Here is a 137,345-nt window from a genome sequence, read left to right on the forward strand (position 1 = left end):
ATAAATCAGCAACTTCATCCTCTCATCTATGTTTCCAAAGTCAAAGAATATACAATTAGTTCCGGGTAGCTTTTGAACACTACATTTGATTTGGATGATTATTATGCCTTCTGATTTCAGAGAGAGTGAATGTTGCAAAAGTAACATCGGTAGGTCCACTGATATAAAAACCTGTACTACTGACAGCAACGCATCCCAAATATAGGCCTCGCCTGGACAGCCTGTCTGCAGTACATGGTAACAAAGACTGAAGCTATGCTGGCACCAGGCCTAATACAACAGTAAGAACTTCCCTGTGGCTTTCTACTCCCAGGGAGAAAGAGCAAAGAAATCAGCAGGGAGAGCAGTAGAAGTCATGGCTTGACAACATCAAAGAACAGCTTGGACCCAGTCCGCACAGAGAGAAAGAGGTTGCCAGGATCCCATGAGCTGGCCGACTAACTAGTGAACTGCTGCCAGTGCTCTCATTGAGGGACAACTTGGGGTGACCCAATGAATGTTGATCGTTCCTGGTGGAATAACTTAATGGAGAAAACAGGAACCTCAAGAAAAATAACCCAGCAAATATGGGAGTCAAGAATTCATGTGAGTACAGAAGGAGCCGCCTCTTGGATCAGAAAAGTCTTGTGTTGCGCAGTAAGGTCAAGAGCCCTCCTGAGGCCTTGCCCCAGAAAAGCACGTTGTGATCACTTCCCGCCTCTGGCATAGCCCCACTCGTGAACACACAATATTTGCCTCGATCACAGTAACAGACACAGCCCTTGCGGCATAGAATACGTCACCTGAAGTTGAATCACTCAATGGACCGTTGTGCGACAACCTCTGCCTCCACTACACGAATCTGCCACGTCTTGTTCTGAAGACGGCGCTTGCTTTCGTACACAGCCCATTTCCCAAGTCAGGGCCGAATGACTTTATTTGCCTATCTGCAGACGCACAATAGGAGAATAAAGTCACACAGCATGTGGAAGTTGGGCTCATTCTACCGTATACATAGAATTGGCAACTGCCTCTGAGGCATGCAAATGTTTAGTGACTGTTCATTGGGTGAATGACTGCTAGGCATGAGGAGAAAAACCAGTTCTGCTAAGGCTGTAAAAAGCCTTAAAACCAGAATAGAATAAAAAGGATCATAAAAAAGGAGGGCGGTTTCAGTAAAAAACACTCTGAAGTGATGCAGAGAAGTAGATTTGTCAAGCAGGTGACCGCCAGTTTGCTGTCAATTATTTTTCTGTGTTTGATAGTCTCCGCCGTGAACCAGGGACTATCATACACAGAAAACGTCTCCGAAGGTCAGCCATGTTAGTCCATATCTGCAAAAATGAATCCAGGACCAAATGGTAGAGAAAAGAAGGGAAGACATGCAACAAGAGGCATTTCAGATGCAACATTTGACAAAATGTTTTTTTTTTAACCCATGAAAGCTTATACCCAAATAAAACTGTTAGGCTACATCTACACTGCATGATTATTTCGGAATAAGCTCTTCCAGAAGAAATACTCTGAATTTCAAAATATTTCAAAATAGCGTGTCTACACTAGAGGGAAGGCTGGAAATGAGTCCGTGATGCAGACATGCTATTTAGAATCCCAGCAAGCACTGGGGAGTAATTACTTTGAATGGCCTGAGGGTGGAGCTATTTTGAAATAGCAGCAGTGGAGCATCCTCCCTCCTGCTATCCCAAAATAGCTATTTCAGAAGAGGCGTTATTCCTCATGGAATGAAGTTTACAAATGCCGAAATAAGCTTCCTATTTTTTCAAAATTATTTCGAAATAACAGGTTAGCTGTGTAAACACTCGCATACTTATTTCAGAATAACGGATGTTATTCCAAAACAACGCTGCTGTGTAGACATACCCTTAGTCTTTAAGTTGCCACAGGGCTCCCTGTTGTTTTTGCAGTATTTGTAAAATACTTTTTCTCTTGTCACCCTTTTCTTTGTCCATCCTTTGGTCCTATTTTCTGCCCTCTCCTCCAGCTCCAGCCTTACTATCTACATTACAAGAGCACTGGCATTTTCCGGGTTAGATCCTGCAAATTAGGGAATGTTGACAGAGTGGAAGAGCCAGCACAAGAGAGAGAGAGAGAGGTCTGGTAATAGAAAAATCATGAAGGAAGGGACCACAAAACCCTGCATAGGTAACACCTGGGATCTCTTTCCAACTGTGTCACTGAAAGACCTCCGGCAAGTAATTAAATACCAAACCTTTATTTTAATTAAAATAAGTCAACTGAGCACATGCAAAAGTTAGGGTGAGCAGAAGGATAAAGCAGGAGAGCATATCACTGCTCTGTGTCAGAGTTTCCTCTCTCCCTTCTGTATTATCTATTTAGATTATACAATTTTCATTACAGGGATTGTCTTTTCCCATGAGACTTAGCAGAATGTAGCCATGAACTCAGCAGACACTACTGAACTGCAAATAATAGGCAATTAAATACCATCCATGAATTCATCTTTCTGTGTTTTTATTTAACATCCATAAAATGGGTGTAAAATACTCCTTGGAAGGAGCTGTGAATTGTAATTAAGTAACTGTTGCAGGGAGACTCTGGGAGATCATGTGAGACATTGCAAACTTTTAACCCTCCTCTCCATTGGCTTAGCAGCCTGAAGAACTAGGCCAACAGGTTTGAAGGAAGAGAGAACACAATCAAGGGGTGTTGTGGATAGCACTGGGTCCCCTAAGTCATGATGTCACATAAACTGGGATAACAGCAGAATGGCAACCAAGAAATCCTAAATAAAACCGAAGTAAAGACAAATTACACTCTGTTAAAAGAAACCAAGACACAGTAAGTCAATGCTCTTGATGCTGTCACCATAGAAGTCAGTGACATTGCTCACATAAGAACATAAGAATAGCTAAACTGGGTGAGACCAAAGGTTCATCTAGCCCAGTATCATATCTTCTGACAGTGAGCAATGCTGGGTGCCCCAGAGGGAATGAGCAGAAAAGGGAATCACGAAGTCCTAATCTGCACTAGAGAGCTATTTCAAAATAACAAGTGGAGCATCCACACTACCGACCCCATTATTTCGAAATACGGGGCTAGTGATTTCGAATAACAACTCCTGCTTTCCATGAGGAATAACGCTTATTGCAAAATAGTTATTTTGAAATAGTGGTAGTGTGGATGCTCCAGTGCCATTATTTTGAAATACCTAGTCCCCAGAGTAATTTAAACTAACTACTTCTCAGTGCTTCCTGGGGCTCTGAGTCGGGATTACGCATCCACATTAATGAAGCCTGCCTCGGACTGATTTTGAGGCTTCCCCATAGTGTGGACATGCTATTTTGAAATAGTTATTTTGGAGTTATTATTTTGAAATACATTTTTTCAAAATGATTTCCAAGTGTAGTAATGCTCCAACAGATCCATCCCCGGTTGTCCATTCCCAGCTTCTGACAAACAGAGGCTAGGGACATTATTCCTGCCCATCTTGGCTAATAGCCACTGATGGACCTATCCTCCATGTATTTATCTAGCTCTTTTTTGAACCCTATTAAAGTCCTGGCCTTCACAATGTCCTCTGGACCCATAGCACAATGTGCATTGGGTCCATATTATAATACCATTCCTCATGTTCTGTAGCAACCTTTGTCACAAATTGAAGTCATACGAACTCCTCGTAGAGCAGGAGTGGGCAATAAAAAAGCAGCAGTCCTCCAGGGTTAGTCCCTGGCGGGCTGCCACTGCTATGTTTACCTATGATTTTGCAGGTACTAGACAATCACAGCTCTCATTGGCCATGGATCACCGTTCGCGGCCAATGTGAGCGTCGGGAAGCAATGTGGACCAGGACGCCACTCCCCCTCCACTCTCATTGACTGCAAACAGCGATTTGCGGCCAAAAAGAGCTGTGAGGCTGAGATAAACATAGTGGTGGGGACCTGTTAGGGATTAACCCTGCAGACCGGATCTGGCCCATGGGCCGGAATTTGCCCACCCTTATCGTAGAGCGGTATTTCTTAAACTTTTTAAGACTGATGTACACCAAACAATTAATGAGGAACACCAAGGATTTTTGGTTGAGGGAAAAAAAAAAGGTCTCTTGCCCCTTTAAGTGTGGCCATTTTGAATTCTGTTGTCATCCAGGGCACACCGGTGTGCCATGAAACACAGTTTAAGAAACACTGTCAGGGTATGTCTACACTACCCACGAGGAGTAACGGTAGTTCGAACTAGGAAGCCTAGTTCGAACTACCTAGTTCGTGCCCCGTGTAGCCGCACTGCATGGGGTTCGAACCAGTGGGGTTTTAAAAATGGCGGCTCCCCGCTTATGCAAATGAAGCCCGGGAAATTCAAATCCCAGGCTTCATTTGCAAGTGCGGTATGCCTACATTACCCTCCTAGTTTGAACTAGGAGGGTAGTGTAGACATACCCTCATAGAGTAAGGAGCTCTTCAATACAAGTTAGGAAACCAGAGACTGTCCATTAACATCGGTGGTTCAGGATCAGGGCATGAATTCTCTCGTGACCCTAACTCTTATCTGTGAAAGCATCATAAAATCCTGCAACTAAAAGTCTACTGGGATGAGGAAATAAAAAATGTTGCTCCATCTTCTTCATTAGACGATTTGAAGACTGTATTTATTACTTTCCCTGTTTCAAATGGCACAGCACAAGGGAGGAAAAAAATTGGTTTACAAATTTCCAGCTAGGATCATTTGTTTGCTTTATTTTTCAATCTAAAAATGGTTTCAGTCCAGCAAACCTCCCTTTAGAGTGAGAGGGCAGCAATGAATGCGGTTTCGGGTTCATTTTTTCCCAAGCACGCTAATAAAAATGAATTAATTCCAATATGTTTAGAGAGGATATATATAGAACTGTACAGGCTGCCCGTCCATTCTGTGGACTAGATCCTTTTTGTGTACATGTTCAGATTATTATAATATATATATAATTACCTTGCGTGTAGAAAGTGGTTAGACAGGAATGGACATTTATAAAAACCATGATTAAAGGTACATTCACACACACACACACACACACACACACACACACACACACACACTTTAAAATGCAATCAGGAACCTAATTATGGGATATTGACTGAGAAAGGAGCTGGTATAAGTGCCAGTCAGATTATTAGATACCAGAGGCTGTGAGTCTAACACTATATTCTTTATGGTTAAAATTCACTCCTCTACAGAACAAGATCTAAGTAAGCACTAGCTTAAGCTTAAGTACTGTCAGGTGGGCTTTTGTGATGCATATGTCCAAGGCTTTGCATTGGAGTGTATTTCACCACACTGAGTGGTTATTTCCCAAACGTTCATGCAAGCAGAAAATCTTTGAGCAGTAATTTGACAACAGGGAGAGGTACGTGCATGGCTGAACTGAAAAGTCCTTTGGAACAGAAATAAAAATGCACAAACACTGGGCAGCATTCAGCTCACTCAGATAGGCAGCTTGATCATGTAGCATGTCATCTCGGTACACCCTGCTGAGGTGGCAGCCTGCCTTACTTCCCCTGATGAATCACATCTGTGTGAGGATCGATCACACGCAGGGGCAGAGAGCACGTTTTGCAAGTGAAGGCTCTCAAGTTATCGGAATCAAAGGTAGTAGGTTATGTCACCCAAATGTGTTTAATCGTGTGTGGGCACATTGATTAGTCCCCGTGTGAAAGTGTTGCACACGTATCCTTCTGCAAACACGCAGGGCTGGAAGGTAAAACTGGTTTAAAGATACTTTGCTGCAAACGCAGCCTGTAACGCCTCACATGTGCATTTTTGCTGGGAGCTCATCGTTCGGTGGAAGTTGTAAGCAGCGTCCTCCCTTTCTGACAGACCATAGGCATTCAGCTGTGGTGAAAATTTTCCCCAAGCCACTCTTCAAGTGCCCTCCAGGCTGACCCTGCAGAGGTCACATTGTCAGAGGATATGATTGAGGACAGTTCACTTTATCCACCGGCTCCAACTTGGGACCTTTCTCATATGCCATTTGTGCAAATTATGGGAAATGGTGTGTTATAATTTTGGTTTCAATTACTGGGCAGCAGGGTTTGCGCTAACACTCCCTGCAGTTACAGCGGAAGGTAGGAGTTAAGCCCTGGGAAAGAAGAATTAGTGTTGTCTCTGGTGAACTACTCAGCTTCTTTACCTCTCAAGAGAAATGTATCCGGGAAAGATAGAAATATATATACACATAGCTAACAACTAGGCGTGAAACTGTGGAAAAGACAGACTCCTGCCTCCAAAGAGCTAAGCCAAGACCCCCAACTTTCATTTCGTGTAGGTGGTCTGAGACAGATGTAATGAACAAATGTGAAAGAAAGAACAAATCCTGCCTTTCGTAGCCAATAATTAGAGCAAATGGACTAGTCTTAATCTGACATGTTAAGTACATTGTCAGTCTTTGAAACCTATGATTTAGTTTTAAAACCAGCAGCATATATTTGAAAAGAAAACCTCTGGTTTCAGTCACATGTTCCCTTTGAAAAACAAACAAACAAGCTTCAAGAAATATTTTCTTGCCAAATTCACTCAACGGATGTTTTTCCTAATATTGAATGGTCTTATATCCAAATACAGTATTATTTTCTCATTTGGGGAAAAGCTTAGGATGCACATTAGTTTACAATATGTTATTAGAACTCCTGGAGATATTTTCACCATAAGACCAAGGGTCTTAACTGATCCTTATTCACTAAATCAATAAGCAGGGAAGGCATTGGTTTTCCTGTTTATATTAGTAGATGACATATTAATGCTTGCTTATTCCTCATATGCATTAATCTGTAATTTTCCCATAAAACCCCATATAGACAGATTTATTTGTACCACAAAAAAAATATATAGATGTGTTGGATTTAGTTTGCAACTGATACTATTAGAAAATAAGCATGTGGTTCAATACATTCTAAATATCGCTCTATCCTTTTGGTGGCAGTCTCTTCTGTGCCCTCTTCTGAATAAGACGTTAAAGAAGTCGAAAAGACCATCAAAAACTGTCAAAATAATTTGACAACAAGTTCAAGCAAAAGAAGGACGGTACAAACAACGAGGAGGTAAATACAGACATTGCATAAAATTTTCACAAATATCTTAGATCTCTTTTAAGTGAATTCAGGTTCCTAAGTCTCTTAGGCCCAACTCATCAAAGGGAGTCATGAGCCTAACTCCCACTGAAATTAATGTAGGAGCCTAAATACCTTGGATGCTTGTAGGCCTTAAGTGAAAATATAATATAAACAATGTCTGTAAGGATATAACAATGATATGACATATTTTTAAAAGGACAACTTTTTGCAGGATGCCTAAGACACACTTTTTAATAGCTTTTGGAAAGCTCCAGAATGCTGGTTCTAATGGCTCTGTTTGTGAGATGAAAGAATATATAATAATATCTGAATCATGTTGAACCTGAAAGGACTTGGCATTTAGCTCTCTCCTGCTGTCTAAGAGTTTGCAGAATTTAGGTCTGACTGAATAAGATAGATTTGACTGTGTCATTGAGTGTGAAAGAAATATAGCACAGCCTCAAGAACTAAGAAAGTGGTCTTGGAAGAGAATAATTCTCATCCATTTAAGAATCGCTAGAGATGACATTCACTCCTATACAGAGAGACCCAGAGCTGGCCCACAACATTTTCGCACCTGAGGCAGGGAGCTCAAATGATGCCCCCATGACCCCTTTTCTCCTGACTGTTATGTCTCTTGCGCCCTCCTTCCTCCAGCACAGCACTCCACCATCTCTGTGCATCTAGAGCAGAGAGAATACAGATGCACCAGCAGCAGACACAATTTTCTGCACTCTGAGTCCTAGTGGCACCCCCCACAGTCTGGCACCTGAGGTGGCCACCTCAGTTCGCCTCATGGTAAGGCCAGTCCTGGAGAAACCACACAAACCCTATGCATCTCTTTCAAGCCCTGTTTTGAGTGTACTGGCCCTTTGTATGTACAGGTTTAACCTATCTAGTCCAGCACCCTTGGGACCTGACTGGGGCCAAATCAAAGAATTTGCCGAACCACGGGAGGTCAATATTGTCTAGCAGCATGACCAACACTTCCACGGCTTACTGGGCTCTTAGAAGACATTGAGGGGTAAATTAGAGCTAAATAACAGCACGGAACACTGAGAGCCAGGACTGGTGGCTGTAAACAAACAAACAAACTTGATGGGACCGTGGGAAACCCGGACAAACCCATGATAAGTGGATATCCAGTGAACTAAAATCACGCTAGACCAAGACGTTGCGGGACCACAGAATGCTGGACTAGAGACGTTTAACCTGTAGTAAATTTCATCCTAGAAATATTAACCATCAGGGATTAAATCTATATGGGAGCTTGATCCAACCTGCCAAAGAGTACTTACCATGCCAAAGTACTTATGGGTCTCCTGGCACCTCTGCTTTACTAGTATTACATCCGGCTCCCCAATTCTCATGATGGATCTCTGTGCTCTGTTGGGATTCCCTCCTCCCTATGGATTCTGTATCCCATCTTTGTGGGTCTCTTGATCCAGGAATTCTGCCTGAATTCATCCTTGACCAATGATTAAGGATCATATTTAAATCAGAACAGCACGTTCCATGATATTGCTGATTCCTGATCTTTCTTCTAGGCAGAGTTGGACTTACAGATCTGGACGGGGATGTCTGAGTATGTCTCCAACATTTACAAGCCACCCCTTTTCTATCAACTGGGTGGAATATCTCCATATTTTGTGGAAGATTGGATCCAGATTTGGATCTGACAGTTTGTGGCTTGGGCCCATTCCTAGCGTCTCTTAAGCAAATGTATCCCCTATGGAGAGTTAACAATAATCCCACCCTGAAGAAGGCCAAGGAAGCCAATGCTGTGTGTTTGGTGAACAAAGATTGTCCTTCAAGATCTCAGAAGGACTCCAGCCTAACCTGATGCTACAGTCTGAAAACGAAAAATGTGCCTCTTTCCAAAGGCTAGGATCTGAAACATCCTTTGATTCAGCCCTATTTTCACAGGCCCGGATCCAGCAAAGCACGTAAACACATTTTTAATTTTGATGCCAGTTTAACAAAGTGTTTTATGTGGTCAAAGAGATGTAAGCACATAATTAAGCTAAACGTGTGTTTACAGTTTTGCTGAATCGGGATGGAGTTAAGTATGTGCCTGAGTGGTTAGTGGAGTCTTAACTTAATCCTCCATCCCAGTGGTTAAAGTTTTCTCAGGTCCCTAAATTCTGATAGCTTAAAATGTATTTATTTTATTTCTTTCCATATTGACACTGCATTCTGATGTCAGTTTAGACCTGCCTGGCACATAGCGCTGTGACAAATGCATCAAAGGGAATCTAAGATTTGATTTAGTTACAAATTTTAGTAGAAGTAGAACCACAGATACACTGTTTTAATCCTCAGTTATGAAATTGCTCAAAAGAATTAATTCAATGGGGAACGTTGAAACATTTTGGACATTATGCCAATGATGTGTTTGAGGGGGCTACATGATGCTACATGTGCTGAACTCTCTGTGAACCTGGGGTTGCTTGGTGCTTCCCAGAAGTCAGACAATGCAGCAGTATCAAATCAAACCGAAGGGGAAGGAAGTTACTAGAAGGAATTGTCTCTCAAAGACTGGCCCAGGAGAAAAATAGTAGCAAGGGTACTTGTAAGTGTGTATATAGGTTCTGACCATGAGCCCCTGGAACTCAATGACAAAAATTCCTTTGCCCCCATCCTAGTACAATGGTGCAGAATGTGACTCATGTTGAAATGATATTTTTTTCTGTGCACCATGCACAGTTATGTAGCTGGATCTGAAGGGTGAAGGATTCTGTCCATTAATGATTATAAATAGAGCTGGTTGAAAAAATCAAAACCAACTTTCATGAAAATTTCAATATTGAAAGTTGGTTCCACAGAAGAATAAATACACGAAAGCTCATGATGCCATCTGCATGTTTTGTTAGTCTTTAAAGTGCTACCAGACTTTTTGTTTATTATTATTTATTATTTTCAAAAATTGTAATTTTCCACATTTTGAAACTGAATACTTTCATTTTAATATGGTTTTGGTTTAGAAGCATCACCCTGGCTGCGTCTAGACTGGCAAGTTTTCCACAAAAGCAGCTGCTTTTGCAGAAAAATTTGCCAGCTGTCTACACTGGCCACTTGAATTTCCGCAAGAACACTGACGATCTCATGTAAGATTGTCAGTGTTCTTGTGGAAATGCTATGCTGCTCCTGTTCGGGCAAAAGCCCTTTTGCACAAATGCTTTTGCGCAAGAGGGCCAGTGTAGATAACACAGTATTGTTTTGCGCAAAAAAGCCCCGATTGCGAAAATGGCGATCGGAGCTTTCTAGCGCAAAACCTTATCTAGATTGGCATGGACACTTTTCTGCAAAAAGTGCTTTTGCGGAAAAGCATCCATGCCAATCTAGATACTCTTTTCCGCAAATGCTTTTAACGGAAAAACTTTTCCGTTAAAAGCATTTGCGGAAAATCATGCCAGTCTAGACGTAGCCCCAGAGACTAAGTTGAACAGTCAAAATTGACAGGGAGGGCAAGAGACAGAAAACAAAAATGAAAGAGAAAGAAACAGAAAACCCCAAAATGACAAAGGAAAACTGACAGAAACAATTAGCACCCTCAGCAAAAAGCAAAGAAACAAAAATGGTCGGGTTTTGTGGGGGAGAGGAAGATTTCAAGAGAATCAAAATGTTTGCGTGAAAATTTTGAATGAAAACATTCACCAAGTCTTACTAACGATCTAATGGGGATTCAATGAACATGCAATCATCTCCAATCAAAAGAAAATGGAGTTATTCAGATTCTGCTTGAGTATTTAATTGCTGGAACAAAGCAAGTCTTCTCCTACACTTTTAACCAACTCCTTAAAATAAGTGGGTAGTGGATCAAATAGATGACAAGTAGACTTGCTTTCTTAAGCAGTACAGTGAATGGGGCTTGCAGAATCTTGCATGGTTCAGGTCTTACCTCTCAACCTGTATCAGTGAAGTAAAGAGGAACTTCGACATTGGTTTGTATGGCCAAGATGTCAGGCCACGAAGCAGCATTTTGATTTACACCAGAGTTTTTTCTTTTGGAGTTTCAGGTTAAAATAAAATAAAATATTATCAATGAATATAAGAGTTTATAATGAAAACAACCTAGTTATGCATTTATCAGAGAGATTAGAACAGAATTGATCACTCCATTCTTCTACCTTTATAAAGAATCTACATTTCGTAATTGGGCACAAAAATTCAGATCACTGAAATGCCTAACAAAACGAAAACAAGTTGATTAAAAAGCATTATTGTTCCGGCTTGTGGTAGCAAATGCAGATCATTCAAAATATGCATATTTAAAACCTGACAATGCTTTTTATAATCAGCATTTAGAAAACAGACATGTGCCTAATATTATACAAGCTATGCATGTTGCTGTTGAATCAAAACTTCCCTGTGTGTGTGTGCGTGTGTGTGAGAGAGAGAGAGAGAGAGAATGAAGGGCAATTGTCCTGGCTGTTCTTTCACGCTTCCTCCCCTCCCTCCATACTTCCTCCCAGTTTGCATTGAAACCTTTAAGGTGATTTTATTTATTTTTAATAAAGATGATGAGGGGAAGAAGGAATAAAATCTGTATTTATAAATGATCTTCAGACCCTTTTGTGTTCAATTCAAATGTATAGGAATTATACTGTGTGTGCAATGCTTTTTTTCCCCCCTCAGATTTTTCAATATGACAGATCAAATTCCATTCCCAGCCACACCAGCGAAACCCCAATTGAGTTCAGTGGGAGCTGGGAGCAGTATCTGGGCCATAGTGTGATTAATGAGTGAGGATTTCTGATCCATGAGCCAATCACGCTTATGTGTAAGGTTCCCTATGAGACCTTGTCTTTGTACATCAGAGGACTTCGTTGAGTATAAATATGTGCAGCTATTACTGATAATAAAACAATATCCCGATATTCAAAGCAGTTTCCAGTGCGACTAGTTTATAAGGCACCACACTCTAGAGAGTGGAGGGGATACACATTTAATTCTTCAGAGCTAGATTAAAAGGAACATACACGTAATACAGAGAACACTGTTAGCACAGCTAATATATACAGTCCCACAAAGTAGTGACAGAAAAGCCATAACTCATGGCTACTAGTGAGCTTTCTTCTATTTATTTACTGAGTTCAGCCAACAGACTTCTAAGTGATTTAGATGGTCTGCGAGATAAAACAGCATTGAAATCAGGACTTTCACAAATCTAATTACTGCATCAGTCGTGTAGTGGAAAAAGTGTCTGATTGTTAACTGGTCATGTACTTGACTTCCTAGAGGCCTCTATTTATAAAGGCCTCCCGGTAATTTTTATCTGAGTTTATACATTTCTTTTATTTATTTTTGGTTTAGCAAAAGGAGTGAAGAAACATTCCAATGTAAATGGGGAAAGCTCTCGGGGAACTGGCGTAAACTGCAAGGTAACACAGGGAAAGAGCAAGCCAGGGTAAGTACGCGGGGAAAGATCGGATTATAAAAGAAACAAAAATGTCTAAAGTGACATGAGGAGATGACGGCAGGAATTCAAAATGTAGGGAACTTAAGAGTGAAGGACAAATTCCTTTCTTTTTTTAACTTAAAGGCAAAATATGATTTACGTCTGAGGAGCATTGTTGAACTCTGAACTCTCTGACCTTTACAAAGCCTCAAAATAAACCCCAGCTGACTCTGATAAAATGGAAGCAAACAGCAAAATCAGTCCCTTGGGTAACTTCATTCTTACACCTCAGCAGCCTTCATTGCATCTTCAGTGGCAACACTCCTTGAATAGAAATGGTGGAAGGCCAAATTCTGCTTGGTTGCATTGGAGTTTATCTGGAGAACCCTATGGATTTTGATAGAATTCCTCTGGATTTATACCTTAAGGGGTAAAAGCTGAATTTGGTCTATCAAACATATTTTCTTTGCACTAAAATTAGTATACCAGGTGAAATTTTGCCCTGGCCCACAGTAACTTGTCTTCAAAGGTATTTTCCCAGAGTGCAAAGTGCAGCCGATTTTGTGCAAGCATACAATAGATTTGTATTTATTTTCTTGTTTATTAATCACATCAGTATAGTTTTAAAGCAAAATATCTAGGAGCGAATGTCTTCTCCCCAGCTTGATGGCAATATTTCTCTCCTGCCTGCGAGAGGCCTTTCAGAATAGGAGCTCCGGCACAGCAGCAGTCTGTGGCAATCCAAATATTTACCGAGCAGAGCTAGCTAGAGGTGTTTCATCTGAATTCTTTATAGTTTGCTTATTTGAATTAAAACGCTAATGATAAACTAAACTCCCGTGTTCAAAACGATCTGTCCTTAATCCTCAGCCACAGGGAAAGGGCTGCACAATGTAAAAGAAAATAAGAAGCCACACTGAGCAAAACCTCAGCACTTTCACACTCTGCTCAATGAAGCATTTTTGCATTGAGCCAGAAAGAGGAAATCTGTGTTTAGAACATCTTCTGTGTTCATACCTCCCTACCTGGACAGTGGCCTCATAACATAAAGTATTTAACAGCACCACCTAGTGACAGAATATAGGCATTGCAGTGCTGGGTGATCCGCCCCTCACATGCCTAGAATAAACAAAAAACAGGACTCTGTAGCACTTTAAAGACTAACAAGATGGTTTATTAGGTGATGAGCTTTCGTGGGCCAGACCCACTTCCTCAGATCAAATAGTGGAAGAAAATTGTCACAACCATATATACCAAAGGAAACAATTAAAAAAAAAGTGAACACATATGAAAAGGACAAATCAAATTTCAGAACAGAAGGGGAAGTGGGGGAGGGGGGGGGAGATAAATGTCTGTGAGCTAGTGATATTAGAGGTGATAATTGGGGAAGCTATCTTTGTAATGGGTAATATAATTAATGTCTTTGTTTAAACTTAGGCGTAAAGTGTCAAATTTAAGCATGAATGTCAGTTCAGAGGATTCTCTTTCAAGTGTGGTCTTAAAAGGTCTCTTAAGCAGAATGCAGGTAATCAAGTCGCTAGACAATGTCCTTTCTGGTTGAAATGGCAAGAAACTGTTTTTTCTTTGTGATCCTGTCTAATAGTTGTTTTGTCATGCTTAAATTTGACATGAATTTAAGCAGGGCACAGGAAGAAAAGGAAGGGGAGTGCTGATGTCAGGATGCCCCTCCTTCCACTCTGTACCCCATCTTCACAGAGCAGAGGGGGGCAGGAATGGAGAGAGTTTGCTGGCTGCTTTTTGGAGTGGGGGCCAGGGTAAGGGTGAACCTTCCTTAGCCCCCTGCACCACCACCCAGAAGTCACCTGTGATAAGTGGTGCCCAGCTGGAGCCTGCACTCCAAACTCAGCTCCAGTCCTAAACCCTCTTCTACCCCAAGCCTCTGACCCCAGCCTGATAAAAGCGAGGGAGGATGTGTGAGGGAGGATGGAGTGAGCAAGGGCGGGGCTTTGGAGAAGGGGTGGGAAGAAGGTAGGGTGTGAGTGTTTTGGTTTGAGGAAGATCCTGGATTGCACTTAAATTCATAAAGTGATCTCATGCTTAAAAAGATTGAAGACCTCTGGTACAGAGGAAGGGAGCATAAATAATTTGAAATAAAAATCGGGAATGTAATTATAAATGTTTATTTAGTGTTTGTCTTGCACTAGTGTCCAAAAGCACTGTTCAGAATCCTATCCCAAATGGCCAATAACCTCATTTAAGGCACGGCAACAAGCAGAAGGAGGGAGCAGAGGAAGGAGGAGGAGGGTAAAGATGAAGAATGAACTTCCGGCAAAGGGGTGCCAGTGAGACTCTGGCAATTTGAGTTCGCTTCCCACCTCCACCACAGACTTCATGTGGGACCAGGATCAAGTCTCTTTGTGCATCTACGTTGTTGGGGGAAAACCACGAGCAGCAGCAAGACTCGGGCTGGCGCTAAGTGACTCCGAAATCTGGCAATGGGGTTGGATTTCAGAAACGGGGCCACTGCCCAAGTAAAACCATCTCCACAAATGTTTTTAGTCCCATGGTATGCATTGGGTCAGCTGATGTGGGTTCTGTCACAGAGTTTAGAAGCCTGGGGGGAGGATGTTTTGTTGGTTAGACGTACCCTCTGTGCCTCATTGCCCCTCATGCAGAATGTGTGTGTGGGGGGGGTCTCATTCTTCTGCAGTTGTAACCTGTGAGGAGAGGAATCAGTGAACAGATCTCACTATTCATTTGTACACAGTGGAGGTCCCATCTTGTTAAGGCTTCTAGTAGCTATCATAAATTATAGCAATAAAGTAATAAGAACAGGAATTCAAGCCCAAATCTACAGTTTTTTCTCCTCATTACCCTTCTCTTAAGAGGCAGATAAGGATGCAAACCTGTTGCCTATTGTATATCCCAAGTGAAATCATGACTCAAAAATCATAAAGCTGTCCCCTAATAATCTCCCAGATGGTTTAAAAAACAGGAGGTTTTTCAAAAATAATGTTGGGATCCTTTTATGTGTTTCTGGGGTTTGAGCATTTGGGGCCATGTTTTCAAACTTTGCTCTGCAACTGTGAAGGCTAGATGCTTCCTTCTTTTATTCTTAAAAAAGAGGAACGTTGACATTCTCATTTTATCACCTGACTCCGGAAGCACGGGCTTGAAGAAAAAAATGACATAAGTCCCGTGATACCTGATGTCATGAATGGTGGCAACATTCAAAATTAGGAGTCCAGCAATTATGAGACTGTCTTAAAAATCCTTGAGAGACTTTTTTGAAATCATAGAATCACAGAATCCTAGAGCTGGAAGAGACCTCAGGAGGTCATCGAATCCAGCCCTGCCCTCCCCCCAATCATACTTTTTAAAACCCATACATTTTGAATGCTCTTTTCTTATCCTCTGCATCTTTGAAGGTGCACTTAGGCTGAATTTTCAAGCCTTTTTGTGCAATAAAACGGGTTAAAATCTTCCCTGAGAAAAAGCTGACATTGCTCCAGAATAACTGGATTCCAGAACCTGCAGCTTTAAGAAACACTCTAAATATCAGGAGAGTCACAGGAAATTGCCAAAAAATGACAACACAACTGTTCCTGGATTTTTTTGTCCATAGATGGCTCATGGAAATGTACCAGACTCAGAAGAGATGCTCCCTTCTATTTGTAGAGGTGGCAGGAGGGGAAGCCGGAAAAGAATTGAGTTGTTCCAAGCTACTACCTCTCCTCTATAGTGGAAGTGACTATGCCATCGGAGGCTATCTCAGGACAACATGATGATTGGCTTGCCACTCCTGAGGACAGGCTGGTGATGGTGACAACATGACTTCAGGCCAAAGAAAGGAAATGAGATATTTGTGCACTACACACAAAAATCCTTCATCTTTGCATTTCTGCTGAGCTTGTCTAAGCAACTTTGTCTCTCACGATCAGCTCTTATGTTTTTTTAAATAATTTCCATTTGTACATATATGAATTCCACTGCCTTTTTTAAAAAGGAAAGGAAGAGAACAAATTCCCATTTCTCCAAATAAGATACCAATCAGAAGTGGGCTGTGCCCATGAAAGCTTGTGATACTATCTACATGGTTTGTTAGTCTCAAGGTGCTGCAAGACTATTTGTTGTTTTTTAAGTTTTTCTATTTATAGATTAACTGTAACCTTTCTAAAGCAATTAGTAATGGTCAGCTACCATCCCAGATTTGAACACTTGTGGACTGAATAGGTATTGTCCTCAATTAGTGTCTGATAGTATCACAGTCACTGAATCAGATTCTGATTAGTTACCAACACAAATGTGCTAGTCAGTTTCATCTTTTCCCTATCTAAGTATGGATAAGATGCCCAACAGGGCAGTATTAAGGCATCTTTTCTGGTCAATTTCACTTGCAGAATCTCATGTACTTGCAAAATCCTGCAGTGGTTAAGTAGCAAACACTTCAGAGGGGTGTTTGTTTAAAAAAAATCAGCCTCCCCTCTGCTTTCATAGGAATTAAAATGTTTAGCAAAAATTCGATGCCTCTTACAGCTAGACCTAGACTTGCGACTAAGTTTGTCCTCAGAATGTCTCTTTATATGATACCAATTTATTTCCAAACCCTTGAATGCCATGTTGATTGGGTTGTACCAGGGTCGGAGAGATCAAGTCCTAAAAGATGATGCAAGTACTGTTGCGGGCAAGGATAGGATAGCTCAGTGGTTTGAGTGCTGGCCTGCTAAACTCACAGTTTTGAGTTTAATCCTTGAGGGGGCTATGTAGGGCAAATCTGTCAGGGATGGTACTTAGTCCTGCCGTAAGGGCAGGGGACTGGACTTGATGACCTCTCAAGGTCCCTTCCAATTCTATGACATAGGTATATCCAGGGCTCACCAACTGGCAGTGAGCCCTGATCACTAGCCATGTGGTTCAGTGTACTGTGCTGCACATGCACTTATGCAGCTGTGCCAGCTTGTAATCTGCTTGCCACAGGCAAGTAGATTACACTAATTGTCAAGCCCTGGGTATATCTATATATTATATTATAACATTGCCTCAGCATGCTTTGTGATGCATCAAAGTGTGTGTGTGTGTGTGTGTGTGTGTGTGTGTGTGTGTGTGTGTGTGTGTGTGTGTGTGCACATGCATACCTGTGTGTTTGCAAGTGACACTTTTTTAGGCATGGTTTGTGAGCCATCAAAGAGAGAAAGAGAGAGAGAGAGTGTGTTTAAGGGAGAAATTCATGTAATTTGGTTTTTCTGCAGCTACATTCCCTGGATCATATGCAACCCGTCTCTCTAAGAAGCAATTCTCCCAAACGTATGTGCCCGGCTTGGCTGAGCAGAATGCCTGTAAATCCAGAACAGTTCATTCAGTCAGTGCTGTTAGTCCCAGTCACACCCACACCATATCATTAGGATCATAATTTGGCCAGCAGTTCATAAGTCGCTCAGTGACAAACCAAATCACTAAACGTTCCACTTACCGGCCTTCTAAGAAGCAGATTACCGCAAAGTATCAGATACCAGCACAAGGATTTTTCCTTCTCCTGTTGTTTTTATGATGATGTTAAATTGTTACAATCTTCATTTTACAAGAACACGATGGTTGTCAGGTTCACTGATTGAGCTGGGTCACTGATTGCTATGCCTTCATTGCAGGTAGAAAGGATGTTGATTTATTGTAGGGGAAATTCATATTAGCCATAAATATCTTAATAACTAACCATCTGGGGGAGAGCGAGCCCTGCACATGGACAGCAGACTGATTGCTATTCCATGTGTTAGCTCTCTAGGAAAGCGAGGCCTTTGGTTCGCCTTTGAAACAATCCCTTTGGCATGATTTATTTCTTTGCTGGGCTCGTCATTTCCTTTCTGTTTGGAAAAGGAAAGCAGGGTTTGCAGTACTGGATCAGAGCATTGCTTCAGTGAGTCCGTGATCTACATCCCGCAATTGCGAAGGGCTGATGGTTCCGATTAAACCCAGGGAGTGCAGCCCCTCAAGGGAGCCACTGGAAACAGAACGCCCAGCTGCAGACAGGACTGGCTCCCCCACGCTGCTTTGCTTGCTCCCGACATGCCAGAAGCTGGAACAAAAGATGCTATTGTGAGGCCACATCCCTAGAGCCCAGTTCTCACCCACACCTCAAAGGAATCATGGCCCAGAAGCACAGTTCTGGAAGGGATTCCATGGGGCCCGGGGAGAACCCAGGTTCAAGCAATTCTACCATGTAAATCCAATGGGTTTCAGGACTTTCTACAACCCCCAAGGAACTTTCACCTGAGATAGGTCCTCCCCACTTGTCTAAGCAGAGGGTTCATCAGGCTCATAGAATGTATCCCCTCGTTTAAGTGGCGAATGAAGATGGAAATAAGAAATATGATTATGATGTGACCGTTGACCCTTGTGTAGTTCAGCTAACTTGCCACTTCTCATCAGAGAAGAGCTGAGGACTCATAGACTGTGTCTAGACTGCAGGGTTTTTTCGAAAAAAGTAGCCTTTTTTCGAAAAAACTTCACCTGCGTCTAGACTACAGCAGTATTCTTTCGAAATTAAATCGAAAGAACGCGGCTTTTCTTTCGACGGTGGTACTCCTTATTTCACGAGGAAAGTGCTCTTCCGAAAAAAGGCGCTATGTAATGCAAACTGTGCTTTTTCGAAAGAGAGCATCCAGATTGCCTGAGTTCTCTTTCAAAAAAGCGGCTTGCTTTTTCGAAAGTGCTGCTTGCAGTCTAGACGCTCTTTTTCAAAAGTGGATTTTTTGAAAGTATCTGTTGAAAAAGCCTCTTTCGAAAGAGGCTTGCAGTCTAGACGTAGCCATAAGGAAAACGATCTATGTGGAAATAAGTCTTCTCATACATTAAATAGTTCTTCTGCTTTTCTTTCCTCTCTTCATTAGAGACTTTTGTGCCAAGCCAATCCTGAGGCGTGGCAAAGATCTGGAGCTTTACTGATGAATTCAAAGGTTACCAGAAACCATGAAATTACTAGAAACCATGAAAAAAAATGTACAAAACTTTTTTTGAAGAGTCATAGTCGACATTTAAGTACTGGTTGGACCTCCCCTGCCACTGATCCCCCTAGTCCGCTGATCCTCAGTGCTGCCAGCTCATTGACCTAGCTGGCCCCCATGACCTCCCGGCCCCAGCAGGGTTGCTGGCCTCACTGCCGCCAGCCCCTGGTCCTGGCTGGACTGCCTGCTGGGCTGCTATGGGTTCCAGCCCTGCGCTGCCACAGGCTTCCTGGGTCCAACCCCAGCTCCACTGCTGTGGGCTGCCGCCGCTCTGGTCCCAGTGCCACGAGCTACCAGGGGCTGCTGCTGGCTCCAGTCCCAGCCCTGCTGCTGGGGGCTGGGAGCTGCCGCCAGCCCTGGTCCCGCTGCCAGGGGTTGCTGCAGGTTCAGGCTCCAGCCCCATGGAAGCCCACGGGCTCTAGCTCTGCTTTTGCGGGCTTCCTGGGTCCGCAGCCCCATGCCTCTGTGGGCTGCCCGGTCCTGCATTGCTGAAGGATGCCACCAGCCCTGGTCTTAGCACCATGGTCTGTTGGGGGATGCTGCTGGTTCTGGGACTGACACTAGTTCCAGCTCTGGCCCCCACCCTGCTCCTGAATGCTGGTCCTCCTGCCGCTAGGCTTCCAGGGCTCTGATCCAGGAACATCCACGGCCCTGTTGGACCACAAATAGTACCAGTATGGGGAAGCCCAACCTGTCATGTTCTTAGCAATCTTTATAGAAGATGGGCCTGAATAAATCCACAGGTTTATAATGTCCATGAATTTTGCAGAAGTTGGCTCTGGATCTAAACATCACGGCTGCCTCCATAACCTCTTCTTTTACCTACATTTTGATTCTCTGGTCCCTCCTTAAATCAAGATCTTACAAGTTTCAGTTGCACAGGATGAGGTTTCTTATATCTTCCGCTAAAGCAGGAAGACATGGGAATAAACTAGCCAGGAATAAACTTGGGCTAGAAATTAAAAGTTTATAAATGAGTGTGGGTTTGGATACCCTTCCAATAAGCACACAACCTCGTTCAATTTGAGATGGTGTTTGACGGGGCTGTCCTTAGGGATTATGGGGCCACCTATGCAGTACTGTTAAACTGGGGACCCTGTGCCTGATGGCAGCTGATATTTTAGAGCAGTGATTTTATAATCTTCAGCCACCCACTAATGAAATATTTTTAAAGCAAATTTTAAACTCAGGTCCTGTGACGAACACAGTATATTCAGAAACTGACAATCTACACCTGGGCTACGTCTAGATTGCATCCCTTTTTCGGAAAAGGGATGCAAATTAGACGTATCGCAATTGCTAATGAAGCGGGGATTTAAATCTCCCCCGCTTCATTAGCATAAAAATGGCTGCCGCTTTTTTTCGGCACGGAGCTTTGCCGGAAAAAAGCGCCAGTCGAGACGCGGATCTTGCCGAAAATAAAGCCTTTTCCGAAAGATCCCTTATCCCTTATTTTAAGGGGGTAAAGGATCTTTCGGAAAAGGCTTTATTTTCCGCAAGATCCGCGTCTAGACTGGCACTTTTTTCCGGCAAAGCTCCGTGCCGAAAAAAAGTGGCAGCCATTTTTATGCTAATGAAGTGGGGGAGATTTAAATCCCCGCTTCATTAGCAATTGCGATACGTCTAATTTGCATCCCTTTTACGAAAAAGGGATGCAATCTAGACATAGCCCTGGGGTTCACAAATGCCTGTTAATTACCTTCATGAACCCGTGAATGGCTCTTTTACAGGTTCTGCTAATAGCTCTGGCTGGTTTTTTCACTTTTAAGTTAACTAGATCCTCTCCAAAGGAAGTGGAGACACAGACCAGAGATGGGAAAAGCTGGGTGGGTGGACATTAAGACCCAGTGATGCCCTAAATGTCAGATGTCCTACACCAGTGTTTCTCAACCAGTGGTACGAGTACCCTTAAGGATACTTGAGAGAAGTCTGGGGGGTACATCAACACAACTGAAATTTGGAGAAAACTGAATTTTTGTTTTAAGTTTTACAGTGCTTTATTATTTTTGTCCTTTTTACACCCAAAAATTTCATCGCCCGCCCAGCTACAATTAAGTTGTTTAAACAAATGTGTTGCAATTGTAGAAAAAAAATTGTGTGTCTGAAAACTGTAGGTACTGGGGGTACTCTTAATTTTTTTAGGGGTGCTTTATAAAAAAAAGTTTGAGAAACACTGTCCTACACAGCTGCATTTTCTACATATGGGTAAAGATGATCCTGGTGCTTGATAAGTTCAAGAACAGTATTATACAATGGGGATGCCTGTTATTGCAAGGGACTAGCTTTGATGACCTAAGAGGTCCTTATTAGTTTGTTTCTTTTGCTTATTGCTCTTCTGTGTCTTGGCCTTCTAATCATGGTTTTGCACTTTGTCCTGCTTCAGCCGCAGTTGGAGAGAGACTACTAGAGTTTGCTGCCTCCGATGCTCTTAGGGGGTCATCTACTCTACAAGCTCACTCCTCAGGAGATACAACCACCTTGTGTTTCTGGCATCACTGAAGAGATGATTAGGAGGATGAAGAGGATCTGGATTTCAAGGGGGAAATGAACAGCTGACCTCCTATGCTGTTCCTCCATAAACCCCAAGCTGAAGAGAGAAAAAAAGCTGCAGCAAAGCTATTCAACATGCAGAAAGACATCCAAAGCAAATGTTTTCTCGGTGTGGTCCATGAGGCTCCAGCTGCTCTTTCTACTAAAGATCAGAATGAGATGTCATGAAGGAGGAGTATCTGATGAGCAATGGCATGGCCTATTTCTTTACCAGGTAGCTTGCGTACACTGCTAACATTCACCTTCATGCCAATGAGTCTGCTGCAGCAGCCATCCTCAAGATACAAATCTTCAAAATCTGGGGAAAAAAACCCCACCTGTATGTATGTGTTGCAGATGCTGGAATGGAGAATTAAAAAGCCCCAACAGAATACACCATCCTACAAACACAAACTTTTTAAATGTCCCTGCACCTTCTCTAATTGCCATTTATTTTTCGCTGATGCCTATTAGTAATGCAGATCTCACTTGGCGTGTTTTCTCTAAGCATTGGTATCTCCAGAAGGCCAGACTGATTTCAGATCAGTCTAATTGTTCAGAAGCTAACACCCTCTAACATTTCCCCTCCTGCACCTCTCCCCTCAGGAATTTAACATGTCAGACCTGAGATGAAAATTGCAGCAATTGTCAGAGCCATGTAGAAACCAAGCCAATTAATTCCAACACCTAGCCACCTGTAAAAATAAAGCTCCAAAAGAATTTGCCAAGCACAAATCCACATTCACTTCAGAGCTATGAACCACGCTGTATATGGAGCATTAGGTTTTTTTAACTATTAAATTAGGTTCTTGACAGTTTTCTGTCAGAGTGCGATTCTGCCCAGTTAGATGATAATACAGCAAATATTCTAATGCTACCATATAAATCCATGGTACACCCGCATCTTGGATCCTGCATGCAATTCACCTCTACTCAAAAAAGATAAATTAGAATTGGAAAAGGGACAGAGAAAGACACAAAATTGGGATATGGAACAGCTTTCATAGGAGGAGAGCTTTAAAAGAGTGGGACTTTTCAGAGTGGAGAAGAGATGACCAAAAGGGGAAAAGATAGAGGGCTATACAATTGTGAATGGTGTGGAGAAAGTGAGTAAGGAAGTTTTATTTACTCCTTCACATAACACTGGAACCAGGGGTCACCCAATGAAATTTATAAGCAGCAGGTTTAAAATAACCCCCCACCCCCAAAGGAAGTATTCTTCACACAACGCAGAGACAACCTGTGGAACTCCTTGCCAAGATATGTAGTGAGGCCTAAACTAAAAGAGGGTTCAGAAAGGAATTAGATAAACTCCTGGAGGACAGGGCCACCAATAGTGGCTAGCCAAGATGGTCAGGGATGTATCCCCCTACTCTTGGTAACCCTTGTCTCTGTCTCCTAGTAGCTGGGGATGGCTCTATTTGATGATTGTCATCAGTTCTGTTCATTCCTTCTGAATCACCTAGCATTGGCCACTGTTGGAAGTCAAGATAATGGGCTAGATGGACCACTGGGCTGACACAATATGGCTGTTCTCATGGTTCTCATGTTCTTATGCCATCTATAGGTGCTTGCTTTGATAGAGCTCCAGATTGGTAGCCTGTATCTTGATGGGCCTTTTTCAATTGGTTAAGCTATCTCCGCTGAGCTAAAACAATTAAAAAAACATACCCTGGTAGCCCGTCACCTGGCTGGTTCTAACCTGAGGGAGAATCCAATTTACTCAGTGTAAACAGGGTTGCAGAGTTGGGTCCTATTTGAGGGATGGACTATTTTAGGGAGAGAGAGATTTAAAATTTAGCTCTGCTTGTAAACTGGTACAACTCTGTTAATTTCAGTTGGAGTCTCATGAGTTTACAGCTATTGATTGTAAATGTTTTTCTTCATTTAAGGTGGGCAACTTAGAAAAGGTCCAGAGAAGAGCAACAAAATGATTAAAGGTCTAGAAAACATGACCTATGAGGGAAGACTGAAAGAACTGGGTTTGTTTAATCTGGAAAAGAGAAGATAGAGGGGCAGGATAACAGTTTTCAAGTACCTAGAAGGATGTTACAAGGAGGAGAGAATAAAATTGTTCTCCTTGCCTCTGATGATAAGACAAGAAGCAATGGGCTTAAATTGTAGCAAGGGAGGTTTAGGTTGGACATTAAGAAAAACTTCCTAATGTCAGGGTGGTGAAACACTGGAATATATTGCCTAGAGAGGTTGTGGAATCTCCATCATTGGAGACTTTTAAGAACAGGTTAGATAGACACCTCTCAGGGATGGTCTAGATGGTGCTTGGTCCTGCCATGAATGCAGGGGACTGGACCCTTCCAGTTCTAGTATTCTATGATTCTATGATGTGGTGAATGCCACCTTAGATTGTTAACATGGAAATGCCTGTTGTGCATCTGTAGCTCAGCTTTTCAGAAGAGAACTTGCAGAGATACTGTCGAGGAGAAGAGAATTCCGATCACATGGCATTTGTCTGTGGAGTGTAGTAGGTATGTCAATATCCTGCTACCTTACTTTAGTGTAAGCTATACATCAGGAAACAAAAGCTACCTATGACTTTTGGAGGGTGGCGTTCTATCCACTTTTTATTTCATGTGTTTTGGCCAGGCCCCAGGTATCAGAATGGGAGAGTGGCTGGACCCTGCTTCATAACAGCTCACTGTGAGCTTTTGAAAATCCATCTTACTTTAAAATATACCGATGGGGCGATGGAGGCATCATGGACAGGCCTTTCACCTGTAGGGATCTATGTTTAATGTCTGGCTTAAATCATACATGCAATGAGTTTGATGGCCTCAGCCTACGCCCTACTAAACACCAGTTCATGTTTCATCCTCATAAAGCAACAACTAAATTGGCAGCAGAGCTGGGAAGCACGCCTGTGGTCTAGTTCAAAAGAAGTTGCAGTTCACTTACCCTCCCCCGAGGGTGACCTTTCTATGTCACTGTCTGACGGCCTCAGAGGACCTCACACAAACAACTTTTCGGCTCCAGCGTCTGAATAGTTGGCAACATCAACATGTGAAGTCTATCGTCAGTTGTAAATTTCACAGCTCTCGCTGGGCTGACTGGCTAGAAATGAGTCATCCCCGTCACAGACCCAAAACAACCCCACAGGGTGTGTGAAGGATTCCACCCGCTCCATTTTCACTATGAGGCCTCCCGCTTCCAGGAAAGATCTGGACACACTATCACCGACCACCTCCTCTGCCAGGTTCCCTCCAGCCCAAAAGACTAAGGGAGACCTCATTTGATCTACTTTTACAATCAACTCTGGGCCAGGTGAAGCTGCACCGAGTTATACTCCGGAGGATTTGGCCTTCTGTTTGTTTCTGGCACCATGTCACAAGGGCCTGACTTATACAGGGTGGATCATCTCATACAACTATTCACAGCAGTAGATCAACAGAAGAGCCATAGGCCACTGATTAGTCTCCTAACGAGACTTGAAATATGCAAAATGACATTGAATAATGCAAACAAATAATAAATATATCTTAAATGTCTTCAGCCATTCACAGAACTAAAGGCTGGAATGCATCAAGTAATCATTTCTTCAGCTCTAGTAAGCCAGGGTCTAATCTATTTTTAATGTGTCCATCACTATGATATCTGAGGATATGTCTACACTACAGAGGGTTTTTTTGAAAAACGGCTGTTTTTCCGAAAAAAACCCCTCATTTATGGCCACACTGCAATCATGTTCTTTTGGGGGGAAAATCGAAAGAACAGAGGCGTATTTCTGACATTGAAACCTCTTTCTACGAGGAAGAAGCCTTTTCCAAAAAAGCTTTTTCAGAAAAAGGCGTGTGTGGCAGTGTGGACGTTCTTTTTCTGAAGAAGTTTTTTCTGAAAATCTCTTCCGGAAAAGCTTCTTCCGCAAGAAGCCTGCAGTCTATATAGCCTTAGTAAATAACTCCAAAGTGAAGGACCAGTAGGGGGCGATGCAGGTCAGGATTGAGTACACACAATATTGCTCATCTTCATGAGAACGTAATTGCCCAAATGCAGTAATGCACCACAGGAATGAGGGGGGAAAAGAGGAAACAAAAGGGCTATTTTTAAAGTCCTTTCTTTAACTCCTTCCTTAATGTCTTCACTGGCAGATTTCATTTTACCAGTTTCCCTGTTTAAGACCCCCTTTACTCTGACTGAGAAATGTGTGTGCATGATCTGTGTATATTACAAACATGCACATTAGACTGATCAAAGGACCACGAGGCAAACATTCTCTCATTCAGTGGGTGTGGGGTGTCTAAATCCCTTGAGTCATTTAAAAATTCTAACCAAAAATAGCTCAGTTATCCTCCTCTTTAAAGTTGATTTAACAACTCAGCTGGGATGATTCCAGTGTAATCGGCCCTTGCTTTTCAGACAAATTTAGATGCATAAATATATATCTTTGCTGAATATATGAGTGTAGCTATGCACACATCTCAAGGAATTGCATAACCAATGCACTTACCATTTGAACGTGCAACTGCCTGATATTCCTACACCCCTATAGTAACTGACAGGCAAACTGGAGATGCAATTGCAAATGGTGTGTATGTATTTGTATGTCTAACTTTAGCTGAAAATCTGGCCGGCATGCAGCAAATGAGTAACATTATAAAAGTCACACACACACGTGTCCTTTTTAACAAACAGACCTTTTTTTTTTAAAGGATTGCTAGGATGAATGAATGAGCAAACCCATAGCATGGAGGTTAACTCTTAAGAGAAATGGAAAGAACACAATTTGGCAGTAAAATCTTCAGCAGTTGGTACATAAATGTCTCACAAGCATGAAGACAACTGGCAGGCAAATGTCGAAGGCATTAACACCTACCTCGGAGTGTAATTATTTCAGTCTGTTAGCCGTCTCAAGGCTAATATGCATTTCAAAAACGCTGCAAGAAATCAAAGCTTGGGAGGTCTGGGCAAACCATTTCAGAAGGTTGTAAATTTTATTTAAAAAGGAAGAATTTGGGATTGCGTAAACACTGAGCTGGTTTCTGACTTAAGACGAGAGCATTTTACAGCTTCAGTCTTAGCCATAATCAAATCCTCTCTGACATGAAAAAGAAACCTTGAAATGTAAAACTAAATGTACATTTTAGGCGCAATATCTATGTAAAGATCAAAACGCTGAGAGCAAAAGGCTTCAGTAAAAACTTCCCTCCCACGCACATGCTTTTCAAATTAGATAACACAGATGGATATTTAAGAGGTCAGAGCTGCAAACCCTTTCCTCATATAAGGTACCCAGACTCACTGCGTGTTTCACTGAGGTTTGGTCATGTGACCGGGCCCTCAAACCTTGGACTGGGAATAGAATGGGTCAAATTTAACCCTGTGGGGGTAATTGCACGTCCAATAAGATGGTGACTTTCCTTGCCATTGGTAAATGTACTTTGATGGCATCTTTAATTATGAAGTAAAGGCTGGAGATACTATGAGTGGCTTCGGTCATACAACCCCACCCATGTGCCGGACCTCCGTGCCAGCATGCAGACTTGGGACTGAACCTGTGACCTCCAAAGCTAAAAGCATAATTAGGTACAGCTGACACTAAGCAGCTAGGGGGGAACAGACTCCCACTGAGCATAAAGCGGGTGGACGCATAACACACCTGACTAGGGGTATGGGGTTCTCTTCCCCATAGGGGCCTCTCAGAGGATTTTTAACCCTTCTCAGAGACACTCATGGTCCCCCTGCTCACTTGTATACCAGGCTACCTCTGACCCATGAAAAGGCCGGAGCTAAGTCACAGCCCCGCCTCTGTCCCCTGCCTCCTCATTTACTTCGGGGTAGCTTGTCGCACACGCCAGGTGCAACAACGGCTGCAGTTACACCCAGAGGCTGCACAGGAGCACTAAGAAGAAGGGGCCTGGCACACCCCTAGAATAGCTGGGCCTAGTCTGGCAAGGAGCTCTTAATAAGGGAAAGAAACTCTATTCATGAGGGCTACGTCTAGACTGGCATGATTTTGTGGAAATACTTTTAATGGAAAAGTTTTTCCGTTAAAAGTATTTCCACAAAAGCACGTCTAGATTGGCACGGATGCTTTTGCGCAAAAAGTGATTTTGCGCAAAAGCATCCGTGGCCAGTCTAGACACGATTTTGCACAAGAAAGCCCCGATCGCCATTTTAGCCACAGGGGCTTTTTTGTGCAAAACAGTTCTTCCCTGTCTGAAGTTCCCTGTCTGAAGTTCTTCCCTGACTGGCCCTCTTGTGCACGTATTCTCGTGCTAGATGGCTTTTTCCTGAGCAGAAGTGTGAAAGTATTTGTGCAAGAAGCACTGATTTTGTACATTACAAAGTCAGTGCTCTTGCGCAAATTCAAGCGGCCAATGTAGACAGCTAGCAAGTTTTTACACAAAAGCAACTGCTTTTGCACAAAATCTTGCCAATCTAGATGCACCCAAGGAATAAGGGAAGTCAAAGGAATAGAATTCTTCATTCAACTTCCTTCTGTGTAGACAGCGCCAAAAGCCGAATTATGCTGTGTCGACTTCAGCTACACAATTGACAAAGCTTAATTCGAGTTTTGCCCTGCTGTGTAGACATGCCATTACAGATTAACAAAAGTATACAGTATCATGTGCTTTTGTGGGCAAAATCTACTTCCTCAGATGATGAGCTGGACTCATCTGATGAAGTGGGTTTTTCCCATGAAAGCTCATGATACTATATACTTTTGTTGGTCTCTAAGGTGCCACAGGACTACTCATTGTTTTTACAGTTACAGATTAACACAGCTCCCCTTCTGAGACTTTTCATATATGCATACGGTTAATGCATTATCAGATCATGATACAGCACCTGTATATAGATTTAATGGCATGCTGCAACCCGCACAAAATATAAAGGGGAGGGGGGCTCTTTAACTGTCCTGTAAATTAACTTGGGCTCCTTTGAACATTTAACCTAAATTTACAACAGCTAAGAACTTTCTTTTGGGATTGCCTTTTGGCCTGCCAACCATTACCGAATTCTCACATTTTATTTTCTATTATTATTGGTTCCATCATGGCCACTTTGTAGCATCCAGGAACTGGGGAATTACACATGATCCCTGGAGCTCTGGTCGTCAGTGTTCCAAATGACGTGCACCCTGCTACTGGCTCCATTCCCCTCGTTCTGTTTGTTTAGAGAGAGTAAGAAAATAAGCATTCTTGAGCCGCATGGTAAATGAATAAGCAAATACATTCCTCCCTTCCAGGCAGTTAAAGCTCAGAGGTATTTGTTTCCAGTTTGGCAGGTGGAAGGGCCATTGCTGTAGAAATGTGGTACTCTTTCACGGCTAGTGAAGCCACTGAATCACATTAGGTGGGATTCTTCTTGCTTGTACGCAGCCCGCTGCCATTTCCCCTACCAACGTCAAAGACACAGTATGTGCAGACTGCTGTGGAGACCCCCAATATCCTGACCCCCCCCCAACTCCAATTCTCCTCCCAGCACACAAAGTATAAAAGCTCAACCACTCTATTAAGCAGTAGGAGAATCTGCCAAGGCAGAACCCAACTGGCCAAGAATCTCCATGTTGGTTCTGTCAGCATGGCCAACCTGAAAGCTGCAATCACAAGCTCACCTTGGCTTGGCTCATGCAACCAGGAGTATCAGCCACACGGAGGAGCAAAGAAACTCCACTCCCAGAACTGGTAAAACAGAAGAGCCATGAAGAGCAATCCGGGCAGCTCTGCTTTGGGTGCAGTTATGAAAGTAAAACCACAAATGGTGGTGTAGTCAGTGGAAATGAGCTTGACCAGGGGTGGGCCAATACCAGATGGTGGGCCTGATCTGCACCACTGGAGTTTGCCTCTGGTGGGCCCCAAAACCACTGTATTTACCTGCACTTCCATAAGTACGAGGAATTACAGCTCCCATTGGCTGAGGTCAGCCAATGGGAGCTGCACTCCCATTGGCTGAGGTCAGCCAATGGGAGCTGCAATCACCGGTATCTGTGGAGGTGCTGGTAAATATAGTGGCTGTGGCCCACCAGGGGCCAACCCTGATGAATCACCGCCATTTTATTGCCCACCCCAATCTAGACCACTATGTTAACAAGATCCAGAATGTATTATTGTTCCCATTGATGCATGTTCCCAATGATGCCCTTCTTGTAGACACCATTGTTTGGCACTTTCCCTCACGTGGAGGGAGGAGAGTCGGACAGGACAAAGGGCAAGTCTTTGAAAGCTGATTGACAGTCTTTCCAGAGGACTTCTTCTGGGATCTCTCCTCTCTTTTATGCTGCTGACCAAGGTTTTGTCCTGGGAGAGAAGGGATGTTATTTTTTTCCTCAAGATTTACACAGTTGCAGCGTCACAACGTTGTTTATTGAGGCGGCAGAGCTGCCGAGTGTAACTATAATTATCATCCCCACCATGTAATCTCTCCACTCACTGCACATTTCTGTCTGATTCAGAGACCATTTTTTCCCCCAGAGGCCACATTTAATCCTTCCTAAGTGCCGTCAAAAGCCTGCAAAATGACTGCACGTTTTTCATCCCTTAAAACAAGGCTTCTCAGGGTTTGGAGGTTTTTTTTCACCTCCCGTGATCTTTTATCCTCAGCTGCTCAGAACAGTTGTCTGTCAGGCACAAGCCCAGAACCCTTGATTCCACAGTGCTTCAAAGGGGTCTCGGTCCCACAAATCGCTCAAAAGGAGACGATGTGGCAGAAATTAGTGCGCTTGTTGGAGTTCATCTATTCTTTACCACAAGGCACTTAGCACAATCTTAGGTGCTGCAAGCCAGTCCTAAATAAGTAATACTAAAAGTCTTAGAGCACTGTTACTAACTTGTCTGAGACAGGGCTCTTCTTAAGATTTTAGATGTCCTGTGTAGCCTGAACACCTGCATTGTCCATCCCCTGCCACTCCATGAGGGCAAGGCGGTGGAGGCAAGAGCTCTGTGGGGGGATGGGTGGGTAGCTGGTGAGGGAGCAGGTACATGAGTGGCACAGCCAGCTGGAGCTGCAGACAAACAGGTGGATTGGGGGGCAGGGAGACTGCGGGGTGGAGGATTTGGGTCTGACAGGGCTGGGAGGTGGAACATGGGCCAGGGGTCTGGTGGATTGGGGCTGGAAGGCAGAGCAGGGTGCAGAAGGTGGAGGACGGGGGCCAACAGGGCTCAAACATGGAGCAGTGGGCGAAGGGTCAGGGGACTGGAGCCATGGGAGATGGCGCTGCCCGTGGCCGGTGGTGACTCTAGTCATACGCAGCATATGGCACTACTAAATTTGGAACATCACTTATGCCCAAATGTAGTGCTGCCCTACGCAGTTGCATATGTCTAAGCATAGCCCTGGTCTGAGAACTGTGTATCAGAATGAATGCTCACTGAACAGACCTTGACAGGAGCTATATGAAAGTTTTACACTACACCATTACAGGAATGGCAGTGTGCTATTGATGGGTGACAGCACCTTTAGCCAAAGGCCATTCAGCGGTCCTCAAGCTTACTGTGACCCCCCCCAACAGAAGAAATCTGTCCTGCTCTAAATTCTACTGTACCGACAATTGTCAATTGATCCAGTGATTTATTAGTCTTTAAGTTTAGCTTACCCATGAAATAGGCTCTGCTCTGAAGAACTTACAATAGGCCTATTACCTGATTCAGCCCTGCTTGGTCACAGATTCACCTGTCTTTTGGTTCTGTGTTTGTGTAACACACCTCACAATGGAGCTTGGCCCATGAGTAGGGCTCCTAAGTAATAATAAGAACAGTGTGCATTGAAAAGACAAATATTTCTTTCAATAGGCTGGACATGATCAGTTGACACCTTGCTGCCCCTCTGTGGTCATTCTGAAGCATAACTGTCCCTCCTGCCAGACCCTTCCCCTTCCATTTTATAATTCCTGGCACATCCCACTGTCATATGGAGATACTAGAAGATTTACCGAGTGTCTCTCAGGTCCTTAACTCCGATAACTTTTGTTTTTCTTCATTTAAATCATTGCTCTGGGGCTGGGCTAGGGATGAGGGGTTCAGTATACAGGCTGCCTGGGAAGAGAGGACTACCCAAGCCCCCTCTCACCACAGCAGGCTGGGGCCAGGTGAGACGTGCCTGTCCATGGCTGCTGCAGCTGCAGCAGGCACAGCCAGGGGAAGGGATGCAGACAGACACACAGTCATATAGACACACAGACAAACTCTCTGAAATATATAGTAGATAGCTGTCCCTTTCTCCATACCTGCCCCCTGCTGGCCCAGTGGGGTTATAGCTGTCCTGGTCTCTATCACTGGCCCCTTGCTGCCCCCCTGTGGTCATTCTACTGTATAACTCTCCTGCTGCCAGACCCTTCCTTTTCCATTTACAATTCCAGGCACATCCCATTGTCCTGGCAAAACCAAACCCTGACCTTGCATTAAGTTATGATAAAAGGAAGCACCGTTCCAAATGCGGTGGTGCTAGCTCTTACCCTTTTGGAGGCGTGCTTGAACAAACAGACTCACAGATGGACAGACAGATGCACAAAACGCTGTCAAATACACAGTATATATGTTACATGTTAGCATGGCAGGGACCATTTCAATTTTATTATTATTAGCAGTGGGAGAGGTGGCTGTTTTCCAGCATATGGACTGGCCAAGATTCCATTTGATTGGCCAAATCTTGACCTAATCTATCCTGATTTCTTTGGAACGATGCTGATTTATAGCAGATAAAGAATTATCCCTACAAACGTGAACAAAATGCATACAAAAAAAAAGATTTTAGAGAAAAATAATATTTTATTCTATTATCTAAAGGGTGGGTAGATTAAAGGACACACAGGAGAAGCGACAACTCCCCCATCCAAGAATCAAAACATAATACCATGCACTAAAAAGAAACTGTATCATTAGGAGGCAGATGAAAGCACATGTAAGTTCAGCGTGATGTCATGGTTGTTTATGCAGTTAAATCGCTCTTTATCATACACCAGGCACAGAATGACTTTCTAAAGCTCCCACTGGACTGATGGTCCAACTCTGTAATAAATGTTGACAAGTTTTATATAAAACGGTATATCACTTTCTATTCCCACCACAGCCATTTGAACCTGTGATTAATAACCTCACAAATCTTATCTGTTTGAAAATAAGAGGAGCTGGGTTTGTTTCCTTCAGATTAGGGTTCAGGTCTTAACAACAGGAAAATAGCCTGCTGAGGTCATGGTGGTTTTCATGTCACATGAAAGTAAGAGACCCCCAAAAAATTAAAAATATGTTTAAGCATTCATATCACAAAGCAAATAAGAGCTGTGATAACATTGATCTGTGAAGTCTGTAACCAAGCAATTGTTTTTTATCTAAGAGAATAACTGTGAAGAGAGTGATAGTATTTTTATATTAAAATCCTAATTGGCCAATACACTGAACTACTAAAAATAATATTCAGAGTCATATTCCTTGGTGATTTGTCAAAGTGAAATGGGAAAGCTTTGAGGGTAAAGTAGGAGACAACTTTGGATTCCAGGTCTATATTTGGATGATGATTATGGACGGAATCCAAGACTGTACTGGGGAAAAAATATATATCACTAGGGACCATGTTTGAGCTCTCTTTAAAATACCCAACATCCTCCAGCTTTATTGTGGAGTCCCTCAACAGTTCCTGGACTACACAAGGCTAGAGAATTTTTTAAAAACCCCAAAAGCACAATGTTAAAAGGATCCTGACGGGCAAGTTGAGCAGAGTAAACATCCGAGGTGAGAGAAAGCAAATTTCTCTAATCTTTAAGCTATTATTTGCCACCAAACAAAAAATAACTGTTTCAATGTGCGGAGGTTTCCCCTAATCTTAGGCTCCCCGAATCTGATGGACAAAGAACAACAGTTTGATGGCTGTAAAATCTGGTAATTGTGCAATAGCTTGTTCAGGCTGGTTAATGCTGATTCTGTGTGGTGTAAGAGAAGGCCCCACACAAGAGCATATATCGCCCTGGGATGTATTGTGTTACATGGTGCATACAAATTTTATTTTTATTTTTAATTCACATACTGGGTCAAGTCATATAGATTCATAGATTAAGACCAGATGTGACTGTTAGGCCATCTAGTCTGATCTCTGGTAAAATAATGGCCAGAAAAAGTCATCCCATTACTCCTAAATTGAGCGCATGTTTCGTTTGACAAGGCATATCTCCCAGCAGGATAGCTGGCTTCGAAGACAAATATTTCAAGTGCTTACATGTCCTTACTAGGCAAAAGTATGGCAGGTTGTCTGGGGACTGAATAGCTGTATTCATGCTGGCAAAGTTCTGCTCTTGAATGGAAGTAACAGATTTCCAATGATTTAACAAAACTTGCATACACATGCCTAGAAACAAAGGAAAGTGCAGACTAGATCAGGATGCACCGACTCTGGTACACCAGGGGTACGTCTAAACTACATGGCTCCGTCGACGGAGCCATGTAGATTTGTTGTTTTGGCAAAGGCAAATGAAGCCGCGATTTAAATGATCGCGGCTTCATTTACATTTACATGGCTGCCGTGCTGAGCCGACAAACAGCTGATCAGCTGTTTGTCCGCTCAGCGTGTTAGTCTGGACGCTCCCCTGCCGACATCAAAGCCCTTTGTCGGCAGCCCCGGTAAACCTCATCCCACGAGGAATAACGGGGCTGCCGACAAAGGGCTTTGATGTCGGCAGGGGAGCGTCCAGACTAACGCTGATAAGCTGTTTGTCGGCTCAGCGTGGCAGCCATGTAAATTTAAATGAAGCCGCGATCATTTAAATCGCGGCTTCATTTGCCTTTGCCTATGTGTCTAATCTACATGCCTCTGACGACAGAGGCATGTAGTCTAGACACAGCCCAGCTGCTTTAGAGGAAGGAACAAAGAACTCTGCAGTATGCGGTTATGGAATAGTTTGCCCCAGGGAAAGTTCCCTTCCTAACTCCAGTAGTTAGAGATGGGACTATACCCTGAAGCCAAAACTGTTTCTATCCCTTTCAAGGTTAGCTATTTATTAAATCCTTATTATTGTTAGTTATTTTTTAAATCCTTACTATTGTGATTCTAGATATTGTTGTTATGTTTGTAAACTCTTTCCTAATTCCTGCTGAGGTCTTGGCCACAATGACATCTTGTAGCAGTGAGTTCCATAGACTGTATGGAAAAGTATTCCAGTTTCACTCATTGTTACTTGCTTTAACTTTCAATGGCTGAACTATTTTAAGCTAGCCATTTATTCACATTATTTGTGAAGTTGGCATTCCTTTTGCTAATGTGCTCTTTGTCTGCACATTTTCAATGAATAGTTTGGGAGAATAGATATTATCCAACAGATTGTTCACAAAATTATCACTAGGAGAATCCATTGGGTTTTTTAAATTTGATTTTCCATGATATATGAATGGTCACTATATAGTTCTCAATTGATAACCTAATCTTTAGCTCAACAGGAAGAATTGCAACTTGACCACCAACATTCATAAGTGATCAACAAATTTACTCTACATATGACAGAGTATTCCCAAAAGAAGAGGCACCATTTCAAATTGGTATCGTAGTTTCATGGGTAGGCCTTTCCTTTCTGTGAACAGTCTTATGCCTCAATTTTCTGCACCGTTCCTTTGAATCCATCCAGTATCACTCTGTCTCCTATAAAACAAAACCTTGATTTATTAAAGGTGGTGGGAAGGTAGCGCAGGATTCTCTCTAAAAAATGTTGACTAAAATGACCTTCCCACCGGTTATAACACCAAGAAATTTCAGGTTTAAACAGCTGAAAATATGAAATTTATCAATTTTCAAATACTATGGCTGTAAAATTGGCCATAATGGACCATGAATTTGGTAGAGCCCTGCGTATAAATGAAGGAATATGGAAACCAACCTGACTTAAAATAGGAGGTTGCACCCTTACATTTCATAATACAGGGCAGCCCATAATCCCTTGCAATTACAGCACCTGGAACAAGAAAGAGAGATAATTATTATTAATTACGTGAATCACTGTCGTGCTCTAGAGTCTAGTCATGGACCATGACCCATTGTTCTGGGTGCCATATAAAGACAGAATAAAAAGCTGCACCCAAGGAGTTTTGCTTTATATGCCACCCTTTGTTAAAAGGGAAATAAAATAGTCATAATTTGACCAGGAATTACAATAATTATGACAGCCAGTGACAATTCAGAAGATGAACTATATGCCATGGAAGGAAAAAATAAAACATGGGAAAGCAGAGAACCACAAATTCTTATGGAATGCAAGAAAAAAATCACATGGAATCTTATCGATGAAATTCCACATTTCATTAATACACAGATACATAATAGAAAAAGAAAGATCTGTGTTTGTCCACCAGAGGTCTCTAGAGGCTTTTTTTATCCACCTTGTGACCTGCTGTCCTGTCATGGATGTAAGACATCATTTAGGGCTGGGTTATTAGTAAACCAGTTGTCCTTATAGCTTTTGCAGCAAGGTACAATGAAAATATTATGGACATTCATTAATACAGATCATGCAAGGTCCCTTTGGTGTATTGTATGGAAACTCAGCAATGGTAACACATCACCCTACTTAGACAAATTTAGTCTCAGGGCTTTTTCATAATAAGTTGTTTAACTTTGCTTTTCAAAGCTTGGGGCAGGTTTCCTTGTAGCAACATTTGTTTTGATGCCACAGTGGATGCAGAACAACCAACAGTCCCTAGAGATATCAAAACGAAGAACTGAATGGAGCTTTCCACTGAAAGCTATCCATTCTTTGGGTTTGTAAATTAATAAACATCTTGTGAGCATGTCCTTATCTCAGCAAATATTTAACTTTTGTTATCATTTTTATTGAAAATGGGGATAAAAGTGTTCTGCTAGGGTTCTACTTCTGCATGAAAGAGAAATCAATACAAGTTGAACCGCTGTAATCCGGCACTCTCTGGTCTGGCAACATCCATGATCCGGCATGATTTTAATTAGCTGGATGTCCACTTATCATGGGTGTGGCCAAGTTTCCTGCAGTTCCATGAGTGTTCTGTGCTATTATTTAGTTCTAATTTACCCCAGTGAGTAGAGCCCAGTGAGCAGTTGAAGTGTTGGTCATGCAGCTAGACAATATTGACCTCCCATGGTTTGGCAAATTCTCTGGTTTGGCACTGGTATGGTCCCAAGGGTGCCGGACTACAGAGGTTCAACCTTTATACAAATGAAAGATCTACATTCATGCAACATTATGACTGATATCTTATTAACATTAATGTTGGAAAACACACAATTATAATTTCCACAGCATCTCGTAACTCGATTTCTTTGCTTCAATTTATTATGACTATATGTTTTAAAATATAATATCAGCCAAATATTTTTAAAATGGCATCTCATTTTGTACCCACACTTCCTTTGCCCATAATGCCTTTCAGAAACACCTAATAGAATTTAGACAGGTAAACTGCTAGATTATGCCTCCAGATCAGGTAGCCAGACATTGACATGCTGTTATCTGCACCCACAATTCACTGTCGACACAAAATTGCAGGTGCAAAATTAGATGCTTGGACTGAGGCTCCTTTATGTACAATGTGGCTAAGTTGTTACTGAAAATCATGATCTTGAATTTCCATACATGGAGCAATTAAAGTCTTAATCATAACATTGAATTAAAGAGTTTTCTGATTGATTTTTTTATTATTATTTTTAAAGGCAAAGCCAAAAGCAACACTGAGGGAAACCCAGTAATATATGCGTTCAGATGCCTGACTAATGAAGCTGTGCACATTAAATAGGGTCTAACCAAAGCTCTGCTAAACTTTTGATTCCATCCACAGACATTATAAGTAGTTGGGATGTTGCCATGTTAGGCCTGGTTTATATTTAAAATGTATACCAGAATAGCTATGTTGGTCAGAGGGGCGAAACCCTTTCCCCCGTCCCCCACATCTGGTGACACTGCTATGCCAACAAAACCCCCAGTTTTGTAAGTGTAGATGCAGCTGTGTCAACAGACAAATTCTTCTGTCAATGTGGCAGCTAAATTCATTCAGGGTGTGGGTATTTCTACAGTAGTAGAAAAACTCCTATCCATGCATGCTACACAGGGGGGATTTCAGGAAACTCAACACAATTGAAAGTCAGCACATAAAGAGCAACACCTAGGAATACAAATGCCAGGGCAAAATGCAGACAATCTTCACATATAAAGGATGGAGAGGAAGTAAATGATGCAGACTACAAGGTCCACTTTCAGATTCAACTGTTGGACTATACTTGAGCAAATACAGGGCACAGTCAACGCTGCAACATTGTGAATGATGCCATTGATTATGGCAATATTGTCAATCTGTAAAATGGGTAATTCCACTAGAAGCTATTGAGTCTTTCAGAACTGTCCGCATGTTAAGGGAGCCCATTGTGGAAAAACTATCTGTGAATTTAATTGCTTTTTGAAACATTCAAGCACACTGGTTTCACTAACATAAACATTCACAGAAAACACATTCTATGGAGGAACAGTCAAATAATCCCAGAAAGCAAGTTTTGGTTGTAAATTGTGCAATTAACCTTGTGTTTATTTGCAGGGTTGTCTGATTAGAGAACAGAAAAAATGCCACATGACTGACACCACAAAATTTTTTTAATTTGCATTTACCAGCTCAAGCATCATCTGCAGAACAGAAATGAGTTTCTGAAAGAATCCAAAAAATCATTGTGAATGACAGATCTATTTTGAGACCACTGTGACTTGTTCTCAAAAAAATCACAAAAAATAAAGAGGAGAAATTCATTGGTCAAAGCAGTGGTTATGAATTATTTACCCATGTACGTACCACGTGACAGCACTCCTCCAATTTCTGTGACTAAGCCGCCAAGTAAGGGAAAGCATGAAGTCCAGCCAACACCTATGGTTGTCACAATTAATATATCTCCTTGCTTAATACTGCTAACTTCTTGAATAGTCTTCAACACCCGGGCTGTTCCTTTAGCCACTCCATGACTAATTATTACGCCTGGGGCCCAAAGTAGCAAAAAAACCATTAAATGGATATTAAAACAGAAAATAGAACATTTTAAATCATTACATAACTGGCTTCTTTTGTCTGCACTTAGCATAATGAATGGGATTTACATAAGGAATGAGTGCATGAAGTCCAAAAGGTATGTACAAAAATGCAGTGCGGAGTTGTTGGTGATTTTAACTACAGATGATCTCCACCTAGCCGATACGTGAGAATTTGGGGTCTTGCTCCATGCTGGGGCTCTTGCATGCTACCACAATGAAAGTATGAAATCCAAGTGGTGATCATATTCGGGCTTGGAAGTATCCAACTTTTTTAAAGCTGGAAAAGTAGCTATGAGAATACAAGTTAAAGCCTGAATCTGACAATTCCAAGACAAGTGTAATGAAAGGGAATTTGGCAACCCTAATGCATGCGACATAAAAAACACCAAAAAGACATGCAGCCTTGGCCTCGTAGTAAAACACCAACATTAAATTATTCCAGCAATGTAGGGAAATGTGACTAGCTGCACCAAGCATCTCAAGCACCTGCTCATGTATCACGATGCCACACCCAGCTCTGTGTGTGTCTCTTAGCTGCTAACTTACTGATATATTGCAGCAGAGAGATGTTTGACTTCCAAATTATCTGTGTAATAAAGGACATGTATGATGACATTTCAAATGTACACAGCAGTGGCTGGACTCTGTTCCCACTTAACTGATTGGGAACATTCCCGCTGATCCCCAGGGATGTGAGCAGGGGAGCTGACAGGATCACCAGGCCCCTGAGCAAGAGGGAGGGCCAGTTCCATGCTCCTGGAAGGGGTGGGACTGGGCAGCCAACCCCCAGGACTGCCTGGCATCCCCGCCAGCCCTCAGTGCAGCGCAGGGCTCCGGAGCATACCGCCCGGCTCTCCAGTGGTGATTCTAAAGGGCCTGGAGTCCAGTGGCAGTCAGGAATTCTGGGCCTTTTCGAATCGTTGGGCCTTGGGGCAATTTCTCCCTCTGCCTCCTGTCAGCGGGCCTGGTTGTGAACAAAGTTAAGCCAAAGCTGAAGGCTTTTGAAAATCCTACAGTGAATATCTTTGTGTTGCTTCCTGGCTGTTCACACCATTTCCCGGTACAACGTCACGTATATTCTGCGCGGTTCTTTATATCGTTTACCTGTTAAACCTTCTGATGCCTTCTGGAAGACAAGTGTTAGCCAAACAAGCGATTGGGCATAACACCGGGATAATATTCCATGGGCTACATTATACAAGAGATCAAACTACAAATAATCTAATCATCTCTTTTGGCCCTGAAATCAATGAATCTATACAAACTGCTACCTCAGACTCTTTGGCCTGTAGACGTCCCCTCATCCTTACCACTGAGCATGGCCTCCCCTGTCAGTGTTGCGCCCACCTCAAGTTGTAAAGGAACCGGTCTGGCTACATTCACCTCTGGGAACTGTAAGGCCATCTGATGGTCTAATATTTGCCTCCTCCTGCTCGCCCTGCAGAAAAGAGAGGAGAAGAAGAACATAAGAATGGCCATACTGAGTCAGACCAAAGGTCCATCTAGCCCAGTATCCTGTCTGCCAAAGGTGGCCAATACCAGTTGCCCAATATGAAGGGATCACAACAGGTAATTCTCACATGATCCCGCTCCTGTCACCTGTTTCCAGACAAAGGATGAGGATCAGAAGGATGAGGGCTCATATGTATTCTGTCAAAGTATTGTCAATATAATGAAAGTATGTTTCAGGCACTAGCCTGGAAGTAAACAGAGGCTTAGAATATCTGAGAAACACAAAACACCAAACTTCACCTGAGGACGATGTCTGCTGATCTACACCGTAAGACTTCTCCAATCTCTAAATGTGTTAGGAAGAACAACAAGTCCTCATCTGGCAAGAAACACTGTTGGGAATGACAATAGTTGTTGGACATATAGGCTACGTCTAGACTGCATCCCTTTGTCGACAGAGGGATGCAAATCTAGCACATCGAAATTGCTAATGAAGCCGGGATTTAAATATCCCGCGCTTCATTAGCATAAACATGGCCGCCACTTTTTTTCAAAATGGAGGGTTTTTTTAAAAAAAGGCAGTCTAGATGCGGATCTGTCGAAAATAAACCCTTTTTCAACAGATCCTGTATTCCTCAAAAAACGAGATTTACAGGATCTGTCGTAAAAGGTTTTATTTTCGACAGATCCACGTCTAGACTGACTTTTTTTAAAAAAAACTCCATTTTGAAAAAAAATGGTGGCCATGTTTATGCTAATGAAGTGAGGGATATTTAAATCCCTGCTTCATTAGCAATTTCAATGTGCCTAATCTACATCTCTCTGTCGACAGAGAGGTGTAGTCCAGACACGCCCATAGTGACTTCAGGTGTTCAATGCAGCACAGTCAACACCAGCGCTGTCAACTAGATTAGAACTAAAATGTATTTCTTCGTATTTAACAAAATCTATTGTGTGTGAACATGTTTCATTTAAAAAGGTTTGGTTTATTCATCCAACAGTCTCAAGCACAGCAGTGGAAAGTCAAACACAGCAGCATTATCTTTGTTCTTATTATCATAAGAACAGTCTCTCTAGTGCCACAGCTCAAACTAAATGCAAAAGGTAGGAGAGCAATGAAGAATACATGGAGACCAGTCAGTCAAATGGTTTACACAGAGATTTAAATTTAAGTGGATGTGTTTCAAAGAGCCCAGTGTAGACCTAGCTTGGCTCCCATTGTATTCATTGGAAAAATGCCTATTCACTTGGATATAAGCTCAAAGCACATTGGATAGCCACACACTTTAGCCTGACAGTCTCCCTTTAACATTCCTGACATGAAGGAATAAAATAAGATTTTACCTCTTCAACCATGTGCTTAGCCAGAGCCCAGTATGCTGTCTTGAATAAGGCATAAACCTTCATAGCTAAGTCCTTTGAATGTTCACGTTTGGAAATCCCTTCCCTTGCCTTTCTTACCAGAAAAGGGAGTATAAACCTGAAAAACAAGGTAACCAGGTTACCAGATTTACTTAAAACAAAATAAAACCTTTGCATCATCCCAGGAGGTCAGTCCAGCCATATCCCCTTACCAACACCTCCTGGAAATGCTCAGTAAGAGATGGCGTCAGGCCTTCGGGATAGCACTGGGCACTGCTCAATCCCGTATCACATAATCAGTCTACGTCTACACTGGCAGCTTCTTGCACAAGAACTCTTTTGCAGAAAAGATCTTGTGCAAAAAATCTTCCACAAGAGCGCATCCACACCGCCATGTGCTTTTGTACAAGAGCATCTTTGACAGTGTGGACGCTCTCTTGCACAAGAAAGCTGTGATGGCCATTTTAACCATAAGGGCTTCTTGGCCAAGAAATTCATGTTGCCTGTCTACACTGCCCTCTTGTGGAAGAGCTCTTGTGCAAGAGGGTTTATTCCTCATGGAGAGAGGAATAACTCTTCCGGACGAAGCCCTGTTTTACAACGCTATACTGTAAATTTACTTGCACAAGAACGTGTGTGTAGTGTAGACAGCAGGCAAGTTTTTGCACAACAGCTGTTCTTGCGCAAGAAGCTGCAAGTGTAGACATAGCCTCAAACTATTACTGAGCTGACTTACTTTCTGAGCCCAGTGACTGGGGCTTTTATCGCAGCAATGGCTTCTTCCACTGATGTTTGGGCTTTCTTCTTGGAAACTTGGCCACGCTCTAGTGCTTTTTGAAGAAGTGGAATCAATTGGGCAGGGTCATCAGCCCAAGGTTTAGCCCGCAAGTCCGCCTGTACAAGCAGATGAAAGATTTCAAGTCTTTCGCGCTGGTAGAACCAGCGTTAAGCATCCTCATGATTTGCAGGAAGATTTCCTAAAAGTGGCTTTCAACCAGAGTCAAAGACATACTTGTTCTTTTCGAGGCAGCTTTACTGAATCAGCAGTAGCACATCCTCTTCCGCGGTATCAGCATTCTTAGGCTTGGTCTGTACGACCAAATTTTGTCAGCTTAACTGTGATGGCAGATTGCCCAGTGTAGTTGCAACTTTCCTGACAGAAGAGTGCTTGTCAGCAAACTAATGTCATATGGGCATAAGGCATAGTATTGTCAGCAGAAAAACTCCCTCTGTCAATTTACACTGTGATTGTACTAGGGATGTGAACATATAGCCATGTAAGCAGTTAACAGATAAGCCTGGATTATCCGTTAATATTCACGGTTATACACAGGCTCCTGCCTCACTCCTGGGGAGACAGCTCAGAGGCGGCAGCCAGCTCCCCCAGGAGTGGGGCTGCAAACAGGAGCCAGCTCCCGGGGAGCCGGCTGCTGCCCTACACTGCTGCCTCTGTATCAGATATCTGATACAGAGGCAGTAGCATGGGGTGGCCACCAGTGCGCACCGGCTCCCTGAGTGTGGGGCAGCAGATGGGAGCTGATACATGCCAGGAGCTAGCTTAAAAGCCGGCTTCCAGTGTGCACTGGCTCCTAGAGAGCCGGCTGCCATTGAGGGTGTGTGTAACCATGTAACCGCTGAGTTTTAGCAGTTACACTGTACACAATAACCCACTTTTTAACATCCCTAATCTGTACTAGAGGCTCGGTAGCGTAAACAAGCCCTTCATCTCAGATTAATTGGTTAGAAATATTAAGAAACTAGATATTGTTTCCCTTCAGTTGTGTTAATCTTGCCATGACAATAACGGTTAAAAGTTACATAGTGCTCATATGTCACCATTGTCTGTTCCTCGAGCAAGTTCCCTAGCCTGCAACTTTCTCCCAATATGCACTGCACTTCACTCTGAGTAAAGGGCAAGCATGTGCACTTCTCATGCATGCAATGCAAATATGGCACTTACTTCTCCAAAGCTGTGGAAACCGTGTTTTTCCAGAAAGCTCTGGAATGTCTTCCCAGCCTCTCCACTGTCAGATGAAAGCAGCCATGACACTGCTGCCTGGAGAGAGGAATTGTCTATGTTAACCTCCCCAAACTGCCAATTTACAAATATGCTTGTTCTCTAATAGGTGGCAGCTTTATACCAAACAAAAGGAAGCATGTGTGGTCAACAATGCACAGCCAGCCTGAGGAACTCATTGCTGCAGGATACTGTGAAGTCCACAAGTATAACTGGGTTCAAAAAACAATTAGGGTATGTCTACACTACCACCCTAGTTCGAACTAGGAGGGTAATGTAGGCATACCGCACTTGCAAATGAAGCCCGGGATTTGAATGTCCGGGGCTTCATTTGCATAAGCCGGCTGGCGCCATTTTTAAATGCCGGCTTGTTCGAACCATGGAACAAGGCGTACAGATAGTGCGGAATGGCTTGCTAGTTCGAACTATCTAGCCCGTGCCGCGTGTAGCCGCGCGGCACGGGGTTCGAACAAGCCGATATTTAAAAATGGCGCCGGCTTATGCAAATGAAGCCCAGGAAATTCAAATCCCGGGCTTCATTTGCAAGTGCGGTATGCCTACATTACCCCGCTAGTTCGAACTAGCGGGGTAGTGTAGACATACCCATAGATACATTTATGGAAAACAGGACCATCAACAGCCCCCGTGCTCTGGGTATCCCGAAACCTCTGACTGACAGAAGCTGGGACTGGATGACAGGGGATGATGGATCAGTTAAAATTACCCTGTTCTTTTCATTCCTTCTGAAACAGCTGGCCCTGGCCATTGTCAGAAAACAGGATACTGGGCTGCTAGATAGACCATTGGTCTGACCTAGTGTGGTTGTTCTTATGTTCTAATACAGGGTAAGCGGTCTGTGGGCCAGACACGGTGAACCAAGCTTACCCCCTGGCAGGCTGCCAGGTGCATATCCACAGTATGGCTGTTTGCAGCTTCCATCGGCTGCGGATCACAGTTCCCAGCCAATGGGAGCTGCGGGAAGCAGTGCCCCAGTCCGCACAATTTCCCACAGCTCCCATTGACCAGGAACAGCGATCCACGGCCAAGAGGAGCTGCCGGTGGATGTACCTGTGGACACGCAGATAAATAAAGTGTCCAGTAGCCCACCAGGGGTTAACCCTGGTGATCTGTGTCCCACCCACGAGCTGTTGATTGCCCACCCCTCTTCTAATATGACCAGAAACTGCATGCACTATACAAAAAACTGATTTGAGGCTCTGCCTTTTATTCTTTGGCTGCCACACCAATTTCATTGCTAGATGGCACGCTCTTTGTGTCAGGGCCCATCTCTCTTGTTCCGGATGGAGCCCATATGTGCTACTGTAATACAAATTAAAAAAAAGCAATAAGGATAATTAGGCCACAGACTCCACATTTAATCTGGTGTATCATCATGGACTTCAAACTGATAATTTACCTGCTCTCCGGTAAAATAACTAAAGTCCAGCCAGATGTACCTCTGCATTTTAAAAATATTCACTTTGACTCTGTTTGGGGTCCTTTTGCATCTGCTCTATGAGACTATTTGAACAGCCAAATTTTGATAACACTAATGTTTCTGGACAGCAGTTTTCAAAGCCACCTGCCCATCAAGGAAAGCTATTTTAAAAGGCACACGTGACTCTAAAGGGCTGGAATAGCTTGCTTGCGGATCGAATCTGGGGGCAGGCATAATAACAGGTGGCTTATCTAGCCAATCACATCTTACCAACACTGCTTGAATAACATATATTTGCAGGGCATTGGTGATGATCAAGCCATAGAATAAAAAATAATTCAAAAATATTCATCCCATATACAATGGAAATCACATACTGAGGACAGAGGATCTGTTAGCCGACACTGGACAAGCAGAAAAACAAACTATTTGTTATGAACGATTCATTCTACTAATCAACAGGCTTTTGTTCTTCTCAGCCACATAGGAGGTGAGCACACATCTACACATTGCAACGTGACTCCGTGCATATTTTGTGCTACTTGACCTGTGGATCCATTGTTATAAATTCTGCACTTTTTCCTTGGTCTCTAACAGCCTGAATTATAGCCTGGAAAAACAAAAACAAACAACAAGCAGGTGGATAGTCACTTTTTTTATATGGTCAGCTTACAAAACTCTTGGCTAGTAGTGTTCCCTTGAAGCTGAGCACTTGGGTGACTGCCCAGGAGATTCAGAGTGCCCACAGCTGGCAGTAGCCATCAGCAAGTGTTTCTGGTGGTGCACATCCACACATACCTTGGTGCATATAACAAAATTTATTTTGCACATGTATAGGGAAAAATTAGAGGGAACATTGAAAGGATACTCTGGCCTTGAGGGTTTACAGACATAGACCCACGCAAACAACTTCTTAAAGGGAATTATCCTAAGTGCCAATTTAAAATACACTCTATCCCAAATTAAAATAAACATGACATATATGCCTTCAACTGCAGCCAAAGGCATGGCTAAGCAGATGGCCTTTGAACCATGAATGCCCTGAAGAACAACACTCATGAGCTTTGTTCATCAAACAAGGGAAACAAATTCCTCTAATCAGCCCCAAGTATTCAAATTTAGGAGCTATAAGCTCAAGCAATCAGCTGATCTTGGCAGAAAATGGGAATCTCTCTGTTAGTTCCAGAAATGTGAGCATTACCTCATCTGGGAGATGCCAAAGACAAGGGAAATGTCTGATACAATGATCACAACATTGGGATTTGCTGGCTCCCAGCCCAAATTCAATCCACTCCCCTAGGCAGCCTGTGCTGACCCTGCAGTAAACTGTCATAGTTCTGTTGACTTCACCCAGGTTACAACAATTTACACAAGCAGAGGAACTGGTCCTAAGCCAGAAACCTGTTAATGATAAATCTCACTGATCTGACTGGACAGTAGATTCCCTGCCCTGCACTTTCTGCTGATGACCTGGAAAATGAAACCTACTGCCGTCACCAAGGGTCGCTGAGTGAAATCATTTGCTCAACACGACAATGAATGCCAAAGAAAGATTCTCTTTCGTGAGCTCTTCATGAGCTCGCTGGTACCTGGGAAAATAACTGGAATGTCAGTGTGGCTTACCTCAACTGCCCTGGGCAGCTCCACAGATGAATCTGAGCAGGTGTGGCAGAGAACAGCCATAGCAGCCATGGCCTCAGGGGTCCAATCTGACACAAGAGGAAGAAATTCAGAGAGTATTTGTGGATAGTGCTACAGGAATTGGCTGTCAGCAAACGTGATTTTGCTGCTTGTACACAGGCTACAATAACTGGTGATGTTCCATCTTCCATGCTGCATTCAGTCAAGGGGAGATTTCAAAGGGCTTTATTCATATTCACTAATGTCGTAAAGGTGTGTAGCTAAATCTGGTAAGTAGTGACTGTTTACATGATTAGCAATTCTGGGCCGGATTTCCAATAGGACCTCACCTTTTGTCCTGTGGGTGATCCACTGAGGAGGATGTGTAACAGGTTCTTGCGCCTGATCCACAGAGGAATAAGACTTTTACAGCCCTAGAGAAAGCAACTTAGCTCTTTAACTCACAACTGTCACAGTGTGTGCTTCTCGCTCTGGCAGGCCCAGAGACAGAACTCGAGTGACTCTGTCAGAATTTATGAATACAGTATGTTGATCTGGTTAATGGGATGTTTAGGGTGTGAACATGTTGGTTAAGTTTAATGGAGGGGGTTGTTAGGAAAAGCAAGCAGGAAGGGAAAGAATAGCTTAACATAAACCACTCCTCAGTAAATGTGTAAGGATTAAGATATAAGCCTGAAATGTTAGCTTTGAAATGTTTCCCTAATGGATCCAGCCAACCTACAGAAAGATTCGACAAGCAGGCACAAGGATTAGGAAACAGGTGATTAAAAGGACTATCACAGTTAAGAAAAGACCACTCATACGGGACCTGCAGAGATGTCTAAAGAAGTCACCCTACGTTATCATCAAGGAGTGCTAAGTCTTTAGCTACAATAGATATATCTGTAGACTGTGATTTTAAAATACCTTTTTTTTCTCCTCTTAATGCTTTCAACCTACTGGTACATTGATCCAATTTGTTTTAAGACAGCTGTTTTGTTACTGTTGTCTTCACTGATTACAAACTACAGGCGACAAGAGTCTGAATTCAGATGGGACGGGAAAGAAGAGTTGATGCACAGCCCGGTCTAGGAGTGGGAGAATTGAAGAATTCCGCCCCCGGAGTGGCGAACGCATGCTATGACATCTGAGGCTATCTCTACACTACAGGCTTCTTGTGCAAGAAGCTTTTTACGGAAGAGAGCATCCACACTGCAAAAATGTATCGAAAAAGCGATAAGTTTTTGCAAAAGAGAGCATCCAGGCTGCATGGAGGTTCTCTCAAAAGGAAACTCTGATTGCTATTTACAGAATGGCACCAGGGCACCTGGGCTTTTTTCGATTGCCTCTTTTTGCCCAAAAAATCCCTGTTCCCTGTCAAAAAGGAGTTATTCCTCGTAGAAAGAGGAATACCTACACTGGAAAACCCCCTCTGTTCTTTCATTTTACTTGTGCAAAAACGCGTTTGAAGTGTGGACGCTCTGCGAGTATTTGCGGAAAAACAGGTTTTTTTTGCAGGAAAAACACTATAGTGCAGACCTAGCCTGAGGGATGTACCAGAAAAGACCAGAAAGGAGACTTAGATACAGTTAGCTCTGTGACAGACCCTGGTTCAAACCCAAAACTGCAGTAGCCCTGGAAGCCTAATAACTTCTTGATCAACTCAACAAACTTTAAACAGCCTTGTTTGTCCTTTAAGTCCAGAAGGTGGTTGGTTCTAGGAAAACATACTACCTGATATGGGGATCCATTTTGAACCTGGTATTTTTCAACGGAAGGTAGGGGATGTAAAACAAATGATTTCCACTCTGGGAGAGTCTATTTAATCAATGGGACACTATCAGCCCTTTTGGAAACTGCTCGACATACCCTAAGAGGATACCAAAAACTTTAAAGAGGGCTGAAGACCCAAGTCATAGTAAAAGATCATCTCTGCCTTGAAACTTATGCATGAAGTTAGAACAGCAGTTTAGGATAAGAATTTGCACGTGACAAGTTTCTTAGTAAAGTAGAACTAGCTATGCATTTTCGATTCATTTTTATTTAGTAACTTACTTTGATCTGTCTGTTTTCACTTACAACCACTTAAATCGTACTGGTTGAACTTAATAAAAACACTATTGTTTACAGTCAGACCCAGTGTAAATAAGTGGTTCCTGGAGGCAGCAACCACTGTGCATATCTCTCTTTCATTGATAAAGGGAGCTTACCTGGTGAGCTTTCGCTGTGTAAAACTTTTATTTGGGGGGTTGATTCCTTTGGGGGGGTACAGTGCTGTGCCCTAGAACTGAGCCCTTCCAGAGTTGAGCTGGTTCAGTGTCTGCATTGCTCTTCAGGGCAGCGGTAACCCTAATTCTTCTGGAAATGCCTTTGCAGTGTCTGCGACAAGCAACTAGTTAGTGTGCCAAAACAGGAATATGGAGAGCCTACTTCCAGACCATTTCCAATACCTTGTGCATAGCAGGCAATTGTATTCTGTAAAATCAATATTTTCTTCCTAGTCCTAATCTGGCCTTGTGTATCCAACCCTTCCTGCCTTGAACAGTTTCCTAGGTGCCAATGGCAAATCATGAAACAAAGCCTGTGAATCTGATACATCTAATGTCTTGCGTGTATATGTGTTCGGGTCTATATGGTAATACCCTTTGAAAAGACAGTATATAAAGTAGTCTCTTACGGTTTTCTCCTTGAGACAAGGTGCTAAGCAAATAAGTGGGCCACATCGCAAATGCTGCAGAGCACATCAGTGAAGTTAAAAGTGCCTAAGAAAGAAATTGCCAATGAGAATCAAGGCAGCAGCAGTTTAGTCCACCCACCTGAAATTGATTATTAGTGCTAGGTGACTTGTTCCAGACCTCAGTCCAAAATTCAAACATAATTGAGATCAGAAAGAGTTCAATGAATCTCTGTTTTCTTTGAATTTTAAAGGGCCGCTGTGCTTGCTCGTTTCAGATTAGGAAGTAGGAATTCCATAGGAGCCTTCTCCACCATGGTGTTTCTAACCAAGCCAAGATCATTAGCATTTACTGAGGGAGCCACTCGCATGAGATTTCCATTTTAGATGGCTGGTATTCCGCCCTTACTTCAAAAGGGCAACTATGGCTTTGCGCCAGCATGAATTGTAGTGAAATCTAGCCCATTGTACCAATGTACTTCAGATCATGTAGCATGGTAAGTTTCCCAGGGTTCAAAGAGCAGAAGCATCTACTATGTTCTTGTTTAGTATTCTTCCAAATAAACAGAAAACAAGGGATGCGTGACATTAGCTATAATTATTGTTGAGTGTTCAGCCTATTCACTAAGGGTGTATCTAGACTACATGGCTCCATTGATGGAGCCATGTAAAGTAGTTTACCCAACATAGTCAATGAAGTGGGGATTTAAATAATCCCTGCTTCATTAAAATAAAAATGGCCACCGTGCTGTGCCGACAAAGGCTTCTCTTATCAACCAATCTGCGTCTAGACTGCCACATTGTGCCAAATCAGCTGATTGTCAGCACAGCGCGGTGGCCATTTTTATTTTAATGAAGCAGGGATTATTTAAATCCCCACTTCATTGACTATGTCGGGTAAACTACTTTACATGGCTCCATCGACAGAGCCATGTAGTCTAGACACACCCTAGGGGTTCGTCTACACAGTACCCTAAACTCGAAATAAGATACGCAAATTGCGCTACACAAATTGTGTATCTTATTTCGAATCTATTTCAAAATAGCTTATTTTGAAAATTGGTTCATCTACACAGCGCCAAATTTCAAAATAACCTGCTATTTTGAGACATCCCTTAGCCCTCGTGGAATGAAGTTTACCAGGATACCGAAATAATGCGTCCATTATTTTGAAAAATATTTTGAAATAATGGGTGGCTTGTGCAGATGCGGGATAGCTATTTTGGGATATCAAATAGCCATGCAGTGTAGACGTACCCTAACGGACAAATCTGGATTCACAGCAGCTTTCAGCCTGACAATTTATTTCCCACAAACATTTGAAATAATATGAAACATTGCAATAAAGAACAATACTTAGAATCATAGAACACTAGAAAAGGAAGGGACCCTGAGTGATCCTCAAGTCCAGTCCCCTGCCCTCACAGCAGGACCAAGCACTGTCTAGATCATCCCTGATAGATGTCTATCCAACCTGCTCTTAAATATTTCCAGTGATGGGGATTCTACAACCTCCTTAGGTAATTTATTCCAGTGTTTAATCACTCCAACAGTTAGGAAGTTTTTCCTAATATCCAACCTAAATCTCCCTTGCTGCAATTTAAGCCCGTTGCTTTGGGTCCAGTCATCCAAGGCAAACTATTTTTCTCTCTCCTCCTTGTAACACCTTTTAGATACTTGAAAACTGCTATCATGTCCCCTCTCAGTCTTCTCTTTTTTAAACCAAGCAAGCCCAATTCTTTCAGTATGCCCTCATAGGTCAAGTTTTCTAGATCTTTAATTATTTTTGTTGCTCTTCTCTGGACCTTCTCCAATTTCTCCAAATCTTTTTTGAAATGTGGTGCCCAAAACGGGACACAATACTCCAACTGAGATCCAATCAGTGCAGAGAAGAGCAGAAGAGTGACTTTTCATGTCTTGCTCACAACACTCCTGTGAATGCATCCCAGAATCATGTTTGCTTTTTTGCAACAGTGTCACACTGTTGACTCATAATTAGCTTGTGGTCCACTATGAACCTTTGATCCCTTTCTTGCAGTACTCCTTTCTAGATAGTTTCTTCCCATTCTGAAAGTGTGAAACTGACTGTTCTTTCTTAAGTGAAGTACTTTGCATTTGTCCATTTACCTCAGGCCATTTCTCCAGTTTGTCCAGATCATTTTTAATTATGACCCTATTCTCCAAAGCGCTTGGAATCCCTCCCAGTTTGGTATCATCATGCGAGACCATATCAAATGCTTTACTAAAGTCTAGGTATGCCACATCCACCACTTCTCCCTTATTATATTATCAAAGAAAAGTATCAGATTGGTTTGACATGATTTGTTCTTTACAAATCCATGATGACGGTTACCTGTCAACTCATTATCTTCCTGACGTTTACAGATGAATTTCTTAATTACTTGCTCCATTATCTTCCCTGGCACAGAAGTTATGCTGACTGGTCTGTAGTTTCCTGGGTTGTTCTTAATTTCCTTTTTATAGATGGGTACTATATTTGCCCTTTTCCAGTTTTCTGGAATCTCTCCTGACTTCCATGACTTTTCAAAGTTGATAGGTAAAGGCTCAGATACCTCCTCTATCAGCTCCTTGAGAATTCTAGGATGCATTTCATCAAGCCCTGGTGACTTGAAGACACCTAACTTTTCTAGATAATTTTTAACTCAAAAAAATTCAGCCAATAGAGAATGGCTGGGAATATACAGTAAAATACACGTGCCTAACCTTAAGCAACTCTGTTGATTCTAATAAAATGGCTCACGTGCTTAAAAGTAAGGCTTATAATTAAGCATCTTGTTGAATGGAGGGTCTTGTATAAAAAAAATCTTAATCTGAGGATCTTAAAATGGCTTTTTTACAAAGGTGGATAAGTATCACTATTCCCATTTTAAAACTTGGGAAACAGAGGAACAAACATCAAATAATTCAGCCAATAGGGAATGGCTGGGAATATCCAGTAAAATAAGACTAATTAGGTATACTTCTGATAATGTATACAGCTGTTCTATTAAGGACCATAAAAGAATCAAATTTTTTAAATCTCTCTAATAAGCCTTTTTTTTCTTTCTGTTTCTGTCTCTTTTCTTTCACTCCTCCTTTCTCTCTGGGTTTTTTCTTGGTACTACAGCTTTTATTTTATCTTTGGGTACCAACTTAAGTAACACATTAATGACAATAACAGACACAGAAGTCAGCAATCTGGTACATAATCACTTTCCAGCTCATGACCTAATAAATCTGTTCGTTTCTAAGATACAACAAGACTTCTGTTTTGCTTATGTGCATGACATCATGTCATCTTTCAGTCAATGAAAGGTTACTTTTCATTTATAGTTACCTACTGCATTTGCACTTGTCAGTTTATCCAAAGCTGAAAACTAGAACTAAAATCAATACAGAACGTAATGAAAAGTTTGTGGGAAATAACCACTAAGTGCAATGGGCCAAACTGCAAACCAAGACAACTGAATTTGAGTTTCTTGTTGATTTGAGAAAATTTGAATTGTCGATTCAATGAATTTATCTAAAAAATGATAAACCAGTGCAACAAACTACTTACATCAGAATATTCTGGCAGAAGTCGATCAATATGAAGATAAGCTTCCGTGGCATTGCTGCCAGAGGGAATGCGGAAGGTCTGGAGTTGCTTGAACCAATGCCGTTGTCTAAAAATATTGCTCAGCAAGAACTAAGAAAGGCCATAAAAATTCAAAGCAGTTTTTAGAAGTGAGCAAACATATGTGAAAAAAATTATAAGTGCTAATGTTAATATAGCTCTGTAGCTCTGCACTGTCTGGTCTGGCAACATCCATGGTCCAGCATGATTCTAGTTAGCCGGATGTCCACTTATCGTTGCTGTGGCCAAGTTTCCTGTGGTCCTATAAAGTTTGTCTACAGCCACCAGTCCTGACTCTCAGTGTTCTATGCTTTTATTTAGCTCTAATCTACCCCTAATTGTCTTCAAAGAGCCCAGGAAGGCGTGGGAGTGTTGGTAATGCTGCCAGACAATACTGACTTCCTGAGGTTCGGCAAATTCTCTAGTTTGGCACTAGTCAGGTCCCGAGGATGCTGGACTAGAGAAGTTCAACCTGTAGCAAAAATTAACAATAATTTTACTCCCAGATGGCTTGGGTTTAGCTTCTTGATTATTATTTGCTGAATAAATTATTCATTTTATTTTAATTTCCCGCCCCCCCAAAATGATTTGTTTAATTAATTATTTTTTCTGGTATTCAGCACAGTTATAATCTTGGTGCTTTAACAACTCTATACAAACTATAAGTAGGTATCTGTAGTACATATATATGTAGTATTTAGAAATGGTACTGTCAACCACTTAACTATCACCGGCCAGCTGTTTTGATTTGGGGGGTGGTCTCAGTTTTTTTAATCCTTTCAAAGAAAGCTGAGGCTATGTCTAGACTGGCAAGTTTTTCCGCAAAATCAGCCGCTTTTCCGGAAAAACTTGCCAGCTGTCTACACTGGCCGCTTGAATTTCCGCAAAAGCACTGATGATCTCATCTAAGATTGTCAGTGCTTTTGCGGAAATACTATGCTGCTCCCGTTCGGGCAAAAGTCTTTTTCCGAAAAACTTTTGCACAAAAGGGCCAGTGTAGACAGCAGAGATTTGTTTTCCGCAAAAAAGCCCAGATCGCAAAAATGGCGATCAGAGCTTTTTTGCGGAAAAGCACGTTTAGATTGGCCACGGACGCTTTTCCGCAAAAAGTCCTGCCGTTAAAAGCATTTCCGGAAAATCATGCCAGTGTAGACGTAGCCTGACTGAATAAGCATTGTCATCCAGGATAAGGCCCTTAGTAAAATGACTGATTTTTTTAACTGATGTAATGGATTGCTTAGGGATGTGTAAACCCTATTAAGGAAGAGAAGAAACAAGCTGATAGGTACAATAGTTTGGCAACTCAAAAGATCAGGCATTGATGCTGCTTGACGGAGAAGAGAAAACAAAACATTTCCCCCAGCTTTTGCACCCTATTCAAAATAAATTAAAGGCCTATACATTAAAAATATATTGGTGGCAACATTTTGAAATTGGGAGAGTATGAATTTATTTTCATCTCAAAAGCAGCAGTTTCTCACATTACTAGCTCAATGGCTAGATTTGAAAATGAGTCCCCAACATGTGTCTGGCTGCACTGAATTCCAGCAGTCCCCAGCTAGTACAAGCTTCCTGGTGGGCCAGAATCAGAGAGCTATAACCAGTCTTTCCTCCTTCCATTTCTCTCAGCAGAAACTGAGCACAGCTGAGTCTGTGACTCCTGTCCACAGCTCCACTGGATGCTTAATGACCACAAATAGTCCGGATCTTGGTTATATGGCTCATTCTAAAGGCATGTGGTAAGGAGGAGCGCTACACGTTACAAGGTTTTAATACGTGAATTCAATTGACTATTGATATGAGGCCCTACAAGAAATGACAGGGGGATTTTACTCTTTTCTCTTCCCACACAACAGAGTGCTTGTGTGCAAATAAAATCCTGACTGGGCTCTTCACAAACATTAGACCTTAAATGGAAAAGCCTTAAAAATCTTCAAATGGTACTTCACTACCTGCATCTGACACAACGTGCCTAAATCAGCAAGGGACAGAACACCATGGGTGTGTCTAGACTACAGGGTTTTGTCGACAAAAGTGGACTTTTGTTGACAAAACTATACCTGCGACTACACTACCACCGAGTTCAGTCAACATAACGTCGACAGAACTTGGCAGTTTTGTCGACGGCGGTAAACCTCATGCTATGAGGAATAACGCCTTTTGTTGACAGAGTTCTGTCGAGAGAAGGTGTTATTGCATCTACACTGTCCTTTGCGTCCACACTCATGTCGACAAAGCGGCTTGCTTGGTTGACAGAATTGGCTGTAGTCTAGACGCTCTTTGTCGACAGAGGCTTTGGCGACAGTATCTGTCGACAAAGCCTCTGTTGACAAAAGCCTGTAGTCTAGACGTATCCCATGAGAACCCAGAGAAAGAGAGATATTTGTTCCTCACAGGCGCCAAGAACCTTGCACTCCTTACCATTGCAGATTTGAAGCTATTTAAGATCTTTCTCCACATTGGTAATTCCCCGTATGTTACAACAAGGTCATAAGAGCTCAACTCAGGCAGTTCCTGGTGGAAGAAACGGAACAGAAAATGGGAATTAACTAATGAACCAAATGTTTCAATTCTTAGAAGTCCAAGAGCCTAATTAGCACCTACTTGTTCTATCAAAAAGCAGAGAGCTTTGTTCTTCCCATACACCAGGTTGGCTTGTTCAAATGAAACAGCAATCGACTGAAGAGAGAGAACAGACATGCTCAGATACTTTTGTGGAAAGAACAGATAACAGCAACTGTTTATTGCTCCATGAGTGGAATTGGGGCTAATCCCTGCATCTTCTATCACCAGGCCTTTTTGCTTCATGATCACTAAGAGGTAAATAAATAATTAGTAACACTTTAGGAAGTGTCAAGTATCAGAGGGGTAGCCATGTTAGTCTGAATCTGCAAAAGCGGCGAGGAGTCCTGTGGCACCTTATAGACTAACTGAAGTGTTGGAGCATAAGCTTTCGTGGGCAAAGACCCACTTCGTCAGATGCAAGTAGTGGAAATTTCCAGAGGTAGGTACTCTATAAGGTGCCACAGGACTCCTCACCACTTTAGGAAGTACGTTTTGCCTCCTTTCACCTGTATATAGCAGAGTAATTTAATAATTGTAATTATATTGTTTTATACGTGGTAATATATAGTCCTTGCATAGCAATATGCAGCATATCTCATGAAGTACCCAAAGAACAATTTATTTCCCTATGGGCAGACATGGCATTTGTGAGAGGGATGCTACAGGGATATTTTAAGAGCAGCCCAATCAGTGGAAGAAAAGGAAAGTTGATCAGATGCCTTTCCATTCTTTGAGTCATACCATAATATTCAGGAACAAATGGCCGCAGTACATATCCAGGCATCGAAAACTGTATGGCTTGAGTCCATCCAGCCCTCCACTATGCACACAGAATTGCTGGAAGTGATTTAAAAGCGAAACATTATTAGCATCAGAGCCACCCCTACCCAATGGCAGAAAATGCAGCTGCGTAGGGCACTTGAAAATCTGGGGCATCGCTGGGTCTTAATGTCCACCCTCCCACCTCTTCCTATCCCTGTTCTGTGGCTCTGCTTCCTCCGGTGAGGATCTAGTTAACTTTAAAGTGAAAAGCCTGCCAGAGCTATTAGCAGAACACTTCGCATCCGTAAAATACAGCGAACAGTACTTATCTCCTATGTACCATACCCTCAGATGAAAGGTTCTATATAGGAATTTAGATGATGATGATGAATTGGATAAATACCCCATTCATCAAAAAAACCCACCCTTATCTGCGTTCAAGATTTCTTTTTAAAATCTCACCTGAGCTGCATACTGTAGGGCTCTCCCAAACACAGCCCACATCAGTGGGGTCACAGCACCGGGAGCTGTTTCACTGAAAACAGTCAAATCATTCATTCTCAGAGCTTAGATCTCAATATCAGTGTTTAGCTTTCTTTATGGAAGTCAAGACCCAACTGGAAAAGTCCAGGTTATTTACAAGTTATGGCAATGCTTTATCTACGCATTTAGAAAGGTAATTTTTTTATGTCCATAAAAATGTCTTTAAAGCGTGTCCATTTCATAGAATCACAGAATCATAGAACATTAGAACTAGAAGGGACCTTGAGAAATCAAGTCCAGTCCCCTGCCCTCACAGCAGGACCAAGCACGGTCTAGATCATCCCTGACAGATGTCTATCCAACCTGCTCTTAAATATCTCCAGTCATGGAGATTCCACAACCTCCCTAGGCAATTTATTTGTTACATACTGGTTATTGCAAACTGATCCGTCCATTGACATTTGGTGATAATGTGATCGTTGTGATAAGCATGTGTCATGTCCCCCTGCAGTTGGCTCACATAGAGGATAACAGCTTACTACTGTAGCCAGCTAATGGAGTTACTCCTTAAATTAACGTGTAAATGTCTAACTCCACTAGGAGCTGTGAATGCTCATACAAAAACAAAAAGAGGCCACTTAGTTAGCTGCCTAAATGTATATGTAGATGTCAAAATTTTGGTGCCCAAGTTTCATAATTTTGGCCATAATGTTCAAGCGCCATGTACTGGCCTTTGGCTTAGTAAATAGATATATGAAGAAGCCATAAGATTTGTGGAAAACCATGAAATCAAAACAATTCATTGATCCCCAGTACTTACCTTATATTGGCTGTTGTTAGCCACTGATAGTCTGATGGGAAACCAGAGTCAAATTCATGCATCAGCTCAAATTCTGACTCCAGATCAAAAGCTGTCACAGGTCTATCCTAAATATGAGGAAAAAATACAGGAGTGGAAATTATTTCCAATTGATTTAAAGAATGCTTTTGATTGAAAATGTTGTCATACTAAACTGATACAACCTTTTTCATTGCTAAGTGATCAGGTTTTCATAGAATCATAGGGTTGGAAGAGACCTAGGAGGTCATCGAGTCAAACCCCCTGCCCAAAGCAGGACCAATCCCAATTAAATCATCCCAGCCAAGCATCTGTCAAGCAGGGACTTAAAAACTTCTAGGGATGGAGATTCTACCACGTCCCTAGGGAACCCATCCCAGCGCTTCACCACCCTCCTAGGGAAATAGTTTTTCCTAATATCCAACCTAGACCTCCGCCCACTGCAACTTGAGACCATTGCTCCTTGTTCTGCCATCCATCACTACTGAGAACAGCCTCTCTCCATCCTCTTTGGAACCTTCCTTCAGGTAGTTAAAGGCTGCTATCAAATCCCCCCCAATCTTCTGTAGACTAAATATGCCCAAATCCCTCAGCCTCTTCTCATAAGTCATATGCTCATCATTTTTGTTGCTCTCTGCTGGACTCTCTCTAATGCATCTACATCCTTTCTGTAATAGGGGGCCCCTTTTAATTGTCACTATGGTCCTGTTTGTAAAACAGGGTCTTGTTTGCAAAAGTGTTTGTGTTCAACTGCCCACAAAATAGTTGTGAGCCTAATTTGCATATGTGATTATCCCAGTTCTGCATGAATAAGGACTAGTCACTCAAATCGATATTATCATATAACTGGGCATTTGTGCACTCTTCTGGGAGTAGCTGAAGTAATTACTAGGTATCATCCATAGAACTGTCAGGCACAGGCCCTGAAACTTATGTTGCCAGAGAAGTTTCCATTATTTGTTCCACTATAATCTATTCCTTTTACACATCAAATAAGGAGGCAAGGCTGTTCTGTTGTTACGAGGCATCATTGCACTCCGTTTTTGATGGCAAGTTCAAATCCTTGCCTGACTTCACAATCAATAGGGGGTTTGGTGTCCACATCTTAACCCTGATTTTATTCTCCTCACAAAACCACAATGCAATCTGGCATGATTGCCACTCTTCTGTAGAGTTCCCCGAATTGGAACAACAGAATGTTGCAAAAGTATGAGTTGCATTGACAGCGTTTGGCAGGGTTGTAGGTCAGGACAGAAGCAGTATCAAGTACTTCTAATCAAACTTGATGTGCCCTGGCAGCGCTGAATAGAGGAAGCTTGTCTAGCGTCTCTTGACATTTATGCCATGCTTCTTTTTCCCTCCCTTCTATGAGCACTGAATTTATTCACAACTAATTTTTTGGAAGTATGTTAAACGAGCTGTATTTGCTAATCTAATTAGCATGGACCATGGAAAATATTATCACAGTAGTTTTACCAACTTATAAACATGTGGTAGGAGTCTGGAAGTCTTACAATAACAGTAAGCCCAAGATTGGGAATGAAAAAATTGGGATTTGGATGATTTTGGTAAACAAAATTACCAGAATCACATTCCAGTGTCTGACTGTGGTCATTGTAAATTAACTCTGCACACTTTTGCGCACGCAGCTATGTGCACAAAATTCTAAAAGCCTGGCTAGCTCACTCGCTTTGCTACTGTGATGTGCAACAAATAACATATCATACACAGCTGTGCTGTAGTTAATGGCCTGCCAGCATTTCCATTAAGAGTAGAAATTTCCATTACAAATAGAAGCAGTCAGAAGTTGGTTAAGGTGAGTTGTTGTGAACTCTGGTCTGGAAGACAACATTTCCATAATAACCCACCCTAGCATCCTAAGAAAAAAAAAGGGTCCCATCCATTTCAATAGGAATTTTGCCTAAGGCACACCTAACTTGGTCCTAAATGGGAAACTAAGAAGGATAGTCTTATAGTTAAGACACGTTGGGCTCGTCTACACTGGCCCCTTTTCCGGAAGGGGCATGTAAATTTCACCAGTCGTCGTAGGGAAATCCGTGGGGGATTTAAATATCCCCCGCGGCATTTAAATAAAAATGTCCGCCGCTTTATTCCGGCTTTTTTAAAAGCCGGAAAAGAGCGTCTACACTGGCCCCGATCCTCCGGAAAAAGTGCCCTTTTCCGGAGGGTCTTATTCTGTGACTCACCCCTCATCTGTAAAATGGGGTTGCCCACAGAGTGAGGATGACTTCACTGATATGCAGGGGATACTCTGTCACCAGACGGATGTAAATTAGACATACTGACATTGCAAATGATGCAGGGATTTAAATCTCCCGTGCTTCATTTGAATAAAAATGGCCACCGTGTTTTGCCAAGTCAGCAGTTTGTTGGCAAAATGAGGCTGTCAAGACGGGTATCAGGCGACAAAGAAAGCCTTTGTCGCCTGATCCTGTAAACCTCATTTTACGAGGCATAAGGGATCGGCCAACAAAGGCTTTGTCTTCTGATCCCCGTCTTGACAGCCGCTTTTTGCCGACTCACTGCTGACTCATCAAAACACGGTGGCCATTTTTATTCAAATGAAGCACAGGAAATTTAAATCCCCACTTCATTTGCAATGTTGGTATGTCTAATATACATCCCTCTGGCGACAGAGTATCCCCTGCATATCAGTGAAGTCATCCTCACTCTGTGGGCAACCCCATTTTACAGATGAGGGGTGAGTCACAGAACAATAGTGTAGCTTGTTACAGTCTGTGGCCAAATCCCTAAATCCCTAACAATTATAACGTACTCATCTGATGAAGTGGGTTTTACCCACAAAAGCTCATGATACTATATATATATTTGTTAGTCTCTAAGGGTATGTCTAGACTACATGGCTCTGTCGCCAGAGTCATGTAGATTAGTTTACTAGACATACCCAAATGAAGCGGCGATTTAAATAATCGCCGCTTCATTTAAATTAAAATGGCTGCTGCGCTGTGCCCATCAGCTGTGCCCATCAGCTGTACCCTAAGGGTACATCTACAAAGCAACCTAGGGGAAGGCCTAGGACAAGCTAGCTCAGAGATAATGATAATTAATCTCACCTGGAGGAAGTAGATTACGTTTTCCTTCACGGTCCACTCAATATTCCTTGCGGTTCCATGTGCTTTTCCCACCTTTAATAAACAAACACTTATTGCTGAGAATGGCAGCACCTTTCTCTGCTGCCTGTCCATAAAAAGGGAGAGAATTCTCACTGGTGCACAGGGAGCGAGTCTGTGAGATGCAAATGGACACGCCTACCTGGAGAGCAAGACCAGCCAACTTCATGATGGTGTCCTCAGAAATGCAGCACCGCTGGGCCTCTGTAGGGCAGTCATCTTCTGCAGTGCCTCCACCAGCTTGGAAACAAGAGGAAGAACCACACGCAATATGGTCATTTGTGGATGAGGATCATTTTGTTTTAGAAGAGAGGAAGGCTGGCCCAATGGTTAGGGTGCTAGCCTGGGGTCTGAAGGAGCAGGATTCAATTTGCTGCTCAGCCACAAGCATTTCTGGTGTGACTTTGATCAAGCCACTGTGTCTCCATACTTATTGACAGATGATAATCACACCGTTCTGCCTCACTGGGGTGTGTTTCAGATAAATATATTAAGTACTGTGAGGTGCTGAGATACTATGGTAATAGTGTCTAAGATGGACAAGTGGGAAAGCAGCTCTGGGACTGAGTCTGAACTGTCTAAAAGTGTCTATTTGTGGTACCCAGGCATTTTGCAGCCTGGCTCCACCTGGGTATGCAGTTTGCTGGCCCTTCCTACTCCCAGGAAAATCTTTGCAAAGTGCAGCCTCCGTCAGCTATCATTCCTCTCCCCCTCTGTATGGCGGGGCCCTGCATTTTTCACAAACGTGCCGAAGAAAGCATACCGGGGATCATACCCAAGGCTCACCTCTCAACTGGCCACCCTGCGGCTTGGAGCCCATCTTCTTGCTGGTGAGGTGAAGCCCACACTTTGGGCTGTGACGAAGTGTGATCGTGTCAGGTTCAGCACAGTCACTGCCCTTCGCCTGGGGACAAAGCAGAATCGGGGAAGGAAAAGGCTACAATTTGCTTCAGGCTTCTCTGTTCCCTCCCCACAGGAGGGGAGCCATTCATGCTTCCTACCCCCAGGAAATGCACAAAATCCCCTTGGTAAGGGTATCACCCTCCTAAGAGTACCCAACTGTAAAGGGGGGGGTGCAACCCACACACAACTTGAAAGAGCTGAGGTGGACTGGTAGGCCAATGAACTCCCCAGGCAGCACCTGGAGGAGGAGCCAGGGAGAAGGGACCGATTGATTAGACCCCTGGCTTGGCTGAACAGGAAGGGATAGAGCCCAGAAAAGCCAGGAAGTGGCAACAGAAGAGGCTGCAGGAAGGTAAGCTGTGGTCAATCTGTGGCAGAAGGCAGGTGTATTCGCAGAGCTTCCCTAGGAGGATGGGGAGTCCGGGGCAACCACTCCCCTTCTGAAACAGGCCCTGACCCCCACCCTGTCTCTTCCTGCCCCTCCTCTGCTCCCATCCCACCTTCTTCTGCCTCTGCTCCTCCCTTCTCCCTGCCCCCCATTGCTCCCATTCCCTGAAGCCCCCTCCCCAAGTGATGCAACCCATAGGATTACCAGGGGTCTGGTTGCACGGTGGCAGCAGAAGCCTGGGTGGAAGCTGCGGGAAGCAGAGTTACCCAGCTGCCTGCTCCGTTCTGCTGCCTTTCTCCTAGCCGGGTCGCTCCGCTTCACTGCGGCAGCAGGAAACAGGGCGACCCTGCCCCAGCCTGCCCTGCTCTGCAAATCCAAGCCCACGTCCCGCAGGGGGAGTGGAGCAAAGTGATCTGGCTGGGCGATGGCGGAGCAAGCTGCCGCATCGCTCCACTTCCTGTGGCTCCCGCTGCTGTGGTAACCCCTGCAGCCAAACTCAGGCCTCCTAGAGCCCTGTGGGCTAACTTCAGTATGGGAGACCATCCTGTCCATAGGGTGGTCCCCAAAACATGGGGCCCAGGGCAGCTGCCCTAACCCATCCTATGGCTCCGGAGTTAGATACCAGAGATCAGTCCACAGTTACTCCCCAAGAGGAGGGAGTCGGGAGCTGGTGAACCCAAGGATGGGGGAAACCAGGAATGTAGGAGAAGGCTCATGGGAAAAGAAGCAAGGAATAGGGCTGCTGATTAGTGCGCCCCTGAGCTGGAACTGAGGCTGGAGGGTGGGTCCAGCTTACCCTACAACATGGCACAGGCCAGACAGAGGACAGCACTGCCTGAAGCAATTTGTCTGGGAAAGAACTCCCCCCCCCCCCCCCCCAGTCCCAAAAGGGGAATACAATATGCTGATCTAAACAGAGGGCCGAGTCATAAGGAAGCGATGGTTCCTGGCATGAGTGGAGATGCAGAATGAGCTAGGACAGGGTGAATCTCTCTAATTCCGTGTTTCTTAAACTTATTAAGAGTGAGGAACACCAAACAATAATTTTTTTTTTAATGGGGAACACCCATTTTGTTGAGCAAAAAATAAAAAAGGATGGGGGGGAGTTATTGAGAAGACAAAAAAGGTCGCCTGCCCCTTTAAGGATGGCCATTTTGGATTCTGTTCTCCACAGCACACCTCCAAAAGCCTCGCGGCACACCAATGTGCCGCGGAACACAGTTTAAGAAAAACTGCTCTAATTCATCCACTTCCTTCCTAAAGATTGGACACCGGACTTCAGATGGGGCCTTCCTGGTGTACACGAGAGCTGTCAAGGCACCCAGAATGACATTAGCCTTTTTTGGAACTGCATATTCAATTTGTGATCCACTGTCGCCCCCCCAGATCTGCCTGCCAAGTTACTCCCTATATTATAGTTGCGTGTTTGATTTTTCCTTCAGAGGTGCAGTGCTTTGGACTTGTCTTTAATTAATTTAATCTTGTTGATTTTAGACCTCCAATTTGTTATGGCTGTTTTGAATTTTAATGCTGTCCTCTAATGTGCATGCAACCTCTCTCAGCTCTGTGTCATCTGAAAATGTTATTAGCAAACTCTCCACTCTATTATGCAAGTTATTAGTGAAAATATAGACTAGTACTGGATCTAGGACAGACACCTACAGGTCCCCAGTAAATGCTTTCTTCTAGTTTGACAGTGAACCATTGATAATTATACTTTGAGCATGATGTTTCAACCAGTCACTCACCCACTTTATAGCAATTCTATCAAGACTACATTTCTCTAGATTGTTTATAAAAATGCCAAGTGGCCCTGTGTTAAAGCCTTATTAAAACCAAGTTATGTTATGTTCCTCACTCCCTTGCTTCTCCTCATATCCATTAGGCCTGTAATACTGTAACAGAAAGAAATGAGGGTGATTTGGTGTGATTTGCTTTTGATAAATCCATCTGGGCTACATTACCTTTTATCCTCCAGGTGCTTGCAAATTGATTGTTTAATAATGTGTTCCAATATCTTTTCAGATATCTTGGTTAGGCTGGTTGGTCTATACTTTTCCAAATCCTCTTTATACGCTTTTGTAGAGATAAGTACTGTGTTTCTCCTTCTCCAGTGCTCTGGGACCACACTTGTCCTCTATCGGTTCTTGAGGAGAATTGCTAACAGTTCTGAGATTGCTTCCTAAAATAAGTGTCATCAGTTCCTGACAACATGACTTACTTAAATATTCTTTAAATTATTCTTTCCCTACTTTGGCTTGTATTCCTTATCACTTGTTGTTAATAATTGTAATAACAATGAGTAGTCCTGTGGTACCTTAGAGACTAACAAATGTATAGGATCATGAGCTCTCATGGTAAAACCCACTTCATCAGATGAGCTGGAGTGGGAAAAAACAGAATCCAAGGTATAAACAACAGCAAAAGTAGTTACCTATCAATTGTAGGACCCACGTTAATGAAGCTAATTAAGTAGACTGGATATGTCCCATTCATAGCTTTTGATGTGAAAATATGAATGTCAAAGTCAGGGGAAATTGGCTTTGTAGTGCGTTAACCAGTTAATATCTTTATTCAAGTTCAGGTTGACAGCATCAAATTTGTAAATGAATTCCAGTTCAGTAGTCTCTCTCTGTAATTGGGTGGTAAAATTGTGTAATTATGTTATGCATCTGGAACACAATTAATTATGTTATGCAATTGGAACACAATTAATTTTTCTGGAGAAGAATGGAGCAAAAGAGCATTGAACATGTCAGCCATTTTGATGTCATCCATTATTAGCTCTCCTGTCCTACTGATTAGTGGGCTTACATTTTTTGTCTTTCTCTTGTTCCAAATGTATTTATAGAGCCTCTTCTTATTGCCTTTTGTGTCCCCTGCTTGGTATAACTCATCTGATGACTTAGCCTTTTTTGATTTTGTCCCTACATGCTTAAGATACACTTTGGTACTCATCCAAGCAATTTTGTCTTGGTGTCCACTTTTTCAAGTTGAGCATGCAAGAATTGAAGCATCTTGAATCACTTTTGGAAACCTTGACCGTGATCCATTACAACCCAAGGGCAGCGCTACTGAGGGCCAAAGATGCCAACATCTGCTAACGCAGCTTTCAAATATTTCTTAAGTTTTCACATACTGAGGATTGTTTCATATGAATGATGGAATTCATACCTTTACAGAGGGGCAGCAGAAGAACCTGTGCACCACTTGGGTCCCATGCAAGCCCTATTTTGAGGAGCTGAATTTCACCTTGAGGGAACTAACAAGGCAGCATGGATAGGAGTAATTATTTATACAAGTGATAGGAAAGTTCTAACCAGCAGGTTATAAGTTAGCAAAGATTTCCAGAGTTTATTGGGTGAGATTATATGGACTTTGTGCTACAGGAGGTTAAAATTGAATGTTATAAGCCAGAAGGAACCATTTAAAGTCTATGAATTTGCAAGGTATTACAAGAAAAAAAAAGGGACAGGGAGACAAAAAGAAAGAGAGAGAAGCCAAGCAAGCAGCAGGGAAGATTAAGGCAAACAAAGAAGGGATAAGGAAAAGAAGTGAGAACAATGAAAAGGAGAGCTGATGAGTCATTCTGTCCTCTGAATCACTTCATTCCTTTGCAAACTGAAAAACTATAAAGAGCACCACCGTGTGGTGTCACTGACAACTTCCATGTAAAGAGATTGCGGAGGACCCTTTACAGAGGTATGTTTTAGAAACTTTCACTAATCACAAACCAACACCGTCCAATAAATACCAGCAACGTGCAAATAACTTAAATTCATCCTGAGCAGAAATGTCTGTGCTCAGACATTATAGTCGTCTACCGCCATTGGAGGACTGGATCAGACCTGTGGTTGATCTAGACCCGTGTCCTGTCTTTGATGGAAACCAGTCCAGCTGCTTTTGAGAAAGCAAGAAACCCTGCAGTAGGCAGTTCTAGTCCCCATATATTTCCATTGCCACGCTCATCAGAACAGTATCGTTTCTGAGCGGTCTCCTGTGTGTTTTTATATATAGACACAGACTACATGTTCTAACTTGGGTGGTTGAGGTTAGGCACCTAACTTCTTACTTAGGCACTTGAATTAAATATAACCTGATTTGCAGAGCTACTGAGCACTTTAGGAGCACAAGACCGAGGTGAGGAGCGTAGGGACATAACATTCTACTCTCAGAATTTCTCCTCCCCCAGGGCTTAGGAAGAGCGCATTCTCTGCTGCTTTCTGCCTACTATATATTTGAGAGAGCTTGTCTGTCTGTGTGTGTATGTCTGTCTATCTGTCCGTCTGTTCAAGGACTCCTGCTAAACGATAAGAGCCAGGACCATCAAATTCGGTATAATCTAAACCAAGGTAAGGGTTTAATCATTCTAGGAAAATGGGATGTGCCTGGAATGGGATTGCTTCTCATATAACCACTCAGAAAAGAGACAGAATCACAGCAGGTGAAAGGGGCTGGCGGGGGGTACTCCCCCAATCCAGAACTGTCCCAGGCCCAAGTCTCTCAGGGTACATCTTCACTATCCCCTCAGTTCGAACTAGGGAGGCTAATGAGGGTGACCGAAATTGCAAATGAAGCGCGGGATTTAAATATCCTGCACTTCGTTAGCATGTTCCCGGCCGGTTGCCATTCTGGAAATTGACTAGCCTGGAATAACTGCCCCCGTCTACACGCGGCAGAGAAGGGCGATTCTGAAATAAACCCCTTACTTAGAATTACCAGTTAAACCTCATGGAATGAGGCATCCTTCAAGGCATCCAGGCATCCTTCAAGGAGGGTGAGGTGGGGGTCTGAAACGCCCTCCCCCTATTCATACAGGAATATTGCTGGCTATTCCCCTTTGTCAGGGAGTCAGGGGAAAGTGCACAGTTTACTCCATTCCTCACTCTGGCTGAGGAAGGCAGGAAGCAGATGAACTTGGGCCTACCCCAGGCAGTGGTCATCACCCCTCTCCTGGTTGTGGCTACTGGAGCTGCAGTAGCCATGGAGAGGTGCTTCTCTCCTGGCCCCACGCTGCTGCAGTGAGAGAGGGCTGGGGTAGACCTCTCTCACTGGGGCAGCCTGAATTCAGGACCCCTCCCCACAACCCACCCCATGATTTCAATGAAACCTGGACATTTTCATTTTATTTAAGAAAAAAATGAATTGTGTTAACGACCCTTGCAATGCTGGGTAAATCTAGTACATATATATAAGAACCCCTTTTTAAACTGAGCAGACCTCTTTGCTTTTTCCTTTCCTCAAGTCTGTAGTGTTATTTATAACTGGATTGAACCACTTGTTAGATAAATCACTATACAAGGCATTTAATTCTAGTGAGAAAGCTCCAGCGTTTCTTGGCCGCTCCACAGGTTTAGCTCCTCCTCCTTCTCCCTTTGATTTAATACAGATTGTAAAACTTTATAGCCAGATTTGAATGACCTTCACTTGCACTGTTTGTAATCTGTAGTATTTCTCTAGAGTCTCTTGCATAAATGCTAAAGACAGTGCAAAACCCAATATCTCAACTGTGAAAGGATAGGGCATCTGCATGGGGTAAACTCATAAAGCCCCCAAAATACATCTTTCAGAGAGAGAGATTCATGCTCCTGCATGCTTAGAATCCTATTTGTGTTTTAATGCTTTACTTACACATAGTTATATTTGCTTCTGTGAGGAGCAACGTGAGATCAAGAAGGAATTAACTGAATTTTTAACGGGAACTGTGAAGGACTCCACAGAGACATCTGGATTCTGATAAATTGTCTTATTTTTGTATCCATTTGGACTGTTTTTGATTAATTTCATTGTTGGACAGACGGCTCAACTTAAGACAGCTTTATTGAGAAAAATCGATTTCCTGAGTAATTCCTCTTTTTTTTTCCCGGAGAAAATTCACTCGTGCAGTACAATTTGTGATAACTTATTCCTCCCAGTGGAGCTCTCTGGGATTCACTGAATCTGTAATTTAGTTTTACGAACTGTAGAGGCTAAAACTTAAATCCAGTGAAAAAAATTTGCCCTGGCTTTTTACCATGCAAAGGAAAGACACCTATGGCATATAAACTATATCTACTGTAGGCATTCAAAACCCAAGGACCTAACTGCAGCTAATAAGCAACATTTGATGCCAGCAGAAAAGTTAAAGGGAAATAAAGGTCTAGATGCAGAACACAGTGAACCCATTTTCCAAATCAGGCAACTGGCCAGGCGGTGATTGACTGCCAGATCCAGGCATATCCATCTTTAAAAGTGTCTGTGTCTCTCCTTAAATTTAGCAAACCTAGGCAGCCCATGTACTTCTCCGGTGGGAGTTGCAAATATTTCGACTCTGTCTGGAGCTGGCCCATTGACTGCATCTCTCCAGGACCCTCAGGAGATATCTACACTGAAGCTGGGAGCCTTCCTTCTAGCCCAGGTGACCACACAAGCTAGGTCAGCTCAGCTAGTGCAGTAAACCTATCAGGGTGGACATTGCAATATGGATGGCAGCTCAGGTGAGCTATTCAAGCTCCTACCCAGGGCATTGGGTGAGCTTGGACATGGGTGACAAGCCTGAGCCACCACGTTGCTATTTTTCTGCTCATTAGCTTAAGCAGAACTAGTACGGGTCTGTCTACCTGAGCTGGGAAGCTCGCTCTCAGCTGCAGTGTTGACATATCCCCAATGTCCAGATAAAGTAAAGCGCCATTATCACGATACTTTGGGTCTACGTCTACACTGACCATTCATGATTTTGACATGAAGCAATAAAACGGAGGAAACTCACAGCTTGGAAGGAAATGGACCGTACAGCCCTGCACTGGTCCAGCACAAAGGGAGACAGCCAGGCTATGTCTACACTACGAGTTTTCTCAGCAAAAAATATGCTAATGATGGACTCATTTGCATAAGTCGCAATCTCATTTGCATATTTTCTGCCCATCCGTTTTTCCGCTGGGGTTTTTGCGCAAAAACCAGCAGTGTAGATGTTTTCTTATTGCGCAAAATCCCCTTTTTCCACAAGATCCTTATGCCCCAAAAAAGGCGGTTTACCGATCTTGCAGGAAAAGGGGGTTTTGTGCAAAAAGAAAACATCCTCACTGCTTGTTTTTGTGCAAAAACGGATCAGTAGAAAATATGCAAATGAGATTGAAATTCATGCAAATGATACCTTCATTAGCGTATTTTTTGCCGAGAAAACTCGTAGTGTAGACGTAGCCTGGCTGTCTCCCTTTGTGCTGGACCAGTGCAGGGCTGTACAGTCCATTTCTTTCCAAACTGTGAGTTTCCTCCGTTTTATTGCTTCCTGTCAAAATCATGAATGGTCAGCATTAGAACCTTCATGCTTTTGGAATTCCTGTTTTAGTGGGCTGCTGTATCATTTCCTGCAGTGAATTTTCCACCCAAGGAAGGAGCCATGAAAAGGAGCAACTTTACATGGTTTGAATGAAGGTTTTAGAATGTGATTTATGTTAACCATAACACAGTTCTGCCATGGGTTCTGGACACACACCCATCGCTGTGAAGTAATTTGCAAAGTACGGAGCTAGCCTGAGATGTGAATGCTTAGCTTCGTGTGCTTCAGTGCCTGGCAAATAAAGCCTCAAAGACTGATCTTTATTACAACTTTCTGACCTCTTATTGCTATTTAAAAAAAATTAACTCAAGAGGCTTCCATAGTCTCACCTCCCCATCCCACCAAGGGAGCAGGAATATAGGCCCCAAAAGTGGATGGATGGGAATTTAACCTACATTGCATATTACCCTCTTCTACTTTGCCAGCACAAACACATGCCAGCCCCATGAACAGCACCCTGCAGAAGCTGTCTGGGTCTGGAGGATTGTGGGGAGCTGCTGGGAAGGTCAAAGATGGGCAATCTTCAGATACAAGGTAAAAGAAACCAGACTGAACTGCAGATCTTCAGGTTCCTTATGAGTTCCTGGCCACCTCTCCTATCCTTGCCACACAACCCAAAACTCTTCCTCAAACAGAATGAAACTCAGCAATGTCAAGAATTCAAACTCACCAAGGCTTTGGAATATGTTTCCCTAGGATGGAAGGGTTTGGCTCAGAAAGCTTCCCCTCAAAGTGGGTAAGAAGAAAGAACCTGTATAAAATGAGCCTCAAGATCATCTCATCTGAAAAAATGGGCTGTGCCCATGATACTATATATATTTTTTTGTTAGTCGCTAAGGCTACATCTACACTGAATTGTAATTTGAAATAAGATATGCAATTTGAGATATGCAAATTGCCTATCTTATTTCAATCTTATTTCAAAATAGCTTATTTTGTCATTTGGCGCTGTCTACACAGAGCCAAATTTTGAAATAACCCGCTATTCCAAAACATCCCTTACTCTTCGTGAAATGAGGCTTAAAGGGACATTGGAATAGCGAGCCTGAAATAACGAGTTTGCTGTTAATACACGAGATAGCTATTTCAGTATACTCTAGTGATAGAGATGTAGCCGTGTTAGTCTGGGGTAGCTGAAGCAAAATGCAGGACAATGTAGCACTTTAAAGACTAACAAGATGGTTTATTAGATGATGAGCTTTCGTGGGCCAGACCCACTTCCTCAGATCAAATACAGTATTTGATCTGAGGAAGTGGGTCTGGCCCACGAAAGCTCATCATCTAATAAACCATCTTGTTAGTCTTTAAAGTGCTACATTGTCCTGCATTTTGCTTCAGTATACTCTGGCATCCCAAAATAGTGCTGCAGTGTAGATACAGCCTAAGGTACCACAGGACTACTCATGTTTGGAATGAGCCTTTCTTACTAAAAGAAAGGTTGAGAGGGGATGTGATTCATCTCTATTGATACATCAGTGGATAAGCATTCCAGAGAGAGAAGAACTTTTTAAGTTTAAGGACAACATTGGCAGAAAAAAACATGCCTATAAACTGTCCCTAAATAAATCCATGCTGGAAATTTGAAGAAGGTTTTTTAGCCTCCGAGGAGTGAGGTTCTTACACAGCCTCCTATTTGGAGTAGTGGGGGGAAAACAATCTAAACTAGTTTTAAGATAGAGCTTGATACATTTATTAACATGATTATAGGATGGTGCTAGTGTTCCACGTAAGCTATACACTTGGGCGGCCTCCCAGGAAAGATTCAAGTGCTGCCCAGTTGATTAGTAAAGCACACACAGCTGGCAGTATTTGTTTTTATTGGTGGTACACATCTACATCTGCTTTGGTGCAAATAACAAAATTTATTCTGCACATGGATGGAAAAATTAGAGGGCGCATTGGCTGGGGCTACCTACAGTGGCAGAGCACTGATGACTTGATGACCCAGAAGATCCCTTCTGGTCCAATGTCCCTATTCTGGTTGCACATAACAAACACATATATCAGTTCTCATGGAGTAACAAACGTATTCAAAAGGTCAACACAGGCAGGTAGTAATCTTCAAATTGCAGAATGGCTATGAAGCAGACTCCTACCAAACCAGCTCCCATGTGTGAACCGCAGAGGTACAATTTACTGACTAAATACCTCATTTCCTCTTCCTTCTTTCTTCTCCCACTTGCTCTAAAGTGATTTTTAAACATCAACAATTTTTACTAACCTCCCTAAGTCCACAGCTGGCACTGATAACCATCTTCCCAGGATGTCCAGTAACTGGGTCACAGGTGAACAGCTCTCCTAGAAAGGACATTTTATAGAGGACAAAATAAGTGACTGTAAAATATTGACTGAAAACAATGCTTTCTGTGACTATTTGTGTGTGTTCACTCTTCTCTCACATTGGGAAAACAGAATTTTACTGGGACAAATTGTTCCTTGGCTGGCACATTTTGAAGTCGTATGTGATCAGGAGTCAGAAACAGAATCACATGACTTCTAATGAGACACAGCTAAGCCACACAACTCAGATGAAGTACTCAATAATCACAACAAGTTCTTTATCTATTGAGAAACATAGCATAAAAGATATGTATTGAATGAATATGAGGAAACTATCTTGCAGTGGGTGTTCTGAAAAAAGGAAAATAAATTAAAGTATCATCAAAAAAATATCCCCTGTCATTTACTCACTTATCTTCCTTGAAAATTGTCCTTTGCCTTTTCTATGATGGCATTTTAGAGAGAGAAGGAGAGAGAGAGCTGGGAAAATCATGGATTTGGGGGGTATAACTGAAAACAAGATTTTTCAAAATTTACAGCAAACTGAAAAGTAAAAAAAAAATGTTTCAGGTTGAATGGAATGTTTTGATTTTTAAGTGATTTTTTAACATTTTAAAAATACATTTAAAATCAATGGCAAAAAGAAAAGTTGTTTCAAATAGAAAAATAAAAAAGTTGAATTTCAAAATAGTCAAAATCAAAAATTGTGATTTTTCAATACTTTTCCCCCAAAACAAAGAAGTTTAATTAATTAGCTTAATTAGCTAGACTTCATGAAATATATCAGTGTCACTACATCTGCATTCTCTCTCTCTCTCTCTCTCTCTCTCTCTCACACACACACACACACACACACACACACACACACACACACCAGTTTGGACTGAAAATTTTTGCCCAACTCTAATATATATTTTTCCCCCTTCCCCTAAATAAGAACATTAAATTTGCAAAGTCAAGCACTCAAGAGTTAGGATATATCAGAATGAATGTTACCTGTGAAACCTTAATGTGGCTTCCTTTTATGTAAATATCATGATACAGCCTAGAGATGTGAGCATGCACCCAAGTTCACAATTAACCGATGATCCACAGAAGCAGAGCGGGGGAAGGAATCGGGGGGCAGGCAGGAGCCAATGCTCATGGGCAGCCAGCTTAAAAGCATCTCCCCATGATTACCATCTCCCATGGAGCTGCCTGGAGTGGGGGGAGGGGGGAAGAAGGAGGTAGACAGGACCCAGTGCTTATGGGAAGCTATCTTAAAAACACCAACTCCCACCTTCCCTCCCACTCCCGTGTAAATGTGTATCCACTGAAAATTCTAGCAGTTACATGTTTACAAAAATAAACACATTTTAACATCCCTACTGTAGTAAAATATAGTAAAAACTATGTGTGCTTCTTCCCCCTTCCATTACTTAAGCTTGAAACAGCACATATCTAATTGCGCATGTTTTAGAAGCTGTAGTAAAAAGGGGAACTAGCTGTTTAGACCCATTTCTCAAGGACTGGATTACACGTATTACTTGAGTTAGGGGAATTTGCTAATTGCTATTACTTAAGTAAGCTGTACTGGTGGTTGTTACTGAGTGGAATAGAGTTGAAATATGCTAACCAATAACGCTGCAACACGAAGCTAAGGTAACAAATCAAGACGTGCCAAGTTGGATAAGAAAGTTAAAGAAAGTATAAAAAAGGATGCTTAGCCAACGCCCAGGGTCAGCTTTGCTTTGAGCAATAGCTCCTTGGCTGACCATTGCTTGCAAACAATAAAATGGAGTTGGACCCAGCCTGAAAGTGTGACTCTCTTCTGTGGGCAAATTAGACTGGCCTCCAGGGGACGAACCTTGCAATTTATGCAACACTACTACAGTCTTTATTTACTTAATCACATGCTATTTTTCCCACAAACCTCTGCTTTGTTCAGTAAACAATGATCACTTAATAGCAGCTCTTCTGTATTTTGTTTTACCTCACTGTGGGCATTAATCCCAAAACAGATATCAGACAAGATCACAAAGAGAAAACAGTTTCTTGCCACTTTAACCAGAAAGGACACTCTCTAAATGACTTAGCCACCTGCATTCTGCTACAAAGACCTTTTACATCTGCACTTGAAAGGGAATCCTCTGAACTGTCATTCATGTTAAAATTCGACACTTGCCAACAAGGACTTAACAAGTCTTTGAACTTTCTCACCCATTACCAAGACAGTTTCCCCAATTATCACCTGTAATACCATTAACTCACAAACATCCCACTCTCCCTACCTTTAATATCAGCAATTCACAGACACTTACCTTCCTTCCTCCCCCTTCCCACCCCCCCCCCCCCCCGCATCCCCCTTCTGTTCTGCAATGTGATTTGTCCTTTTCATATTTGTTCATTTTTTTTAATTGTATCCTTTGGTATATATGGTTGTGACTACTTTCTTCCACTATTTGATCTGAGGAAGTGGGTCTGGCCCACGAAAGCTCATCATCTAATAAACCATCTTGTTAGTCTTTAAAGTGCTACATTGTCCTGCATTTTGCTAGCATTATACAGAACTCGTTTGTTCAGTGCACTGTGCCAAGCGATTTCAGATACAGTTGTGAGTCCTCTACACTTCCGCAAATCAGACCCCAGGACCTCTAGTCACACCCGCAGAAATGAGTAACACTCAGGATAGGTCTACACTTCAGCGTTTTTCTGGAAAAACTATACTTACATCCACACTGCTGTTGTGTTCTTTCGACAGAAAGTTTAAAGAACGGGGAGGTTTTTCCAACAGCGGTGAACCTCTTTCTATGAGGAAGAAGCCTTTTTCCGAAAAAGCTTTTTCAGAAAAAGGCGTATGTGGACCAGGAGAGGGAGTTCTTTCGAAAGAAGAGGCCTCCAGGAAATCAAACACGTGCCTTGGTGGCCACTCCATCCATACTAATCAACTGAAATGTGAGAGAGCATCCAATCAGTGTGGACGCGATCTTTCAAAAAAGCACATCGCTTTTTCATTGCGCTTTTGCTGTGTGGACGCTCTCTTTGAAATAAGCTTTTCTAGAAGATCTCATCTAGAAAAGCTTCTGAAAGAAGCCTGCAGTCTAGACATCGCCTCAGTGACCACCTCTGACAAGTCTGGCTTCAGTGACTTCTCTGGGAGCCCATAGCAACCCTGTGGCACAGGCAGGGATAGAATCCAGTTCTCTAGAGCAGCCATGACCAAGGCGGGGTGTTTTTTTCTTCCTGCAGTCCCTTGCCTCATTCATTGGACGCCTTCCATCTCGGTAACATATGAAGAAAGGGGCCCTACCGACAGCAGCATCCCTCACCACACAGCCCTGCGTGATCCCCCCGAGTAGCTCTGTCCTGTGCATTGAATGAGGGAAGGATCCTGTGGAAAATGTGACCATGGCATTAAAGGCTGTTTCATGACGCAGTGGTTTTCAAAGGGTGGGTGGTGACCCAGTACTGGCTCGCAGAATGCAAGCCACTGGTCACCTTGCTCTGCACCCAAGGACCCTGGTGGCTAGCTAAGGCTGGGTTGCAATCCACGCTTTGAAAACCCTTGAAATCTCTTTCTCTTCTGACACTGGGCTGTGCCCTGGAAGTGAACTGCAACAGGTCTGGCTCCTGAGCAGTAGCGGCACAGGGCTCCCTACACTGCCCCTGTCCTGAGCACCGGTTCCGCATACTCATTCACCAGAAACCAGCCAATGGGAGCTGGGAAGGATCAGTGCTGCAGGTGAGCGCCATGGGTAGCTGCTTGCGTGTCTCCTACCTAGGAGCCAGACCTGTTGCTGGCTGCTTGTGGGGCACAGTGTGGTCCATGGCGCCAAGATAGGCAGGAAGCTGCCTTCATGCCATGGGAGGGAAGCTTGTGCCCTGATCCTGTGCCCCAATCCCTTGCCCCAGCCTTGAACTCCTCCAAACCCAGAGTCCCCTGCACCCTAAATCCCTCATCCACAGCTCCATCTCAGAGCCTGCATCACCAGTCCTTACCCTATCCTGCACCCCACTCCAGCCCAGAGACCCTCCTAAACCATACACCCCGCATCCCCGGCACTCAGCCCTGCACCCCTACCCGCTGCCCCAGCTCTAATCCCTCTCCTGCACCCCAAAGCCATTGTCCCCAGTTCTGCTGGGTCTCGGGCATCAACAATTTTCTTTAATTGGGTCACTGGAAAGGAAGTCTGAAAACCACTGTCATTTTGGTACACACCCTGGGGGCTTGACTTAAGTGACACGCCACCGGATCCTCTCAGAGGTCCAGAGAGGCCTGGGTCACTCCCAGCTGTTGAGGCCCCTAGCCATCATAAACAAAAAAATGCTGACACATGAAAACAAACTGAGGCACCCAAAATAAATGAAATGTAATTGGATTTTTTTTTATTTAACAAGTGCTTGGCTAGCCTTTTTTCTGTGCAATCTAAGCAGAGAGAGCGGGTCACATTTCAGTCTGATAGCGATGCTCATAAAAACAAGTTGTGAAACTTTTCGAATGCCAAAAAATTAACAAGTGTTTAAATCTGAGGCCCCCTTTGACCTTGAGGCCCAGGCCAGATCGACCTCCTGTCCTCCCCTCATCCTCCTTCCCGACTGGCCTTGCAAGAAACCTTAATTCTGGCATTTCCTGACTTCTGAGTGCTTGATTTTACAACCTAAACAATGGTCTTTTAATGGAGTTTTTTGCATGCAATTTCCAATGTTATAAATAAAAATTAAATCGGAGAAGTAGAAGTTCCGTTATGTGGATTCCTATTAACACCCCATAGATCATCACAAGGGGTGGAACCATCAGTTTCACCACACAGACCTTTGCCACACAGGTTAACAGAGTGACTGATGACAGCAGTCATTTATCATCTTCTTTGTGGACTAGGGAGATGAGACACTTTGCCAGTAGGAGTCACAGATCTCTACTGGCAGCAGAGGAATTGTGAGGTTCATGCTTCTCCCCACTTCCCTTCCGCCCCTCTAGCTTCTAGTCCAGCCAACCCCAGTCTCCCTCCAGCTCTTCAGCCCCTCCCAATCTCCTCCCCAATAGCTCACAGCCCCATTTCTCTCTCCATCCATCCAGTCTCCTTGCCCAACCAGTCTCCGTCTCCCACCCCATTCTAACTCCTGGTCTCTGTTTCTCGTCTGTTCTGCATTCAAATCAAGCCGTTTCCTTCTTCATGCTGCTGGGGCCCAGCAGAGGGGTCACAGAGAGCACATAGGAGACAGACTCTCTGCTTTCAGTTCTGCTGCTCAACTATTTCAGCCTGGAGAGTCCACTACCTCCCTAGGTAGCCCCTTCCAATGCTTCACCACACTGCTAGATCGGATGCAAACTTCAGAGCATCTAGCTATGAAGCTCCAACAAGGCTTTACTGAGTTTTCATTGGCGTATAACCTGGCAGATTTTCACAGGGATGGCTAACAGCACATCTCTGAGACAAAGACCAGGCCTTCTCCAAAGCGAACGTCAAATCCCTTTTTCAAAGCACGGGGTCACAACCGCTTCTCAAAGAAAAAGCCGCCAGGATTTCTATGAAATAGGCATAGCCAAGTATTTTTCCTTGCGCACATTCTCCGAAACAACTGAACCTTTCTGGCTGGCCCTTAAAAATAAGCAGATAACCTGAGCCCGAGGCAGATAACCAGCATGGACCATTTCAGCCCAAATGATTCAATATTAGTAAGAAGTGATAAGCAATTGAAAACAGGACTGTGGAACGGGACATGGCAGGCAACCTTAATAATACATGATACTATCAGCCCCATCTATACTAGACACAAATGCCCCCGTGTCCTGTTCCTCTGAGTCTTTCCCCCACAGATTCTAGCTCCAGGGTATGAGTAAAAGCATGAAAAAGCAGGAAAATCAAGTCAGTTCACCTGCAGGGTGGAAAGGAGGAGCACAAAAGGCGGGATCCCCACCAGCTGCATACCTCACTGGTTGTGCTCTGGAAGGGTGGCTTATGGGGAGAGCAAGGCAAGGCCAGCAGATATGCGGCTGAGCGGATCCACCAGCCTAGCACCTGCCTGGGATGCACCGAGACTTCAAAAGCTCCTTCAACAGCAGCCAAAGCCCAGCAGGGAGCAAAAGAACGGTGGAGAAGGAGCATACGGGGGGCTGACCTGCTGCGTCGGCCGGCACCATTCGCTGGATGACAACTCCCATGCGCGCAGGGATCGGTTGGCCTCGTTGCCTGCGATACTGCACAGCTGCGAATGAGTAGAGTGAGGCCCAGCAGATCTGTATCCCCTCACACACCTGGAAGGGGAAGTAAGCAAGACCATCTCACTGGAGCTGAGCACCACACTGGATTGGGCCCAGGGAGTTGGGGGTAAATGCCACGTATGCATTAGAGCAGTGGTCTCCAACCTTTTTAAGCATGAGATCACTTTTTGAATTTAAATGCAGTCCAGGATTCATCTCAAACACAAACACCCTTGCCCCACCTCCTTCCTGCCCATTCTCCAAGGCCCCGCCCCTGCTCACTCCATCCTCCGTCCCTCTCCTATCCTCACTCACTTTTATCAGGCTTGGGGCAGAGGGCTAAGGTGTGGAGGATGCAGACTCTGATCTTGGGTTTGGAGTGTAGGAGGGGTTCTGAGCTGAGCCTGGGGCAGAGAGTTGAGGTGGAGATTCTGGGAGGGAGTTTGGGTGACACAGGGCTAGGACAGTGATTTGGGGGTGCAGAAGGGGTTCAGGACTGGGGCTGAGGTTTGGAATGCAGGCTCCAGCTGGGCACAGGTGGCGGTGCAGGGGACTAAGGCAGGCTCACTTCTACTCTGGGCCTGCACCACTCCCAAAAGCAGCCAGCAAACTCTCTCCATCCTTCAACCTTAACCACAGCCCTCAACCTTAACTACAGCAAAGAGATGTCAACGCAGCTTGCCCATTGCAGAGAAAGAGATGAGACGGAGCTGTACCTGTTGACTCCCCCTAACTTCCAGCTCAGTGTAGAGTTGCCCGGCAGCAGACATTGCTGTTGTATCTTCCCCAACGACGCTAGATCTCACAACTAGGTGCTCTTGCTGCAGTCCTAGCTCTTCTAGCTGCTGCAGGATTGCATCTTCTATCTCACTGGAGAGCGTGGTGGCTCTGAACAAGTCAGAACATCTGTGGAGCAGAGCATAGCAAATTGACAGTGGCCATCAATCAAACACAAATTAAGAGCTCCCCCACCCTCACCCCAGCATTTTCTTAAATAAATGACCTTTATCCTTGGCTTCCCAATTAAGAAATGTACTTGTAATTCATAACATCCCCTATCTATGGGCCCAATTTGAGAGGTGCCGAGTACGTGAGTCTCTCCATGGGTCTGCCACTAAAAAGTACTAAGTCATGGAACCGTGTGAGCCAGCAAAATCAAGGATCTATGGGGACTCCCAGCTGAAGAAGCATAGATTTTCTACTGCAGCCCCCAAACTCACTCAGCATTGAGGCCCGGAGGCCCTCTACTGATTTGTGCTGCATGGAATGGAGGGGACACCGTCTTCCTACATCTCACCCTTCTTGCCCAGAGGAACCATGCGGGCCCTCCAAATCTGCAAAGGGACTACAGAACAGAGCAGTCACATTTTCGAGCTGAAAGATAGTTTCCCAGCGTCCTATTAGAAGGTTCCAAACCATCCTGTGCACCAGTTTCAACAACAAAAGAGCAAGGTAGCCAACGTGACACCAATATTTAAAAAGGGCTCTAGAGACGATCCTGGCAATTACAGACCGGTAAGTCTAACTTCAGTACCGGGCAAATTAGTTGAAACAATAGTAAAGAATAAAATTGTGAAGCATGTAGAAGAACATAATTTGTTGGACAAAAGACAACATGGTTTCTGTAAAGAGAAATCCTGTCTTACTAATCTATTAGGGTATGTCTACACTACAGCACTAATTCAAACTAAGCTGATTCGAATTAGCGCATCTAGACTTAAAAAACTAGTTTGAATTAGCGTTTTGCTAATTCGAACTAGCATGTCCACATTGAGTGGACCCTGAACCGAGGTTAAGGATGACCGGAAGCAGTGCCGGCAGGGCATCAGATTAAGACTTAGAGCGTGGAGCTGCTGTCTCAGGCTAGCCGAGGGCTGTGCTTAAAGGGACCCGACCCCCACCCCGGACAGACAGTTCTCAGGGGTTCCCCGCTTGCAAAGCAGTCCTGGCTTGGAGTGCCCTGAGTGCCCACACTTGACACATCACAGCACGCGGCCATCAGCCCGGCTGCACTTGCCGCAGGCTGCCATCTGGAGGGGGGGTCAATCAAGGGGCTTCAGGAGAGTTTCCACCCCGAGAAGCCCACAGAGCCACCCCAGTCCTCCCCATCGGGGGCTCGTACCCCATTCCTCCCTCACCTCCTTCCACTTACCCCTCCCTAGCCCCCCTTCCTGATGTACAAAATAAAGGACATGTGTGTTCAAAAATAGAAACTCTCTTTATTGAACAAAACCTGGGGAGACTGGGAAAAGGAGGTGGGAGAGGGGAAGAGAGAGGGTGGGAGAGGGGAGGGCAACTAAAATGATCAGGGGTTTGGAACAGGTCCCATATGAAGAGAGGCTAAAGAGACTGGGACTTCTCAGCTTAGAAAAGAGGAGACTGAGGGGGGATATGATAGAGGTCTATAAAAGCATGAGTGGTGTGGAGAGGGTGCATAAAGGAAAGTTCTTCATTAGTTCCCATAAAAGAAGGACTAAAGGACACCAAATGAAATGAATGGGTAGCTGGCTTCAAACTAACAACAGAAAGTTCTTCTTCACAAAGCAAATAGTCAACCTGTGGAACTCCTTGCTGCAGGAGGCTGTGAAGGCTAGAACTAGAACAGAGTTTAAAGAGAAGTGAGATAAAGTCATGGAGGTTGGGTCCATGGAGTGGTGTTAGCCAGGGGGTAGGAATGGTGTCCCTGGCCTTTGTTTGTGGAAGGCTGGAGATGGATGGCACGAGACAAATGGCTTGGTCATTGTCTTCGGTCCATCCCCTCCAGGGTACCTAGTGTTGGCCGCTGTCAGCAGACAAGCTACTGGGCTAGATGGACCTTTGGTCTGACCCAGTACGGCCATTCTAAGCTCAGGGCTCAGGGTCAGGGGTCTCAGTGGACCACCTTGATTTTCATGCCAACCTGCTCCTGGGTGGCCAAGCTGGCAGCTATCCTGCCCTAGACGGCCACTTTCCTGTGCCTAGTGCGGAGGTCGTGGATGAGGTCCACGATGTCTGCACTAGACCAGGTGGGCGCCCGCCTCTTGCGGACCTGGGCAGGCTCCCGGGAGCCACCAGCCTGGTCCCGGGAAGAGGCGGAGGGCTGGGTGGCAACGGGTGGCCGGCTCGAGCCGTGCCAGGTGCAGGGTCTGCTAGCTGGGTGCTGGCAGGCTTGCACCTGGCACAGGCACCGTAGCCAGCCCGTGCCCCTTTAAGGGCTCCGGGGCTGGGAGGGGGGCAGAAGAGTTTCCCTGGTGGTGCCCAGAGTGGCCACCAGGGAAAGCTGGGGAGGGCTAGCCTCCCACTAGTTCGAATTAAGTGGCTACACAGCCCTTAATTCGAATTAGTTAATTCGAACTAGACATTAGTCCTCATAGAATGAGGTTTACCTAGTTCGAATTAAGTGCTCCGCTAGTTCGAATTAAGTTCAAACTAGCGGTTTGCATGTGTAGCACCTACCAAAGTTAATTCGAACTAATGTCTGTTAGTTCAAATTAACTCTGTAGTGTAGACATACCCCTAGAGTTCTTTGAAGGGGTTAACAAGCATGCAGACAAGGGGGATCCAGTAGATATAGTATACTTAGATTTTCAGAAAGACTTTGACAAGATCCCTCACCAAAGGCTCTTGTGTAAATTACATGGCCATGGGATAAGAGGGAAGGTCCTTTCTTGGATTGAGAACTGGTTAAAAGACAGGAAACAAACGGTAGGAATAAATGGTAATTTTTCAGAATGGAGAGGGATAACTAGTGGTGTCCCCCAAGGGTCAGTCCTGGGACCAGTCCTTGTCAACTTATTCATAAATGATCTGGAGAAAGGGGTAAGCAGTGAGGTAGTAAAGTTTGCAGATGATACCAAATTGTTTAGGATAGTCAAGACAGAAGCAGACTGTGAGGGACTCCAAGAAGATCTCACCAAACTGAGTTATTGGGCAACAAAATGGCAAATGAAATTTAATGTGGATAAGTGTAAAGTAATGCACATTGGGAAAAATAACCCCAACTATACGTACAGTATGATGAGGGCTAATTTAGCTACGACAAATCAGGAAAGAGATCTTGGAGTTATCGTCGTCAGATATCTGAAAACTTCCACACTGTGTGCAACGGCGGTCAAAAAGGCAAATAGGATGCTAGGAATTATTAAGAAAGGGATAGAAAATAAGACACGGAATATCTTACTGCCCCTGTATCAAACTATGGTACGCCCACATCTTGAATACTGTGTACAGATGTGGTCCCCTCACCTCAAAAAAGATATTTTGGCCTTTGAAAGGGTTCAGAAAAGGGCAACTAAAATGATTAGGGGTTTGGAACAGGTCCCATATGAGGAGAGGTTAAAGCGACTGGGACTTTTCAGTTTAGAAAAGAGGAGATTGAGGGGGGATATGATAGAGGTATATAAAATCATGAGTGGTGTGGAGAGGGCTGATAAAGAAAACTTATTTATTAGTTCCCTAAATAGAAGAACTAGAGGACACCAAATGAAATTAATGGGTAGCAGGTTTAAAACTAATAAAAGAAAGTTCTTCTTCACACAGCGTGTAGTCAACCTGCGGAACTCCTTGCCAGAGGAGGCTGTGGAGGCTAGGACTATAATAGAGTTTAAAGAGAAGCTAGACAAATCGCTTGATCATTGTCTTCGGTCCACCCTCTCCGGGACACCTGGTGCTGGCCACTGTTGGCAGACAGGATACTGGGCTAGATGGACCTTTGGTCTGACCCAGTACAGCCGTTCTTATGTTCTTATGTAAGGAGGAAGGGATGAAGAACTGAGGAGGACTCAGTCTACATTTACCTTTTGCAAAGCTCCTGAAGGTTTCCTGGTTTTATTTTACTGTGGGGGGAAAAACAATAATATAAATGTCAAGGTAAAATAACATTCCCATATCAATGGCTGTAATTATGACCCCAAAGTAGCCACTGCACATATTTCACTGTGCTCCAAAGTACTATATCGTTTGGAGTTCACAGTTTAGAAAGAAATCAGTGGACACACAGAGAGCTTGAGCAGTGGTAAGTGTTCATTTATTTCGTAACATAGAACTAACTAGAACCAGCCCAAACTGGCTGGGCTGACCCCTAGTGACCTAACTCAGTCACTATAACAAGATCTATATCTACAATCCCAATATACAACACAAAGCCATCCCCATCTTTGCAATGATGCTTCCCATTTTTCTTTCTTTTAAAAAAATGTTTATATCTTACTGGAAAAAGGTAAGAAAAAAGTGCAAGTCCGACACAATAAAACAGGGTGGGCAATAATTTGTGAAGGGAGGCCATTTGGGGAATTTCTGAAGTGGTCGCAGGCCACCCTGGAAGGGGCGGGGCCTCGGGCAGAAGGGGCAAGGCCAGGAGACTTCACAGCCCACAGACTATGATTGGTGAAATCCTGGCTGTACCAAAGTCAATGGCAGAATTTGAGGAGGGATCTCTCAGCAGTTTGAGCATTGGCCTTCTAAACCCAGGGTTGTGAGTTCAATCCTTGAGGGGGCCATTTAGGGATCTGGGGCAAATCTGTCAGGGATGGTACTTGGTCCTGCTGTGAGGGCAGGGGACTTGACTCAATGACCTTTCAAAGTTCCTTCCAGCTCTCTGAGATGGTGTATCTCCTTATATTATATTATTCCCATTGACTTCAAAGAGGCCATCTTTAGAGATGTATTTTTTATCCCCCACCCCACCGCCATCACACACGCACAGTGGCCAAATCTGTCTCTTTGATGTTACTGGGGGTTTGTCTACATCAGTGGGATCAAAATCTGACCCTAGTGAAGATTCCCAGAGATCCAAAGAACTTGTTTCTTATTTAATCTCCCTGTGACAAAAGCAATGCTGATTACTAATGATGTCAGACTAATTGCCAAAGCTTTCAGTCAAAGGGTGCCTTAAAAAAGAGAACCATACAGGTGGGGTGCACTATTTTGCTACAGCTATAGACAGCTAAGAGTTCCAGGCTGCAAGTAAAAAGGTTGTGGTGTTAAACAACTGGAGAAGGCTTAATGTGTTGTTATAGAATAACTCAATGCCTTTTACACACCTGACTATCCCGGAACTAAGGCTGGTGCCTATAATATTCCTTACTGTTGTTTCCCATAATCAGCTTAGATCCCTGTGGGAGAAAGGACAACTCTGTTGCAAGATTATTACTAGTCATAAGAAGGATGAAATAATCATCTATTTACGCTCTGCCAAAGATTTGCCACTAATCAGCAGGATCTTGCATGTGTCAGCGGATACTAATTTTAAGAAAGTAGGAGAAGAAAAATGTTGGGTGTTTTTTTAATTCAAGTTGCATTCTATTTTTTTGAGAAAGTGCAGGAAATTCTGAAAACCCAGGCCTCTCTCTGGCCCAAAGGAGAAGGAAGCATTGTTCTTAGCTCAGAATATTCTTACACAGACAAAGAACCGAGAATCCATCCCACCTTACCAAGCCACTTCAGTGAGCTCCCTCACAGCTTCCTGGAGATCATGGTTCTGTTTCATCTGATGTTCCAGGGTTAACACGGTGACACAGAAGCCTTCAGGGACGATGAACTAGGGAATTGCAGAAAGGATCCCATTAAATTCAAAATCCACTACCAGAGATCAGCCAAAGATATTCAGGCTTGGCTAGTCAGAAAAGTGTGTGCAAACATGCATGCTCAATTTGCATATATAATAACTACTATTGCATAAGCAATTTCCATAATTGTGCATGCAAGTGATGGCTGCTTAATCATTATAGCATTGCTCTCACAGTTGTGGTACTGCACTTACAAATTAGACACACAACTTTGAGCACATTTTGCAGGTACAAATTTCTGAAAATGCAGACTGGAGTTTAAGGGAAAATTACTTTAGCTACAGTATATTTTGTAAAAAAATTTCCCCAGACAGTGCCATTTATTTAATATGGTACTGAGTCAGAGAACTGAAAGCAGACTTTTGAGAAGAATTTATTGTGTCCTATCAAATTTAAGTCATTTAGAGCATGAGTTTTTAAGCAAAATTCCTTACACAACTCAATGAAGAGTTCTACTTAGAAAACTAAGTCTACTTAGAAAACTAAGTACAGTCCCATGCCATGAGACAATGACTCAAAAGCACGTTCTCAAAACTATCACAAAATCAGTGTTTCCTAATGTTACTTTTGTTATCTGGGAACTATCAGTAACCACATGGTTATATGTGGAAGAGATAAAGGCTATAAATGATTTCAGAGTATGAAGGAAGCTTCATCATGAAATCCTGGCCCTATTTATAGTCAAACGGAGTTAGACAACTAATTTCAATAGTCAAAATGTCACCTATGAGATTTCAAACCAGTTTACCTCAGTGTGATGTCAAACCGTGATAACGTAGCACAACTGTCATCAGGACTGAATGTCACGCAATATTTTCCAATACAAAACACAGGACAATGCACTCTTTGCCTTCTGAAACAGCTGTAGCTGTAAGCTGTAGACCTCTTCTTTCTGGGCCTCATGCGGAGAAAGCTAGACACAAACTGCAACTCCAATAACAATACTTAAGTCTTATAATGTCTACACTACAGGACAAAGTTGAGTTAAGATACACAACTTCAGCTACATTAATTGTGTAGCTGAAGTCTAAGTACATTAACTCGACTTTTGGTGCTGTCTACACTGCAGGAAGTCGGAGGAAGAGCACTCTTCCTTTGACTTCTCTTATTCCTCATGAAAGCGGGGTTACCAGCACCAACTGGACTGCCCTTCTCACTTTGAATTAGCTGTCTTAATGAGACTGCAAATTTGAACCCCGGAAGATCAACAGCAGCAGCTTCAATCTTCCTCTGCAGTGTAGATGTACCCATACAGTGCTTTCAATCAGCTCTCAAAGGGTATGTCTACACTGCCACCCTAGTGCCACCCTTGCAGGAGGAATAACAGTAGTTCGAATTAGGAGCTTTAATTTGAACTACCTAGTCCGTGCCGCGTGTAGCCGTGGGCAGGTAGTTTGAACTACGGGGCATTTAAAAATGGTGGCACCCGGGAACATGCAAATGAAGCCCGGGATATCTAAATCCTGGGCTTCATTTGCAAGTTCAAATGCCTACATTAGCCACCCTAGTTCGAATTAGGGTGGCAGTGTAGACATACCCATAGGGCTTTCTAAAAGAGAGCTGTACCATTATTCCCATTTTACAGATGGGAAAGCCAAGGCATAGCGTGGTGAAGTGGGATGCCCAAGGCAAGAACCCAGGTCTCCTGAGTCCCGGGCACTCAAGTCACAATCAGCTGTTTTTTTGTTACGTAGCCTATAATGGCTGAGTGTGAATAATTTTAAACACAAACGTTATTAATACTGTGGGATCAGAGTCAACATGTTGTATATATTGGTAAGCCAATGACTAGAAGAAAGGGAAAATCTAACTCTGTTGAAATTACATGATTAAGTAAGATGCCCGACAGACGTGAGGAATATTGATTCCTTGCAAATGTTTAAATAACAGCAAACTCTGCGTTATGGTTTTTCTTGCTTACTGATCTTTTTGTTTTTAATGGCTAAAGCCTTACTAATGAGTATTTACCACAATGGTTATTACATTAGATCAGGCTGGAAAGGCTCCCATTTTAAATATTACCCAGTCTCAAAAACCAGGTTTTGAGTTTCACCGGAAGTTGAGCTATAAATAAAAAACATCTATGGTTCTAAAAAGCAACTGATTTTAAGAGATGTCCAACAATGAATTCTAAAGTATTAACAGATGTATAAGTATATGATAGACAATTAACGCACAACAACATATACTTAGATCATTTACTATGTAATCACTGCTTACAGGAGAAAACATATTGTACTTATTTCCACCATAAAAGTAATTTACTAAATAATTGCCTTTTTGCTACTATGTGCAGGCTTTAAAATACCATTCTTTTGCCTCTGCTGATGAATTCTTATGCTAGCTATTAAGTAATCTATTCTTAAAGTTATATGGATGTATAGGGTTTAAAAATAAACTAGACTATCACAACTCGCCAAACATAATGAAAAATACATTTTCCTTATATAAAAAAGTTGCCAAAATTACTATAGTCTTTTTTCAAGGCAGAACTTAAGCCCCCCGAATGAGGCAGACAAACTTTACAAGAGAATTTCATTTCTGAGGACTTAGATAATTTGATGGGCTACAAAGCTTTTTAACTGTTCGCATAACAGGTGCGGTCAAGATTATTTTCCACCTGATGGAATGTTCATGCCCTATTTTTAAAAGGAATTGATTATCTCAACTCAGTTTCTAATAGAGAGGCATATATATCGGGGTGGAGGGGAACCCCTTATTGGACCCCATCAGCAATCTCCTAGTTGGCAGTGTAAGCATCGAAATCAAAACTGAATATGCATGACGACTGCTCTACACTCTTCATCCTAGAGGTGGCAGTCTTGCCTAAACTGGTGCGAAAGCACATTGGCAGGAATTAAATAGAGGCTGCAAAGTGTATCAGTTCTGCAGGTATATGGGACTCCACTTTATAGGACTGTCAGTCCAGAATTTTTCACAGGAATGATACAAATACATAATACCACTTTTCTACTGTAGAAAGACATATTGTAACCATTCAGTGCTGTAAGCAGAATGTAGATTATTTCTAAGAGCTTTTTATATTTTTTTATATTTAGAAGTACTAGTATGACTATTTAATATTTGCACATAGCACTGTAGGTTTGAGTGCTCTGATGGGCATCCCCGTCATAGTCTCTTACTTTTTCTGGTTTTGCTTTTGGAGCAATTAAAAACAGGCTAACACATTGGGGGAGTTTACCACAAAACAATCTGTGCCCATTTTGTTATAACTTCTAGGGAGAAAGAAATCAAGGAGACGTAGCTCGAGTCCCCAGATCTGTCACATACATGCATTTATAACCACACACAGATGTCATTGCAAAACTCCACCGCCTGGGAAGGGAGACTGAAAGATGCTAGCTCCTGGGGGGGAAGCTCACCTTGTTCCCGAGCTGCTTTTGTAAGTATGTGAGCTGACCTAGCTGGGCTCCTTTGCCCCCCACGTCCCGGGGGCATTGAGAGTGCTCTTCAGTGAACGACACCACAAATTCAGAGGTGGGAGGAAGAGACGGCTCCTTCCACCTAAAGCCAGAATTCTGACTAAGTTGCCCCGCTGCATCTCTAGAAGCACAGAAACAATGCATGTTATGCCAAGCATTGGGGAAGACCAGGAGTAAGACTGACTTTGTCAGGAATGCTAGGCTAGGTTCTCAAAAAAAATATCACCTAGGGTGGGAAGTCAAGCTAGATCAATGGTTCACAACTTCCATTGTGGCCTGCAGATGAAGTTCTTTCTGAGTTACATGGGCCAAAGTGGCGAGGAAACAGAGGCAGAGATGACCCAGGGATGTTTCATTGCTTTGCTGGCCTTGTGCTGCCTCAAGAGTAACTGGTTTAAAATCTCTTTTGCAGAGTCTGGGTCTTACGTGCTGTATCTATGTGGCGTCCTTAGAGAGGTGAACTGAAATCCAGTGTGATCCTGACGCTGGAGCTTAAGCAACAGGGGATTTTGGGGGAACTGGCAAGAATCACAGAGTCCAGCCACTTGGACCTTAGACTCTCAGCTCTCAGAAGGGGAGCTAAATGGAGGCTCTGCACCCCAAGAGTGCACCTGAAGACCAAAAACCAGAGGCAATTCCTGGTCTCTGTTCAGACAGAACACACGGCAGATGGTCCCAAAACAGCAGCCTGGTGAATGTCCAGCAGGGGGCGTTTTACCAGGCTTGTGAGTTACAGTTGACCATGAACAAAAGAGTTTGTTTATATTTTGTCTGCTACTTGCAGCTGTCTGACAAATATTTTGATTGTATGAAATTCAGCCTATAGATGGCTAAAGTGATGCTTGTGAATGGATACTGTTTGTTTATTATTATGCCAGGCCACCTAACTGATGTACTCTAGTCCAGTGTTTCTCAACCTTTTTTTATAAAGTACCCCTTTAAAAAAAAAAAAAAGTACTGTCAGTACATACAGTTTTCAAACACACACAATTTTTTTCTACCATTGCAACACATTTGTTTAAACAACTTAATCGTAAACAGGCAGGCAATGAAATTTTTGGATGTAAAAAGTACAAAAATAATAAAGCACTGTAAAACTTAAAACAAAAATTCAGTTTTCTCCAAATTTCAGTTGTGTTGATGTCCCGTCCCCCCAGACTTCTCTCAAGTACCCCTAAAGTTACTCGTACCACTGGTTGAGAAACACTGCTCTGGTCTACAGAATTGGAATTCATCTACAGATTTGACACCATTACCTGGGCTTGAACAAAGACACTAACTGGTTAGTGCACTCCAAAGCCAATTTCTCCCACCTTTACCAACTGCATTTATACAGTAAAAGCTATGTATGGGACACATCCAAACTACCTAATTAGCCTTCTACAATTGACAAGTACTTCTGCTGCTGTTTTATATATCTCTTGCTTTCTGTTATTTTCACTCCAATTCATCTGATGAAGTCGGTTTTACCCATGAAAGCTCATGATTCTAGATATTTTGGTTAGTCTCTGAGGGTATGTCTACACTACCACCCTAGTTCGAACTAGGGTGGTTAATGTAGGCAACCGAAGTTGCAAATGAAGCCCGGAAGCCTAATCCGAACTACCTATTCTGTACCGCGTGTAGCCGCGGGCACGGAGTCCGAACTAGCCGGGATTTAAAAATGGCGGCGCCCGGCAAGATGCAAATGAAGCCCGGGAAATTCAAATCCCGGGCTTCATTTGCAACTTTGGTTGCCTACATTAGCCACCCTAGTTCGAACTAGGGTGGTAGTGTAGACATACCCTAAGGGTGGGTCCTTAGTTCAAAATAAGCTACGTGATTTGAACTATGCAAATTGCGTAGCTTATTTTGATGCTATTGTGAAATAGCTTATTTCATAATTTGGCGCTGACTACACAATACCAAATTTCAAAATAACTCACTATTGCGAAATTCACCTTAACCCTCGTGGAACAAGGGTTGCCAGGATGTCGGAATAAGCCACCCGTTATTTCAAAATCTACAGTAAAACTCCATTGGTCCGGCATCCAATGCTCCGGCACTCCTGATGATCCTGCACCATCGGGAATCTGGAAGTGCTCCAGGTAGCCGGACCATTGGAGTTGCTCTGCTCCCGTCTTCCCCGATTCAGCCACTGCTGAAACTGACCAGCAGCTGAATCGAGGAAGCCGGGGGCAGAGCAGCTGGGGTACTGCTGGGTTGGTCTCGCAGCGCCGAGGGGGCGGCACTACCGGACCAACCCAGCAGCACCCCAGCTGCTCTGCCGCAGGTGTCCCCGATTCAGTCGCTGCTGAAACTGACCAGCAGCGGCTGAATCGGGGACGCCTGGGGCAGAGCTGGACTATCGGAAGGGGGGGCTATAAGGGATCTGGGGTGGCATCCCTCCACCCCATCCCAGACCTCTCATAGCCCCCCCCTTCCGATAGTCTGGCATATCTGATAATCCTTCACCCCCTGGGTCCTAGAGGTGTGGATTATCAGAAGTTTACTGTATTTTGAAATAACGGGCTGCTTCAATAGATACAGAATAGCTTTTCTGGGATTTTTCAGGTATCCCAAAATAGCTCCGCAGTGTAGACATACGCTAAGGTGCCACAGGACTACCTGTTGTTTTTAAAGTTACAGACAAACACGGCTACCCCTCTGAGAATTTTTTATATGATCTCATTCATTTTCCCAGAATAAATGGCTTTCCAGCTCACAAAGCCTTCAGGATAGCTGCACAAGCCACTGCGATGCACACATAACAGACACAAGACTACACAGAGGCGGCCCGAGGCGGGCTGCCGGCAGCTGGCGCCCCAGGCGGAATGCGCGATCAGTGCCCCCGCCTCCACAGCCCTCAATGGCGTGACGTCATCGTTGGGCGCCCCATTTAATGCGGTGCCGTAGGCGGCGGCCAAGTCAGCCTATACGCACGGGCTGCCCCTGCATGTACAGGTATTCATGAGAATTTTGCTTTGCACAAACATTCTTTGGAACAAAGGATGTTTGTGCAAATGTTCACAGAAAGCAAAGGGAAAGCCACGGCTGGTGACTCAGAGACATGCCTTTTGTTCAAAAGCCCATTTGTCTGCTGCCTTCACTCAGCTCTCAGAATTAGAATAGTTTCTCTACTTCAGTATACCTGTTTCTCACCTGTAATAAAATTCAACCAAGCCCCAGCCTCGGATGGTCAGATTCAGTCGGAAATCAGCAATGCACTCATGGAATATCCCTGTCCCCGTTAAGCCATTATACACCACTGGGCGAGCTTGCTTGTCAAGTGTAGCACGAATGTCAAAGAATTTGCCACCTTGGGAAGGAAAAATATAGGCAGGCTTTCTTCAACATACGATAGAGTAATTAGCCAAGATGAAACAAACAGGACTTTTTTTTTTTTTTGCCATTTCATACAGTTCCCCCATCCCTAAGGCTTTTATTTTTTTTTAATTAATGTTGTATTCATTTTTAAAGCTTCTGTGGCCTTTCACCATTTTAGGTGATTTCAAGGAGCTGGTTCCAAAGCCCAAATGGAAGCGCTGACTAATGGAGTCTGGAAACTGCAGCACTCATTTCCAAGCTAGTTAAACCTGAGTGACACAAGGATGTTCAGCACAACCGAGGATCTGAACTCCTCTCTCTGGTTCCTGAGGCCCGGGCAGGCAAAGAATGACACCGGAGCCTTTACTTAAACATACCACTGATGTCAATGAGATTGCTCCCACCGACTGGCGATTCAGAGGGGCCTGGGCTCCCAGCAGTACCCGAAGACCCGGCCCTTTAAATCACCGTCTGGATCGCTGCACTGCAAGTTTCGGGTGGGTGTGACGGGGGCTTAGGGCTTTCTGGGGAGGTCAGGGCAATGCACAGAGCACGCCACGGAGTGTGGGGAGGGGGGCTCCGGCCCACCCCTTCTGCCTGAGGCCCCGTCCCTTCAGGGACGCTTGCCCAGGGCCCGCTATGACTGTCGGCTCCTCAGCATCTGTGCTTAAAGTTAAGCACATGTGTGGGTGTATCTACGCAGCAACCAGACCCCCGCAGCTGGCCCATGCCAAGCAACTCAGGCTGATAGGGCTCGAGCTGCAGGGATGTTTCATTGCAGGTCTGAGTCTGCAGCCTGAGCTCTGAGACCCTCTCACCTTCCTAAGCCTGGAAGTCCACAGAGCAAGGTAGAGCAAAGTCTATAGAGCCCTGCATCCCAAGCCCACATCGGCTGACACGGGACAGCCACGGGGGTCTGGTTGCTGCATGGACATCCCCGGTAAGTCTTTGCAGGAGAAAAAGACTGGGCTTTGCGAGAGGGAATCACGCACGATACAGCCAAAACAGGATACACAACATTGTCATAGGGATGTGGTGCAGGGTGTGCGACTCTTTGAAGGGACACCTGGAACTTACAGTCCAGCCTGAGGGCTGGACTCTATAAACCAGAAAAGGAAGCTTCGTGAGAGAGGAGACCAGAAACCATACTGATTGCAAGCCTCTCCCCGCAGGCCTGCGGATGGAGGGGGGCAAAAGAGGCAGTTGCTCTAGGACCCAGTGATTCAAAGGGACCAGCTGTCGTGTTGTGGAGGGAAGTGCACCAGGCCCTTTCAATGGCCACCGGAGCACCATGCAGCATGCTCCCGGCGGTTCTGAGGGCTGCCTGGGGGCGGTGGCATGACATGCCCTGGGCAGCTCTCAGGGCTGCCTGCACTCAGCCCCGCCCCTTCCACCTTCCACCTCACCCCCCCTCACAACCACGGAGCTGGCCCCCTCCATTATGCCCAGGGGCCTGGCAAGTCTGGGCCCTGTCCCCACACCACAAGCCTAACCTAGGAATGAACGAGTGGTTTCCTGGCCATGAGTCTGGCTGCTCTGAATCAAAGCCCTGACTCCTAGGGCATTTTAGAAGCACTAAACAGTACTGACTGGGCTGGTTTGGGGAGGGGACATGTTTGTTAATTTGATTGTGGCCTCCCCCTTCTTGTATTCGGTACAGTCTCTCTGGAAAACATAGCAACCAATTAGCTTCACATGCAGAATTCCCCTTCCCTTTCACTGTCTTAGAATTCAGTGACATTATTTTCTAGACTCTAAAGCCTTTTGTTTAGTACTGAAAAAGCTGGAGACAACCTGACTTCCTTTAACCTACCTGCAGTGAAACTGACTCGGTATATGTCTCTGATCATACCGTCGTCTGCCATGTCTGCCAGTGAGGCATTGGACCAGTCAATGCCAGCCTTCTTCCCATTGGGGAAAAGAACATAACCTACAGCGAAACTGAGAGAAACAAAAAAAACAGAACGTGCCTGGTGCAGGTCACGGTTTTCAAAGCTCAATCAAAACTATGGAAATCATGGAACAGAATGCTAGCCCTTTCAGGGAGGCTACAGACCAGGCACCACCAGGTTAAGGGTATAAAATCAGGAACGGTGTGGAAAAAGTAAACAGATACAGCACAAAAAGCAGGGGTCCCACAATGCAAATAATAGGCAGCAGGTTTAATACAGACAAGACAAAATGCTTTTTCACACAATGTACAATTAACCTGTGGAACTTATTGCCGGGGGATGTTATGGAGGCCAAAAGTATAATTGGGTTCAAAAGAGAACTAGCTAAATTCATGAAGAATAGGTCCACTAAAGGCTGCTAGTCGAGATGGTCAAAGCAATCCCATATTCAGGGCAACCCTGAAGCTCTGGGTGCCAGAAGCCAACAAGGAAAGAAAGGGCTGAATCTCTCCATTATTGCTCTCTTCGTACATGCCTTCTCACAGACAGGCTTCAAGGCTAGCAGGACCACAGGTCTCACAGAATGGCCATTCTTATGAGCCTCAGGCAAGGAGAATTTCTATGCATTTTACAATAGAACTGGGGGGCTGGTGAGAAAAGGCTTTGACGAACCTGAGAAAAAATAATGTTAAGCGAAAAAGCCAGAAATCAGCAAATCCAAGGAGAGTTCTGAAGTTTGAATCTAAATATTATAAGAGGACAACTGTGCAGGAAAAAACGCCTGTTTGACTAGAAATTTTAAACTGCCTGCCTTTAAGATGTAAACTGATTCCTCAATGTAAAATGACTGGTAATGGGAATTCCTGGATTTATTTTTCCCCAATGACTCCTGATTTGTTTGTGCATGTCACTTAATCACTCCATTTCAATTTGCTCATCAGTAAAATGGTTCAAATGTATCCTGATGCATGATGTTGACCTGAGATTTTATTAATGTTATAAAGTGCTTTGAGATTTCTGATGTAAGACGCGACAGCAGTACTCTCTTGTTAGTATCTATGTTAGTATCACACAAACTCCAGGACAGATTTTAAATGCTAGTCTCCAAACTTTCACTTGAAGGTGTGCATGAAATTATGTGGGTGTCTGGAAGTTCTCAATTTGTGCCCTTAAATCAGATCTTTGTCTGAATGATCCAAACTGAGAGTGTAAATAACTGACAGTGAAAGCTGCACCCATGATTATTTGCAACCACAAATCTGTGGGGACCAAAAAGCAGGTCTGGCCATGGTCTAGAAAACCCGGCCATTCCAGAGCAGGACAAGGGAGGTATATGTTTCACAGACTGCTTGAACTTACTGTGTTGTAGTTGCTGGTATAGAAATAACAGTTAAGTGTGCTGAGGTCCCATCCTGTAAGAAAAAGAGTGGAGATGGAAAAGTATTCGGACTGCATGGAGCTATCACCTGAGTTTATGATGCTACTGATCAAAAAATTTCCATTTGCCACTTTCTTCCAGAAAGCCATGGATCTCACAAAATGCCAGATTCCAGAGAAAACAACGCTTATACAGATTTTGACTATTGCATTTTGCCAAACCTTCTTGCTAGATCAACTTAAGTACTAGACATTTTGTATTTCCCACAAAGAGCACTCATTACATGGAAATGCGGACCCTTCAAGCCAGATACATTAAGGATGCCTCTTGATGCAGCAGTGATGTTTAATGGCTTGCTGTGCTTTCAGAGAGAGGCCGTTTGGCACAGCATAACGGCATTACATGGAAGAAGCCGTGGAGACGAATGGGAGAAAGAAATCCACAGGGAGCACGGAAGAACCACACAGCCAGCAGGAGCAATGCAATGAGTGTAGGCAGTAGCAGCAGTGAGAAGTGAAAGATGACGCATTGGCAAGAGCTAGAAACTTGAACTGGAAGTGTCTGAGAACAGTGTATCGGATAGGAAAAATGCTAACTAAAGAACCAAATGCACCTTCATTCTTTGCGTACCTCCCCCTGCTTTGATCGTAGACTTTAGAGCAGTGGTGGGCAACCTGCACTCCAGGCCCACATGCGGCCCATCCAGGTTCTAAGTGTGGCCCAAGAGACATATTTATTTAACATAATTGCCCACGCCTGGGGTGGCCAGATTCTGCTGGTTTGTGTCCGTGTCGTTTTTCCCCCACCAGTATTTCTAGGGACATACACGTAAAGCAAGGGCATCTGAGGTGAGGTGCGCACAGGATTGCCCGTAAGCGCCCTGCACTCCCTCTGCATCCAATCAAAGTGATGAAGGAGGCCTCTCATCCATCCCACTCACTAGCCTGGGTTGCCCATCACCAGTGGCGGCCCGTCAATACAGGAGAACTAGGCAGTCGCCGAGGGTGCCAAGATAAACAGCCATTGAGGGCTTTGGAGGCGGGGGCGCCAATCGTGCGTTTTGCCTAGGACACCAGTTGATGGCAGCTCGTCTAGGGCCACTCCTGCCCATCACCACCCTAAGTTGTGCTCCTTTCATGCCATTGCACTGTAAATTCTAGTCCACCATCTACTGCGAACGCACACCAAAGAAGGGTATTGTCCTGGGCGGACTCTCTACCCAGTCAAACATTTACTCCTTCCTATCAAAGCAAACCCCTGGGTGGCTTTTAATCACAAGCCCAGCGGCAGAAGTCATTGTAACTTCTAGGCTATCCATACACCCCAAAACAGACCCATTGCATCATGTCTCCAAGCCCAGGGCTACCGATTCGGGCTCACGCTATGGGGCTGGAGTCTGAGCTCTGAGACTCTCGCCTGGGTTCAGAGTGTGAAAAGTCTACACTGTTATGCTAAGCTCCATGCAAGGCTGTCCTTAGATTCCTGGTGCCCTACACACCCCGAGCACCTGCACTCCCCCAATGTGGGGTGTTGGCTGCTCCATGGGGGGGATGGGGATCAGGACCGTGAGGTTGCAGGGGCAAGGCAGAACTTCTGGAGGTTGGGGGGCAAGAGCAGGACAGGGAGGCTGGCCAGAGAACAGGCCAGAGGCGAGGAGCAGCACAAACTGCAGACTAGAGGCAGAGTAAAGGGCAGCCATGCAGATGACCAGTAAGCCGTGGCAGTGTGCAGCCCACAGGGAGCCATGGGACAGGGCTGGCCGCTGGAGCTGGCACTGCCCGTGCCTTGTTTTCCTGTCCTGGCTGTAGGCTTAGGCATACATAGCATGCAGCTGCCTATAGCACAATGGACTATGGAGCAGTGCCCCAAATGTTGTGCTGCCCTACGCAGCTGCATATGCCCAGGGACGGCCCTTGCTCCATGGCATGTCATGAGTTAGCTGATCTGGGCTCTGAGACTCACGGCCAAGAGGCTGGGGAGGTGTTGAGTGAATTAGTGTTGACATACTCTCTGTGGGTATGTCTACACTGCAAGGTTAATTCGAAATAACAGCCGTTATTTCGAATTAACTTTAATAGCATCTATACATGCAAACCAATATTTTGAAATTAATTCAAAATAGCAGAGCACTTAATTCGAATTTGGTAAACCTCATTCTATGAGGAGTAATGCCAAATTTAAAATAGCTATATCGAATTAAGTGCTGTGTAGACATTTAATTCAAAAGAGGGGGCCTCCAGCTCTTGCCAGGGAGCCCTGATGGCCACTCTGGGTGCAACCAGGAAAGCTTACTCTTCTCTCCCCCAGCCTCGGAGCCATTAAAGGGGTAGACCCTGGCCACAGTACCTGTGCCAGCACCAAGCCTGCCAGCCCAGAGCCAGCAGTGGCCATTGGGGCCCCTGACCCAGTTGTCCCCAAAACATAAGCCAGCAAGCCACTGGCAGCCAGCCCTCCACCGCTCCCCAGGAGCAGTCTGCCAGCTCCCAGGAGCCTGCCAGGGCCCGGAGAAGGCGGGAGCCTTCCTGGTCCAGGGTGGAGATCATGGACCTTATTCTGGTTTGGGGGGGGATGCCCCCAACGTCTATAATCTCTGCACTAGACAGAGGAATGCAGCTGTCTATGGTAAGATATCTGCCAGCCTGCGAACCCAGTAGCAGGTTTGCATGAAAATCAAGTTGGTCCGGCAAGACCCCCAACCCTGGGCCCTGAGCTTCCACTCCCCCTTCTTCCCCTTGCTTCCCCCTTCCAGCTCCCTCCTCCCAGGTTTCTCCCTCCCCTCTCCCACCCTCTCTCTTCCCTCTCCCACCTCCTTTTCCCAGTCTCCCCAGAGGTTCATTCCTCTCCCCCTCCCCACCCAGTTTTGTTCAATAAACCTAGTTTCTATTTTTGAACATACGTGTCTTTTGTTTGACATCAGGAAGGGGGGCTAGGGAGGGGTAAGTGGAAGGACGTGAGGGAAGAATGGGGCACGAGCCCCCGGTGGGGAGGACCGGGGAGGCTCTGATGGCTCCTAGGGGTGGATGCTCTCCCACAGGTCCTCCTGGATCCTGACAGCCCTCCGAAGGACCCCCCCAGATGGCAGCCTGCAGCAAGTGCAGCCGGGCTGATGGCAACGACCCCATGAGACGCATCGGCGTGCCCAGGGGCAGCTCTGGCTCCATGTGGCCGAGTGCTGTGGTGTCCCAAATGCGGGTACTCAGGGCACTCCAAGACAAGACCTCTCTGCTGTCCCTCATCGAGGTAGATAAGCAAGCAGCGAACCCTGAGAACTGTCTGTCCGGGGTGGGGTTAGGATCCCTTTAAGCACTGAGTGCAGTTAGCCTCAGGCAGCAGCCCCACACACTAAATCCTAACCTGATGCCCTGCCAGCACTGGTTCTGGCCAGCCTTAACTTCGGTTCAGGGTCCACTCAGTGTGGACGCGCTATTTCAAACTACCAAAACGCTGTTTCGAAATAGGTTTTGTGTGTAGATGCATTAATTCAAATTAGCTTAATTCAAATTAACTATTTTGAATTAAGTCAACTCGAATTAACACTGTAGTGTAGACGTACCCAGTAACTATAAAACAAATTGCTGCATGATAAGAATTGTACACTAGGGACTCATTCCTTCCCTACAACAGGTCTGCACGGTGCTACCTGTTTAATCAAAGCAGCTCCTGAATTTGCTCATTCTTGCATGCAAGATTTCACAAGGCATGCAGTGATTCTGGCCAGGAAGGATTAAACCCTCTCAGTCTGTTTATTTGGGTGGAGTGTTAGCTCTTCAAATGCTGATATTTTGGAATTCCCTGAATCTATGCCAAGACAGGAAATGCCTTCTAAAAAGCCCTTGTCCGATTTCAGTGCCTCTATGGATTTATCTTGTTAATGATTCCACCAGCCTCCTTTCCGCATATTTCTTTAGCACGGCCACAAAAATGTGGCATGGGGATAGGAACTGAGCAAACAATATGGCAATATTTGCAGAGACCTTCATTTTGGAGCAGACTCAAAATGTTGCAAACCCTCAGCTGGTCTAAATCAGGAAACCTCCCAGTCCACTGATGTCAGAGGAGTAATGCCCATTTTCACGAGCTGAGAATCTAGACGGTGCTTGGTTCTGCCGTGAGGGCAGGGGACTGGACTTGATGCTCTCTCAAGGTCCCTTCCAGTTTTAGTGTTCTATGATTCTATGGCTACGTCTACACTGGCCCCTTCTTCGGAATAGCCATGCTAATTTAGAACTTTGGAATAGGGAAATGCGCGGGGGATTTAAATATCCCCCGCGGGATTTAAATAAACATGGCCACCGCTTTTTTTCCGGCTTGGGGAAAAGCCGGAAAAGAGAGTCCAGACTGGCGCGATCCTCCGGAATAAAGCCCTATTCCGGAGGATCTCTTATTCCTACTTGAAAGTGGCTATTTGAAAGTGGCTACTTGAAAGTAGGAATAAAAGATCCTCCGGAATAGGGCTTTATTCCGGAGGATCGCGCCAGTCTGGACGCTCTTTTCCGGCTTTTCCCCAAGCCGGAAAAAAAGCGGCGGCCATGTTTATTTAAATCCCGCGGGGGATATTTAAATCCCCCGTGCATTTCCCTATTCCAAAGTTCTAAATTAGCATGGCTATGCCGAAGAAGGGGCCAGTGTAGACACAGCCTATGAGTCTATCTGCCCCCAAAAGTGCTGAACTGTCACCAGCAGAGATGGGCAGTAGGTTGCAGTAATCCACGGCCAGATCAAAAGGAGATGCACAGCAAAGGAGGAATGAGAAGCTAGAAAAATACACCTGTCCCCACGTCAGGATAGTTTACAAAACCTCCTTACTATTTTGGGGAGTGGGACAGTGATGAAATTCCTGATAACAGAGCAGCTGTGAATGGCTATTGGAGCTAACAAAAGATTCAAGGTTTTGAGTGAAAAAAAAAAACATGTTTTAGAAGCAGTTTCCTTGAGAACAGGAAATGGCAAGAATGGATTTGTACCATCAATTAAAGCAGAGGTGGGGAAACTCAGGCCTGGGGGCTGGATGCAGCCCCCGGCTTGCCTGGATCTGACACACCCAAGTCTCAAGGCTCCCCTACAACACTGGGGAGCCTGCATTGGTGCTCCAGGGCCCTCGCCATCCCACCACAGGGATTTTGTGGAGCACACAAAATCTACTAGCCTGGGCCCCCCTAAGGTGTGGTGTGCAACGGGAGTGTGAGGAGTGTCTTTCTCCTGAATCTGGGGCTACTGGTCAAGTGAGGGTTTGCCTTGTTTTTTTTGTTTTGGTGGAGGTGGGGTTTTTTGTTTTTGTTTTATATTATATTAATTATTATTATTACTATCACCAACTGATTTTTCTGTGGGTCAGCAGCCCTGGACCCAAAAAAGGCTCCACCCCTGAGTGAAAGGGTCTATTCTTGCGGGTGAAAGACCAGAGGGCCATTGGTCTAATCCCTGAGGATAGCATCCTCCACATGCAATCAGAAGAATATTAAGGGAGAGAAAAAAAACCCAAATTCTACCAGTACACTTTGTAGAATAATGTGGAAATCCGTGGAATCTTTTTTGCCCTCACAATTCTGCGACCTACGAGGCTTCATCATCGGTACAAGGCCAGGTCATATTATCGAAACTCGGTCCCTGAGGTGGGGTAGTACACCCCAGCTCCATGTCCCACCTCTATTGTATCGCCCCCAGAGGTTGGGGATGCAGCATATGTGCTTGTCCAAAAGTATTGGAACACCCCAGTGCACACCTTGGAAATGAAATATCACGAGAACCCTGGGCGGATACAAAAATGTGGAGCCATATCCGATGCACGTCCAATAGGCTCAACTCCTCATCCAACCGGCAATCCATGATCCGGATTTTACTTGTATCCACACAATAAATCTGGAGGCGAGCAGAGGAGGGAGCACAGATAAGTAAGGAAGGGGCAGTGTCATGCAGGGAAGAGAGAGGGAGGAATCAGGAGGGCTGGGCGGGGCTGGGGAAGGGAGATTTAGGACAAAGCTTTTTGCATCCTTTCCCTGAGAGAAGTGCAGGGGCCTGCCTGGGAGCCCCGTGCCCGACACAGGGAAGGGAAAGCCCTGCATGAATAGCCACAGAAGCAGACATCTGTGGATATGCAGAGCTCTAAATATCACCTTTAGAACTTAGGGGGGACTCTCTACCACAGCCTTGGAATCCCCATAGGTGAACTTTGCAAGGTCAGTGTGACAGGGCATCCCTATGCCTGCCCATCCCTACCTGCAGGGCCAACCCGCTGAATTTGTGGCCAGCCAAGCATAAATTAGTGCAGTGCCTGAATTTGCACCTATGGATGGGGCATTCCCTTGTCAGACCCAAGGAGCTTAAGAATAGCTGGACGGGAGGCGGAAGACATTCTGTGCCAAGCACCAGTCGGACAGACCGCAGGGAGCCGCTGTTTCAGAGAACGACAAAAGCCCACCCACACACTAGCAACTTGCAGAATGTGTGGAGGCAAATTCCTACATGCCTCTATCTCAAGTTAATCATTTACCATTAATCTTGGTACTATAAACACATATCTCAGCTATCCGGAATGAGGTCCCCGTCCCACAAGCTTCTGCTACTGAGTGCTAGCCCAGCAGGTGCTAATGAGAGGTTTGGCAATGAGACAACTTGCTAAAAGGCAGAGTCTACAGGCGCGGTGTTAGAGTATTGACTTTCCTCCTAGGACACTGCTTCTGGATGTTCAGACATAGCCTACAAACGCAAGCGAAGTGTGTATTGCATCTTGAGAGTGTTGAAAGGCTCAAGACCTACCTCACAATGCATCAAAATCATGACATAGCGGTAAATCTCAGCCCAGTTTCGAATGCCTGGGGGAAAAATTGAGAATACGGGCTTGAAATTCCCCTTTACGGAGCACTTTAAATACAAGCATTTATATAAAGGTATCTGGCATCCTTATCTTTAGCCAGAGAAATGCTCTACCCGGCAATCACGTGTCAAGGTTTTAAAAATGTCTGTAGGTAAAATTATCAATTAAACTGTTCCTGTTAAGGGGAAAGGGTTTAATTTTAGACCTAGTGGCTAGTGGATTAATATCCCCCTCTAACCTTCTTGCTCAAAGCCCCAAATTACAAGCCAGGTCAGGGCCATCCTTAGGATTAATGGTGTCCTACACAGTACAGGTTGCACCCTATAAACTGGGACTCTCTGGTTTGGTGACATCCGTGGTCTGGCAGATGCATCCATAGTCCAGGTGCACTGAGAGGTGGGGGGGAGGGGCAGGGCGGAGCTCAGCGTGATGCAGGGGGTGGGGTGGGAGCGCAGCCCAATGTGGGGTGGAGAGCCCAGTGCACATCTCAGCCAGGCTGCGGGGGAGGAGGATGGGAGCCGGTGAATAGCTCAGCCAGAGGTTGTGAGCTGGGAAGTCTGTTGCTTGGTCCAGCGGGGCTGCCAGGTAGCCTGATGGTGCAGCAGGGTGGGGCTGATGCCAGCAGCAAGGGGACCAGAAATTACCTCCATTACCGGCAAAATCCTCCATCTGGGACCAGTCAGGTCCCAAGGGTGCTGGGCCAGGGAGATCCAACCTGTACTATTAAACTGGCACCCCTTTGCCCAATGACAGCTGGGGGTGTGTGATTTTTTTAGAGGTGTGATTTTGTAATCTTCAGCAATTCCCTTAAAAATATTTCTAAAGCAAATTTGAAACGAAGGTCCTGTCGCCCACATAGTAAATTCAAAAACTGACAGTTTATGCCTGGGGTCACATAAAAGTCATAGGTGGGTCCTGCAGCTTAGTGGGTCCTGCAGCTAAGTTTCCATCCCTGCTGTACCCAGCTTTGCAAAGTGTGGGGCGCTGCAAGCCCAAATCGCAGCTGGGCTTCATCAGTCCTAACCTGTGCCTTAAGCTGGGAAACTACTAAGCAGTAAACAAGTTTGACCTCGGTCTCAGCTCATAAGAGTGATAAACATGGTGCTGAGCCAGGTATGTGCACACCCGGTAAACAACTGTGGTATAACTAGTGTAGGAAGCCTCAGGCCCATTGAGTCTCAACAGGGACCTAGACCTTGAAGGGTGCCCTGGATCCCCCTAGCTGGAGCCACATCCACTGTGGCCGGGTGTGAGGTAACCGTATCGAGACTCCCCGCAAACCTGAAAGGGTGTGAGCATTTCCAAGTGCCTGTTACTTTTATATGCATGGCTTTGCCTGGTTGGGCCATGGCTCTGTGAACTGACACCTGGGGTCAGCAAAGGCCTGTTAAATGGCTTCATTACCATGTGAATGGCTCCTTCCCAGGTTTCATGTTCTGCCAATAGGTCTGGCAGGTTTTGTCACTTTTTAGTTAGCTAGATCCTCTCCTGAGGAAAAAAAGTCACAGAACAGGGATAGGAAGACGCAGATGGGTGGACATTAAGACCCAGCAGTGCCCCAAATTTTCAGGTGCCCTATGCAGCTGCATATTTTGCATATGGGTAAGGATGGCCCGGAGCAGGGCTATATGGCTGTAAGTATCTGTCTGTCCAGTGCAGCTCACAGGATAGATCCCAGGGTAGTGCCTTGACCCCCTCAGGATAGACTCTTCTTTGCTGTAACTAGGAAAGCTCTGGAGAACTAATTCAAATATTTCACCTATGTTAGTAAAAATACACAAGCCAGCATAGCTCCTTGCTCTGGCACATGGAGGTTCTGGACTGACCTAACCAAATCCTGGGGATAGGTCTGCAACCGGGTTTCCATGGATCCTAAACCACTCTCACCTCCCCTTTGTGAAGGAACCTTGGAGGCTAATGCCACCTCGAGGAAACAGGTGACCCCACTGAGGTGGAGGGAGATAGGAAGGCCTGTGAATCAGCAGGGCTCCGAGTGGGCTCTCCACAAACAACACCTGAGTAGGGGGAGGTTGTAGGGCCTTATATGTACCCCACTCATGGCCCCTCCACTCCATGAGCACACACAGAGCAAGGGGCTGGGAGGGAATCTTCAGCCTGATTAGGCCCCTTAGCAGCGCACTAACACCATTTCAGAGCTGTCAGCTGGTTCTGACTGTGGAGTTGTACAAAGAAGGCATCTCAGTCTCTCAGACTGTCTCTCAGCCCTATGGGCTGTGAAGAGGGATGACGATTTAGGCTTGTCCTCTGCTAGAGGAAAACAGCACCAGACAACGTGTTCTTCCTGAATGAGTTTTGTTTGGTATTTAAAGTGAGAAAACATTAATAAGCTGCTAATGGAAAGACTCTGATGGTTGATTATCATAATTCAGCAGCAAAACATTTTTTGTTAAACAATGTTAGATCTAATTACGGAACAGATCATTTTACAAGTCACACATTGCAAGTGATTATTCTGCAATAATTAAACACCAAAGCGATAACTTCTAGGTGACTACGTCATTGAATCGTTGGGAATATTGTTACCGTAAGAGTGGCTCCGAACACCTCTCAGAAGGATCTCTTTCTTCTCATGGCCTTCAATTTCAATCTCTCCTACAGATTGACCCCATTGTTCATAACGAGATTGTTGCTCCCCATCTCTGGAAAAAGCAGAAGGGGGGAATAAGATCATGCAGCTAAAAAACAAGGCTTCTTATTCAAACACACTCCCCAAACTCCAGTCAGAAAAAGGTTGATTCTGTTATGAAAGATACAACGATTTAAGAACATCTGGAGCACAGCTGAGCCATTGGCCTGCAATCGGTCAGACATATTTTGAATTTTAAGAATATTGCTATGAACTGTTTAGCCTACGATGATTATAAAAAAGACATCCTGATACTATAATAAGTGCTGACTCTCCTAAAATAAACTGTTTTTCCTACAAAAGCTACAGTTCGGTCGTTGCCACTTCAAAGTCAGCATGTGTCAAGAGTGATCCCTGTTTTCCCTGTACAGTAAAACTCCAATTGTTCGGCATCCAGTTGTCCAGCACTCCCAATAGTTCGGCAGCAACTGGGACCTGGAAGTGCTCCCATCAGCTGCTCTCATGGCCGGGCCACTGTGAGCCGCATGTGTGCTCCCAGCCCGTGTTGTTCCGCTCACGGTTCCCAGTGCACACAGCATCCAGCCTGTACTTGCTAGCAGCCGGCCGCTGAACACAGGCAGCTGCCTTGGGACCCGGACATAAGGTTGGGGGAGAAGGGAACTGGGTTATAGCAGGGAGGGGAGAAGTTTGGCTCTGGCAAAGGGGAGGAGAGGGAAGGGGAGGGAAGAGGGATTGGGTTGGGAGTATGCCCCCTTATAGTACCTCCTGGTACTCCGGCATATCCGATAATCTGGCACCACCTAGGTCCCAAAGGTGCCGGATTATTGGGAGTCTACTGTATTTAGAATAAGAGATACAATTTTCTTAGGCCTATTCTTCTCTACCTTATCAAGTATACCATGACTTCACTACACATTTTTTGAGGCGTACAGGATCTTTCAAAAAAGACTTTTCTTTTCGAAAGAACCACATCTAGACCACAGTTTCACTTTTGAAATAGCGTTTTTCGAAAGAATGCCATGACAAGATTATGCAAATGAAGCACAGAAAATTCAAATCCCAGCTTCATTTACAATTTCAATGTGTCTAATTTACATCCCTCTTTCAAAAGAGGGATGTAGTTTAGATGTACCCTATGACAGATTAATCTACATATCTACAATATATAACAATAATACTTAGGCTGATAATAATAATACCACAAGTTAATAGTACCTACACCTAGAATTTAAATGATTGATACCAAAATTATTAGGGGTTTCCACAAAATTCTTTTGAGTTTAAAAGGGTTCCGTGGCCAAATAAAATTGTGAAACACTGATGTACAGATTTAAATTACATTATTCTTATAAAATAATAAAAAATACACACAAACCTCCAGAAGAAAACTTACACAGATGTTGGCTGCATCGATGAATTGGTCTGCAGCAAACAATGGCTGGTAATTCTCACTGGGCTAGTAAAGCAAAGATTACCATCAACCCCAGAAGAGTTAAAACTGTTCCTCACTTTTGGACTCTTTTGAAGAACTCTGCACTCCACTCTTCCAAAGCAAAGGCCTCTGCAAACGCTTTTGGGTGGCTGTCAAGCTGAAAGTCGAATACATCTGAGAAGGAAGTCCAGCTACAGACGGAGAGAAAGAAAAATCTCATCTGTTTTCGGTTTGGATTGAGCCAAGCCCTGCAATCATGACTTAGACAGAACTTCAGTTTGTCTGCAGGATTTGTGCCATGCTTGGAACCTTCTAATTTTACAATATGCCTAGATATTATAGTTCTCTGGGAACAATAGAAAAGCCAGGATACAAAAGTGCAATTATGGATTGATTGGATTAGTGTGGGCATGGGCAGCTGATATGCTAGGCAGGGGAAGGCATTGCCTTCCCAAACTGCCAGCCTGGCCCCGCCTACACTCCACTCCCAGAATGCCTACTGTAGATCTTGTGTTGCTGCCCCAGAATGCTCCTGTGCTCAGGGGCTGTGGAGGTTGTGGCCAGATGCCCCCCATTCTCCCTGTACTCTGGGGCCAGGGAGGCTTGGGGGCACACCTCTTCCCTCCCTGTGCTCCAAGGCTGGGGAGGGCGGGCAGCATGTTATCCACCCTCCCTGTAATGGGGTGTGTGGTCTGGGGAGATGAGGCAGGGCTGGGGGTGGGGTTGGGGACTTGCCTCCCTCAGCCCTACCTTCACCAACCACCCATGGCAGTGGGGATAGCGAAAGAGCCTAATCTGTCATACCGTTGCCTCACTTTCTCTCCTTGGGTATGTCTAGACTACACCTCTCTGTAGACAGGGTAGACTGCCGTTTTTTCCCCAAAAAAGCTCTGTTTAGAAAAAAGTGGCAGCCATGTTTATGCAAATGAAGCACGGGATATTTCAATTTGCATTTTCAATGTGCCTAATCTACATCTCCCTGTCGACAGAGAGGTGTAGTCTAGACACACCCATTGTGATCTCTTGTAACTTACACACTCCACACTGTATCAGAAATGTCACGTACATTTCTCAGCAGAATAGTAATTGGATAGAGAGTGAGGAGCCAACCCCTGTAGCTCAGGAAGAATAGGGAACCACCAATCAAACCCAGGCCGACTCTACACTACAAAAATCCAGGATGGTCTGGGGTAAGAAGACACACAGTCCCCGGCTGACATGTCTGTGCTGGCAAAAATCCACAAAGAAGACACCGTTATATCTGGGTCCAGTTGCTATGCTGTTGCCACTTCCCAGCAGCCTATCCGAGCAGGCAGACAGTTCGCTAGAGAGTTGGCTCTGTGCATTGTTTGCATGCACTTATGACCAACGTACTCCGGAGAACAAAGCTCTTCAGTGGTTCGGCAAATATAATCATAACTAAAAAAAAAATCTAAATATGACTTGAGATTATTTTTAGTCATGATTTTTCCCAGTGAACCGATTGCTAAAGGGAGATAGAAAGCAAGAGGGGTGTTTCCGGGACAGACACATACTTCTAATGCTAGACTAAAACATCGCCTCCCCTCCCCCACTTTTGAGCCTTGCTATCATGCCGACATTGGAGTTGTTTCTCATACAGCCCATCACCGAGCTGCTCGGTTGAATTACTTGTATACAGGGTGAAAGTAACTGAAATGTCTTACGTGTGGTGGTTTCCTACCTGTAAGAAATGTAAGTGTGGGATGGAGTGATGGGGGGAGGGGACTCTGGACGGGGGGGCTGGAGGTTTGGGTTGGTTTCAGGGCAGAGGGTGGAGATATGGGGGGAGGAGGAGTCAGGGCAGGGGCCTGGAGATGTGTGGGGCTCAGGGCAGTGGCTTGGAAGTGCTGGGGACTCAGGGAAGGAGGTTGGGAGTTCTTGGGGGTACAGGAGTTAGGGCAGGAGTCTGTAGGTGTGTAGGAGGTTCAGGATGGGGGAAGGGGGTTTGTGGGGGTGCAGGAGTTAGGGCAGAGGCTTGAGCATGTGGGGGACTCACAGCAGGGGGATGGGCATTTATGGGGTGCAGGAGTCAGAGTTGGGGTGTAGAGAAGGGCTCAGGGCAGAGGATCGGGTTGTGTGGGAAAGTACAGGAAGAGAGGGTCAGGGCAGAGGGCTAGGGTGTGTGTGAAGGGGTGCAATACATTATTTTAGTAATTTAACGGGGAATTTATTGTACAGACAGGAGAAAATTCACGCTGAGCTGAAGGACAACACAAGATCTATGCACCGTGTAAGCAGACTTCGAATAGCATCTGGTCTAGAACTTGTTTATACTCTTACAAAATAAATGGATCCATCAAACTTCAATGCTCTTACTGGAAAGAGAATTTAACGTGGACAAGTTCGCCCTCCTCTTCGTTCCATTGATGCCGATACGGTCCCTTTCTAGAAGATAAATCAGCAGCATTTACCACTATTCCTTACATTTGTTTTTCACTTTTCATTTACTGGACTGTTGTGTGCTTTTATATTTCAACATTTAATTAAAGTCTAATCAACGAGAAAGCAGCAATGGAGAAGGAGAAAGGGCTTTGTTAAAATCATCTGATTCTGTACCTGGGCAGAGCAGACAAACCAGAAAAATCTAAAGAGGAGGGTTGAAGCTACTAAACATGCTTTACAGCTTCTGTAAGGCAGCATAAGTAGCCAGCTTTTATAGGCTGGCATTTCTGCAAGTCCTATCTTCATTGTGAGAGCTGACCCAAACTGATCTTCTGAAGGGTGCAGAATTGTTGTGTCTAGATGCTACATGATATTCTCAGTAGTCATGGTTAAATGATAGCACAGAGCCAAAATATGTGGCAGGTGTTATCACTTGTAATAAAATTTTCCAAGAGCCTCTAAGGGTGCGTCTACACAGCAGGGCTTAACTCGAAATAAGCTACGCAAATTGAGCTACATTAATTAGCTTATTACGAAATAGCTTATTTCTAAATTGAGAGCATCTACATAGGACTTATTTCAAAATAGAGCACTCTTCCTCCAACTTCCCTTACTCCTCGTACAATGGGGGGATACAGGACTTGGAGTAAGAAGTCCTCCAGCTTGACAGTATTTCGACATTATTTTGAAATAACTGCCTGCTGTGTAGACTAAGTTATTTAAAAATAACACTAATTATTTTGAAATAATGTTGCCGTGTAGACATGCCCTCAGCAACTTAGGAGGTTTAGCTCCATTTTCAAGTGTTTTGATTTAGTGCATGAAAGTCAGATTCCTAGTCCACCTCCTCAAAGGTGTTTAGGGACCTAAAGATGCAAAGAGGCAACTAACCTGCTCAAGTGCTTTTGTAAATTCCAGTAGGGGGTCTACATCCTGAGGCACCTAAACATGTGAAAATCTGGCTCCAAGGGCCTATGCCTTGATGTAGTCCTCCTAAGCCACTTACACACTTCGAACATTTCAGCCAAAATCTCAAAACCTGTTATGTTTTAGCTACAGATTTCCCATCTGAAACAGACTCTCAAGAGAGCAAGTCATCTGTCAACAGAGGACTGATTATGGCTACTAGAAGGCTCTCCCCCAGACCCGATTTTTTTTTCCTGGCTAGGCAGAAATGTTTGGATGAGGACAAGATGAGAGGGATTTCAGTCCTTGTTGTTCCTGAAATTTTTATTGTCAACACTATATATTGTAGATCACAAACTCTACTCGTATATCAACAGCAGAATTGGTTAAAGGTGGTGGTGGAAGAATACACCGCTAGATTTATTAAGTAATAGAGAATTAGTAATATCTTCCCAAGTACTGGTTAAAATGCTTGTGCTGTTTGTATTGAACGTAAACATTTGTACACTAAGCTAGTGTGTGGCATGACAGTGTCTTTGAACAGGACCTAAAGGTGGTAATAGGAAATGGAATTCACTGTTTCAAACTCTGTGTTGTGCTTTCTGAATTATCCTAATCAGACTGCATTCTAGTCCGGTGTTTCTCAACCTGTAGTACGAGCACCCTTAGGGGTACTTGAGAGAAGTTTGGGTGGCACATCAACACAACTGAAATTTGGAGAAAACTATTTTTTGTTTTAAGTTTTACAGTGTTTATTATTATTTTTTTATACTTTTTACACCCAAAAATGTCATCACCCGCCCAGCTACGATAAAGTTGTTTAAACAGATGTGTTGCAATGGTAGAAAAAAATGTTGTGTCTGAAAACTGTAGGTACTGGGGGTACTTCGAAGTTTTTTTAAAGCGGTACTTTAAAAAAAGGTTGAGAAACACTGCTGTAGCCCATGTTTCAGCAGAGGTTCTCTGAGGCTCAGGGAAAAGGCTATAGTTAATGGGAAACAAGGCTTGTAATTGCATAATTAACTCTGTATAACTGTTCTAACTAAATAGAGCCAGGTCCTGTTGTGCAGGGCACTCGCTAGCCACATAAGTAACAAATCTAAATAGATTAAATCATGACTGGTGTAGAGAAAGTGAATAAGGAAGTGTTATTTAGTTCTTCTCAGAACACAAGAACTTTTGGGGTCACCAAATGAAACTAATAAGCAGCGGTTTTAAAACAAACAAAAGGAAGGTTTTCTTCACACTATGCACAGTCAACCTCTGGAATTCCTTGCCAAAGGATGTTGGAAAAGCCAAGGCTATGAAAGGGTTCAAAAATGAACTAGATAAATTCATGGAGGATAGGTCCAACAATGATTATTAGCTAGAATGGGTAGGAATGGTGTCCCTACCTTCTGTTTGCCAAAAGCTAGGAATGGGTAACAGGGGATGGATCACTTGATGGTTACCTGTTCTGTTCAGTCCTTCTTGTGCACCTGGCATTGGCCACTGTCAAAAGCCAGGCTACTGGGCTAGATGGACCTTTGGTCTGACCCAGTATGGCCATTCTGTGTTCTTGTAATAAAAAGGAGGTACAAAAGAGGCATCTTCATTCCCATTTTACAGATGGGAATGGAGGCAGAAAGATTAAATGGCTTTTCCAAGGAGAAACAGCAAGTCTCTGCCAGATCTAAGTATTGACCCAGTATCCCTGAGTCAGAATCCAGTGTCTTAGCAACCATCTTCCCCCCGACGTAACGTGGTAATACCTGAGTAGTCCATTGAATTTTATTTTCCACCGTCTGTGTGGCTCTAAGCATTCAATCATCAGACCTCCGCCACGCCAGCATTTTTCAGACTCATCACTCACCATCATGTCTGGATGCACTGGGTGCTAAGAAGACAATTCAATAAAACATTCATTGAAATGTGGAGATAAGGCGGAGGTGGGGTCGTGTTTTATTATGGCAGACACACTGACAGCAATAGCTTTTTGATTCTGCATAGTTCACAGAGGATAACACTGCACATAAAACACCTGAGATGATGAACATGAAGTAATTACGGCAGACAGCACCAAACAGCAAATGGAATGAAACTGTAAATTACTGCTCTAGGACCTCATGATGTCAGCACTGTCAAGAATAACCATTATTACCACATGTTCTTATAGTTAGAGCCCTGCATATCCATGGATATCCTCACCTGGGAACGGACAGTGGAATAGATACCTGTTCAGGGCTCTCTCTACTCCACCAAGTGAAGGGGAGGATGGCCAGGCAGGCCCCTGCACTGCCGGCAGAAAAAGGACACAAGAAACTGCATCCTAAATCTCCCAGCAGGAGGGGCCGAGTGCCTGTCCTGCTGGTTTCCCTCCTCCTCCCCACCTGGTAAGCACCAACCTGTGGAGTCCCGGAGTGCTGCCTGCCTCTTTCTTGCCGGACTTGGCTCATCTGTGCTCCCTCCTCTCCAGATTTATTGTGCAGATACACGTAAAATCCAGATCATGGATTACGAATTGGATGAGGAGTGGAGCCTGGCTGATGCAGATTGGATGCGGATCCACATTTTTGTATCCGTGCAGAGCTCTACTTATGGTTTGTCTACACAGGGAAATTGACCCATGTGATTATAGTAGGATAAAACCACTTTTATTCCACCGCCCATCCATCGTTATTCCTATCATCCTGTCGGTCAATGTTGCTATGTAGACTTCAGTGGGACTGCTCACAGTTGTCAACTGAATGGGGAAAATCGTGGCCACATAGAAGTCAATGGCAAAATAATAATACCTAGCTTCTATATGCCGCTTTTTATCACTAGCTCTCAAAGAAGGTTACAAAAAATTTCTATTGATGTCAATGAAGAGATGATTTCACACTATATTTTGCACAACTTTTAAAATATAAACTGGTTTTATATTCATAGTGTTGGGGTTCCACCTCAATGATATATCCCAGATAGTCAACAAACATCACTTTGGAATATTATTCCCTGCCACCTATTTTCTTCTCACCCTCCACTTACTTCAAACTCTCCAATTCCATCCACTCGGAGGAAGAGCCACATTTCACATAGGCCATTTGGACGCCTTCCGAGGCGAGTGATCACAAAAGTCTTGTCGGTTTCTGTGAACCCAGTGAGGTAAACTGAATCCAGGGCCTTCGGAAAGGGAAACAAATAAACAAATCACAACAATAAATGCTGTAGTATTGAGAGGACACAGAATGAATGGGAAGTGAGATGTGTGTCAAAAATCATCAGGCCAGCTACGTTTCCTCCTTATTCAAAGAGTGTGGAAGGCTCTTTCTTCCTAACGTGAATCCTTTGGGGTATGTCTGCACTAGCCCCCTAGTTCGAACTAGGGTGGCTAATGTAGGCATTCGAACTTGCAAATGAAGCCCGGGATTTAAATATCCCGGGCTTCATTTGCATGTTCCTGGGCGCTGCCATTTTTAAATGCCCTGTAGTTCGAACTACCTGCCCGCAGCTACACGCGGCACGGACTAGGCAGTTTGAATTAAAGCTCCTAATTCGAACTATCGTTACTCCTCATTGCAGGAGGAGTAATGGTAGTTCGAATTAGGAGCTTTAATTCGAACTACCTAGTCCATGCCGCATGTAGCTGCGGGCAGGTAGTTCGAACTACAGGGCATTTAAAAATGGCGGCCCCCAGGAACATGCAAATAAAGCCCAGGATATTTAAATCCTGGGCTTCATTTGCAAGTTCGAATGCCTACATTAGCCACCCTAGTTCGAACTAGGGTGGCAGTGCAGACATACCCTTGAAGAATGACTCCGGTGGACTTGAGACAGAATGTTTTTAGTAAACACCTGCAATCCCCATGCCTCCAGTCCCTTCCAACCAAGCATCTCAAAGCATTTTGCAAATAGCAATCTATTATATATTTTAGAAATGTACATCTATCTGCCCATCTGTCTGTGAGTCCTTTTGTTCCAGAACTCCTAAATGGTAAAATGGTATGCAGCTTCCTATTATCATAAATGAAAGCAAGGTCAGGGTTTGGTTTGCCCTGGAGTAGAGAGCATGTGGGAACCTCAACACACCTGCTCTCCCTTCCAGGGACATTAGAGGAAAAGGACAACATGGAGTAGTGTTACCTACCAGCCCTGTGCTCTTGGGGAACTAGGGAGTGACACTCGTGGAAAACCACCCCGCTCCCCAAGGCCTCTACTAGAATCAGAGACAAAGCAGTGAAAAGGCCGGGGAAGACACACCTAAATGGCTTCAGACAAGGGTGACAGAATTAAGGAAACACCCCAGCCTCATCTGCATTGAAGATAGAACAGAGAGTCATCTCCATTAGCAGACAGAATGGAGACCAGTTCTTCCAAAGCAGGAACAGCACTGCACTATGGGATACCGAAAGCAGAGAAGCACTGCCTGATGGGAAATCCCTGCTCCAGATGCTAATGAACCCAGGCCTGCTCACACCCAAATTAGTCATTTTCAGACCATTTCTAGTAATGGATCCTATTGACATCCAAAATACTGCCTAGTTGCATTGTGAGCTTCTTCAAGGAACATCACCCATAACCAGCTGTGATCAGACTCTATTGTCTCATCTCTGTTTACCCATTAACAAATCCAGTGTCCTCCTCAAACTATTGTCCTATCCCTATCAAAACTCCTACCCTTGCCCAAGAAAAACTGGATTTAAACCGCATCAGTTCTGTTATGTCGTGGGGAGTTTCACAGCATAGGAAGAAATCAGTGGAAAGGCAGAGAGCTGAAGTAGGTGCAAGTGTCCATTGTATGGCATAGCACAGAACTCAAACAAGCCCAGACTAGCTGGGCTGACCCCAGTGACCTACTCAGTTACCATAACAACAAGATCTATATCTACAACCCAATATACAACAAGTTCCATTGAGACTTCATCTCCCGTCTGATCATACTGGGGGCTCTGCTCTGCTTGTCTTCTGCCCTCTGGACCCCCAGCTCCCATCACCATCTGGGAACCCCATCAGTGCAAGCTCCATAGAGTGGTGAGGTCTCTCTCCCTCTTCCTCCCCCTCTTCCCCACTAACATAGCCTCCTGACTCTTCCCTGTGTAAACTGTTATATGGTTACCTAACATTTGTAATCAGTTTCAATTGAGATTTAACATTGTGACAGTTTTGTGTGTTTGGCTATATATTCACTACCCAGAAATAAATAACTTCCATTGTTAAACTGGTTGCTTCTCTCTTTCTTTCTCTTTCGCTCACTCTTCCTCAAGGGGTGTTGTTTTGTCTTCCCCATTCGCTCTGCAACAAAGCTTCTTGTACCCAAGCTAAAGATCCCTGGATTGCCCAAAATCCTGTGGGGTTTGCTCATCGTGTGGTTTACCAGTGAATGACTGTGGGGTGAAAGTGGGGATAGGGGGTGCTGAACCTGGGGGCTTATGAGGATGGCAGCTTAAAGTGCTGTTTAATCCAGCCCACTGAGTCCAAAGGCACACGAGGGTGTAGTGTGGCATTGCTGTTAAACCCAGCCTGCTCAGTCCAGGGACATATGAGGGCTCAGCTTGTGAGTGCTGAGTACCCAGTCCTCTCAGACGTACTCTGTTAGCGGGTGTGGGTGTCTGTGTGTGTTGCTAAGGTGGGAGGAACCCCATCTTGAGGAACCTAGTTCCTGCAGGAGAGCTCCAGTGGGAGGCAGCAGGGAGAATTCAGCTCCATATGAGAGTACAAGTAAGCACAAGCAGCACACTGATAACCTCCCCCCAATCCCATAACGCTAATAAATGAGCATACCCCAAAGTATTGGGCAAATCTGGTAACAGTAGGGAACGTGTGAGAATCCCGATATGCCCACTCCCCCTTCCAGGTTTTGGGTATGATGCTGCTCTTTGGGAAAGGGGAAAAGCCCCCTTCCCCCGCCTCCTTGAATCCACAGTGGAGGGGAAGGTGACAAAGTTTCCCCCTCCTCTTTCTCTGGGCAGTAACAATGGGTGTTGACTCACAGGCAGTTTCATCAGGAGAATGATATAGTGTTCCAAATTGACTGGGGCCCTCATGGGAAGTGGGCCCATTGAGGGAAGCTTAAGCATGTAGGAGGAACCATCCCGGTTCCATCCCATCTCTCTACAATAACCCGGTGCTTACAGCTCAATCCCCTTTAGTTTAACCCTTTAGTGGCATTCAATGACAGCTCAGTCCGCTTTAGTTTAACCCTATAGTGGACTGTTAATTCCTCCTTTAATAAATCCATATGAATTTAACCCTGGGGTGGTCTTCAGTGAAATCTGGGGTAACAGTTGCACCAGGAGATGTGCCTAGAATCAAACTGTTTTCCATAACATGGAAAGGGAGGGGTCTGGTAGAAGGGACAGTAATGCTCCAGAATGACCACAACAAACAGCGAGCATGGGGGACAGTTATACCGCAGAGTGTACACAGGGGGGTGGCCACACCAGTAAGAGAGAGCTGGCTGGGGCCCAATCTCTCCATGTTGCAGGTCACCAGCTGGAGTAAGTGGACCCCCACCCCAAAGCCTCAAGCCAAACCACTCCACCCTGGCCCTCAGCCCCAGTGTTGAACTGCAAGGGAGCCCCACCAGCCATGACCCTGCCACTGTGGTAGCAGCCACAATCCAGGGCTGAGCAAGGCAGCTTCTGCTGCTACAGCCCATCCCTCACCCCCTGGGAAGAGATGCCAGCAAAGCAGCACATCCTCCTTCTCCCCCAGTAGGAGCTGCCAGACCCACAGAAGAAGATACTGGCCTAGGCCAGGAAGCACAGCACTACCCCCTTCCTAGGGAGCACCTCCAGCAGGACAACGCAACCCTGGCCCCCCCGCGAGGAGGCGCTGGCCAGGCATCATAGCCCCGGGCACTCCAGGGAGCCACCACCACCAGAGAAGCACTGCCCTCCGTGCCTTGTGAGCTCCAACAATGCTTTTTCCTGTTTTACTATCGGCATGACCACATGTCAATTTAAGAAATGGACGGGAAATAATCTGCATTCCACAGCCATTACTATAACAACTGATTGTGCAATGGTCCCATTGCTCATTAGTTATTGATTTTTTTTTTCCTGTTTGCTAACTTGGGAGTTGAGAAACAATGGCTAAAATGGATAAACAGAAGAAATGTAGGAAGGCTGGGCAGCAACTGGGAGAAAGTTGTAGGAGAAGGAAAAGATGACTGAAAACCTGGCTTTGTCTTCAGTTGGAACAAGTCCGATAGTGTCCTAAATCAATCATGTTGCTAGTTTTGCAATGAATAGTGTCACATTTTCCTCTAGAAGAAATGTTTGAAACAAGGGTGCTTGTAACTAGAGAAGACCGCTGACATATTTCCTGCACAGAGCTTCAGCAACCAAATTTGCCCTTTTAATATTAATCACTTCCATATCACAGTCTTGGACCCCCAAGCTTCCTCTAAGCAGGGGGCCAACAAAATTGCCAGGGGGGATTCCCAACTCTGTGCTCTCAGAAGGGGTGGGAAAGGGAAAGGACCAGGGAAAGGGCCCAAGGGAAAGGGCCAGAGCCAGTGTTTCCTTTAAGATGAGTGCTTGGATGGCCACTCAGGAAAGATTCAGGTGCCACCCAACTGATTAGCAGACTGACCACAGCTGGCACCATGGGTTTCACATGCCTCAGTGCACATCATAACATTATTCCACACATAGATGGAAAAAATTAGAGGGAACATTGGGTGCAGTAGAGCTGGTGACCAGGAGCCCCAGGTGCTTTTGAATCACCAGGCCCCAGGGCAGTTGGTCCCTTAACTCCCCCCACCGTTTTGGCTGGCCTGCCTCTTAGGAACTTGGCACTTGTGCCTTTCATTTGATGCAGCCAGATGAGTTACCTTGAGCAGGCCAGCAGGTGGAACTAATGACTTGCAAAAGTCTTTTCAGTGTTTGGCATTTTCCTTTGTCCCAAACCATGACAAAAAAGGGAAAAATGTTTTCAAAACTTTTAACAAAATCAAAATGCTGGGAAATCTTTGTTTTGGAATCATTCTGAAGACTTCTGACACATTTCAAGTCAAAATTATTACTTGTGAATTGTTTTATTTTAGCATCTAAGAACCCTAGTCACAGGTCCTGAGCCTCATGTGTTTCAGCATGCCCATGCCTGCCATCTGGAGTTACAACCGAGATTGACTCTACGGTTGGCAAATAGCACTGGTATTGACCCCAGAATCCAGGGGGTATATTTACTGCCCCGGAGCCAAGTCAACATAGTAGCTTGGAAGAAAGAATTATATTTCAGTAAAATCCAGTCACATTCTAACCGGGTAATTAAGGGTCTAAATGTCAAATGCTGACTCCCATGTTATGCACTTAGATCCAGCTTTGCAAATACAGCAGTATAAACACGCAAATTGTGCAATCCCCCTTCCCCCCCATCACCACAAGTTGCAGTTCAAAAATCAGGTTTGCACATGCATGCGCTGACTTGTGTGTGCATTTTGGGTGTGGATAAATTCCTGCCCATGAAAAATGTACTTGAAGATACTTGCACTGGGTGGGCATCTAAGCATCTAAGTATGCATGCATGTGCCTTACTTGAGGTAACCAAGTGTGATAATTGTATTGAGCAAAGGAAAGTGCTTTGGATTGTAAAACAGCTATTTGGAGAGTTTCTGAACTATTGTTGAACATCTCTGGATGCTCCATTACTCTCAGTCTGAAGAGGGAAAAGGTAAGGCTGGGCAGGGGAGCCAACAGCCTCACCCAACAGCCTCACCGGGCCCCTGCAGTTTGGGACGGGGGATATTAATCCTCGACATAAAAAGGGATTTCACAAATGGGAAAAGACATGAACGGTTCTTCCAACTCTGCTTTAAGATGCACATCCAACATCACTTACGGCAATGTCCAGGAATTGCTCTGTGTCCCAGTCACTCAAACAGCCAGCATTACAAATATCCTTTTATTTAAAAAATAAAATACCCCTTCCCCCAACACACACACACCACTAACGTGGGATAATCCGCTTGGGCAAAAAAAGAGAAAAGTCTGGATTCCCCAAAACTTTAAAAAATATCACAAATTGTGAGATGTTTCTCCAAAATGAAAGTAAGTCAAATCCTCAGCTGGTGTAAATCAACCTTGCTTCATGAAGCAATGCCCATTTACATCTGGAGAAGATCTGGCCCTAAGTCTTTAGTTATACTGCACCTTCTGCCTTGGCCTCTTACCAGGACTTTCTTATCACCAGCTTCTAGACCCTGCAATATCATTCTGGTTCTAGTTCCTGCAACATTGGTCTCGTAGTATTTATTATCTGTACTACAGTGGCGTGTGGAAGCCCCAGCTAAGCTCACTCGCCCACTGCACAAATAGATGCATGCATCCCTGTCAGGAGGAATTTACAATCAAAGGAAGACAAGATGTGACAAGAGAGCGAAACAATTGGGAAGAAAGCAGAGGTGGAGGGCTCAGCTTCAGTGTTCCCTCTAATCTTTTCACTCCAAGTGTGGATTTTTTCCATCTGCGTGCAGAATAAATGTTGTTGTGTGCACCATACCATGTTTGAATGTGCACCACCAGGAAAAACACAAACCTAACTGTGGGCTCTCTGCTAATCAACTAGGTGGCATTAGAATCTCTCTTGAGCAGCTGCACATGTGCCCAGCTTACTGGGAACATTGCTCAACATGTCTTTGCAGAGGTGATAGTCCAGGCTAGCTGGTTGTCAGCTGGTGCGTTTCTTTGTCCAATGCTGGCCAGATGCTAAAGTGAATCAAAGGGGCGTTCATGGAGCCCTAGATCCTTACACCAGCTAAAAACATGCCCCATTCCTTTATGCCACAAATGTGTCAGCATTAACAGGGGTGTTGCGAGCAAGACACAAGAAGTCATTCGTGCACTCTCCCCTGTCCTGATTAGGCCTCCACTGGAGTACAGCATCCAGTTCTGAGCACCACATTTCAAAAAACATATGGAGAAATTGGAGAGGGTCCAGAGAAGAGGAACAAGAATGATTAAAAGTTTAGAAAACAAGCGCTGTGAGGGAAGACTGAAAGAACTGGGTTTGTTCCGTTTGGAAAAGACAAGACTGAGGGGACATGATAGCGGTTTTCAAGTTCAGGTAATCCCCAACTTACAAACAAGTTACGTACCAAGCACTTGGTCGTAACTTGATCTGTTCGTAAGTCGGACCCTATTTATTAACATGTGTCCGCGCTGTTCGTAAGTGCGGATCACGTTTGTAACTCAGGGACGCGCTTAATGGGAGGTTGGTTGTAAGGACGAACGGTCGTAAATCGATGATTCATAACCCAGGGACTACCTTTACCTAAAAGGGTGTCACCAGGAGGAAGAAAAATTATTCTCCTTAACCTTTGATGATAGGACAAGATGCAATGGACTTAAGCTGCTGCAAGGGAGGTTTAGGTTGGACATTAGGAAAAACTTCCTGCTGTCAGAGTGGTGAAACACTGGAAAAAGTTGTCCAGGGAGGTTGTGGAATCTCCATCCCTGGAGATATTTAAGAGCAGATAGATGGTGCTTGGTCCTGCCCTAGGGCAGAGGCTGGACTTGATGACCTCTGGAGGTCCCGTCTAAGGCTGCAGCGGTCAGTCCCGGCTGGGAGCTCTGGTCACGCTCCTTCACACCTCCCTGCTCCCCGGAAAGGTGCCGGGCTCATCCCCCCTCCCGGAGGCTCCCTGGCAAGGGGAGCGGGTGGCACGGGGGTGGCACAGCAGGGGGCTCACTCACATGGGCATCGTGGACCAGTTCCTGCAGCCGCTCCTGCTCCTCCGCCCCATGGCGGGGCTGCGCGCCCGAGAACAGCGCCTCCTGGCCGGCTCCCAAGCCCATCTGCTCCCGCCGGGACGGCCGGCCGCGAGCTCGCTGGCGCCGGCGGAAGGCGCAGGAGAAGAGACCCCGCAGGGCCCATTTCTTCAGCTGGAAGCCGCGTCCCGGCACCGAGTAGCGGCGGCTGCCGACCGGCCCGGCGGGACCGGCCCGACCCCACAGCAGCCTCCAAGCCAGGACCAGGCACAGCAGGGCCAGCAGCAGGCTGAGCAGATCCGGCAGCATCTGGTGCGGGGCGTGCTTGTGGGCACGAGCCAGCCCCTGGCTACACACACTGCCCGCTGCACGATACACACACACACCCCTTCACTGCAGGGTCCAACCCCTGGCTACACACACACACACACCCGTTCACTGCAGGGTCCAGCCTCTGGCTACACACACACACACACCCCTTCACTGCAGGGTCCAACCCCTGGCTACACACAATCCCCGCTGCACCATACACACCTTCACAGCAGGGTCCAGCCCCTGGCTACACACACACACACACACACACACACACACCCCTTCACTGCAGGGTCCAACCCCTGGCTACACACACACACCCGTTCACTGCAGGGTCCAGCCCCTGGCTACACACACACACACACCCCCCTTCACTGCAGGGTCCAACCCCTGGCTACACACACACACACCCCTTCAAAGCAGGGTCTAACCCCTGGCTACACACAATCCCCGCTGCACCATACACACCTTCACAGCAGAGTCCAGTCCCTGGCTTCACACACACACACTTTCTTCAATGCAGGGTCCAACCCCTGCCGCCGCCCCCCCCCTCCCCCCACACACCGTTCAATGCAGGGTCCAGTCCCTGGCTACACACACCCTCTTCAATGCAAGGTCCAGCCCCTGGCTATACACACTGCCCAATACACACGCGCGCACACACCTTCACTGCAGGGTTCAAGGGTCCAGCACCTGGCTACACACACACTCCTAGCTTCACGACACTCCCCCTCCCCCTCCCCACACACACACACACACACACCACTCCACTGCGGGATCCACTCCTTGGATACTTACCACACCACCACCGCAAGCTTCTGGCTACACACCCGATTCCTTCAGACCCTGGCTACACGCACTCCGCGATTCAAGCCCTGGCTAACCACACACACGCGCACACCCGCTTTCCAACAATCGATTCCAGCCCCGGGCTGCACACACACTGCACACCCCTCGCCCCGCCGCACGAGACACACGTACAACACCTCACTGTAGGAGCCAGCCCCGGGCTACCCGCACTACAGCACGATTCAGCCCCTGGAGAAGCACACACGCCCCAGCGCTCCGACAACCCTCTGCGCGCACAATCAATCCCAGCCCCTGGGTAGACGCGCTCCGCAGCTGGCTGCCCTTTACCCTCTTTCTGCGCACTTGGCCCCAAGCTCTCTGGCCTCCTCACCTCCCTTTTCCACGCGCGCACACTGAGAGCAGAGCCCCTGATACCAAACCCTAGCCCCCCAGTGGCGCCCTCTGCAGCTCTTCCGTCTACCAAGGAGTTCCCAAAGCGAGCAGCCCTGCCCCACTCCCGGCAGCTGTTTGGTTTGGCTTGCATTCCGCTTGTTTCCTGCCTGTTTCTCTTTCTTTTCCATTGTCCCTAGTGTTTGGAAAGCTCCTCTCTTCTTCATGCCCCCTCCCCCTCCTCTCTGGTGCCAAGTTTTTAGGAGCTGTTATGAGCTAAGGGTCTTAACATTAACCCTAGCCTAGGATAACCTTTGGTTATCCTAACCCTAACCCTAACCCTAACCCTCAGCCTGAGTCCACCAGCTTGTGCCAACCTTAGCCCCAACTTGCTGCTACAAACCAATCTGAATTGCAGTCCAAGCTCCTCTCAGAAACCTAACTTGTGGCCACTAATACTTTCCATCCCTGCCACCATGCCCGCCCACTGGCCTTAAGCCTAAACCTATGTTGCGGGTCACCATCAATGTTCCCTCTCATTTTTCCATTCATGTGCAGAATAAATTTTGTTGTGTGCACCAAAGCATGTGTGGGTGTGCACCACCAGTAGAAACATATGCTGCCAGCCCTTAGAGCCAGGATAATCCCAGATGGGCAGCATTTAAACCTCTCCTGGGCGGCTGCCCAAACTCTCAACTTACAGAGGAAACTGGTTATCATCCACTCCAGATCTGAGGCCTGGGACTAGTAACCAGCCCTAATCCTAATGCAAGTCCATCCCTGGTCATCAGCATTTCATATAATCATAGAATATTACAACGGGAAGGGATGTCAAGAGGTCATCGAGTCCAGTCAACTGCCCTCATGGCAGGACCAAGCATTGTCGGATCATCCCTGACAAGTGTCTGTCTAACCTGCTCTTAAATATCGCCAATGATGGAGATTCTGCAATCCCCCTAGGCAATTTATTCCAGTGTTTAACCACCCTGACAGGAAGTTTTTCCTAATGTCCAACCTAAACCTCCCTTGCTGCAGTTTAAGCCCATTGCTTCTTATCCTATCCTCAGAGGCCTAGGAGAACAATTTTTCTCCCTCCTCCTTGCAACACCTTTTAGTTACCTGAAAACCGCTATTACGCCCTCTCTCAGTCTTCTTTCCATACTAAACAAGACCAGTTCTTTCAGTCTTCCCTCATAGGTCATGTTCTCTAGACCTTTAATCATTCTCATTGCTCTTCTCTAGACCTTCTCCAATTTTTCCACATCTTTCTTGAAATGTGGTGCCCAGAACTGGTCATAATACTCCAACTGAGGCGTAATCAGCACAGAGTAGAGTGGAAGAATGACTTCTCGTGTCTTGCTCACATTCCTATTTTCCTGAGTTCTACCTCCACCAGGGGATATGTACCAGAGGCACAATTTTCAAATGGTGTTCTACTGTTTTATTCACTCAGCTCCACTATGGGGCTGGTTTATTTCAGGCTGACGGTTCCCAGCTGCTTGATGCCGGTGTCAGAGCAGTTTCCCTAAAAGGACTTGTTTCGAATATAGATGCAATTCCCTGAAAGGACATCCATACATATGCAGGAACTTAGAAGGGAAATTCCAGGCTTCACTGGCTGTCTGCCTGGACTCAGACATGATTTCCCAATGTCTAAGAGCTTCTCTGGAAGTTAAGTTGAATTTGTGCTGGCCAGCTTTGCTTGTGCAATAGTATTGTCTTGGTCTTGGGATACATAACTCTGGGGATCCATAACTCTGGTGGCGCTTGTGAAAGTGTCATTGGAGGGGGAGCAGAATTTTTCTATGTGTTTATTGTCACAAGTTTCCTGGCTTTTTAAGGGGAGGTGCATTTCAGCCAATCCCTCCTCCCCAGATGGAAAAAATTAAGGTCATGTGACTAGTCTGGTTTTAGATAAGAGAGGCCAAGAGGAAGAGGAGGGGGATGGACGCGTGCGTGTAGAGATGGAGGAGGAGCTGCTGCTTGGTGAAAGTTAATAAAGTGGGTTGGCCTGCTGGCTTCCTGAAGTGGTATAGGAAATGGTCTAAGGAGAGTTTTCTGTCCTCTCCTGGGGGAAGAAAGCAGCCCAGGGCTCAGAGGTGCTGATTGAAGAGTAGCTAGTATGGGCTGGGAGAGGCTTCTTGATGAAGAATGACTGCAAGTTGCATAGCCAATTGTATGACCATACTCTGGTTTAATTTGTTTGAGCATGTAAATATACATGACCGATGTCATTTATTAATATGGAGGGGAGGGGCTTATAGGACACCAGTCTCTGAGGGGCAGCTTTGAGCGGTGATGTTACATTCGCCTTGTGCAGAATATGTGCTTCCCCCACCAAAACATTTCAGCTGCCGTTATTGATATGATTTTACAAGTTACACAGGACTACTTGTTGTTTCTTTACACATCACTACAATCTACCCAGTGGTCGCCAACCTTTTTAAGCATGAGATCACTTTTTGAATATAAGTGCAATCCAAGATCTACCTCAAGCCCAAACACCCTTGCCCCGCCTCTTCTGTGCTCCTTGCCCTGCCTCTCTCTGAGGCCCCGCCCCTGCTCACTCCATCCTCCCTCCCTCCCCCACTTTCACTCACTTTCACCAGGCTTGGGCAGAGGGTTGGGATGCAGGTTCTGGTCTTGGGTTAAGGGATGTAGAGCATGAGGGGCTCTGAGCTGAGCTTGGGGCAGGCAGTTGGGTTGCAGGAGGGCGTTCTAGGTGCAGGCCCTGGGAGGATGTTTGCATGCATGGGGGCCCAGGGCTAGGGCAGGGGCTTGAGGTACAGGAGGTGGTTCATGACTTGGGGAGGGGTTTAGTATGTGGACTCCAGTTAGGCACTGCTTACCTCAGGTGGCTCCTGGGTGGTGGTGAAGTGGGGCTAAGGCAGACTCACCCCGGCCCTGGTCCTGCACCACTCCCAAAAGCAATTAACAAACTTGCTCTATCCCTAGTCCTGTTGTGCCCCCTCTCTGCTCTGTGGAGACAGGATACAGGAGGGAGAAGGGGGCACCATGACATTAGTGCCCTCCTTGCCCTCCTCCGCCCTGCACAGCAAGCAGGAGGCTTCTGAGGAACAACTCCAAGGCAAAGGGCCAGAGAGGAGGAGCTGGGGAGGAGATGTAGCAGTGGAGGAGGAGCAGTTGAAGTGCTGGCACTTGATAGCCACATGACCAAACCAGTTAGGATCACCTGTCAGAGATTCTAAGATCTACCTGTAGATCCAGATTTACTGGTTGGTGACCGCTGATCAGTTTATTCTGCCACCCTAACTTGTTCTGTTCCTTCTGTTTGTCCTGGATAGTAGCGTGCCGAGTGCTGGTCCAGGAAAGTATTTCTCTAGTTTCTATTAAGACATACAGTGAATGCATGGACATAGTTTGACTTCTATATTTGGGGGAGCAGTGCTAGTCAGGCCAATGGGGGCATGTGTTTGGGGGTGGGGCAAACCCCGCATCTGCCTGAAGCTTTCAGTTTGGGGAGGTTATGTCCCTCCTGTGCCACCAAACCACGTCCATGAATCTTGGGCTATATCTGCCCTTGGAAGTTTTAGCAACAAAAGTGCTGTCGACATGCAAAAATGAAAACAGGTCAAACTAGTTTGTCTGCCTTCTGTTGTCGACATTTCATGATCTCATTGCTCGCCCTCTCCCCCCGTCGACAGAGCAAAGCAATGTGAGTAAGCATCCCACAGTTCAGTGTTGTGGGAAGGCAGAGCTGATCCCTTCATTCTTGAGAACTCCAAGTTTTCCCACAGCATCCTCAGCTACTGGGAGCAGCATCATGAGTAGCTCTGTGAGGAATGTCAAAGCAGCACAGCAGTTTCTCCAACCTTCCATCTGCAGCTGTTTCTGTCAGGGTAGAATGGCAGCATTTCAATGATTTGCTCTTTCTGTTTGTTCTCCAAGGGGAGCAGCTCACACAGCTGCCAGGTACTTCCCGGAGCTTTGAAAGGGGAGGGGACACATGCCTGCAGGGCAGCAGAGGTCACAAAACACTGAGCACAGCCCTTAGCGCCAGCATTGTGGAATACTGACAAAATAAACAGCAGAGACCACATTGTTGATAATAAAGGGAGGGGAAAAAGTCAAAAGTTTCTCATGCAGGGGTGGAAGGGTGAGTTTGATGCCAAAACTTAATGTTTTTCCTAACAAAACATTACAGTGTGTATGCGTCTCACTAGTTTGTCACCAAAAAGCAGTATGTGGGGACAAAACATCCCAGTTTAGACAAAGCCTTGATTTAGGGCAAGTTTCTGACCTGCTTATGTCAAATGCAAGGAGTTATGGAATACTTGCCATGTGGTGGATTCCATTTGACCAAAACCATCAATATTCAACAGAGTTCAAATGACAGATTCCAGTTTGAGCCTAGCTCTCTAGTAGGGATGCAAAAAGTCAGTTAAAAAGTTAACTGTAACTGCTGAAAATCTTAGTGGTTACACCAGGGGTGGGTAAAAAGACCTCAGCTGGCTGGATCCGACCCACCAAGTGGATGTCCTGCTGCTTTCCTGTCCCCAGGCTCGTCAGGGCCTAGCGATGAGGGAATGTGAGCGTCAACCCTGGCAGTTGATTCTAAGTGTCATGGGCTGGAGGACAGGGAGCGAGAGACTTAATATTCCCCCGTCCCCAGGCCAATCAGGGCTTGGGGAGCAAGGGGAGCATGAGAAGTCTCCTTCTGCCTTGCTAGGGGCTTGGCACTTAGAATCAACCACCAGCTGCTGTTCTGCTGGCGCATGACTCTAATGCAGCGCTCCCTTGCAGGGTGGGGGCCAACTTTGCATGCTCCCCCCCGCCCCCACGCTGTGATTGACCTGGGGGCGGGGAGGGGAATGCACAAAGTCTCCTCCCACCACCAGGGGTGCTAGTGCTGGCCTAGAAGGAACTGCCAGCTGTTCAGAACAGCTGGTGGTTCTCTCAGGGGAGGGGGGAGGAGGAAGGGCAAAGACTTTACACACTCCCTCACCCACAGACCAATCAGGCCTGTGAGTGGGGAAATCTGGACATGTCTACTCCCCACTTCCGCCTGAGGCCCCGCCCCTTCTGGGGTGGCCCGAGGCACTTAAAAATTTTCTGAGGTGGCCCCCAGTCAAAAATTATTGCCTACCGCTGGGTTACACACTTACATGCACTGAGGGCTCTGTTGTATAAAGCTTAAATATACTTTATTTAAGCTTTATACTGCAGAGTCTACAGCAAAGTCTCCCCAGGAGTGGTTACCCAGTTCACCTTTCACATCCTTACTCTCCAACTTTGTTTTTTGCCACCTTTGTTTCTAAGATGGACATCAGCAATGTCCTTCAAGACTTTGCTTTTAGGAATGAAAGCACAAGCTAAGGCTGCTGTTTTTATTCTTTTCTAATCAGTAAACTTCTCAACTCCTTAAAACAAGCTAAAGGATCAGGCTGTCATCTCCCCCCCCTGCAAACTAACAGGCCCTGAATAGGAGAAGCACTATTCCCCTCTATCAACATGCAGCTACAAGCTCCTATAAGCAGCTGAACAGGAAGGAATGATTTCTTATTTTCAAATAAGTGAGCCCCGGAGTTTACTTTGACCTTTTGTTACAGAGCAGAAAATAAGGCAAAGCCCAATACTCAGTATATTGCCACTAATGAGAAGTGATTTCCACCTGCAAATTCATCTTTATTAGGGCCTGCTTCCACTCAAGTCACTGATTGATTGTCATCTTCTTCTCTGAGAGCTATATCAAGCCCTGACTGCGTAATAATCCTGTGGTGCCCTTACAAATGAGAGTCTCTCTATTCTGGAAGATATGCATGGAACAGATCACATCAAAGGTAGAAGGGTGAAACTAAAGAGTAGTGGGAACAATAGAGTTTAATTGTTGGTTTGGAATGGATCCTTTGTGAGTATAAATCAGCATAGTCCCATTAAAGTCAATGAAGCTACCCTGACTTAATCACAGAACACCAGAACTGAAAGGGACCTTGAGAGATCATCAAGTCCAGTCTCCTGCCCTCACCGCAGGACCAAGCACTGTCTAGATCATCCCTGACAGAGGACTGTCTAATCTGCTCTTAAATATCTCCAGTGATGGAGATTCCATAACATCCCTAGGCAATTTATTCCAGTGTTTAATCCCTCTGACAGTTAAGAAGTTTTAACTTTAACCCCTACACATGAGGACATACGATCATACGCAGAGGGAGGACAGCAGCACAAAGGTTTTCTCCTCACCTGCACACTTGGCTAAAAAAAAGTCTCTTTCAGGAAATCAAAAACCAAAATGGTTCAGCATTGTACCTTTCTGATATTCTGTATCAGAGCAGATATGATTCTCTACAGAAGAAAAAGATTAGCTGACAACATGATGAATAACAGGTCTGATTTATTTTTGTTTGTAATTATGCACAAATCGGTAGTAACCAGAAAAACTTAACATTCTGCCATGACATGCATTCTGGAATTCATAAACATATATAATTAAACTCTCAGTTAGACTTTCATATGTATGGCAACTCAGTGTAAGAAATAAGATCATATTCCCTTAAAATATTAAAACAAGTTAAGTGCCATTTGCCCAAACCACAAGCCCTTTATACAAATTCCACGCTATTCACTGACTTCCAGTTTCTAACAATTGCTTTTTGTCACCATTAGTACTCTGGACCTGAGTGCTTCATACGCCTTATCAGTTCCTGAAAAGCCCTCAGTATCTCCCACCTAGTCAAAAACTTTGTATATTTCCGTTAAGGATGGTGTGCATGTATTAATACATAACCAAGATACATACCATCCCTTGCTTAGTCATCTTGGAAACAGATGATAGAAAGAATCTAACTGTTTTGCTTTAAGCAGTGATGCTGGATATGTTTCTTGATTTCTTAGTTCACTTGTCCCAAGACCTGAAGATGCTATTTCTGAATGATTTTATTAGCAATATTGTATCACATGAAAATCAGTTCCAATGATCAAAATTTGTCAGAGAATATAATCAAGACCATGATGTAACTGTTGTTGCTTATAAGGTGCCAGAAGAATGGTACATACACAAAGCCCAGATCACTAGGCAACAGTGCCAAGAAAAAAGATTGTGCAATAGGCACTTTTATTGCCATAAATGTTTCATTCTGAATGTGTGTTGCTATTTAAATATTAAATACTGTAACCTATTCCATGGTATTAGTCACCAAAGTCCTAGGAAAACAGAAAATTTGATTAATTTAGGAGTCAGTGTTTTTCAAATTGTGACACTAACCTCACCGAAGCTTATGAAGGAAGGTTTCTTTTTACGACTTCTGGGGCTATGTCTAGACTGCAGGCTTCTTTCAGAAGAAGCTTTTCTGGAAGAGATCATCCAAAAAATCTTCTTCCAAAAGAGAGCATCCACACTGCCAAAGAGTGGATGCTTTTTCGAAAGATAGCATCCACACTGAATGGATGCTATCTTGCATGTAAGCTGTGATTACTGTGGATGGAGTGGCCACCAGGGCACCTGTGCTTTTTCCTCTTTCTTCGTCTTCCAAAAGAACTCCCTCTCTCGCGTCCACACATGCCTTTTTCCAAAAGAGCTCTTTCGCAAAAAGGCTTCTTCCTCATAGAAAGAGGGTTACCAATGTCAGAAAAGCCCCTCTGTTCTATCTTCTTTCCCCCCCGAAAGACTGCGATTGCAGTGTGGATGTCCGTGAAGTTTTTTTGGAAAAACAGCTGTTTTCCCCGAAAAATCTCTACACTGTAGACATACCATGGGGGAAATCAGAACTTGATAACAAGTGTGTGCAGCATTAACATACAGAGCACAGAGCAGTATAAAGTACAGTACAACATAGATTTACTAGTCTCTGGTTATTCCACATTTATTACCGCCTGAATAGAATTAAGCCTCTACAGTGCTGGCCAAAAATTTTGGCTCAGGCGATTCCACTCCAGTTTTAGGCATCCTCTCTTCACTGCCTTCCAGCTTGTTTGAGGCTAGCTGGCAGCCTTCTAAAATTAGGAGAGATGGCCCTGCAGGTTATGAGACGTTTTATGTTGGGAGGACCCTTCTGAATGCAGATTGCAGAGCTTGCTGGTCCATTTCCCTTTCCTGAATACTCAACATTTGTGGCTGTATTTGCAGAACCCAAAGTGGAAATGGTTCAGTTGAAAAGGATGTCTGGAAAGGATACTCTTTCCAAATGATTAGGAGATGGGATTGGACTTTTGACACTGTTTCCAAACCATGTGGCTGACCTCATAGCTGTAACAGGCCAATTCAAACACCCCTTGGCTTTGAGGAAATGCAGACCTGGAACAGGACTTCAGTCAGAAGCACTGTTTTAGGATAGTCTTCTTAAATGCATCTGTCAGCTCCTGGAAGAATTCTTATACTGATCAAGCTACTACCTTTCAGAGAGGCAAATTACCTGTTACATCAAGGGGAAAACCTGCTTCCGTCCATGTAGGAAGCACCCATGCTACAGCACTGTAGCTGTGCCACTGTAGTTTAGGCAAGGCTTTAGTGCAGAAAAATCAGAAAAAATCTTACACTAGTAAGAAGCAAAAAAACCCCACACCAACCCAAAAAATCCTTCTCCGACTGAGAAGCAGAAAGACACTCCCCACATTTCCCTTGCACACCAGAGCCTTGGAGGCCCAGGCTAGTAGATTCTGTGTGCTCCAGCCCTATGGCAGGGATGACGGGGGGGCGGGGCTGGAGTGCCAGTGTGGGCTCCCCTGTCATTCCCCCCCATGGGGCTGGAGCACACAAAATCTACTAGCCTCAGGGTCTGGATCCAGGCAAGCTGGGGGCCCTATCTGGCCCCCAGGCCTTAGGTTCCCCACCCTTGCCTTAGTGCTCGGCCACACAACATGCGGCACGTGGGCCGTGTTGTTTGCAGCCCATGGTGCTCTTTGGGCTTACACGGGGCTCAACACGCAGCCCACATGTGGGATTCTTGGAACGTGGCCTCCACTGGGAACACGCTCCACAACGGCGAGGCGTCTCCCAGGCGGGGTGAGCACTGAAAGATACAAGCGGATGGGTTGGCTGGAACAGACAGGTACAAGGTGTCAGCGTTCTAGCCCCCTGGGAGGAAGTGCTGGGAGCACCAGGCATTGTGGGAAGTGCTGGCTGCTTAGTCTTGTGGGAAGAGCCTCAGATGCTGACTGGCTCACACTGGCCACATTTGGGTCTGGCACTGCAGCCAGGCAGCCCTGCCTCCATCCTGCACGGAGTGACAGACTTCCACATAGAGATGTCAGCCCTGCTGGGAATCCAGGACAGGGTGCCCGGGCACCTGTGCTTTTTTTCCTCTCATGTCCGGCCTGACTCACCCAACTCCCCACCTGCAGCAGGTTGGAGCACTCTGCCTTGGAAACTTTTCTTTTTACAGTAAAATCAGTCCAAGAAACCCACAATCTTCGCATTGATTGTACTTATACTCCAGCAAATTCCAGGGCTGTATTAGCAGTTTTTGTTTGATTTGTTAAAAATTGTGAAGCCAAAACAAAAGTCAATAGAATGGTCTTCTGTTGATATGCAGTTTAGCAGTTAAATTCCTGGACTGTCATTGCTCATTAAAAGTGCTGTCATATGGGTGGAAATTGGATAAATATTGCATTTTATTAATATCAGCAGAACTGACTTAAATGAGGCCTGCGTGTTGTATAGTCTTGCCTTAATCTTTGTATCCATGCCCGTCAGTGTGAAAGAAGCTATTTGCATATATTTATGTGTATACGCAACGACACTTAAGTTGTGGCCCTTGCATGTCCTATGAGTATCATTGTGGCCCTTGGGGCTTCCAAAGTTGAGTAGCCCTGCCTTAGTGAAAAGGACCCTGTCAACCTTAAAATTAAAGTTTTAAACATTCTCTTGAATGCTCCAAACTTTGCAACATTAAGAGCCTCAAAATGAAAGTGGCTATAAACGAAAGTGAAAACGTCAAAAGTGGTTAATTTTTCATCATTTCAACTAAGGGAATGCCACTGTTTATGCTCTTTGTTTACATTCTACATGTCAATTGGATTCTTAACTTTCATTTTTAATCGGAAGTCTAATTAGTAAGAGACTGAGCTTTACCAAGCAGGTTATTTGTTCATACAGAGCTTTGTCCAATGGGATTCTGATCTCTGTTTAGGAACTCAAAGCACTGTGTGATAATAATAAATACTATCATTATTAGTTATTAATTTTATTATGGACTGTAACACCTTGGGGTCCTAGTTACGGAGCAGTACTCCATTTGTCTGTTGAAAACAGAGAGAGCATATTTCACCACTATGCTGTGATTCCATGCCACATTTGTACCTTTGGTCAGGAGTAGGAATGTTAACAGATAACCAGTTACCCAGTAAGCATCACCCTGCCAGCGGCTCACCATCAGTGGAGGACTGCTTCAGCCCTGCCAGGCCCCCATATGGGTCTGGGAGACACCAGCCCTGCATGGGGCCAAAAGAAGCCAGCCTGGAGCAGTCCCTGCCCACAGAGAGGAAGGCAGGGGATGGTGATGGTCCAGCCCACCTGTTTAACCAGTTAATCAGTTAAACTTAAGGGTTAATTGGCTAACTAATTAAACAGGTGCCAGCAATGCCCCTCTGCCATGTATATTGGCCAAACAATACAGTCTCTATGACAAAGGATTAATGAACACAAATAAGATATTCGAAAAGGTAACACACAGAAACCTGTTGGGTTACATTTTAACTAGCCCAGGCACTCATTAATGGATCTCAAAGTTACCATATTATTACAAGACAATTTAAAAAACCAGCTTGAAAGGGAAGCTGCAGAACTTAATTTCATTTACAAGTTTGATACCTGCAATCGCGGTTTAAACAAAGACCTTAACTGGATTACCTGCTACATTCCACATTGTAATGACATAAAAAGCCAACCACCAGTACTGAAGAGCACTCTATCAACTTCATTTAGCATGGACAGTCCAACTGACATTTTTTCCCCTTCTCTTTTCCTTCCCATCCCCTCTTTTTCTCTGCTATTTATTTTGCAACCTGGACATCTAAACTCTGGTCATCTGAAGAAGCGGGTTGTGCCCATGAAAGCTCATAATACCATCTACAGTTTTTGTTAGTCTCTAAGGTGCTGCAGGACTATTCATTGCTTTTTTGAACAAACAGGATTTTACATCCCTAGTCAGGAACCACTTACTCCCAAGGGCTGCCCCAATTGCCAGCCAGCTAGTGCAATCGCCTTAACTTGCACCTGGTTTATAGTAAGGATGTTAATTGAATAGTCAATGCATTTTTGCATCGACTATTTGATTAGTCGATAGGGCGACGCTTGCCTCTTTGAAACACCGCTGCGGCATTTCAAAGGGCCAGCACCACACAGCTGATCCTGGGCTTCATGCAGTGCTGCTGCTTTGAAGTACCCTCCTTCCTCCCCCGCCTCCCTTGCTGCCTCTATATGATAGAGGCAACAAGGGTGGGAGGGAGGACAAGCGACTAGTCAACTATACTGTCAACTATCCAATAAGCATTTGCTTACTGGATAGTCGACTAGTCCTTAACATCCCTAGTTTTTAGCAGTGCTCTGGCTGCTCCCTGGCTCCACCTTTTGGGAACATTTTGTGACAGGGCACACAAACCCAGCACCAGGCAAGCAGGGGGTAAGCAGCAGCTTTTGCCCTAGGCAGCCTTACATTTCCAGAGCCTTGGAGGAGAAGCCTTCAAAAGGGAGAAGGTCACCTCAGAAAGGCTCATCTGGGGAGATGGACAGACCTGTCATCCTCAGGCCCCACAGAGCAGGCCTGGTCAAAGAGTTTGCGGGGCCCAAGGCAGCACGCTATGTCTGGCTGAGCCGCACGACCGCGTGGCTCCCAGTCAGGGGAGAGAGTGAGCGGCCGGGTGGGCAGGGCTGGGAGCTGGGCAGCGCGAGGCCTTGAATGTGTGGGGCCCAAGGCAACCACCTTGCTTGCCTTGCCCAAAGGCTGAGCCTGGCACAGAGTTGCACAGCAGAGAGCCAAACTGCCTGGATTGTGAACCCAGAGTGGTTGGACAGGTAGCTGGAGAATCCGGGTAGGACAGAGAAGTTGGAGCCACTTTTTCTTTCTGTTACTTTTGTTTCCTGTCATTTGCTACTTTCAGGACTGAGACTAGGGGTTGGGCCCCAGGGCAGACCCCTGTTGAGAATGCAAGTCCCTTGAGGAGAGAGGGAGTTGACACAGGAAATAGCTTAGAGAGGAAGCAAATGGGTCTGGCCTTAACCACTTGTTACAAGGGTCCCTGGGTGGGAACCCAGGAGGGAGAGACCTGATTTTCCTCCAGCCTTGCTGGGAGGATTAGACCCCAAACACAAGGGGCCAGATACCAAACACGAAGGGCTAGAAGGATTATCTAGGAATTGACCAAGATGGTCAACCAGGTGCAAAGACCTGAAACTACTGATTGAAAATTCTTCTTTATTCCAAAAGGATTGAGTGCAAAGGTGATCTGGCCTGGTTAACTCCATACAGGAAGTAGAGTCCCAAGAAAGATCTATCAACCTCATGGCTCGATTTATCAGCTTCATAGCCCCTTTACATTGGCATTAAGAGATCTACACATGGGCTATGTCTACACTACAACATTATTTCAAAATAAGTTATTTTGAAATAATAACTCCCGAAATAACTATTTTGAAATGGTACATCCACACAACAGAAAAGCCTCGAACTTAGCATGAGGCAGGCTCCCTTAATGTGGACGCGCTACCTCATCTTAGAGCCCCAGGAAGCACTGGGGAGTAATTATTTTGAATGGCTCTGGGGAGTAAAAGCAGCGAGGAGTCCTTATAGACTAACCGAAGTATTGAAGCATAAGCGTTCATGGGCAAAAATCCACTTTGTCAGATGCATGTAGTGGAACTTTCCAGAGGCAGGTCTGGGGAGTAGTTATTTCAAAATAACAGCAGCTGAGCATCCACACTAATGCTATTTCGAAATAACAATTTTGAACTGAGGGTTATTTCTGGTGGCAATAACTGGGGGTATGTCTACACTACCCTGCTAGTTCGAACTAGCGGGGGTAATGTAGTCATCCGCACTTGCAAATGAAGCCCGGGATTTGAATTTCCCGGGCTTCATTTGCATGAAGCCGGCCGGCGCCATTTTAAAATGCCGGTTAGTTCGAACCCCGTGCCGCGCGGCTACACGCGGCATGGAGTAGCTAGTTCGGATTAGGCTTCTAATCCGAACTAGCTGTACTCCTCGTGGAAGCCTAATCCGAACCAGCTACTCCGTGCCGCGTGTAGCCGCACGGCACGGGGTTCGAACTAGCCGGCATTTAAAAATGGCGCCGGCCGGCTTCATGCAAATGAAGCCCGGGAAATTCAAATCCCGGGCTTCATTTGTAATTGTGGATGACTACATTACCCCCGCTAGTTCGAACTAGCAGGGTAGTGTAGACATACCCTGGCTTGGTAGTGTGGACTCTCCAGTGTAGACATGCCCACAGTGATGGTTTGGGCCCCGGCTTTTACATTGCTTATGCTGCATGATTAAGTTTTGGGCTAAACTAGAAAAAGTTATACAGGATTAACTTCTCTAGTCCAGCATCCTCAGGACCTAACTGGTGCCGAGCCAGAGAATTTGCTGAACCATGAGAGGTCAATTTGTCTAGCAGCTTTATCAAACCTCCACTGCTTACAGGGCTCTTAGAAGATATTTAGGGGTAAATTGGAACTAAACAACAACACAGAACACTGACAGCCAGGACTGGTGGTTGTAAACAATTTTATGGAACCGCAAGAAACTTGGCCACACCCATGATAAGGGGACATCCAGCTAACTAAAATCATGCCAGACCACGGATGTTGCCAGATCAGAGAGTGCCGGACTAGAGAGGTTCAGCCTGTATTAATATTAGTATGTCTGTTAGGTGAGTGATGTTCTACTGATATAATCCCTAGTGTGGACACTAGGGGTGTGTCTAGACTACATGCCTCCTTCGACGGAGGCATGTAGATTAGCCAGATCGGAAGAGGGAAATGAAGCCGCGATTAAAATAATCGCGGCTTCATTTAAATTTAAATGGCTGCCCCGATCTGCCGATCAGCTGTTTGTCGGCAGATCGGGGGAGTCTGGACGCGACGCGCCGACAAAGAAGCCTTTCTTCATCGACACAGGTAAGCCTGGTTTCACGAGGCTTACCTGTGTCGATGAAGAAAGGCTTCTTTGTCGGGGCATCGCGTCCAGACTCCCCCGATCTGCCGACAAACAGCTGATCGGCAGATCGGGGCAGCCATTTAAATTTAAATGAAGCCGCGATTATTTTAATCGCGGCTTCATTTCCCTCTTCCGATCTGGCTAATCTACATGCCTCCGTCGAAGGAGGCATGTAGTCTAGACACACCCAAAGAGGTGTCTTATACTTGGATAGCTTATTTCACTTTCTGAACTGAAATAAACAATGGCAGTATGAGCACTTATATACTGATAACTGTATCCACAGTCAGTAGGTGGGTTTTTTCCCCCACTTTAATTATACCAGAATAGTTAAAGGAGCCAGAGTTTCTAGTGTAGACAAGCAGAGGCATTGCTTTATGCTGTTTCTTTCAAAGTCCCACTAGATGGCATACATGCAACAAGTGAAAAACCACACGCTGCAAAAAAAATTACACGATCTGTGATTTTTTTGTCAAAGTTTTCCATTGTTCAGCTATTTACACTTTTGTTGTAAATGGTTTGACATGCATAATACCAGTTTCCCACTTTGGAATATTATTTATAAATATAGTTTGCAAGCATCTGCCATAATATCAAATGGAAAATAATCAACTACCATAATACAATGATGTGCAGGACTTCAATAAAAATCCATTTACAAAATTGAAATCAAACCACTGTCTGTACTGAACTTCTGTCTAGCTAGCGTGGACATACACTGGTTGCAGGCCACTACTGGGCTTCTAGCACGGGGATTTCTTGGGGGATGGTGGAGAGTGCACACATACACACTTTGGGTATGTCTACACTGCCACCCTACTTCGAACTAGGGTGGCTAATGTAGGCATTCGAAGTTGCAAATGAGGCCTGGGATTTAAATATCCCGGGCTTCGTTTGTATCTTGCCGGGCGCTGCCATTTTTAAATCCCCGTTAGTGCGGACTCCTTGCCCGCGGCTACACGCGGCCTGGAGTAGGTAGTTCGAATTAGGCTCTCTAATTCGAACTATCGTTACTCCTCGTGGAAGGAGGTGTACCAGGAGTTCGAATTAGAGAGCCTAATTCGAACTACCTACTCCGTGCTGCGTGTAACCGCAGGCACGGAGTCCGCACTAACGGAGATTTAAAAATGGCGGCACCCGGCAAGATGCAAATGAAGCCTGGGATATTTAAATCCCGGGCTTCATTTGCAACTTCAAATGCCTACATTAGCCACCCTAGTTAGAACTAGGGTGGCAGTGTAGACATACCCTTTGTTTTTATAGTGTTAGTGGAAAAGTGATGGAGTTTTAAAAATGCAGGTTGGCACATCATTCACTCCAGAAATCCACTAGGCCAGCATTTCCCAAACTATAGGCCAAGGCCCGATACCAGGCCACGGGAAAAAAATACCAGGCCTTAGCGTGGCTGCCAGGGTGTTCCGGGCTCCCGGACTGCCTGTGCAGCGCCAGGTTCCCCAAGCCCTCAGCCGGGTTGGGCGGATGCAGCCGTATGTTTCAGGCTCCCGGCAGAGGCATAGTGAGGGTTACCAGTGAGCTCTTATTGCTAGCTGTGGAGTCGGGAGAGGAGGTTGGATATGGGCCGCAGGAAAGCAGGGTCGGGGCAGTGGAGCTGCCCGGGGGAGATAGGGAGGGGAACCGTCCGGCGGAAGCAGGGCTGGCTGGGGGAACCGGCCGGCGGAAACAGGGCTGGCCGGGGGGGAGGAAGCAGTGGAGCTGGCCAGGGGAGATTGCGGGGTGGGGGGTGAGAACCGGCTGGCGGGGGCAGTGAGGCTGGCTGGGGGAGATCGCGGGGCTGGCTGGGGAACCAGCCGGCGGAAACAGGGCTGGCGGGGGCAGCAGGGCTTACCAGGAGAGATCTGGAGAGAATTGGCTGGCGGGGGGCAGGGAAGCGGGGCTGGCCCAGGGCGGGGGGGGGGGGGGCAGGGAGAGAATCGGCCAGTGGGGAGCAGGACAGTTCAGGGTGCACGCAGATCCTGAATAAAAATGTAAAAGCAGTGCCTTTTAAATATCCCCACTACTGACAGTGAGGTTTAAAGGCACTACAATGTGTCAGAATGGAAAGAACCTGGGGCATTCACCATCCGGAATGAGAATATGAATAAAAAAATTCCAAAGATGGTGTCACCTTTCTGAAAATAAATGAGCCCCTTTTCAATACACGATGTGGTGGTGCAGGGTTTTATTGGATTACAGTCCATTTTTCCAATCCATATTCCCTTAACTTGCTAGTAAGAATGTTGTGGGTGGCCATATCAAAAGCTTTGCTAAAGCTGGCTCTGGGGGCTTTGGGAGGACCAAAACCAAGATATTTGCATATTCGTTATTTGCTTAATGAATATGCAAATATGCAAATGAATGTTACCAGTCCTCCGAAAGCTCGTGAATGGATTTACTGGTCCCCA

The 137,345-nt window shown here is 44.8% G+C and overlaps 1 protein-coding gene across 8 annotated transcripts; it reads right to left on the reverse strand.

Moving 5' to 3' along the window:
* Window positions 1-34,601: 34,601 nt before the first annotated feature.
* LOC102454033 (rifampicin phosphotransferase-like) lies at window positions 34,602-121,001 on the reverse strand. Of its 8 annotated transcripts, none has more exons than XM_075939965.1 (37): window positions 120,791-121,001; window positions 119,327-119,706; window positions 111,678-111,812; window positions 110,420-110,544; window positions 107,697-107,765; window positions 105,437-105,550; window positions 103,864-103,979; window positions 101,262-101,317; window positions 94,487-94,539; window positions 93,049-93,176; window positions 91,071-91,227; window positions 87,870-88,050; window positions 84,352-84,458; window positions 82,717-82,755; window positions 78,658-78,847; window positions 77,860-77,995; window positions 71,702-71,778; window positions 61,658-61,775; window positions 61,014-61,111; window positions 60,815-60,886; window positions 57,702-57,808; window positions 56,861-56,933; window positions 56,378-56,473; window positions 55,676-55,750; window positions 55,493-55,585; window positions 53,015-53,143; window positions 49,459-49,543; window positions 46,785-46,870; window positions 45,709-45,771; window positions 43,667-43,762; window positions 42,443-42,600; window positions 41,689-41,824; window positions 40,645-40,736; window positions 40,203-40,330; window positions 38,660-38,839; window positions 35,734-35,808; window positions 34,602-35,498 (listed from the first exon to the last, which is right to left on the reverse strand). In XM_075939965.1, the coding sequence occupies exons 1-37, from the start codon at window positions 120,984-120,986 to the stop codon at window positions 35,443-35,445; spliced, it is 4,275 nt and encodes a 1,424-aa protein (XP_075796080.1). In that variant the 5' UTR covers window positions 120,987-121,001; the 3' UTR covers window positions 34,602-35,442. The 8 variants fall into 8 exon arrangements, with proteins under 8 accessions (XP_075796080.1, XP_075796079.1, XP_075796084.1 ...); XM_075939964.1 differs by having other exon boundaries at window positions 61,658-61,808; XM_075939969.1 differs by having other exon boundaries at window positions 34,603-35,498; window positions 61,658-61,808; window positions 120,834-120,930.
* Window positions 121,002-137,345: the final 16,344 nt, after the last annotated feature.

The sequence above is a fragment of the Pelodiscus sinensis genome, chromosome 12 (assembly GCF_049634645.1).
Source record: "Pelodiscus sinensis isolate JC-2024 chromosome 12, ASM4963464v1, whole genome shotgun sequence".
NCBI classification, from domain to species: Eukaryota; Metazoa; Chordata; order Testudines; family Trionychidae; genus Pelodiscus; species Pelodiscus sinensis.

What these genes read in the sequence shown, in the direction of transcription:
- LOC102454033 (XM_075939964.1), bottom strand. Translation starts at nt 120,986, where the DNA reads ATGCAAGCCAAACCAAACAGCTGCCGGGAGTGGGGCAGGGCTGCTCGC. An exon ending in TCAGCAGACATCGTCCTCAG is followed by an intron (nt 40,331 to 40,644) that starts GTGAAGTTTGGT and finishes TCTTTTCTGCAG; the next exon opens with GGCGAGCAGGAGGAGGCAAA. An exon ending in AACCTCCTATTTTAAGTCAG is followed by an intron (nt 35,499 to 35,733) that starts GTTGGTTTCCAT and finishes TTTGTTTTATAG; the next exon opens with GAGACAGAGTGATACTGGAT.